Source organism: Jatropha curcas, chromosome 5 (genome assembly GCF_041381405.1).
Source record: "Jatropha curcas cultivar XTBG-Jc1 chromosome 5, XTBG_Jcur_1.0, whole genome shotgun sequence".
NCBI lineage: Eukaryota > Viridiplantae > Streptophyta > Magnoliopsida > Malpighiales > Euphorbiaceae > Jatropha > Jatropha curcas.
In genome coordinates, this window is record NC_143155.1 from 1,352,656 (window position 1) to 1,495,434 (window position 142,779).

Genomic DNA, 142,779 nt, shown 5'->3' on the forward strand with positions numbered 1-142,779 from the left:
TATTTATGTAAGCTCATATTAAATGTGGTGTATTGTTAATTGGGCCCAAACTATGGAATGTTGTAGCTAATAAATTGGGCCGAGATTTAATAAAATCTTGAGATTTATTTCCTACAAACATGGGCTGAATGTTTAATATTATATTGAGATAATAAATTTTTTGGTGTTTCAGGCTTACTACGGGCCTCGGGGGCCTTAAGCTTACCTGGGCCCTAGTGCCGGTCCGGCCCATGGAATTGGGTCGTGACAATTAGTAAAAAAAATATTCAACCACTTCAATTCTATAAAAAATAATGATAATTGATTAAATTATCCTGTAATTAATTCTTTATAACTAAAATAAAGAAAGTTTGGTGGAAATAAATTAATATTATGAAAATATTTAAAATAATTATTTTTAAAAAAATTATTTATACCTTTTTAATTATAATTAATGCTATAATTATATTTAATATTATATTATATTTTTTATTAAGTTAAAATAATAATTTATAATTTTTATTTACTATTTATTTTTGAAAAATAAAAAAAAAAATTTAATGCTAAACAGGTATTTAAACAAGCTTGGATATTTAAACTGTAATTGTAATTAAGTTCGGACGAGTTTAGGTAGTAAAAGTGAATTTCTAAGTTGATTCGTGTAACAGCCCAGCCCTTGTGTAATATTGTCCGCTTTGGGGCGTTACGTATCGCCGTCCCCCTCACGATTTTGTTTTCAGGCAGGCTTTGCAACCCACCCAAAAGGCCTTACACAAGTTCAAGACTGCCACCCTTTATGTACATTACTTCCACCTTGTGCTTAGCCGATGTGGGATTTGCCTAAGGTGTGACACACACCCCCCCTTGGGACTCAGCGTCCTCGCTGAGGTTTGCCCCACCACCGGCCAGAGGGACAAGGCTCGGCTCTGATACCAATTGTCATAGCCCTGACCTGGTTAGTATTGTCCGCTTTGGGGCGTTACGTATCGCCGTCCCCCTCACGGATTTGTCCCTCAGGCAGGCTTTGCAACCCACCCAAAAGCGCGCTAACCAAGTTAGAGACTACCCCTCTTATGTACAGGACCACCCCCTCGTACTTAACCGATGTGGGATTTGCCTAAGGTGTGCTGGCCTTGCCACATATTGAACTTGTGTAAGGCCTTTTGGGTGGGTTGCAAAGCCTGCCTGAAAACAAAACCGTGAGGGGGACGGCGATACGTAACGCCCCAAAGCGGACAATATTACACAAGGGCTGGGCTGTTACAAATTGGTATCAAAGCCGACCCTCGTTCCTCTGGCCGGTGGTGGGGCAAACCTCAGCGAGGACGCTGAGTCCCCAAGGGGGGTGTATGTGGCAAGGCCAGCACACCTTAGGCAAATCCCACATCGGTTAAGTACGAGGGGGTGTGTAACACCCCTTCCCGGTCCACCCGTTAACCCGAATGAACCGAGTCGAGATGCTACAAAACTGGTTGACTGTATGGTCTGACATGCTGAAAACATACTGTATATTGAATATAATAACATGCTGGTACTGTTTCCAAAAATAATGTAATTTATATTTACAAAACATGATACAAGTTTACAAAATGAAATGGGCCCAACTGTGTGCCCTGTACATGCCATAAAAAGAAAACAAAATGAGTTTCTACCCTGAAGACCGAGTCTTCTACAGATGAACTGCAGCAGTTGTACGCGGACTCTCTATGGACCAGTCTCAAAACCTGCGAGTTAGACAGGTAACTCGCTGAGCAAATAATGCTCAGTGGATATCTCAACAAATAAAGAAACAATTAAACACATACATATATAGAAAGAACCATGGAAACATATATGGCACATATAAGCTCACACGTTATGATACTTTCATGATATCTTGATTACCTTTTTGTACTGTTTATAATTCTGTATAATTCATGAAATGTTATGTCAAGATATCTGAATGGCTCCATAAGGTTATAGTGAAACCGAAGTGATAAGATAAACTGTATGAAACTGGGTGAAACTGTATGCTATAGGCCCCGAACCGGATTCGCCTATGCCAATATTGTCCGTTTTGGTGCCCCTAACCGGATTCGCACCGCACGGTTTAATCATATCCACTCAACGGCCTGTAGCCGGAGTTCCAAACTGTATGGGGAGCAGATCTGCTATTCTATGTCGCGACATAGCCTTATCTACATGGTTTCTACCTAACCTCAATGGAGCTTAAGATTAGCATGTCAACAATATAACACAATAGCACATAAATGGTTTCACAACGTCATCGTTCATCATATTGATTTGGTTTCACATCATATGAATGCTTGTATGTTGTTTTAATCCATGTTCTTATGTTGTATTTTTGTTGTAAAATGATTGGATGCATGCATGTTGAGCAAAGGAATGTGATTACATAGCAATTGAAAGGCAAAAGAGTGTCACAGCACAAGTCGCGACCGCGTATGTGAAAGTCGCGAGCGCGACTTGTGCATCCTGAGAGTCAGTGTGTTTCTGGCTGAAGTCGCGACCGCGCAGCACAAGTCGCGAGCGCGAGATGAAGTCGCGAGCGCGCTTGTGTGATTCGTGAGCGCGAGATGCGCACACTGAGAGTCAGAGAGCTTCTGGCCAAAGTCGCGACCGCGCATGTGATCCTCGCGAGCGCGAGTTGTGCCATTTGAGAGTCAGAGAGCTACCTGACTCAAGTCGCGAGCGCGCAATAGGAAATCGCGAGCGCGACTTGCTTTCCAGTATGCGCGAGCGCGCGACGTGATTCTGTGCAGTCTGTGTTCTTTTGGCCATAACTCTCAATAGCTAACTCCAAATTGAATGATTCAAAAGCCCATGTAAAGCTAACACAGAAAGGAACAAATAACTCTTCTATGACAATTCCTAATTCCATCATTGTATGGGTTCAAAATCAAGATGAAGTTGCTGGTAACATTTCCAGCAAACTCTGTTTCCGCTTCATATGTTCATCCCCTGTTTTCACATCATTTCCAGTACTTCCACCCAACAACAAGCAACATATCATCTCATTGGCAACACACCACACAATTTACATGCAAAGAAAATAGTAGACAACATGAGATATCAAACCTTGACGTCAAAAGGCTTGACCTCTGTTTCAGCTTCTCTTTTCTGCAACTTTGGAACTTTCTTCTCCTATACACAAGGATTCTCATAACTCATCTCCAATATAACTCAATTAAAGAGTGAATAACATATAGCTTCAAGGAATTCTACTTACTTGGAGTGGACTTAGTGCTTAACGTGCATGAAACTTGCAAGGAAACGGGAGGGAAAGTAAGAAGAGAATATGAAAATGGGAAAGTGAGCTGATAAGAACGGGTAGTCTCTAGAAGAAATGACTTGGCTGTGTAACATATCTACTTGGTACCTCAAGTGTACAAAGACACAACTAAATACCCACACTGTATGTTTGGCTGCAAACAAGGCCTAAACTTTTTCATGCAAATAAGTCCACTTATCATCTCATGCTACCCCAACCGGGTTTGGTTCAACCCAACTCACCCTTCCTCTATGAAATGACTCAACTCAACGCACTAGGATGTTACAATTCTCCCCTCCTAAATAAAAACTTCGTCCCGAAGTTTACCTGTTGTAAACAAATGCGGATATTGCTGTCGCATGGTTTCTTCTGATTCCCAAGTTGCTTCTTCTGTCTTATGATTCCTCCAAAGAACTTTCACCAATGCTATTTTCTTGTTCCGCAATTCTTTAGTTTCTCTGGCTAGGATCTGAACTGGTTCTTCTTCATAAGTGAGATCCGGCTGAATATCAATCTCTTTCGCTGATAATACATGTGAGGGATCTGATCTGTATCTCCTTAACATTGATACATGAAAGACATTATGAATTCGATCTAAGGTTGGAGGTAATGCTAGGCGATAGGCTAATGGTCCTACGCGTTCAACAATCTCGTATGGACCAATGAACCTAGGGCTAAGCTTACCCTTTTGTCCAAACCTTAAGATCTTTTTCCATGGTGAAACTTTCAGAAATACTTTATCCCCAACCGAATACTCAATATCCTTTCTCTTTAAATCAGTATAAGACTTCTGTCGATCACTTGCTTCTTTCAGCCGTTTTCTTATGATGTCCACTTTCTCTTCTGTGTCTCTAACCAAATCTGGACCCAAAATCTTCTTCTCACTAAGTTCTGTCCAACATACAGGTGTCCTGCATCTTCTACCATACAATGCTTCATATGGTGCCATCTTGATGCTCGATTGATAGCTGTTGTTATAGGCGAATTCCATGAGAGATACATATTTGTCCCAACTGCCTTCAAATTCAATAACACATGATCTCAACATGTCTTCCAGGATTTGAATTACTCTTTCTGACTGGCCATCTGTCTGCGGATGAAATGCAGTGCTGAAATGCAGTTTCGTTCCTAATGCTTCTTGAAGTTTACCCCAGAACTTCGATGTAAACCTTGGATCACGATCAGAGATAATGGATGATGGAACTCCATGTAGTCGAACTATCTCACTAACATAAATTTCTGCTAACTTGTCGAGAGAATAGTCCGTTTTGACTGGTAGAAAGTGAGCTGACTTGGTTAATCTGTCCACAATCACCCATACTGCATCATGCTTCCGCTGTGTCTGAGGTAAGCCAGTAACAAAATCCATCGTGATCTGATCCCATTTCCATGTTGGCACTATTATGGGATGAAGTAACCCGGATGGCAGTTGATGTTCTGCTTTTACTTGTTGACATGTTAAACATCTTGTTACAACATCTCCGATGTCTCTTTTCATGCCTGGCCACCAGTAGCCTTTCTTCAAATCTTGATACATCTTGGTGCTACCTGGATGCATTGTATATGGACTGTTATGAGCTTCATGCAGAATCTTTTGTCTGACCTCCCCTGTCTGTGGTACAACAATTCTATCTGCATAAAACAAAACTCCATTGTTATCCAATCTAAATTTCCCACCATGATCTGCCTGGACTTGTTTAACCCATAGGGCTATTTGTGCATCTTTCTTCTGTGCTTCTGCAACTTCCTGAAGCCAAGATGGTTGTACTTGCATCTGTGCGAGAATAGCTCCTTGCTGTTGTAACTCCATACGTATTCACATTAAGCTCAAAGCATACAAGGATTTCCGGCTAAGGGCATCAGCTACTACATTAGCTTTGCCCGGATGATAATTAATGACATAATCATAATTAGCCAGAATTTGCATCCACTTCCGTTGTCTTGAATTCAAGTCCTTCTGTGTTGGTAAGTACTTTAAACTCTGATGATCTGTGTAAATGTAACACTTTTCACCATACAGATAATGCCGCCATACTTTAAATGCTAGAACAATGGCTGCTAGTTCTAAATCATGGGTTGGATAATTCAATTCATGTGGCTTCAATTGTCTGGATACATAGGCCACCACTTTCCTATCTTGCATGAGCACACATCCTAACCCAGTATGAGAGGCATCACTGTAAATCTCAAAGTCTTTACCTGACACTGGCTGAGTTAACACTGGTGCTTCAGTCAACGTTCTCTTCAAAGTGTCAAAACTCTGCTGACATCTATTATCCCAATGGAATACAACCTCTTTCTTCAATAATCTTGTTAAAGGTGATGCAATGATGGAGAATCCCTTTACGAACCTTCTGTAATAACCGGCTAAACCCAGAAAACTTCAAACTTCTGTAACATTCCTGGGTGGTCTCCAATCAACAATAGCTTCAATCTTCTTAGGATCCACTCTGATACCCTCTGATGACACCACATGTCCTAAGAAAGAAACTTCTTCTAGCCAAAACTCACACTTACTGAGCTTAGCATACAGCTGTTTATCTCTCAAAGTCTGAAGTACAATCCGTAAATGTTTATCATGTTCTGCCCTGTCTCTGGAGTAGACCAAAATGTCATCTATAAACACCACCACAAACTGATCCAGGTATGAATGAAACACGCGGTTCATAAGATCCATGAAAACCGCTGGTGCATTTGTGAGACCGAATGGCATTACTAAAAATTCAAAGTGACCATATCGGGTCCTGAATGCAGTCTTGGAGATATCTTCTTCCTTTATCCGCAACTGGTGGTATCCTGATTTGAGGTCAATCTTAGAAAATATACCTGCACCTTTTAACTGATCAAACAAATCATCAATGCGAGGCAATGGATACTTATTTTTGATCGTCAGCTTATTCAGCTGTCTGTAATCAATGCACAATCTGAATGATCCATCTTTCTTCTTAACAAATAATACCGGTGCTCCCCAAGGTGATACACTGGGTCTGATAAAGCCTTTATCCAATAACTCCTGCAGCTGAATCTTTAACTCTTTTAACTCTGCTGGTGCCATTCTCTAAGGTGCAATAGATATTGGTGCTGCTCCAGGATAGACATCTATGGTAAACTCCACTTCCCTCCTTGGTGGTAACCCTGGTAACTCATTTGGAAATACATCTGAATAATCACATACTGTTGGTATATCTTCCACTTTCAACCTTTCTTTCTCTATTTGTAACGCACATACCAAGTATGCTTCACAACCCTTCTGAATTAATCTCTTTGCTGCCATGGCTGATATCACATTACTCAAAAACTCTCGCCACTTCCCGACTACTGTAATCTCTTCCCCTGCTGGTGTAGATAACGTCACCCTTTTCTTTGCACAATCAACTAAAGCATTATGTCGAGATAGCCAATCCATGCCCAGAATAACATCAAATTCTCTAAATGGCAACTCCATAAGATCTCCTGGAAATTCCTTTCCATGAATAACAATTGGACAGTTTTTGATCACTGTATGAGTTGTTACTACATCTCCTAATGGATTGGTAACCAACATACCCTGACCCACATGTGCAACCGCTAACCCTTTAACCCAAGGTTTAGGTACACTAATATATGAATGAGATGAGCCAGGATCAATTAAAGCATAAACTACATGCTCAAATAAAGAAAACTCACCAACTATAACATCTGGAGCTTCCTCATCTTCTCTGGCTCGCATGGCATAAACCCTGGCTGGACCCCTGGTCTCAGGCCTGTCCACAGTCTCTGACTGCTGTCTCTGCACTCCGGAAGCCTCACCTCTACCTCTACCTGCTATGAACTGGGTAGGAACTCTTGCCTTCTTCGGACAGTCTTTCTTCTGATGGTCTGATGCTCCGCATGTCCAACATTTACCGGTCACCAACCAACAATCTCCACCATGTCGTCTACCACAATGCTCACAAGGTGGATACGGATAACCGGCTGACTCTGCACCTCTACCGGTGCCTCTACCAGTTCCTCTGCTGAACCTCGAATACCACCGGCAGAACTAGCCACAACTGATGCTGCTGGTGCATGAACACCCCTAGCTATGCCTTGGCTAAAAGAAGGTCTAGAACCAGCTGAACTACTAGCACCTCTGAATCTCTTGCTTTCCGGCTGATAGGTACTCGGTGTACTCGGAGTCTGATCTCTTCTTTGCTGAGACCGCTGGCGTCTAGTACGCTGATTAGCCTGAATTCGCTCTATCTCCTGAGCTGCCTCTACCAAGGCTGAGAATTCTCTGAATCTGGAAGCTACCACTCCCATCTGAATCTCATCATTCAAGCCTTCTTGAAATTTCTTACACCTCTCGGCCTCTGTAGACACTATCTGCTTACCATACCTGCTAAGTCTAGTGAATTCTCTTTCATATTCGGCTACGGACATTCTGTTCTGTCGCAGGTATAAGAATTCCTTTCTTCTCGCATCTAGGTAAGCCTCTGTAATGAATTTCTTCTTGAATTCATCCAAGAAGAATTGCCAAGTACGCTGATCTGCTGTTACTCTCTGTTGCACAGTGGTCCACCATGTATATGCCTCCTCTATCAGCAATGAAGTGGCACAAACCAACTTGTCTTCTGCTGTACACTGCAATTGTTCTAGGACTCTTGATGTCCCATCTAACCAATACTCAGCAAGCTCTGGGCTATCATCTTTACTAGCTTTAAATTCCTTTGCACCGTATTTTCTAAGCTTCTCCAGTGGGGGCTTTCTCTCTCTTTCTACTATTACGGGTGCTTGAGGCATCACTCCTGCAATTTGTCTAAAAGTGTCTGCAAGTTGCTTTAACAGCACCTCTTGACCTGGTGCCACACCTTCCACTGGTCTAGCTTGACTTGGTACTACTGGAGCCTCACCCTCCACTGCTCTGGAGGCGTGTGACTCACTTTCTCCTTCTTGAGACATCCTCCTAAAATAATAACAACTGCTTAGTTCATCAGGGTAGTCATGGCATGTACATATACTGACTTATGCATTCAAGCCCGGGGAAATTAAACCTAGGGCTCTGATACCAAAATTTGTAACACCCCTTCCCGGTCCACCCGTTAACCCGAATGAACCGAGTCGAGATGCTACAAAACTGGTTGACTGTATGGTCTGACATGCTGAAAACATACTGTATATTGAATATAATAACATGCTGGTACTGTTTCCAAAAATAATGTAATTTATATTTACAAAACATGATACAAGTTTACAAAATGAAATGGGCCCAACTGTGTGCCCTGTACATGCCATAAAAAGAAAACAAAATGAGTTTCTACCCTGAAGACCGAGTCTTCTACAGATGAACTGCAGCAGTTGTACGCGGACTCTCTATGGACCAGTCTCAAAACCTGCGAGTTAGACAGGTAACTCGCTGAGCAAATAATGCTCAGTGGATATCTCAACAAATAAAGAAACAATTAAACACATACATATATAGAAAGAACCATGGAAACATATATGGCACATATAAGCTCACACGTTATGATACTTTCATGATATCTTGATTACCTTTTTGTACTGTTTATAATTCTGTATAATTCATGAAATGTTATGTCAAGATATCTGAATGGCTCCATAAGGTTATAGTGAAACCGAAGTGATAAGATAAACTGTATGAAACTGGGTGAAACTGTATGCTATAGGCCCCGAACCGGATTCGCCTATGCCAATATTGTCCGTTTTGGTGCCCCTAACCGGATTCGCACCGCACGGTTTAATCATATCCACTCAACGGCCTGTAGCCGGAGTTCCAAACTGTATGGGGAGCAGATCTGCTATTCTATGTCGCGACATAGCCTTATCTACATGGTTTCTACCTAACCTCAATGGAGCTTAAGATTAGCATGTCAACAATATAACACAATAGCACATAAATGGTTTCACAACGTCATCGTTCATCATATTGATTTGGTTTCACATCATATGAATGCTTGTATGTTGTTTTAATCCATGTTCTTATGTTGTATTTTTGTTGTAAAATGATTGGATGCATGCATGTTGAGCAAAGGAATGTGATTACATAGCAATTGAAAGGCAAAAGAGTGTCACAGCACAAGTCGCGACCGCGTATGTGAAAGTCGCGAGCGCGACTTGTGCATCCTGAGAGTCAGTGTGTTTCTGGCTGAAGTCGCGACCGCGCAGCACAAGTCGCGAGCGCGAGATGAAGTCGCGAGCGCGCTTGTGTGATTCGTGAGCGCGAGATGCGCACACTGAGAGTCAGAGAGCTTCTGGCCAAAGTCGCGACCGCGCATGTGATCCTCGCGAGCGCGAGTTGTGCCATTTGAGAGTCAGAGAGCTACCTGACTCAAGTCGCGAGCGCGCAATAGGAAATCGCGAGCGCGACTTGCTTTCCAGTATGCGCGAGCGCGCGACGTGATTCTGTGCAGTCTGTGTTCTTTTGGCCATAACTCTCAATAGCTAACTCCAAATTGAATGATTCAAAAGCCCATGTAAAGCTAACACAGAAAGGAACAAATAACTCTTCTATGACAATTCCTAATTCCATCATTGTATGGGTTCAAAATCAAGATGAAGTTGCTGGTAACATTTCCAGCAAACTCTGTTTCCGCTTCATATGTTCATCCCCTGTTTTCACATCATTTCCAGTACTTCCACCCAACAACAAGCAACATATCATCTCATTGGCAACACACCACACAATTTACATGCAAAGAAAATAGTAGACAACATGAGATATCAAACCTTGACGTCAAAAGGCTTGACCTCTGTTTCAGCTTCTCTTTTCTGCAACTTTGGAACTTTCTTCTCCTATACACAAGGATTCTCATAACTCATCTCCAATATAACTCAATTAAAGAGTGAATAACATATAGCTTCAAGGAATTCTACTTACTTGGAGTGGACTTAGTGCTTAACGTGCATGAAACTTGCAAGGAAACGGGAGGGAAAGTAAGAAGAGAATATGAAAATGGGAAAGTGAGCTGATAAGAACGGGTAGTCTCTAGAAGAAATGACTTGGCTGTGTAACATATCTACTTGGTACCTCAAGTGTACAAAGGCACAACTAAATACCCACACTGTATGTTTGGCTGCAAACAAGGCCTAAACTTTTTCATGCAAATAAGTCCACTTATCATCTCATGCTACCCCAACCGGGTTTGGTTCAACCCAACTCACCCTTCCTCTATGAAATGACTCAACTCAACGCACTAGGATGTTACAGGGTGGTCCTGTACATAAGAGGGGTAGTCTCTAACTTGGTTAGCGCGCTTTTGGGTGGGTTGCAAAGCCTGCCTGAGGGACAAATTCGTGAGGGGGACGGCGATACGTAACGCCCCAAAGCGGACAATACTAACCAGGTCAGGGCTATGACAATTCGAGTATGCAATTTATAATCGGATTCATGTACGAGTAGTGCATTTTTAGCAGGTATTCGACCTGTTACGATCCTCAGTAGTGGTGAAGTATTGGTGTACTGATTACATTATATATTTATAAACAAATATAAAAGTGGAATGATGATTACATTTATAAAGTTTTTTTAAGCACGTGACTAAACATAAGAAAAAAATATTAATTACATTCCATTACAATGCATTTTTCCGTTGCATTACATTTTTACCACAACTCCTTTTGTTTCCGTAAATAAACTTGTAGAAAAATATTTTTAATAATTTTTCATTATTTGGGGCGTTCAAAAAAATAAGTCAACGGAAAATATGCTCTTAATTATAGTGAGATTATGAATTTTAATATGTTAAATTGATATTTTTTACGTGGAAATTTTTGAGGTACTGAGAATAAAATTAAAATGAAACGTATTAATTAGAAATTTAGATTGGTATTAAATATTAAAAAAAAAATTCCGTTCATGGTTGGATATTCTGATGTCCTAGGCCCAGAGGAAATTTCAATGTATCTTTCGTTATTATGAATAAGAATTCCTTTTCATTTCTGTTCAATCTGTTTCAATAATTTTATTTCTGTTCAAACACATCAATGTTTTACCTCTTTCTCCTTAATATGTATATTGATCCGCAAAAGATCTAACGGCCGTTGATGAGAACTGAATTTATATCAGACAAGGAATAGGAAGCACCATCATTGGTAGACGCTACAAAAGAAATTGAATCTGTACATGCTATATAGCTACCTGAAACTAAACTGATATCAGGCAATGTAGCATTTCTATCCAAATACTGCAAAACTTGCCTCATTTTAGGCCTAGCTGCCGGGGAATGATGTGTACAAACCAAACCAAGTTTTAAAACCAACTCCATTTCTTCAACAACATAGTTACTTCCCAATCTTGGATCAACAGACTCGAGAATAACCTCTCTTTTCCAACAACTGAGTACCCAGTCGATCAAAACAACCTCGTTCTCTTGTCTTTCTTGCTCTACAGGTCTCCTTCCACAAGCTACTTCAAGCATAAAATTCCCAAATGCAAAAACATCACTACTAGTAGTAGGCTTGCCAGTTCTTATAAGCTCTGGGGCTAAATACCCTACCGTTCCTACTACACAAGTTGTTTGAGGATTTGATCCGTGATCATAAAACTTAGAAAGCCCAAAATCCCCTAATCTTCCATTAAGTTGAGAATCTAATAAAACATTACTTGCTTTAACATCTCTATGCAAAACAACTTGTTCCCATTCTTCGTGAAGGTATAGAAGAGCATATGCTACATCTTTTATGATTTGATATCGATGAATCCAATCAAGATTTTGTTTTCCATTGCTAAATAAGAACTTATCAAGACTTCCGTTAGGCATATAATCATAAACCAAAAAAAGCTCTCCTTTTCGCCGACAATAGCCTAAAAAGTCTAACCAAATTCCTATGCCTTAGCCTTCCTGTGCTTGCAATTTCAGCTACAAATTCCTTGACGCCTTGTTTAGAATCATGCGAAACTTTCTTGACTGCAACTTGTACATTATTTGAAGGTAATACTCCTTTATAAACCTTTCCAAAACCTCCACACCCGAGAAGATCTTTGTCATTAAAACCTTTAGTAGCTTTGTAAAGATCCTTATAGGAAATTCTTTGAGGACCATATTGTTGTTCCCAATCTTCGAGAACTTCTCCATATCTCTTCTTCCTCATTGCAAAGATAGTTGCTAATATACTTATGATAAACAAAACAGTTAGTGTCACTAATAGAAGTACAATTTTTAATTTTGATTTTCTTTCACGAGGAAGCTTGGGAAGCTTTGAAAGCTCTAGACTTGGCGCTTGCCCGCTATCGTTGAAGCTCCACCCAAGAATATAATGGTGACTTGCATAATTAGAACCAGTAGATGCAGAGAAACCAACATACATAGAATCCAAGAAAACTGAAGAAAGATCAATTCTTGTTGACAAAAGAGGCTTTTCTGGTTTCTTGATTGGTAATGGAGCTAGTGTTACATTAACTAGCTTCTCCATTTGATTATAGTCTATCCATACTTGAATTGGATCCCCACAGTTGAGTGCTAGGATGTTATTTTTGGCTTCATTTGGCAGCAAGTAGGAGGCAGCAGCTGATTCGATAGATGTCAAATTGTTAACATCAACTCCAACATGATTGTCATTGATATCTCCAAATTCCAGGTTCTTTACAGTATCTAATTCAATGGCAAGTAAATGATTGGATGGTAAGCCTATTGTAGAAGCGTTAAAAAGCCCAAGAAATTCAGTTGCTAGTGCTCCTTTGAATGGTGTAGATGGTGAGATAATAAAGGCAATGCCATGGCCGCCGCCACCTACTCCATTTAAAGGCTCAGGAACCATGGCAAACACAAAGTTGGTAGAAAAAGAGAAAGAATCTGAATTGTTATTGAATTGCAAAGGGAGATGAAAGAAAGAATGACCTATTTGTCGGCGTGAAGTGTTTGTTAGCTCTAGCAAACCATTAGGAAGGACTTTGGCGATACCATTGAGACTTAGATTGGCTTTGATAAAGCCATCATTGTAGATGAATTGTGTTATCCCTTCTGATAAGGCCGAGAATTTGGAGCAAACAAGAAAAGCTAGCAAAATGATAAGTAATTTAACCAATTTTGCCATTGAAGAAAGTAAAAGAAGGAATTATGTTGTTATCTAGCCTGTTTACTTACATCAGGATATCTTAAAGACCAAGAGACCCCAAGCCTCTTGTTCATTGTAAATTCAACGAACCAGCAGGCTACCCAGAAGTCAAGGTTAGAACAGTTTTAGCTAATTAGTTTTTTAAAACGCGTGCCTTGCATGACCCACCGTCCAATAAAAAGTTGTTTTATGATTGATTAATTTTTATAAGCATAATAATAAACCTCATAATTCTCTATATATGAAATAATAAAAATTAGATGCTCGAAGCCTTCAACACAATAGTTATACAGTCTTCATCCTTCCTTCACTGCACATCTATCAAATATTGGCATGTTACAGGTTAAATGCAATCTCCTTTTGTTTACCATCTATATTACACTGATTTCATTCTCTTTTTTTCTCATTTGTCAAAATGATAGAACAATCTTAAACCCGCAAAACTATCATCCATAGCATCAATCAAAATACTAAATTAGCTCAATGAATAGTGTCAAAATGACCGATGTTGTTTGGTGGGAATAGCCAATCCTCCCGCTACTTAGGTGCATTAGCTTTTTTACATAAATAGTATACCGTACAAAGTCTTAATCCCAACGTTCTCTTTATCAGAATCACATGATGAGTAATCATCATATACAATAACATACAAATACTCACTAAAAGCAAAATTCAAATCCCTTTCCCCAATTTAAAAAAAAAAAAAAAAAAGAAGAAAAAAACTGAAAAAAGACACTGAATAGAGAAAAAAGATTATTATAAAGAGATTATAAAAAACCAAAAAAAAAAATAAATAAATAAAAGGATAGGATAGGGTTGCTCATTTAAACATAACCTTTTAAATTCAAAATATATATTGTTTTGTTGTGGATAATTTGTAAACAAATTAAATCATAGTAAAATAAAATAAAATTTAAAAAAATCTAAATTTATAAAAAAAGATAAATAAGAATTTAAACGCAGAGAGAGAGCATCTTGTACTTATTTTTACTTCAACATTATATATCGTTAATTTATCACTAAATACCGAAAAGAAAATTTTATCGGTAAATGCTAATTTTCTTGTAGTGTTTAAAATTTTATGAAAAAAATTTATATAAAACAATAAATAGGTAATTGAGGAGTTATAATTATAATTTAAAATATTAAAATTGCATTAAAAATTGTAAATGGATTGTGATTTAGGGGACCATAACTTTAGTGTCCTTTTTGGTGATAAAATAATTTGCAAGAATAACATCAAAGCTGAATTTGTGAATAAATTAGGATAATTAACAAGTAGTTTTTTCTTAGGCTGCACAGAAAATACACGCGATAGACTATTGACTTGTGATACAAAGTGGCGTTATTAAATCCGGCTCAGATATTGACCTGGTTAAATAATTAAGTGAATGAGTAATTGGTTTAATCAATGAGTCAATAGTTCAATCGCTGGATCATAAAAATATTAATAATATATATTAATTAAATAATTATAAATTGAAAAATATTAAAAATCAGTGTAGGTCAATCGGGTTTCGCGGATTGGCTAATTCAACCATAGGTTAGCTGATTCATGGGTTCTTCGTATTGACCTGTGGAATTTAATAACTATGATACTATCTAGTTATTTATGGTGGACTTTAAATGTGGAGTTTTTGAAACAATCTTTATTCACATAAAGAAGATCAATATGTAGGTGGACATGAATTTTAGGGTGTTTGCTCTATTTCAATCCATTAATAAGAGTATGAAAGTTATAAATGAATTCAAAATAGATAAGAAAAGTCAAATTATTTCTCATATCTAATACGGATAATTAGAGTACAAGTATGTAAGTCTTTGGATATATGTTATCCATCACCCGCTATATTAAATAGATCTGGTCATAGTACTCATTATATATTACCCATCATTAATAAAATTTTAAATAATTTTGGATTTGAATAATTTAAAATTTATGAATATTATTTTAGCTGAATTTTGAAATGAGTATGTACAATAAAATTTTGAATGGACTCAAATACGAGTATTAAAATAGAAAATGAGTATGAATAACCTGATGTTGCATATTAGAACTCATTAAAGCCCGACTTGCATCATTATGCTCGATAAAAGGACACTTTCATCCTTAGTTGTACCTTTAAAAAAATGAAAAAAGAAAAAAGCATTAGCTTTTCCAAGCTAATTAGGATATACTCGGCAAAATTAATTTTTTTTGTAACTATTAGTTGTTTTAGTAGCATTTAACTATTAACTGTTAGCTTAACTATTTGAAGAGATTTTTATAAACTAAAAGCTAAATGTTACATAGGTTATATTTTGATTAAAAAATTATTTTAATATTTAAAAACTAATTTAAACGCTATATTACCGAACACTATGATAAATAGATATAATCTTAAAAGTTATATAAAAAGATATTGCCAAACCAGTTTAGTCTTAGCTTTTTTCCCACGCTACAAATACACACTCACGTGTAGACTCTTGACTTGTGATCAATGGCGATGGGAGGATACCCGGGTTGGCTAACAATTTTTTTTAAGATTTATACCTAGAAAATAGTGAAAATTTTTAATTTTACTCTTAAATTATATATTTTTTAATTTTATTTTATTGTTTTGCCCCTCACCGTTAACTCCTTCTCATGATTGTACGTCAATGAAAAGAACAAGAAAAAGCATTAGCTTCTTAAGCTAATGTGTCAACGTTTTCCACACGCTGCGCGGGAAATATACGCTCTTATAGACCATTGAGTTATGAAAACTGAGTACTGTATGTCTAGCTATTTACGGTGGACTTAACTGTGGAGTTTTTGAAATAAATTTCTTATCCTCGCTTTTAGATTAGAATAATATTTAAATAAAACCTTTGCAACAGTGATAATTTTAGATTTTAAATCACTTGATCTTATAAATAAAATTCGTATAGAAATGAAATTTATTTCTATTAATCCAACCATTTATTGTTAAATATGAAATATTTTAAAAATGAGAAATAACGAATTTGATGGTTTAAACCATTGATTGTTTTATTTATTATAATATACAAATTTAATAATAAAAAGTCTGAATTTTGATATTTTTTTAATTTTAGCAAATATTTTTAATTTTGTCCGTCAATAGATTCCACATCGAAAATTATGAAAAAATAAAAATGTGAATGATAAAAAGAAATTGTGTTTGGTAAAATGAAATATAAGTTCAATTTTTTATCCAAGTTTTGAATTAAACCAATGAATTTAAAATTTAAGAATTAATATTTAGTGAAAGTATATAATTTTACAATATAAAACATACATAAACACATTCATTTTAAGAATTAAAATTATTAAAATTTAATAACTTTTTTCCACTCTCTATACATAAAACACAACTCCCATTTTATCATCACCATTCACAAGCTATATATATATATATATATATATATATATATTGCGAGCTTTGTATGGAGACCAAATTGACAAATATAGTAAATTCAAGGTATCAATTTATAAAATTAAAAATATTCGCCAAAATTGAAAACAAACATTAAAGTTCTAAGTTTTTTTTATGATTCAACCTTTATTATATGATAATGTGGCTCTATATTGGAGACGTGTATGATCCACTAACTGTCACATTAGTGAGCTTCTAACAATTCCTCCATGCGGCCATAACTGTTAATTAAATATTCAGGATTACGATTAATAAAGTTTAAAAAAATTACTTAAATATTCTTTTTAATAAAGTCAAGTAAATTGCAGCTAACGAAATCCTTTTTCTCTCTCTCTCTCTCTCTCTCGGTGTGTAAGTTAAAGGTTCAAATCCCTGAATTTCCGTCTAATTGTTTCATGCGAATGTCATGCCTAATTACAAGAGATGGCTAACACGGTCAGGTCACTGAATTCTTCACCGAAAAAGGGCTGTTCAAAAAAATTTTTTTTTCCCTGATTCCAAGCAGTTTAGCCAAATGCATTACTGCTTCCGTTCCATAATACTTGTCACATTTGAGAAAATAGCTTGTTCCAAAATACTTGTTGTATTTGGTTTCAATGAGTAATAAATATTTTTTTTCCATATTTTTGTATATGATCAATAATTTTTATTTCAATTTGATGATTTTCTTAGAGAATTAGTATTAAATTAAGGGTAATATAGTGAATTTACTCAATAATTTATTGTAATTTAGACAAATTTAATAATTTTCTTAAGGAACGTGAAATTCCAAATGTGACAAATATTATGAAAAATAGATAATAATTGTGTTACACATTTTCAAAGTAATAAAGCTGCACAAACAGGTTATTGTGAGAGAAATGAGATTAAGCCTTTGCAATAAATGAATTTTATGAAATCTATTTATCCTTGATGAGTAATATATTATATACTGAGTAGACAACAGAAAAACATTTCCCTTTTCTTTCTTTTTTTTTTTTTTATTTTTATTTTTTAACTAAGAGGAATAACATTACACAGGACAAATCCTATGTTGTGTCAGACCAAGACAATTATTCAGGATAAGACGGGAATGGTACGAATACTGATGGAGGAAAAATTACCAAGAGACAAACTATAACCAATAGATAATCGGTAAACCGATATCTGGCATTGTAACATTTCCATCCAAATAATGCAAAACTTGCCTTATTGTAGGCCTTGCTGCTGGGGAATAATGTGTACAAACCAAACCGAGTTTTAGAACCATCTCCATTTCTTCAACCACATACTTACTTTCCAATCTTGGATCAACAGTCTCAAGAATAACCTCTCTTTTCCAACAATCCAGTACCCAGTCGGTCAAAAGTACCTCGTTGGCCGGTCTTTCTTGCTCGAGTGGCCTCCTTCCACAAGCTACTTCAAGCATAAAAATCCCAAATGCAAAAACATCACTGCCAGTAGTAGGCTTGCCAGTTCTTGCAAGTTCTGGTGCCAAATATCCAACAGTTCCAACTACACAAGTTGTTCGCGCATTTAATCCCTGATCACAAAACTTACAGTGTCCAAAATCCCCTAATCTTCCATTCAGATCAGAATCTAATAAAACATTGCTTGCTTTAACATCTCTGTGTAAAACTACTTGTTCCCATTCTTCATGAAGGTAAAGTAGGGCGGATGCTACATCTTTTATGATTTGAAATCGACGATTCCAATCAAGAGTTGGTTTTTCATCGCCAAATAAAAACTTGTCAAGACTACCATTAGGCATATAATCATAAACCAAGAAAAGTTCTCCTTTTCGCGGACAACAGCCTAAAAGTCTAACCAAGTTCCTATGCCTTAGCCTTCCTGTGCTTGCAATTTCAGCTACAAATTCCTTCATACCTTGTTTAGAATCATGCGAAACTTTCTTGACTGCAACTTGTACATTATTTGAAGGTAATACTCCTTTATAAACCTTTCCAAAACCTCCCCTTCCGAGAAGCTGTTTGTCTTTAAAACCTTTAGTAGCTTTATAAAGATCCTTATAGGAAATTCTTTGAGGACCATATTGTTGTTCCCAATCTTCAGGAATTTCTCCATATCTCTTCTTCCGCATTACAAATATAGTTGCTAATATAATTATGATAAACAACATAATTGGTGTCACTAATAGAAGCACAATTTTTAATTTTGATTTTCTTTCGTGAGGAAGCTTAGGAAGCTTTGAAAGATCAAGACTTTCCACTTGCCCACTATTGTTGAAGCTCCATCCAAGAATATAATGGTGACTTGCATAATTAGCACCAGTAGATGCAGAGAAACCAACATACATAGAATCCAGGAAAACTAGAGAAAGATCAATTCTTGTTGACAAAAGAGGCTTTTCTGGTTTCTTGATTGGTACTGGAGCTAGTGTTACATTCAGTAGCTTCTCCATTTGATCGTAGTCTATCCACACTTGTATTGGATCCCCACTTTTAAGTTCTAAGCTTTTGTTTTTCGCTTCATTTGGTGGGAAGTAGGATGCAGGTGCTGATTCATTAGATGTCAAATCGTTAACATCTACTCCAACATGATTGTCATTGATGTCTCCAAATTCAGGATTCTGCACAGTGTCTAATTCAACGGCAAGTAAATGGTTGGAATGCAAGCCTATTGTAGTAGAGTTTAAAAGTCCAAGACATTGACTTATTGCTCCTTTGAATTCTATAGACGGTGAGATAGTAAAGGCAATGCCATGGCCAGGCTCACCTGGAGGCAAAGACTCCGGAACCATGGCAAACACAAAGTGCATAGAAAATGAGAACGAAGGCTTGAAATTGTTATTGAATTGCAACGGGAATTGGAAGAAAGCATGACCTGTTTGCTGGTATGAGATGTTTGTTAGCTCTAACAAACCATTAGGAAGGACTTTTGCAATACCACTGAGACTTAGATTGGCTGTAGTGAAGCCATTATTGTAGATGAATTGTTTTGTCTGTTGAGCAAAGGCCAAGAATTCAGAGCAAACAAGAAAAGCTAGCAAAATAAAAAGTAACTGAACCAATTTTGCCATTGAAGAAAAGAGAAAGAAGAAGGAATGATGCATTTAATCATAAACGTATTATAATTCAAAGGTTAATGAATTAATGGTACCAACTGGTCATTATGACTCGAGTGTGGAGATACATGCAGATAAAAAAAAGGAAAAATTATTATTTAGTCCCTCAGGTTTTAAATAATTATCTAAGTAATCCCTGACGTTTAATATAATATATAACTAGTTCCCGATATTTTACTCCGTTTAATTAAAAGGTCACTCCGTCTAAAAATTTGGTGTTTTGCCATTAATTGAAAACTATATATATATATATATATATATATATATATATTGTGAGCCTTGTATGGAGACCAAAAAAGGTATCAATTGATAAAATTAAAAATATTGGCCAAAATTGAAAACAAACGTTAAAGTTCTAAGTCTTTTTATCATTAAACCTTTATTATATGATAATGTGGCTCTATGGTGGAGACGTGCATGATCCGCTAACTGTCACATTAGTGAGCTTCTAACAATTCCTCCATTAGGCTATAATTGTTAATTAAATATTCAGGATTACAATTAATAAAGTTGAAAAAATTACTTAAATATTGTTTTTAATAAAGTCAAGTCAACTGCAGCTAACTAAATCCTTTTTCTCTCTCTCTCTTCGTCTCTCTCTCTTGGTGTGTGAGTTAAAGGTTCAAATCCCTGAATTTCCGTCTAATTGTTTCATGCGAATGTCATGCCTAATTACTAGAGACGGCTAACACAGTCAGGTCACTGAATTATTCACCGAAAAAGGGCTGTTCAAAAAAATTTTTTTTTTTCTGATACCAAGCGTTTTAGCCAAATGCATTATTAACTCTGTTCCATAATACTTGTCATATTTGAGAAAATAACTTGGTCCAGAATACTTGTTGTATTAATGAGTAATAAATGTTTTTTTTCATATTTTTGACCAATAATTTTTATTTTAATTTGATGATTTTCTTGGAGAATGAGTATTAAATTAAGGATAATATAGTGAATTTACTCAATAATTTATTATAATTTAGATAAATTTAATAATTTTCTTAAGAAACGTAAAATTCTAAATGTGGCAAGTATTATGAAACATAGGTAATAACTGTATTACACATTTTCAAAGTAATAAAGCTGCACAAATAGGTTATTGTGACAGAAATGAGATTAAACCTTTACAATAAATGAATTTTATGAAATCTAATTATACTTGACGAGTAATATATTATATACTGAGTAGACAACAGAAAAACATTTCCCTTTTTTTTTCTTTTTTTTTTTTTTTTAACTAAGAGGAATAACATTACACAGGACAAATCCTACGTTGTGTCAGACCAAGACAATTTTTCAGGATAAGACGGGACAGGTTAATGAATTGATGGTACCAACTGGTCATTGTTACTTGTTGATGATGGTGGGGACAAGATGCTTTATTCAGCCAGTAATGTGAAAGTGGATGTTCTGTTCATTTGCATGAAGTTCCATGAGAGTTCTCTTAAATTCTTCTTTTCTTTTCAATATTATAAGTGACAAGCTGAAATGTAGTTATGCAAGTTAAATGAATCTTCTTTTTTATTATTATCTTCTTTAAAGATTCATTTAACTTACATAAAACATTTCAGCTTGTCACTTATAATATTGTTTACTATTCAAGATATTTGCGAAAGAAATGAAGAGATGTCAGTATCAAAATCAGCAAACTCCAAATTCTCAATTAAATTCTTGATCATTTCACTCATTTAACATATAAACAATATAAATCAATTGTCTAAACATATAAGGAATATAAAAATAAATAAAAATTATTGAAATATATATTATTCACGAGAAACTAAAAATATAACTAACAACCTAATACACTAACGGTAAAAGGCCAAATCATTAAAAATACTCCAAATATTAAAGGTAGTTTTAATTGTACCATAAATTCAATTTTCTCCTTCTACTACCCTCAACTTCAATTTTAGTTAGGACAGCACCTTAGTTTCAAATTGTACCCAATTTAATATGGGAAAAATAATTATTTCGTCCATGAGGTTTGCCATAATTATTTAAGTAGTCTCCGACATTTATACAAATATTTATAACATCCCTGGGTTTACTTCCATCTTATTAATTGGTCTTTCAGTAAAAAAAAAAAAAAAAACTTTTTCCGTTAATTTTGAAAGAAAAAGACAAAATTATCTTTTATAAGTTTTCATTATTTCGTCTCTGAGGTTTGCCATAATTATTTAAGTAGTCCCTGACATTTATATAAATATTTATAACATCTCTGAAGTTCACATCTGTAATATTATTTGATCCTTTCGTCCAAAAAACACACTTTTTACTGTTAATTTTTAATAGAATGACCAAACTACCCTAAATCTTCTAATTAACATATCCTCCATTTCAACTACCCTAAGTCCTCTAATTTTACCCAAAATTTAGAAATTTTAATCTAAATTTTGGGTAAATTTCTAAATTTCTAATCTACTTGTCTTTATATATATATATTTTTTTATTTAAATTAAGATTTATAGTCTTTGAATATGAACGAAAGAATTCTAAAAAAAAAAAAAATACTGATTTGGGAAAAAAAAAGGGGGTAAAGCAATTTTTAGTGAAGAAAAAGCAAAACACTGTTGAGGGGAAAAAAGTAATACAATTCTTAATTGGGGAAGAAAAATCATGTTATCGTTACGGAATGCATGGTAATAAAATATTTAATTTTGAGTCAATTAAATATGGCTTATTAGTCTTTCTACTTTAGAAAAGACGGCTAACATATATAGGTTCATTGTATGGTTCACAAAATAAAATACTCTTAAAATTTAAATTTTAGTTAGCACCATTTCCACTAAAATTGAGTTCAAAGTGGTTAATTATTCTTTTCTTTTTCCAAGCATTTTTTGCCAAATGTAAGAACAAGAAGAATTGATCGACAAATGGGAATTGATGATTTATATACAATCAGAAAACAGAAGTTGATTTCTTCAACAATACATGCATATTGATCATCTGAATTAACTTTCCACTATTAATAAAATAAAATTATCCATAAATTACATGGCAAATTTCTAGCTACATAAGTATATTTTCCCCTTTGCTTTCTTACTGCTCTGGCTGCTCATCACTATCAGTAGTCTCAATGAGGCCAAACATTCTGTTCAAACATGTAGGCAAAAAAGTTAACAGAACCCCATAAATAGTGGGAAAACAAAAATTTAAGAAATAATCTTCGAATATGTAAGTCAAAAACAATGCTTTTACCTCATTAATTACAAAATATTCAACAGCCACTGATGAGAACTGAATCTATATCAGACAAGGAATAGGAAGCACCATCATTTGTAGATGTTACGAAAGAAATTGAAGCTGTAGATGCTGTGTAGCTACGTGAAACTAAATCTATATCAGGAAATGTAGCATTTCCATCCAATTGCTGTAAAACTTGCCTCATTGTAGGTCTGGCTGCTGGTGAATAATGTGTACAAACCAAAGCAAGTTTTAGAACCATCTCCATTTCTTCAACCACATAGTTATTTTCCAATCTTGGATCAACAGTCTCAAGAATAACCTCTCTTTTCCAACTATCCAGTACCCAATCGATCAAAACTACCTCGTTGGCCGGTCTTTCTGGCTCTACTGGTCTCCTTCCACAAGCTACTTCAAGCATAAAAATCCCAAATGCATAAACATCACTACTAGTAGTAGGTTTGCCAGTTGTTGTGAGCTCTGGTGCTAAATATCCCACAGTTCCTACTAAACGAGTTGTTTGAGGATTTGATCCGTGATCGTAAAACTTAGTAAGTCCAAAATCCCCTAATCTTCCATTAAATTCAGAATCTAATAAAACATTACTTGCTTTAACATCTCTATGTAAAACTACTTGTTCCCATTCTTCATGGAGGTAAACAAGAGCAGATGCTACGCCTTTTATGATTCGATATCGATGAAGCCAATCAAGACTTGGTTTTTCATCGCTGAATAAGAACTTATCGAGACTCCCATTAGGCATATAATCATAAACCAATAAAAGCTCTTGTTTTCGCCGGCAATAGCCTAAAAGTCTAACCAAATTCCTATGCCTAAGCCTTCCTGTGCTAGCAATTTCAGCTACAAATTCTTTCATGCCTTGTTTAGAATCATGCGAAACTTTCTTGACTGCAACTTCTATATTATTTGTAGGTAATACTCCTTTATAAACCTTTCCAAAACCTCCACAGCCAAGAAGCTCCTTGTTTTTAAAACCTTTTGTAGCTCTATAGAGGTCCTTATAGGAAAATCTCTGGGGACCATATTGTTGTTCCCAATCTTCACGAATTTCACCATATCTCTTCTTCCTTATTATAAAGATAGTTGCTAACATAGCTACAATAAACAGCATAATTAGCGTCACCAACGGAACCACAATGCTTAATTTTAATTTACCCTTAGGAAGCTTAGGAAGCTTAGGAAGCTTTGAAAGATCAAGACTTTGTGCTTGCCCACTGTTGTTGAAGCTCCATCCAAGAATGTAATGGTGACTCGCAACAGAACCAGTAGATGCAGAGAAACCAACATACATAGAATCCAAGAAAACTGAAGAAAGATCGATTCTTGTAGACAAAAGAGGCTTTTCTGGTTTCTTGATTGGTGTTGGAGCAAGTGTTACATTCAGTAGCTTCTCCATTTGACCATATTCTATCCACACTTGAATTTGATCCCCACTTTTAAGTTTCAAGCTTTGGTTTTTTGCTTCATTTTGCGAAAAGTAGGAGGCAGGAGCTGATTCATTAGACTTTAGATCATTTAAATCTACTCCAACTTGATTTCCATCGATTTCTTGAAATTCAGCATTCCTTACAGTATCAAATTCCACGGCAAGTAAATGATTGGAAGGCAAGCCTATTGTAGTAGAGTTAAAAAGTCCAAGATATTGAGTTGCGGTTGCTCCTTTAAACACTACTGATGGTGAGATAGCGAAGGCAAAGCCATGGCCATCGTTATCATGCGACGCTGGTACTATAGCAAACACAAAAGTCGTAGAGAATGATAGAGATGAAGAAGAATTTTTAGACGCAGATTTGTTGAAATGAAATGGAAATGGAAAAAAAGCATGACCTATCTGTTGGTGGGAAGTGTTTGTTAGCTCTAACAGACCACTTGGATGGATTTTTGCTGCCCCATTTAGACTTAGATTTGCGTCTCTGAAGCCATTGTAGATGAAATGGGTTGCTTCTTGAGCTAAGGAAGAAGACTGTTCTGTGCATACAAAAAGAGCTAGCAAAATCTGAAGTGATTTAACCAATTTGGCCATTGAAGAAAAGAAAACGGAGAAGGAATGATGTTGCTACGTGCCTTAATTAATAACGGTCCATATAAATGGGAATGGCTATTGTTTGAACGAGTCAGTTAAAAGTGTAATAAACTATCAATATGACAAGATAAATAATTCTTTAGACAATTTTCTAAACAAGTCTAAGGTGATTAGTGAATGAATATAGAGGATGAATAGGCACATCTATCATTTCTGAAAACAATTTTAGAACAAATCCACTGAAACAAAAATCAATTATTTAGCTAGAAAGTGCAACTTGTTTTTAATAAAGAAAAAGTATTGAGTTGGAAAAAGCTCAAAGATGAGGTGCTCAAAGTTGGGGCTTGGTAAGTGGAAATGTGACAAAAAGATACTAATGAGAGAGATGGGTTGTGACACACTCTGCACCTTCACATAAAGGAGTCGAACCCTGAAACAAAATGGCCCGATATGGTGAACACTCAATAGTTGGGAGAGAGACAGAGATGAAGTAGAAATGTTGAGGATCTAATGGCTTGGATTTCAGAAACAGATGAGAGTGTGCAAAATGTGAATGCGTAGTCCAAAGAGCCGATGGGTGGATCATGAATGCTCATGTTTCTCTTTGGAAGGACAATGATTCAATTATTTGATGAATCTCCATAGATAATGTATATATCTTTGTATTTAGTGCTTTCTTTTTTCAAATCTTCCCCTTTTCCCCTTTCTATAACATGAGATACATATAAAACTCTAATATGAGGAGAGAATATTTGGTTAATTTTTTAAATATGAGTGATGTGAAAGCACTTATATTTAAATTCTTTCAACCAACAAAGCTTTTATCAATTTGATAAATTAAAGTAAAAGCACTTATGTGAAAGCACTGATACTGTCTCTACATATGATCCTGTCTCCAGAGATGATGTTGATCCAGTCGGAGATATACGTCTTTTTGATGCTCAGCCGATTGAGGATCAGTCACAGGATCTTTAGATCTTTGTATTAAGCTATAGTAAAACATAATATTTTGCTTTCATAAAACAAAACACAGTATTAAACATAATACTATTTTCATACATTTGAGACTTACATTTGTTTGTATTTAATGTTATGACTCATGTTTGTTTATGTTTAATATTATGTAAACATGAGCTTATTTACATACTTACTTGTCTACAATTTGAATGTATTTTTACAGGTAATTTGAAACAGGTTGTTTATTTGAAAAAACAAAAAAAAAAAAAAATTAAATTTCAGCAAATTTTACCTGACGGAAACATAATTTTGAAAATAATAATTAAATATTTTACAGATGATATACTGACCTTTATCAATCCAATTATCGACGAAATATCGACCTTTATCGACTTACCAACCATTTACCCAACAAAATATTAAAAGATTAACCACCAAATTACCGACACATTTTTTTTTTATAACAAATTTTTTACCAACAAGGTAATTGCTGACCATATATTTTTGTCGGCATTCCGTCAGTAATTTAAATTACCCATCAAATTATTCATTTTACCGATGGATAATAACCTAAATTTTTGTAGTGAATTTCTAATCTTATAAGTAAAATTCACTTGGAAATATAGTTCATTTTCGCTAATCTAATGGCATGTTGATAAGTTTTAATTAATCATTAGTTGTCTTTAAATAAAGTAACATTCAAATGTAGAAACTGCTCATTTGATATGAATCAGTTAACACAAGTAGTAAAGAAAAGAGGAAATTATATTTGTGGGATCTTTAATTTTTTTATTTTAATATTTCATGAAAAGAAATTGTAATTTAGTGTTTGAACTTATAATTTTTGTACAAATAAATACATTGAATCGGAATTTTTCATTGAAAAATCAAAATGAACATTTTACCTCGTTGTTTTACTTTATTTATTTCTTTAAATTTTTACTTTTCTTCTTATTAGAAAAGTAAAAATTAAACGGACTTTTCAAAAATTTTTTATTAGAAAAAAAGATATAAGACAATAAAAAGTTAAAAACATAGAAAAATAGAGAATAACTGAATAAATATTCATATTTGATATTATTTATTGCGAAAAAATAGTTAATTTTAATTTCTCTTTTAAAAAATCCGTTAAACTGTATTTAATTATAATTTTTTAATAGTTTAGATATTTAATTATAAATTTTTTCCGTTTAGATTCTAAAAAAAAAAAAAAAAAAAAAAATTAAAGGTTAATTAACCCTAAAGAAAATACTATTTGAATCAAATTGATGCAATGAAATGAAGACGTGCATTATTATAAATTAAAAAGAGTAATTTCCAAGATTTTATTTGTAGATTAAAAAGAGATGAACAAAATTTTAGTGGATTTTAAAGAAAATATTGCAAAAAGTACAAAATACTTCAATTTTGCAAGTGAACAGTTGTTAATTAAATTTGTTCATTTTTTCGAAAAAAAAAAAATGTTCATTAATCTTTTTTTTTTTTCCGGTTAGATCCGAAATTTGATAGCAAAAGGAAATTTCGCCCTCTGTTACTTTCTTCCGCCTAATTCGCCAAACTGGATGTTGTTTTGATTTGCATGAAGTTTTCTTTAGTTCTTCTGCATGATTAACATGTTAATTTATTCTTTTCAGCTTACACGTGTATCTACATGGTTTCCAAATTTACAGCCCGAAATGTTTTCCATATTTAATTAAACAATAAAAATGTTTGCTCATGCTGACCTTGAAACAACGATAAGTTTTGCTTGTTGAATTACTGCAATACCCCTTCTTGAATTTAGGTGAAAAATGGTGCACTATAAGAGAAAAAAATACAATGATTTTGTATTGATTAAAAATAGTAAACTTACAACCTTTGTTAATTAATGAAGTTACCTTAACACCAAACTACTTAACATTCTTATGTAAGAAATAAGTAAAAGATATATATACTGGCAATTATAATAATTTATAAATGTTTATTAATGAATAAAATATTATTGGCTAGTAATATAGTTTTATTCATAAGTAAAATTTTAATAAAATTACCGTATATTAAATTATAATACCTTAATAAATTGATTTTTTTTTTTTTAAGAAAACAGAAAACAGTTTATTTTCAAACCACTATTTATGGTTTCATAAATAAACTATTATAAAACCATAAATAAACTATTATTAATACAACAGAAAACACAATTCTGTAAACCACTATTTATAGTTTTATAAAATTTATTTTTTATTTTCAAAACAGTTTCTCAAAAGCAAAGGAAAAAAAAAACGTAAACAAGTTTAAACAAACAAGTTTTATTTATTTTTTAAAGAAAAAAACGAAAAACAAGAAATTTAATAGAAAACAAACAGCACCAAAATTTTTCAACAAAAAAAAAAAAAACCTGCTTAAACTGAGTTCACGGACCTGCTCATATACCAAACCAATGAAAATTACCTTTTTTTTTTTATTAAAAGGAAGGTACTTCTGATCATAAACTCGAAAAAATGATAATGTGAAAACAATATTTTAAAAAACTTTGTATTCATTGGTTTGATCCATGAATGGACCCATGAATTTAGTCTAGGCAAATTTAATCTCCTAAGAATAACAGACACAATTTGGTACTATTTTATTTTTTTTTCTCTCAGTGAATTATCAAAGATAATCTTGTTTGGACTAAAAAATTTTATTTACTTAGTTTAATATATGGATGGGCTTATACATCAGAAGCGTGTGAGTCATTCCTATGTATTCATTCTTTATTTTAACTAATAGGAAGAAGATTGTTATATAGTTGCTTGAAAGAGCACTATAGCTAGCAATTTTTTTTTTTTTTATCTTTATGGCCCGAGTGTGGAGATACATGCATATAAAGAAAACACCCTTCATTGTGATATATTTTACTATCTATTGTCAGAGAAAGTCACAATGCAAAGGCCGAAGAGTATAAAATCTCACGTCTCTAAATAAATTAATTAACGGCAGCCCAACTGGTCAAGATTTAGGGGCTAATAGATCAGGCACGCAAGTCTCCATTTCTTAATTATGATTATTATTATTATTATTGTAGCAAATAACTAATTGATTATAAACATCAGTAAAAACTCGTGTGAAGTGGGGTTTTCATGGTGATGTCACTCTTCTTTTATGATCATATAGAAGGCTGACCTAGGTCAGCTTTTGGCTTAAATTAATCTTTCAATGAGATTATTCAAAATTAAAATTGAAGACAAATACGAGACTAGCTTGTTTATGGAGAATTCTACGAACATTTTCATCATAAGACTCGTTAGAGGTTTACAAACCATTATGCAAATGATTATACTCTGACTATATACTGGAAAAAAAAAATGTAGGAAAAATTTTTAAAAAATTCATATTTTGGTAAGTTTAGTCCATATATAGGTGAAACCATAAATTTGGTTTGGACAACTATAATACATAAATACAAATTGAACTCAACATATGTGCTTAAATTATAGGAAAAATTATAACACGATCCTTGTGGTTTGTGAAATACAACTAATTCGTCTCTGTCTTTTTTAAAATATACTAATTTGTCCTTATATTTTGCTTACGTTCCATTATTAGGTCCTTCCATTCAACTTTTGCATTTTTTCCATTAAGTCAACAAAAAAAAAAAAAAAAACACAGATGTCGAAGGAAAGAAACTAAAATATTATACCAAAAAAAATTACAATGCAGTTACTATGGTTTGAGAAATACAACTAGTACATCCCTATGTTTTAAAAAATAAAAAGGATATTGTCATGTCATAAGGTACTTAACAGAAAATATGCAAAAATTGGACGGAAGAATCTTATAGTTTGACGAAAGTAAACTATAAGGAAATTTTAATATGTTTCCTAAAAGACAAAGACGAACTCGTTGTATTTCACAAATCACGTGAATTGTACTGTAATGTTTCCTAAATTATATTTACTTAATTAATAATTCCACAGGTTAAAAGTTCTTACACCAAACTAGTTCGAGGATAGCTGCATCCGGCCAACTATGTCAAAGTGAATGTTATTTCATTTGCATAAATTCCATAGGAGATCTCCTAGATTCTTCTAGATGTTAATAATATGTTCTTTTACTCAGGGACGAAGCTACAATGTAAATAGAAGGGGGACAAATTATATAACACCCAAGTGAAGGGGGCAAAATGGTTGGAGTACTTTGGAAAAGGTGAAAAAACTAGGGTTGAACTGTGAAAATGTAAACTTTTTTTTTTTTTTCTCCTAAGAGGATGGGGCAATTGACCCCCTCTTCCAATGAGTAGCTTCATCCCTGCTTCTACTTCTCTACTTCTTTTCCTTTAAATATCTCCATTCAAATCTCATAAGATTTATTTCATCTTATATTATCGAATCATAGCTTTTTCAGTTATAGTCCCATTCGTTTTCTCACTTATCTTAATTCAAATCTTATAAGATTCGTTCCATACCATCTCATTGAATCATAACTTCTTCTACTATAGTCTTATTCGTCTTCTCGTTTTCTTAAAAAAGTGATAAGTTAAAGGTATTATATTCGAGTTCTTTCGATTGTCAATTTAGCAAGCCAACAGGAATGTTGTTATTGACCCATTAAGGAATGTTGTTATTGACCCATTAAGCCTTCTTTTAAATTTAAAAAATTACAGCTTTTTTATTTGTGAAACAAAATCACTAAACTTTAGTTTGAGATTAGTAGAATCACTATTTTCCAAAATTGTGCCATAAGACATTAGATCAAAGTTCTTTTTTTTTTTTTTTTTTTTTGTTTTTAATTGTGGTCAATCAAATAACTGAAAATAAAAAATTCAATGAAATTCAATAAAATTGATGAAATTCATTTGTAATAAATGGAAGGTTAATAGCTACTCTACACTTTAACCTAATTACAAAAATTTAATTTTTTTTTTTCTAATTTTATAAACTAAACCTCGGTATTTTTGTTCTCCAAATTTTTTAAAATGTAATTACACCTTAGTTTGTAAATTACTCTATTACAAAAGATTAATATCTTATACTTTTTATTGATGATGGTAGAATGACTAAAATTATTACTTTTTAAAAAATATGAATTAATTTAAAGTTTTCATTAAGGAAAATTCAATATTTGCTTAGCGTAAAAAAAGGATTTAAAATTTTTTAATTAATCTAATATCTGATCATATTAGAACAACAACAATAATATTTATTTATAATATATTTATATGACTATTAATAATTAACTAAAATGGAATCTAAAGAAAAATTAATATTGGTTAATAATTTGTATACTGATTATTAGGCTTGATGATGAATAATTACTGAATAATCATATTATTACATTTTGAAGAGAATTGAAGTTGGACAATTTAGATGGAATATAATAATAGTAACACCCATAATTAACATCAGGACCTTTTTATTTTCAGCCTCAATTGTATTGGACCGACCTTCTAAAGTAAGGATTTGTATGAAATAAATATTCTCATGACTTTGACAATGATCCATCTCTTTGGTAAATTAAGGAGCCCTTTGTTATTTTTTTTTTTTTCCAGTTCTCTATCCACTCACTTGCTTTTAATAAAAAAAAATTTTTGAGACCTCAACTTTTATAATAATTCATTTATTATCATATATATATATGTTCATGTTAATTATTATTCACGTTTTTTTTTTTATGCTTCTAAGTGGATATATACTTTCGTATTTGACTTAAATAATGTTACCAATTCAGTCAAAACAAAAAATAATGTTACCAAAGTTCATTGTATCATCTGTTAATTATCTTAACACTCTTTACATTTTGCATTAATATATTTAATTTACAATCATGTTGATTCCATTGATTCATTGCATTGTGATTGCTTTATTACTTGGTCTTTGCATTATAATTATCAAATATACTAGGATAGACCTCCGTATTCAAAATTATATTATTTAATCTTTGCATTATAATTCTGTTAAATAATTGTGGAATATAAAAAACACCCTTAAAGTTAATTACTATATAAAAACTATATAGTGTAAAAGTTATGAAAATTGAGGTTCTTATCGGTGTATTTTACCAAACTATAAGGACTATATAGTAATTATTTTTAGAGGTACTTTTGATATTTCACCGTTACTTAACGAAAAAACGAATAGTTAGATCTTATAGTGTAACAAAATTATAATGCAAGGACTATAAAGTGTAACTTTGAAAGTCGAGAACTTTACTAGCATATTTAAGCAAAACCTAGGGATTATATAGTAATTACCCCATATTTTTTATTTGTCAGCTTAATCCTTGAACAAAACCATTCCAAACAATAATTACATTTCCAAATATAATTTTTCATTCTATAAATTCTCAGCAGAAGCTGTTAATCTTGTTCCTTGGAAACTTCCATTTCCAAATTATGAAAATGGGAGACTGAATATCATAATTGATTAATAGGTTGCATTTTTTTATCTTTGAAACTTTTGCATAATGCATATTTTCTTTCAAACCAAAAGCATATTATTAGAACAAGAATGTGACTAAACATGAATTATGACAAATGAAAAACAATCTTGGTAAACCGTTTATCATCAATACATATGAGTTTTTATTAGCCTTTGACTTCATCTTTCAGTTGGCTTGAAGTATTCTTCCATTGGACTCTTCCTCAACAACTGCAATTGCAACAAATTAAAGATTTAGTGTCATGAATTATAACTGTTAATTAATCAAAATCTCGGTACCTATTCGGCAAAATTAGTTATTTTGATAGCTATAGATTGATTTAGTAGCATGTTTTGTCCATTGAAATGCTAAAAAGTTATTTAAAAAGTTATTGCCGAACGCATACGTGGAGTTAGATACCTTCGTGAACATTAGTTGAGATGGGAATATGAGATGATGAGTTATGAGAAGAATGACAAGCTACAGGTTTAGAAGATTCATCACTCCTAAGCAAAGAAGTTACAGCCTCTTTCACCTTCACCACAACGCTAACATCATTAGGAGTTTTTCTTGGACTCATTACTTCAGATATAACTTGAGAAAGAGCTTTCTCATCCTCTCCAGGCTCCAACTTATTCATTAAATACTCTTTCACTGATACTCCTTTATCCCATATTTGCTCTCCATTGGTTCCAACTCCTGAAGGTACTGAGCCTGGTGCTTCTTTTTCCAATTCTGCTTGTTCTGATTCATGTGGTGTTAATGCTTTTGCTTTAGGGCTTGTTGGGTTCGATTCTGTTGGTGTTTCTTCTTTTGTTTCTTGTGTTGGAAGAGTGAGACTTTGAATCTTTGAAGCAAATGCATACGTAGCTTCAGTTACAGTTGCATATGCTGGTGCTAATTTTTCTGCTACTGTTTCCGAAATTGTTCTGGGTAATTGAAAAGAAAGAGACCTTCGATAAATGGGAAACTTCTGATTGGTAGGAGAACGGGAACGGGTTCGAAAAGAGTTATTAGCGTTTGCTGCTAACGAACGGTTTCGAATAGAGTCATTAGCGTTTACTGCTGCTATGTTAGACAAAATATGCTTCTCAGATATCACAGGAACTGCTCTTGGATGTTGTCTAGCTGTTTCTCTGTAGCCCTCAGGTGCCATCTCCGATTCATACACTGAAAATGAAATTACACCAGTCAGGAAATTAAAATCTGTTTAGTATAAGTGAAATCTATAATGTTTTATTAAAATTATTTAGAATTTCATTTTTTTTTTTTCTGTTTAGTTGGAGTTGGCTATACGATTTCTTTGTTTCCAATAATAGATGAACCATTCTGTTTTTTATAGATGAATTATGTAGTTTAAATTTCTTTACATGATATATAGTGGAAAAATTCAAATCTTAACAGTTTCCTCCCTTTTAAGGATTGCTGATGATATTTAAAAAAAAAAAAGGTAAATCTTGAATTAAATTTATGTTACTTGGGGCTCCAAGATATTCAGGATCTTCATCTTCCTCTTCATCCAAATCTTCCAAGCTAACACCCCATGAGGGTGTAGCATTACCATCCGCATTATGCTTCTTCTTGCTAAGAGTATTCCGCCATTTTCTTGCCTTTTCCCTCACTCTTGCAAGAACTGATTTTCTGTGGTGCGTATGATCATCCTCCATGTCATGTTCTTTAGAAAATGGTTGCAATGTGTGTGGTGTCCATCTTGAAGCTTCTCCAGCTGCAGGAGAAAAACCTCACAAGACCTTAGAACAATCTATATATATATATATATATATATCAACTTGGCAATTCAAGAATAAACATATATAACACTATAATGAAATTGATTTATCCATATGATTTATTTTCTAATCAATGCAACTTTTGGAAAGAAGAAGAATGAAACTCCAACCATGGAAATTGAAAGACAAAAAACAAAAATAATAACTTTCATTCGTATATATTCTCTAATTATTTGATAACCCGTATTGCAATAAAATGCGCGCAGTGACGGAGCGAGGATTAAAGATAATGGGTTTAGGAGGTGCTAAATTTAAGAGGAAAAAAAACACCATTCTAAAGGATAAAACTGAAAACTTTTAGAAAGTTAGAGGTGAAAATTTTGCTGAGAGGGGCAGGGAGCTACCCCTGGAGCCCCTCTGTCCGCCAATGATTGCGCATGTTTCTTTGTAACATTATAAAGAAATTCATCCAATCTAATAACCATTATATTCCTTTACAGTTTACCGAACATAATCTAATAATAATAAATGAATAGGTAGCAATATTCTTGATACCACGAACCTCGCACAAATTGTTCAACAGTAGTTGGGGAAGAAGGAGCTCTAGGATTTTCACCTCGGTGAATACCATCAAGTTGAGCCATTGTTTCAATTCTTGGTTCTTGTTTGTCAAAATATTTATGTATTTATTTCCTGTTGTCTCTCTTTCCTGCCTTTTATTACCACAAAGAGGGAAATTTAGGAGGAGGTTCCAGCAGAGACAGGAGAAAAGCAGCCAGAGCCACATGTTATTTTGGGTTCCATTTTTACAAATAGGAATAAATGCATGTGGTTTTTGTTTTTTTTTTATCACTTGCTACTCACCAAATGTTATAATAAACCTCCTTAAATAGCAAATTATTAGGCATTCATTGACTGTTTCCCTCTCATGCCTTGTGGCAGGAATTTCCCTTGTTCATAAAAAAATAAAGCAAAAATAAATAATCCAATCAAATTCCTTATTTATATTGTGAAATAATTTCCAATCTCTGAAAGTGGCATATGGATTCTTTTGAAGGATTTAGATGCTGAAGAGCATTGTTTGTTCTCTTCTTATCTATTTCTTATATATTCAGAAACCTGAAATGCTCACAACTTTATTATTTATTAGTGCTTTTCACATACAAATCGAATGTCTGATCTTACAGAAGTCATTTGTTGAACTCAAGCATTATTTTATAACACCATTTTTTTTTAATGCAAATCAATATAGCTGGTTCATGATCGGAACTTAAGTTCATTTTTCATTGCATATAGTTTAAAATATATCAAATTTGGTACACATTTCTACAAAATAAAGACCATCATTTTTATTTATATTTGATAACTCGGATTTTTTTTTTTTTTTTTTTTTTTTTGGGTAAATGAAAGGAGAATTGTGTTCCCATGGCAGAATTACAGAACATATAGGGTATCAAGCAGACAAACAAATATCTAATTAAATGGGAAAAAATCAATTAAGAATGGTAGAACACGTAATAATGAATTTAGTAAAAACTTTAAATTAAAAAAAAAAGAAAAAAAAGGAGAGAAAGAAAAAAGATGATTGAATTGAAAACAAACCTAAACCTGTAAACCCAGAAGGAAATGAATGAAATCTGAAATTGTTTTTTTTATCTACTTTAATATATTAGATAATGGCCAATAAGAACATTTAAAAAACTATAATTTGATTTCAAAATTCCTAATAAAGAGAATCTCCGATATTAACTTAGATTGTTCTTATTTAATTGCCACATCAGAAAAATGAAAAATTTTTTAAAATCTACTCTCAATATTAATGTTTGGTATGTCAAGTTAAGTTATCAAAAAAATAAATAGACATGTCTACCACACCCAAATTATAGATCCAAAAAAAAAAAAAAAAAAAGAAAGAAAGAGAATGCAAAAAGTTATGGAAGTAGTTCATTTGAGATAAATTTTTTAAAATTTAACTTTTATAAATAAATCTCCGATCATATCATCATACACACATTTTGTTTCATGTGATGAATCGACCACGATTCAAATTAGTATTGAAAATGGTCTAAAATCCGCAAAAATTAAAAGTTTCAACACATGGCAAGGGTTTCTAGTTTGTTCATAAAGCACCATATAGCGGCATTCATATATTGAAAGTTGGAACATTGTGTTTCTTCCATGGCTAATAATTTTCAACCATGAAATATATAAAAAAAACTAATTATCTATATATATTTATTTTAAAAATAAATTAAGAAAAGAAAGGAATTTAAAGTTTTTAAAGGTCTAATTATATATATATAATACTCAATAAAGAGAACGCCTTGAAATTTTTTCTTTATTTCTACATAATTAATCAAACATCTAGTTAACAAAATGTATAAAAAATTAAAAATAATCAATCTATAATTTACTATAATATTGTATGTGAAAGTAATTAAATATTACATCATCATTTAGGATAGTTATTTTATTTTGTTACATAACTTTTAAAAAATTAAAATAGAGTTTTTAGTTATATTTTAGCTAATCAATATTAAAAAATATTTAAAAATTTTTGAAAAATAAATTTATTCAGTAATTGATAAGATTTAAATTTAAATAGAAAACTAATAATTAAATTAGTTTTTTTTGGCATAATAATTTTTATTCTTTTTTTAAGCAATCAAAATAAGGGAGATTTAATATGATCACATGTAATTATATTCATTTCCATCATCTCAACCAAATTATAAGAAAATCAAAATAATAAAAAAAATTTAATAATAAAAAAAATACTCAAATCTTAGGGGCATATCATTGGACATCTCGCCAGTAAGCTATAGAATATCCAAACCTAAATCGAAGGTTGGGCCGTAAACCCCTCCTCTGGTCAACCAACCAAACCCACACCCTCTTCCCTTCTACTTATGCCTTCTCACTGCTAAAACCCCCATTTCTCTTCTTCTTATTCTCTCGCAATACAGCCATGTCCTCCTTCGCCGCACCCACCAATCTAATTGCCAATGCTCCACCCTCCTCCTCCTCCTTATCCTCCCGTCGTAAGTCACGTGCTGCGGCAGCCGCCCCTTCACGTGCTCCCTTCTTCAAATGCGATCTTTCCTCCTCACCTTCCTCACAGAACCCTAAAAGTCGCAATTCCGTGCAACAACAAAAAGTTTCCATCCTCAAATCTCTCTCTAAGCCTCTAGCTCTTGCCGCTGGTGCTTCTGCGGCCACTTTATTTCTCCGCCTCACTCCCATCCCATTCAACGACGGGCCTGGCGATTTCGGAGGTGGTAATGGCGGAGATTGGTTTGGAGGCGGCGGTGGGGATGGTTTTGGTGAGGGTGGAGGATTTTGGAAGAGACTGTTTTCTGCGGCGCCTGCAATTGCGGATGAGTCGCAGTCGCAAGAGTGGGATTCACATGGTTTACCGGCTAACATTGTAATTCAGCTGAATAAACTAAGTGCAATGAAGAAGTACAAAATTTCAGAAATCCTCTTCCTTGATCGGCGACGAGGGGCCATTGTAGGGACTGAGGATTCGTTCTTTGAGATGGTTTCTCTGCGGCCCGGTGGAATCTATACCAAAGGGCAGCTGCAGAAGGAACTTGAAACGCTAGCCACTTGTGGAATGTTCGAGAAAGTAGACATGGAAGGGAAAGCTAACCCAGATGGAACCATAGGCCTTACTATTTCATTCACTGAAAGCACCTGGCAATCAGCTGATAAGTTTAGGTGCATTAACGTAGGTTTAATGCCACAATCAAAACCCATTGAAATGGATCCAGATATGACTGATAAAGAGAAGATGGAGTATTATAGGAGTCAAGAGAAGGATTACAAGAGAAGAATAGAGAAGGCAAGGCCTTGTTTGTTGCCAATGGCTGTGCATAGAGAGGTACTTCAGATGTTGAGAGATCAGGGGAAGGTTAGTGCAAGGTTGTTGCAGAAGATTAGGGATAGAGTGCAGAAGTGGTATCACGATGAAGGATATGCGTGTGCTCAAGTCGTGAATTTTGGGAATTTGAATACTAGGGAAGTGGTTTGTGAGGTAGTGGAGGGGGATATTACCCAGATGGTTATTCAGTTCCAGGATAAGCTTGGCAATGTTGTTGAAGGGAACACACAGCTTCCTGTTGTCAAGAGAGAATTGCCCAAACAGGTGAATTCAAAATGGATTATTTTTTCTTTTGTTTGTTGTGATACCAGATTATTAGTAATTTGATAAGAGACAAATAAAAGCAGATTGATCAGATCAAATGGAGTCAGTTGCATGCACTTAAACAGCAGATTGATATACTAAACTTAGGATGCATATAAGAATAAATTGACCCGTAAAACCAACTATTTAATGTGCGATTGGCTAATAATGAGATTTTCATTTTCGTAATCATGGCATTTTACATAATTGTACTTTGATAGGGATTAATAGTTTACATTTGAGTATTTAGACTCAAACTCGAAGGAATGTTTTTTTTTTTTTTTTTTTTTAGGCTTGCTTTGGCGATTGAATGCTTACTAATTGTTCATTAGCACTTTCAGCTCCAAAATCTTTGTGGACTTATTCAGTGATTATATTTTAATTCTGGTGGCATACAGCTTCGACAAGGTCAAGTTTTTAACATTGAAGCTGGGAAACAAGCTCTTAGAAACATAAACTCACTGGCTTTGTTCTCAAATATTGAAGTTAACCCCAGGCCTGATGAGAAGAACGATGGAGGAATCATTGTTGAGATTAAGCTTAAAGAACTAGAGCCAAAATCAGCTGAAGTTAGTACTGAGTGGAGTATTGTTCCTGGACGAGGAGGACGTCCCACATTGGTATGTTACTTTTGTTTGGATGTGGATTTTGAATTCTTTGTTTTTTGTTTTTGTCAATCAATAGATGTTTATCGCTCCAGCATCACAGTGTTAATTGAATGGTTCTTTTTCAGGCTTCATTCCAGCCAGGAGGGACTGTTTCTTTTGAACATCGGAATATCAAGGGGCTTAATCGGTCTATTCTTGGTTCAATAACCACTAGCAATTTCTTCTTGCCTCAGGTAATTTTTCCAAAATTTATAATTCTGTTTCTACTAAATAATTCATGGGATTGATTCAATTATCCCTTCTCTAATATTTTATATCTGAAGATGTACATTGTTAATCTTTTCATCAGGACGATCTTGCTTTTAAGCTTGAATATGTTCATCCCTATTTGGATGGTGTATATAATCCACGCAACCGTACTCTTCGTGCAAGCTGCTTCAACAGCCGGAAACTAAGTCCAGTCTTCACTGGTGGGCCAGGAGTGGATGATGTCCCTCCCATATGGGTTGATCGAGCTGGCCTCAAGGCTAACATTACTGAGGTGATTGATAATGCCTATTCTATGTTTACCTTCTTGATTTTGAACCCTTTTTTAATTCTGTAAATTGTTTTCCTAATGCATGTTTGTTAATGTGTTAAACAGAATTTCACTCGTCAGAGTAAATTCACTTATGGGATTGTGATGGAAGAGATAACCACACGTGATGAAAGCACTAATATAGCTGCACATGGTCAAAGAATGTTGCCAAGCGGAGGAATTAGCTCGGATGGACCACCAACGACCCTTAGTGGCACTGGAATCGACCGAATGGCATTTCTACAAGCAAATATCACGCGTGATAACACCAAGTTTGTAAATGGAGCTGTAGTTGGTGAAAGGAATGTATTTCAGGTTAGCTCATGTTCTGATAATGATAGTATGGTCTTTTGGAACTTGTTTTTTTGGAATTCTTGTGATTGATAATAAAAAATATTCTGAGTTGTTGGCCACCACATATTGTTGTTTTAGAATAATAGATGCCCTCTCTATTTTTGTTTGTTGTCTTGCTCTTTCTTGGTCATCATAGTGAGACAAGGAAAGAAAACGGTTTTATTATGCTTATGCAAGGATGCATTTTCTGCCCTTTTAATTATTCTCTTTAGAAATTAATCTTTTATCACTGTGAAGTTTGAGGACCAGGATCCAAATGCCAGATTACCATGCTAGCATTAATTAAACAAATCTACAATTACAAGCATTGATGAAACTTTTGAGAGAGAATAGTGCATTTAAATATTAGTTGTTCCTGTGTGTGTTTTCTGAGCTTCTTGTACTACAGCGTCTTTTCATGTATTTCCTTGTCAAGTAGTGATGTCGGACAGACCAAAAAGATGAATGTTCACTTAGATCTCAGCTGCTTTCCCCAAGTTTAGTGGCTATTATGCGCTTTTGTAATAATTTGGTAACTGCAGATTTTGCACTGACAATGAGCAGTGTGTTTGCCTTCCATATAACATAGATTATCTCAATTGTCTTTCATGCTGTCATATCTAACATGTTTTATGTATGAATTGCAGGTGGACCAAGGCCTCGGAATTGGCAGCAAGTTTCCATTCTTTAATCGTCACCAACTAACTATCACACGGTTTATACAGTTGAAGCAAGTGGAGGAAGGTGCTGGTAGATCGCCACCACCTGTACTAGTCCTGCATGGCCATTATGGCGGTTGTGTTGGCGATCTTCCAAGCTATGATGCTTTTACCCTTGGGGGACCTTATTCTGTGAGGGGTTACAACATGGGTGAACTGGGAGCAGCTAGAAATATCCTTGAGGTAACTATTATTATTAGAAAAGTTAGCGTCTGGGACTGGGACAAAAGCTATTCTATGTCATAATTTTATTGCTATCTGTTGCAAAATCGGGGTTGGAGAGATTTGTACAAAGCAAATAAACAACTTGCTATTTGTAAATGGTAAATATGGTTGTCTTCATATACCAATATTGCAGAATTGAAGACAAAATGTTTGATTTGTTTTTTATATTTTGGCTGCAGCTCGGAGCTGAAATTCGGATACCTGTGAGAAATACACATGTGTATGCATTCGCAGAGCATGGAACTGATCTGGGAACTTCTAAGGATGTTAAGGGGAACCCAACAGAAGTATACAGAAGAATGGGTCATGGTTCATCATATGGTGCTGGGGTGAAGCTGGGTTTGGTTCGTGCTGAGTATGCTGTTGATCATAATACTGGCACTGGATCATTATTCTTCCGGTTTGGGGAGAGATATTGAATGGCAATTGATTACAGACTTTGGCCATTAGATTTTCTGGAAGAACTGCCAAGAGTTATGGATTAAGAGAATTTTTATGAGATCCTAGAACTAGATGCGTGTTTTATTTGCATAGGGCCTTTTCCAATTGTTCTTGGTTGGTATAGTTTTTGCTCTTGGCCCTATAAGAGCCCACAGAGATGGAGAGAAGATTGTAATGTCTTGATTTATTTCATGTACTTTCATGAGGCACTGTCTTTGGGTAAGCATAGCGGTTTATATTTGATTGTGCAAAACTGAGAATAAATTTTTTGATAGCTGTTTGATTTTCTCCTATTAAGGATGGAGCTTTCTTGTTTATTTCTAGGTCAAATCTCTGCTTTTGTAATTATATTTTATTTTGAAAATTTACACTTCACTCCCTGTTTTAGAAATTTGTTGGCAATAATATCTTATTTTTAAAATTAAAAAAGATGGTAATGCTTTATCCTTCGTATGAAAAGAAAAATTAATTTTCTTAATGTTGATTTCTCTCTCGATCTTCGCATTCCAATTGCCTCCACCATTACTACTATCATTTTTAATTGTTCTCTTTTTGTTCTTCCTCATCTTTATTGAAGAACTGCCTGTTAGTGTTTTATTCAATCTCCTCTCAATTCCCACGTCCATCATCAACCAATGTTTCAATTCGTTCATCTGTATTCTACTCTCTTCTCCTCTTCAGAACTTTAATATTTGATTTTTCTAGGTTATTTTCTTTTCACTTGTTAATTTCAATTTTCAACTAATGTACTTTTTTTTTTATAATTTAATTTAATATATTTACTCTCTCTTAAATGGGTATTCCTTTAATTTTTCATGGACAGTTTCAATTTGTTATCTTTTCATATTTGGATTAAGTGGAATAAAAGTATATGTTTTAATTTTTGAGGTCTAACATATATGAATATACTTTGAACTTTGCTGGTCTTTGCAATTTCACTTCATTTTCATCTTTCTACCAATTTCGACCAACCTTCAATTATAATTAAGGATGAATTGCAAATAAGAAAAGTATTTCCAACATTTTTAAATCATTGGCCTATCCAATTAATGATTAAATTTTAATTTTTAAAATAAATGTGTCAATTATTGAATTGTAATTAGCACGACATAAAAATTAATTTAATGAAATATAATTTTTTTAATTACGTAATTTGTTTTCTTATTATCTATATATATTATGAAACACCCTAATTATTGTAATTTTTGGATTCACAATATAGTCAAAATTATTATCCATTTAATAAAAAAATAAGTAAATAACTTCTTAATCATTTTATTTGCATGTCTTAAAGATCATATTTCCAAATCTTTAAATATGTCATCCATTTCATGTGAATATAATTTGATATTCAAATGGCATTAAAATTTTATTTTCATTATCAATTTTTTTTAAAGAATAATGGAAATAAAAAGAGATTAACTAAAGCTGAACTCAAACCCAGAAACCAGAGCTTTTTACATTGAAGAGAAAGCTCAAAGAGACTCAAGGATCTGAAACATCTGTAACTGATATATATATCACTACTTTGTTGAAAATAAAAAGATCTGCACATTACCAAATTCAGCACACAGAATTACTTACCTCCCTACTTAAGAGTCATCTTCAATATCTACAATTTGAGGACTTAAATGACCAAATTGTGTGAAGAAAGAAATAGCAGTTCTGCCAAAAATGATTCCTGCAATGAACATTTTTACAGCCCTCACCGAGCAGAGAGTGCCTGCTTCAATAAACTATTTCTGAAAATTTTGCAGTTACCTCCTATCAATTACTTCTAAACATGTTCTTGATGACGGCTGGTATGCTTGGCCTTGCTAGCTTCCAACATAATATCCATGTCAGGCTGCATTTCCTTACTACAATCCCAGTTCCTCTTTCAACTTAGCAAGAGTAGCTTCAATCTCATCAATGTTATCTTTAATGCTGCTTCCCTTGCCATTTTCATTTTGACCAACATCTCCTGCTCTCTTTGACCCAGAAGCAGAAAATGAACTCTCTTTTTGAGGTCCATTATCATTTGCTTCCAATTCTGTATCAGTTATGTTAAGCTCCTTCTCTAGAAATTCTACAAATTCTTCTCCAATTTCCTGTAAATAGTGAAAAATATAGCAGATGAGGCTGCTCTCATTGACAATCCCTTCTATTTACACAAACGTTTAGTGACAAATCAATGTGGCTCTGCATATTAGAACTGAAAAACACACCACTGACTTACCGCTAGTTCCTCCCACAGGCTCTTCGGTTTCCCTTGTGATGAAGCACTGGCTTCCCAATTCTGAAATTCTTCCTGGAGATCTCTAAAGAAGTCCCCTGTAACACCAATATCAAACTGAATAACTATAAACTCTAAAGAACTAGGATATAGTAGTAATGTAAATGGGAAAGAAAAGATGATCAGCAATGTCTTGAAAATAGGAAAAGAATGATAATTGTCCTATCTCACAGACAGCACAAACTACCGATTGTTATCTGAACATCCCTCAAAAAATCACCTGCAGCATAAAGCAGTGAAGCATAAGATCAAATGAACCTAACTCCTAATAAACTCTTTAAAAAAGAAAAAAGACAACAAAATACTTTCAGAAACCCATTTCCTTGGCAATTTGGAGGATTTTCCATGGATGTAGAAAAAGATACTTTGCCTAACCAGCGTGTCAGATATTTGAGGACATGCCATGTAGGCTCCTCATATTTAAAGCATTTTTCTGCTACATATCATACATATGTAACAGCAAAGTAATGGGTTTGTGCTCCAATATAAAATTTAGCAACAGTGCAACCATATGCAAATGACAAAAAAAGGAAGTTGGAACTTTAATTAAATGATTACATTTCAGGAACTCCTTTCGGTCCAAGTTGGATAGCATACATTTCCTGAGCAAATTTTTTCATCAATATTTTCTTTCGTATGGTTAGGGATCAAGCTGGACCTCATCCCCGGATATACTTTAACAGAGACCCACTAAGTTGCCTGTTGTGCCGGCATTACCCTACACCGACAAGTTGGTATTGCAAGGCAACTTATGATGCACTAAAAGGGTGAACTTCATAGAAGCCAAAATCAATGCAGGAAAATAGGAAGTAGAAAAGAGCAATGGACAACGTAAGCAAAAAAGTACTTAAATAAACAAAAATTAGTTTGGTAGGTTTATTAGTTTTACCAAATCCATAGAACTCTTCTTCATTTTGGGTACTGCTTTGACTTCTTTCAGAGCCAGAGTATGAATAACCAGATGATTTTCCAGCATCATACTTTCTTCGAGATTCAGAGTTCAGCAGTGTATTGTATGCATGCTTAATCCTCATAAACTTCTCCTGAGCATTTGCCTGTCCACCCAAAATTTTTGAGAGGGAGAGGGAGAGAGAGAGACCCAATAATAAAGCACTATATATTAGAAATTGTTTGCAATTTTAGTAAGCGGCTTAGTAACTACAATGGTTACTCATCTCTATCTCTTGAGAGTGATGAGTCATCTCTAAAGGTAGTACAACAAATGCCGTCCAAATTGTCACATGCATTTCAGATTTCCAATTAAAAGGCAAAAGATTTTGTATGCATGTGTTTGTGCGAATGCAAAGCATAGTCATGGTTTTGAAATTTTCTTTAGGATGAAAAAAGTGCTATTGTGGGATCGATTTCCTTCTAAATTAATTTATTCAGAAACCAGGAATAGCATCCTAATCAGGCATTTGCACTAAATGCTCAATGAACAACTAGATTTATCACCATAACAAAATAACCTTTTAACAAGTTCCTCATTTCTTTCAAAAGAATGCAACTCAAATAAAGAAGAATATATGGCATAAATCAGATCCAATACTATCAATATAACCAAGTCAGAATAAACTAGACAAAATCATAAAACTAAGGAAACTACACATACCCAATCAAATTCTACAAAAACTGGAGCTTTGCACCAGCAATTTTACTAAAATAAACTTCAAAATAAATTCCACATAAATTGGAGCTTAGGGACTAAAGTACCTCCTTATTAACATCTGGGTGATACTTCAAAGCAAGTTTCCTATAAGCCCTTTTGATTTCATCAGGAGTTGCAGAAGGAGACACACCTAAAACTTCATAAGGAGATTCTCTGCGACTTGCTTTCGTAAGGGTGAGACCGTGTCTCCTCCTATTCTTGAAATTCTTGAAAATTGGAGTAAATTGTTGAGGAGCAAAGAAAAGATGGTTAAAATCACCTCCATAGCTATATCTGCAACTGGGTATCGATGGGTCTACTTGGTTTTGTGAAAAAAGAAGAGATCTTGAAGAAAGATGAGGCAGACACAGAGGGGAAATCAATCTATACATGTTCTTTGAATAACAACCATGTATTGTATATGGGTTCCTCGTCAAATTTGGAAATTCTTGCTAAGACATGTCGTTTTAGATTAATTTCGCTTTTCTTTTTTCGTTCGATAAAGTTTAGAATAATGGTTGATTTTTGAACATCGCTATTCAGGTTTTACCAAAACGATTACAAATTTAAAAATTAATGGACAATTGTCCCAAACGGTAAAAATTTAAAAATTGAGGCTGAGACTTGAAAATTATAAGATTCTCATTACCACTAATTTACCTTGGGTTATTTTAGAAGACTTCTGTACATGAGTTGTTCCATTTTATATATCAAAGCAATCAAAAAAAATATTTTTTTTAAAAAAATAATATTGTTATTTTAATTTTTTAGTAAATACTATTTATAATAGGTTTTGTATATAAGTAGCATATATTATATGTAGATAAGTCTTTCCGATGTTGTTAAATTAATTTATTAAAACTTTATTCTGAATGTAATTTGCGCATATATAACATTAGAGAAATGTTAACTTAAGTCACTCTGAATTATTATTGCTATTATTATATGTTAAAAGAAATAAATGAGAGTAAATTTAGAAAGTTAATGAATTTTACTTATTCTTTTTTATTTTAGATCAATTTTATTCTCTTATGTTGTTTAATTAATTTGTTGTAACTTTATTCCAAATGTAATTTTTGCACATATAGCATTTGAGAAATGTTAGTTTAATTCACTCTTTATTAATAATTTATTCATTAAAAGAGATAAATTAAAAGAGAAAAAAGTGATTTTGATTAAACTATAATTATGAGAGAATGAATATGTATGATTAGGGTTCCAAAATCATTGATTTGAATTTTAAAATCAACTATTTAATTTTAAAGAAGAGTAAAAAGTTAAAATCGAACCACTTGTAAATGATTTGAAAGATAATTTTAAAAATCACTGAGTTTAGTTCGATTACAAAGTACACAATTTAGATAAGCACATTGATTTTAAAATTATCAAGAGTTTCTCCCTTCTCCAACTCCTTTCCAATTGTTTATTTTCTTCAAAAAGTCAAGGAAAAGTTTTCTTAAATTCCTTCTCAAAGTGCATTATATTAAGGGCAATAAAATTATTTCCTTTCTTTTAGGGTGTCAACTGACTGATTTTTTCATGCCATTTTTTTATTGACGGTCAACTTATACAGCTGTAACCATAAAGATAATTAGTATATAATTCTTATAGTTTGATAAATTACATTAGTAAAAATCTCAATTTTTATAATTTTACACTATTTAGTCTTTATGCAGTAATTATTCTTAAGGTTGTTTTTTATATTTCACAACCATTTTACGGAAAAGCTAACCATTGGACCTTATAGTATGATGAAAATGATTATACAAAGACTAAATAGTGTAATTTTGAAAATTGAAATGCTTATTAGCGTACTTAACAAAAATTTAGGGACTAAATAAAAATTTTCTTTTTCAAAAAAAGAAAAAAAAGGCAGTAGAGATGATAGAGGATTTTTTTTTTTTTATTTCATTTTCAACTTATATTTCAAATGACAGTCGAAAAATGTTTTGAGGGTATATTTAGACACCTGAAGCTGAAATGTGTCTTCTGTCTTTCACCCATGCACATACTAATCAGGGCACCAACGTTTTATAAACTTCACTTTAAAATCCCAATTATACACAATTGCTTTCGGTCATGCTCAGATTTATATTCTGAGCTCATTCAAATTTACACTCGTGAACAAGCATTACAGCAAGGGAAAATCTTACATGCTCACTTGATTACATCCGGACTAGCTCATTCGACTCATTTTGCCTCGAAGCTTATCTCTTTATACGCTGAAACTAAACAGTTATATTATGCTCGTAAACTGTTCGACGATATTCCCAAACCAAACATCCACTGTTGGGTCGTGCTTGTTGGGGCCTACTCTCGACGTGGGTATTATCAAGAAGCTTTAGATGCCTTCTTTGAAATGCAAAATGAAGGATTAAAACCTGACAAATTTGTTATTCCAAGTGTGCTCAAAGCTTGTGGTCATCTGTTCGATTTACAAAATGGGAAGACTTTACATAGCGTGATTTTGAGATATTTATTTGATTCTGATGTTTTTGTAATCACTGCTTTAATTGATATGTACTGTAGATGTAGACAAGTTGGAAAAGCGCGGAGAGTTTTTGATGGAATGGAAGAGAAAGATTTGGTGGCATTAAATGCTATGGTTTTAGGATATGCTCAAAATGGATTGGCAAAGGAAGGATTTAATTTAGTTGAGAAAATGAAAATTTTTGACATTAGGCCTAATATAGTTACTTGGAATACTTTAATTTCAGGGTTTGCACAGGCAGGAGAAGAAGAAATGGTTTCAAAGGTATTTGAACTGATGCTCATTAACGGTGTGGAGCCTGATGTATTTTCTTGGACTTCAATTATTTCAGGGTTGGTGAAGAATTTTAAGAATGAGGCTGCTTTTGATACATTTAAAAAAATGTCGGACAGTGGGTTTTATCCAAGTTATGCTACAATTAGCAGTATTTTACCTGCTTGTGCAAGTATGGGTAATGTGAGGCTTGGAAGGGAATTACATGGTTATGCGGTGGTGATTGGAGTTGAAAATGATATTTATGTTAGCAGCGCGCTTGTCGACATGTATGCAAAATGTGGCTTTATATCTGAAGGAAGGACTTTGTTTTATAAAATGCCTGTAAAGAACACAGCTACTTGGAATTCGATGATATTTGGGTATGCAAATCATGGGTACTGCAGTGAAGCCATTGATCTTTTTAATCAGATGGAAGGAAAGAAGTTAGATTACTTGAGTTTTGTGGCTGTGTTAACTGCTTGTAGCCATGGCGGCATGGTTGAACTTGGGAAAAGTTTGTTTCTTTTGATGCAAGAGAAGTACAAAATTGTTCCAAGATTGGAGCATTATGCATGTATGGTTGATCTTCTTGGTAGAGCTGGAAAACTATCCGAGGCATATGATACAATTAAGACAATGCCTATTGAGCCTGATTTATTCGTTTGGGGGGCGTTATTAGGGGCATGTAGGCATCATGGGGATATAGAACTTGCTGAGATTGCAGCTAAGCATTTGGCTGAGCTTGAACCTGATAATGCTGGAAATGATATGCTTCTGTCAAATCTGTATGCTGATGCTGGCAGTTGGGAAAATGTTGCGAGGTTTAAGAAGATGATGAAGAGAAAAAAGTTAAGAAAATTTTCTGGGTGCAGTTGGATAGACTCCTGATTAAATGTAAATCTGAAAAAGGTTTTTTTTCCCTAATTCTTGTTGGGTGCCTGTAGCAATCATTCATTTCCATTCGCATTCCAATTTCAAGGTGAGCTATACGAAGCCCCGAAAGGGTAAACCATTTAGCAGGATCTGACGGGAGAGTGAAGAATGTGAAGAAAAGTGAAAGTGTAAATTTCAAGTCTGAAAGGTTCAGATTTCTGGTAGCAAAGATATCAAATTACAAGCCAATAGCATTTTGTAGCTTGTTAGAACAATCTATGAAATCTCTGTAAACATTGGATGATTGGAGCTGCCTTTTCTTTTTGTCTTTTTTTTTTTTTTTTTTTTTTTTTTTTTAAATTAATTGTTCCATCTTATCTGGTTTCCTTTAAAACCAAGATTACTGCAAATAGTATAAGGGAGATCCTGGTTTGGAGAACCTGCATTTATATGGATCAGCTGTTCTGGCAACATACTTGAACCCCATTTTCACTTTAAACCTACTGTTATGGCTAAAATGGGAGAAACAATCTAAACTATTTAATCAGTGAAAATCAGTAAGACATTCGTAAAGGGATCCAAAATAGGGCATTTATTCCATGGGAAGGGATCTATGCACAGCTTTTGCTTGTTTCATCAAATAATTGGGCCAACAAAATGAATTATACATATATAGATAGTCAACCCGTTTGTACTTTGTGGAAAGCAAATAATTGGTTAAAACGACAACCCTACAGAAAAAAAAATGATTTAATATCTATTTTGGATTTGAACTTTACTTCATATGTCTGTTCTGTAGCTTTTGAAGGAACCTGTGGACAAGGAAGAGTACAACTCTTGTACTGATTCCAAGCTCCTGTTTCTTTTTTCTTTTTGATAATGGGGGAATAAAATACTGAAAATAAGTAGGTATTCATAAAAAAGATAGATGGACAAAATTTAAGGACTACTAACAGATAAAAAAAAAAACATTTGGTCCTACGTCATTCAAAGCACTTTAATAAGCATAAAGTGCTTCAAGCTTTATCCATAGCTAAAGTTTCTTTAATTCATACAGACACAATTTCTTATTCTTCTGCAGATCTATTGCCAGATTCCCACCATCATAACAACAGAACCATTTAGCACAAGGGCTTTTGGTTGGTGGTCGTAAAATTTCAACCTACAAATTCTGCTCCTGACCCACTCACCTTTTTATCATCTAAAACAGCACAACTTTCTTAGTTTGATTTCCCAGTTTAGACTAGTACTAGGAAAAAGGTTAGTCTAACCCCAAAAAAAAAAAAAAAAAAAAGAAGCAACATGGCTCAAGTGTTGCAGTTGGTGAACCAAATTGAATTTCAAGTAACTTTCTTCAAAATATAACAGTAAAATCTTTTGAAAGTATAAAATTTTAAAATGCATAACTGAATGAGAAGGCTTTGGCTTGAACAGAAGTTTGAAACTAAGTTTCAGTTTCAAGACAACTCCCAAAAGAACACACAGACAATGACAGTCAGTAGACAATATTGTAGGTCATAGCTGAATTTTGCTTAATGTTCCTTTTATTCACTTTTTCTCTATTGCCAAAAAAAGAAAACATTTATCAATTAAAGAACAGGTTAAGAATGTATGCTGACTTGTCATCATCCGGAGTAACCATAACTGATGTGCCCTGATCCTTTGGCTGTCCTTTAATAACTCTAGCAGGGTATATACTGAGAGAAGGATTTCACGATTGTTGCAGAACCCCCATCACATCTGAATTCTTCGTACACTTCCTCCTCAAAACCCTCTCATGTTTGTGAAATGCGCTAATTTTCAGCCATTCCTTATGAGTTAATTTGAATAACAAGGTTTAATCAATCTTCAGAATCTACAGAAAACAGATAACATAAATCGTAATTCTTGAACAGCCATTTAATTGGAATTCACAAATAAAAGCAGACAAGAAGCAACAAACATTTGAAACCTTAAAACCTGTGAGAGGGCCCTGTTGGAAAACAGGTAAACTTCAAGCCTCTCATTTGATATCACTACAATCAAGGGCTGGACTATTCGTTTCTACAAGAAACAAATTCTCAATGGAAAATGATGCAAGAAATTCTCTACAACTTAAAAACTCTACCCGTAATTAAATCAATTTGATTCTGAATATAAGCCACCAAAATAGAAATACCATTCATAATGAAATCAAAGAAAATTTCTGAACCAAAAAAGTATTATAGAATGCATGTGCACTGCTCGCATACATCATTTGAAATGAAATGAAAATAAACTTGTCAACATGAGGTACTCTACATATAAACAAGCACAAAACAATCCACTGTTCAAGACGACAGTGAAACATACTTCTGAACCAAAAACTGAATAGTGACGCATGCAGTGACATGCATGCTCAAATTACTCATGGACCTACTTCAGTACGAGGGTTGAAAAGAACATGCATCTGTATGATTTCATCTAGTTAACGTTTCTTCTTTATCAATTGGAGCACTTTCACTATTGGAAATGTTCAATACTAGGAAGGTAACCACTACATATACAAAAAATGGAGTCCAGAACCTAATAATTTAATCTCATCAGGTTAAAAGCAGTATCACCATGAATATGACTATTGCTACTCCTCTTGCTTTCCAGTTATGACAAGTGACATCATTGCCAATAATGAAATATAGGCATTAAGTTGTATAGTTTTGTCAGCTATAAGAAGAGAGCTGCAGGTTCATTATGACTATGTAGCACACGACTCTCTAATTTATTGGGGTGGGATCTTCGTTTCTACAGACTCCTAGCTGTACAGTTTGGCCTACATCCTTGGAGGGTCATCCTCACATACGAAGTTTACTGGAAGACTTTATTTTAAGTCCTATAGATTTGATTCTGAAAGCATAAAAAAATGCATGTATTCCTTCCCATTTCGTTTTCTCATTTTGCACTTTGTAACAACATAAACCAAACAGGGGAAGAATGCATAACAAATAGGTTGATAGATTCTAATAAACAAAATTTACCTTTTGAACATCGTGGCCTAACATAGAATACTTACTCCTAAAATTGAAAGAATAAAGGTGTCTGTTAGGGGGAAAAAGAGCAGAAAATCTTATCCACCAATAACTTTTAAGACACTTATCTTCTATCCACATATAGATTGTCCCACAAACATCAGTTCCCTGTTCCCACATCATTACTACTTACAAGATTGAGAAATTACTAAACTGATCTGCGGCATCTCATCTCATCTCATGAATTCTGAAAAAAATTCAGTGTGAAAACAATAGCAAATTTATAAATACGAATCTTTAAAATGGCCGCTACATCCATGTATACCTGAGGAAATATCTTAACAAGTGTAAAGCACCTGATCTCTGGTAAAGACTCATTTCTGGAGGAAGCATCATTTCTATAAGTGACTTTTGCAATCAAAACAAAATTAGACTTCTCTAACGAGTTCCCCTTTTTCCTTTTCTTTTTAAATTTTAATTCATGGAATAATTCACCATCAAACAGAAAGCACTAGCGATCAGCAACTTATCTATACATAATAAGCAATCCAATGGAAGAAACTCACCTCTTTCTCTCTGTCCCTAGAGCGTGTCAAAAAGAACTCTTTATGTTATCACATATTATCATTAGGAGGAACAACACGGTGAGGATGATGAGAGTGAGACATAACTGAGCCATAATTATTCCCACTCCAATCTCTCTGCTGTAACATATTATATGGAAGATTACCATCAAACCCATGCTGATGGTGATGATTGAGTTGCTGATGGTGATGATGATTATTATTGCCCATTTGCATTCCCATATGTCCATAAACCGGCATTGGCATCATAGGTCCTGCCGCAGGATGATACGGGACAGGAATAGGCATTCCCAAGTGGCCTTTCCCAGGTGCAGCTCCACTTCCTACACCATTACTTCCGCCACCGACACTGCCACCGCCACTTTCATGCAAACTCTGCGGCACAGGCGTGGAAGCAAATAACTGATCAGAAGACGAGGGTCCCTCATTTGACAATCCCTGCATCCTCTTCAAATAAAGACGGTACTTCTGCAGATGACTCGCGACATTCTCGCGGGTCAAACCTTCTACGTTCATCAACTGCATGATAGTCTTAGGTACAGCGTTTTTTATCCCGAGATAAGCCACCACATCCACGAATCTTTTATGCAGCTGCGGAGTCCAAACAAGACGAGGTCGTTTCAGCGTCCTCGCCGACGGATCATCACCGGAATTCTCTGTTTTCAGAGCCGAATCTGCCTCTTCCGAATCAAGTCTCCTCAACTTCCTCGACTCGGACCCCGTACCATCCGGATCCGTATTGTTCTCCTCCGCCTCCGCCTCCATCGATTCACGTGCTCGGTCTTCATTATAGGACTTAAAGTTATTCGAGGACAGCGCGTTAAACTGTCCACCTCCGGCGCCGGCGGCGGCACCGCCACGGATACTCGAGAGAGTATTTTGCGAAGCTCTATTGACGTCAAGAATCGTTTTATTAGGTTCCAGCGAGATACTGAAAGCTGAAGCGAGCTCTGGCGGAATCAACGGTTGACATAAAGGAGTGAGGTCATCGGCAGTAGGTAAACCAATCTCCCACTCTGCAATTCTATCTTCGTCTACGTTGGTATTGTCGCCGTTGGCTTCATATTCACTCATCTTCACCTCCTCTCCCATAATTTTTACACTCTGTAAAGTCTCCAAAATTTGATTAATTCAGATTAGATTGGATCAGAGTCGGAGACAAATGCGGAGATATTTTCTGGGGTCTGTTTGCAGGAAAAGAAAGGAAAGGAAAGGAAAATAGTATTTCTTTTGTTTTTTTTTTTTTTTTTACGCTTTTAGCAAGGGATATCAGAGAAAAAGTGCAATATCTGATTCCAGATCGATCTCCTTCTAGTGCCAACGTGGACGACTTAGCCAGATATTTTTGATCCTCAAAATATCTATCCTTATAACATCAACATTTCACGCTCCACTATAGATTTACATTTATACTCGCGCTATTCAGTTGACAAATGTCCATTTTTCCTCTTTTCGTCCAATTACGATTTGCCATTTAAGCAAGTCGGTGAAGTGTGTGATTAGTTGGTCGCTGCCAATTAGGCGAAGTGGTGCACTTTTTGAGGATATTTTAGTAACTTAGCGAGTTGCTTTTGTTGGATTGACGGATTTGCCCTTGGAGTTTTAGGTTTTAGTGATTTTTAAACCAATGAGAAAGGACAGAAGAGTATTGGTGGACAGCTGGAGTGGAGAATAAAAAACGTGGACAATCAGAGACGGCACAGCATCATACGCCATGGTCTTTATTAATCTTTAATCTAAAAAACACCAAGTTGCCATTTAATAATACTACGTGATTTTAGGTGCGGCCATAACATAATTGAGGTCCAATAGAAAAATTCAACGGATTTAATTTGTTTGGTTCAATCATTGGGCTTAGTTTTTATTACGTGAAGAGTGACATTAAAATATAATAAAATATTATAAGATATTGTGTAAAAGCTGCTTATATTGTCTAATTTAATATTATTATACTTTTATATAAATAATATAAAAAGAGTATTTATGTCATCCTATTTATGCATAATATTAAATTAAATAAAATAATAAAATAATTACATATTTACTTTGCATACTCTATTGAAGAAATATTATGCATAACAATTGTTAATTATAATAATACATTTTTGCTTTGAACGTTTAAAATTAATTTATAAATATTTATGCAAATTATTATATAATCAAAATGGCTGCTTATGTAATCTTATCAATATTTCATGTTTAGTTTAATATTTCATGTTTACATTGATTTTATTCAATTTGAACTGAACCGAATAAATGGCTGCTTATGTAATCTTATCATTATTATAATGTAAATTCTATATAAATTTGATTATGTTTCTGACGACAGACCGTTTAAGGATAAAAATATTGAGTATTTCGGTCTCCAAGCTGAATGCAATCAATCCTGGATTTTTGAAACCATATATAGAATCTCCTCCTGAAGCAAAACTTGATCAAGATCTGTTTTTAGTTTAATTTCTAGTTTAGACAGAAATGGAGAAAGACGTCTTTCCAAGTAAGCTTGAATACCGGTAAATCGGCCAGCAAAATATTTTTCCGACGAAATGCATTACCGAAAACTTGAGAATTTCAAACTTTTCAATTTGACCCGAAAAGGTTCATAGTATGGGAGAGAGGATCAGCATGCTTCCACTCATAATTAACATAATCGAATTGAGATGCTCCAAAATGACAGGGGCAAATGGGTTGATGATGCTACCATTTTACGTGATATGATTGTATCTTTCTTCTCTCATCTTTATAAATAATAAGTACCCTTCGACTCCTATTTTTCTTATTCAAGGTTGATATCCTGCTAACTCAGTAGGAGACTTTAACAGTTTTTTGCTTCTAGTTTCTAACATAATCGAATTGAAAGCCGCAAGGCTCGACAGTTTTCACGCAGGTTTCTTTCAACGGTTTTGGCTTCTAGTTAGAGAGTAAAGCATGTGCCAATATTTTTCAAAAGCTAGTAATTAGGCAGCAAAAAGAAAATTTGAACAATACTTATCAATTAGCTTGAATGAGGCCAAATTTTTTTACATATTTTTGGTTCAAATATTTCTTTTACATTGATAATTATATGATAATTATATGATGGTGGTGATGGTGATCGAGTGATGTTGAGATGGTGGTGGTGGAGTGATAACGGTGGAGGTGACAATAAATAATAGAGTTTGAGATGATTTTGATTAGAATTCAATTTTGAGAGATTGTACTGACACGACAATTAGATAGATTTTGGATCGAATGACTAGTACATTATTTTAAGCAATGGTAAATAAAATTGTAATACTCATTACATTACCGAGGAAGAAAAACAATTCATCCAAACATAGCAATCAATTGTATAATTTAATTTCAATTTCGTTATATAATTGATTACATTGAACCAAACATAGCCTTATTTCTTATTTTTCAAAGGATTTACGTCTTTCATTAATTGAATATTTGTTTGATGTAGAATCTCTTCAGCAAAATTAGTTATTTTGGTAGTTGTTAATTGTTTTAGTAGCATTTAACTGTTGGCTGTTTAAAATAACTTTTTATAAACCGCTAATTTAACCTTTAAAAATTAATTCAAATATTATATTACTAAACATTATAAAAATAAATATTTAATATTAAACTACTTAAAAAGCTTTTATCAAATACCGCTGCAGTGGTAATAGTTCTGGTCGCTGGCTGTGGCTTGGCACTTCCTTAACAGTTGAATAAAAGGCAACTGACTTGGCTTCATTCACGCACCACCATAAATGTAGGAAAATTTAAAATTATTTTAATTTATTTTTTTTTTGAAAATAGAATTTTAATTAAATATTAAAGGACAAACTACAAAGTGGACATGGATGGGCTGATTAAAATTCTAATAGAATTATAATTAAATTAATTTTCTTTTTTGAAAATATATTTTATGTCTTACCATAGGGGCACGTAAGGAATCAAATTTTGATTAAATATATACATTGTATTTTAAAATGGATTTGAAATTTTGATTAAATATTTATATGTTTATTTAGCGTAAGTTAAGTATGAGGAAATTTAAGATGTTTTACTTTACAATTATTTTTTTAGTAATAGAATTTTGATGAAAACAAGTAACAATATCTCCAATCAAAAATACAAAAAAGATATAATAGTGTAATAGAGGTAAAATGTGGAGTCAAAACTATGTATTTCTATAATACAAGGGCAATATTATATATTATGAAAAAATAGAGGGATAGAATTGTAATTTTTTTATATTTAATACTCCCTTCATCCTAGGGGTGTCAAAATTGGTCATGACACAAGAATACAATTGGCCTAACTCGTGAAATAAATGTGTTATGATTAAAGTTAAACGAGTTCGTGTTTATAAATGAGTCACTCATTTATGACATGAATATAAATGTGTCGTGTCATGGGTTGACATGCAAGTTAGACGAGTGATTAATTTATTTAAGAGTAAAGAGGTAATTATAGTGTCACATATAAATACTCCGACTAAAACTTACTTAAATTTTATTGTTGTATTACTTTTTTTATTTTAGTTGTGAATCTTCAAGAATTTATGCATTTTATGTATAAAAATTTATATTTAAATATGATTTGAGTTAAATATGTTAAGATTGAAAAATATTATAAGCAAGTTAAGTGGATCGTGTACAGGTCAACGCGACTCATTTAACATGCTTATCATATTAAGCGGGTTACACGGATTGTATATAGGTTAAAACGACTTATTTAACCTATTTATGATAGTAGGCGGGTTACACGTGTTGTGTTCGTGTCACCTGTCTAATTTTCATATCTTATTCGTGTCGATAAATTTGACACAATTATTAAATGAGTCGTGTTCATATTGACCATAATCATGTCACGTGTTGGGTGAAACCGTGCCGAACCCGACACACCAATTCATTTTGACACCCTTGCTCCGTCCTAAAAAAAAAAGTCTCACTTTCCATAACGACTGTCTTAAAATAATAGTCTCATTTCTATTTTTGGAAATAGGCTTTTTGTTTTTCCTATAATACCCTTATAATATAATTTATATCAATAATCAATATACATAGAATTAATAAATATTTAGTTATATATATATATATATATATATATATATATATATATATATATATATATATATATATATAATTGAAACATGTACCAAGATATTAAAGCCCTGTTCGGCGGTAGCGTTCGAAGTAATGTTTAATGTTTAATATGGTTGAACTTACACCATTTTAATTAATTATAACGTTCGATAATACAATATCTACTCTATCGTTTCGAGTTTAAGGCAGTGTTTTATGAAACATTATCTTCATTAATGTTTAGCATTTTATAATTTCTTCATGACATCTATACTCATCACTTGTCTTTACTTTATCCTCGTTTTCATACTCTTTTTTTTTGTCATTTTATATTAAACAGCTAATCAAACAGTTATTTGTATTGAATACTTTTAATCTAAACTGCTATATAATCGCTAGCCATTAACAGCTAATATTTAACAGCTAACTACTATTAAAACAGCTAACAACTGCTAGAACAGCTAAGTTTACCAAACAGACCTAAGTTTTTATTGAAATACTCTACAAACACTCCAAAATTAAATAAAAAATTATTAATAAAGGGTATATATGGAAAAAGAATGATAAAATATTATGGTTAAACTAATTTAACTACCAATTCTTAATTTGTATGAAAAAGAAGTGGGACTATTTTTTTTTTTTTTTTTTATGACGGAGAGAGTACTTATGCTATAGAGATTTTCGCACTTACTTGTTGATATGATCATTCCACATTAATTTTAAATTTGATAAAGTGACTATCATACCCTTATAATTTAGTATCTTTATAATGCACATTTGTTTAGTTGTTCATAACAGCCTATAGCTGATGAGTGGTGGCCGATAACGACTAGCAAATGAATCTTGATATTAAATTTTTTTTTTAAAAAAAAACCATGAATAGTATAAGTAGTTTTATATTTTATGATAGTGTATTTAAGGAAAAATTTTTTCTATCTTGATGAGTTATATAAATAAATGACTTATTTTAATTTTTTATATAATTTTTCATAGAAATTTATTATTTTTAAAATTATAACAAAATGAAAAAAATATGAATTTGAAAAAAAAATAATTATTTTAATAAGTATTTTTATAACATTAATAAAATTTAAATATAATATAAATATAAATCATGCAATCAATTGATATGAAAATTTTCAAAATGTAATTAACAGAATGAGCGGCTGATTGAACTTGTATCAGTTATTACCTATTAAATAAAATCCTTATCATATATTTATAATCTAGTTAATTGTTGGATATCAATCAATTACGAGGTCTGCGAATCAACTGAATTAAGTACTCTCTTAATAACCGGTCAGATTTTCACTTTTGGTTCCTTCATTGATTATTAAAATATTTTATCATTAATAATTAATTTGTAAGATAAAGATTAGTCAATATCAATTTAAGTAGTAATAAAAATATTTTTATTGAATCCTCAAGAAAGTCTGACAGAAAAACTGAAGTGAGCAATCTATTGGATATAATTTTTTTAATTTTATCTTGAGCAATTATATTTACTTCTCTGTATTCTATTTGTTTGGCTATGAAATTGGTAAGATATACTATCTTTATGAAAGCAATTTTAAAAATAAAATTTCAAAAGATTTTATATCCAAGGTGTAATGATATAATAGGCACTGTAAATAAAAAATTACTGTGGAGTGCAATATGAGGAGAGGAAGTGTCAAAATCCCTACCCTAATGCTTTCTATAGTTTATATATTGTAAATAAATTTGTTGCCTTACCCACTTTCCTAGGAGTTGCAGTCTCACACTTTACCAGAAAATATATAAATTAACAAAATAAAAAATATATATGTCTCTGTTTGTGTCATTGTCATGCAAATGTAAGCTAATTGTTCCTTTTAAGAAATAGATGTGGTGATGCACTGTTCAAATCCACAACTTTTCTTCTCTTTTTAGTTTTGTGGAACACCCAATAAATATTTTTCAGTTTTCACTAAATCTAAAAAGAAAACATTTAATAAGACAATCAAACTTACCTCATAATAAATTTTTAAATTCATTTTCTCCATATTAGATTTTTAATTCAAAATTACCTCATTTTCTTTATACTAAGTGAATATCTTTTTAGTATTGAATTAATTCTCGTTCGAAATGTAAAATATAAAGATTTACCTTTTATAAAAATAAAAAAAGTTTACCGCCTCAATCAATATAATTCAGAAAATTAAATAAATATAAAAGAGATGTAACATCAATCAAATGATTAGAATTACTTATTGTAATAAACATCAAGTGCATTAAAAAGATTTTATACACAATTGCTAATTATCTTCAACTCTATATACCGAGTTGCACACGTGTTTTTATACTCGGAATAAAAATTGTATTAGCTAAAAAGTCTTCCAGTGATAGCAACTCTAAATTTCTGAAAAATAATAGTATATGATAACTCTTATTGAATATTTTGAATAAATACCCAATAAAAATATACTCATAAAAACTAAAGCTTTAGAGCTACATAGCACCTTACTTGGTAAACTCTGTAGCTCTTCTATTTTAATGGTTCAAATTCAAAGCAAAACTCAAGATTCCTATAGAAAGCCCAAGAGCCCAATTTTTCATCACCCACTTGAATTACATTAATTGGGTTTTGTTATCCAAAAAGCTCACTTCCTCTCCCATTCTTCATTCTCCTCATCATCAAAATGTTGGATCTTCCTCACTAACTGCTACTGCCTGTGGAACTCAAGATTCAAGAAAAAAAAAAAAAGCAAAAAGTAGCAGATGATCAATGGCCATGATATGTCTATCTTTACCCCCACTTTTTCCTATCACTAAACCCAAACCTTCTCAATCCTGTCTTCTAACCCATAACTTATCTCTACCTTTCATTTCCTTATCTCCTCCTCTTAGACCAAAAACAACAATCCATTTTCATAAAATTCACCAAAGAAAAAAAACCCTAATTTGGAGAATCTATGCTGCTCCTGAAGAGGCCTTGCCTTTAGACACAGCCCCAGTAGAAAGCAACCAGCAGATAGTGTACACTGGTGATGATGGATCTAGCAACATCATATCGATTCTTCTCTTCATTGCCTTCATAATTTTATCAATTCTCACTGTTGGGGTAAATTCTAAACTTCATCTGTAATTCTTTGTTATTTCCAAGATTAATAGGATAAAGTTGAAATCTTTGGAGCTGTTTTTGTAAATTGAGGATTTGGGTTTGCAGGTAATATATTTAGGGGTGACTGATTTTTTGGAGAAGAGGGAAAAAGAGAAGCTTGAGAAAGAAGAGGAAGCCAAGAAGAAGAAAGATGGGAAGAAGAGAAAGGTAAGAGCAAGAACAGGGCCAAGAGGATTTGGTCAGAAAATTAACGAGGATGATGATTTAATTGATTAGCATTTGCTATAAGTACCAATAGTTGTTTAATTTTGCCTGTTCATATGAAATGAAATCTTTTTATGATTCTCTTTATTTTATTTTATTTATGAAAAAGAAAAAAAAATTATAAAAAGATAATTTGGAAATTTTAGTTTTAACGTTAGTATGAATTTTATATTACAATAATTTTTTTGCTTGATTGGACTTGCAATAGAAAACATAAATATTATTTTAATTTATATTTTAATATCACTTGTTACTTAGAGTTTATGTAATGGAGTTACGAAAATAGTATCATATAAGAATAAATTCTTTTTAGAATTTATAAATATGGAACACAGTTACATATATGTATAATATTATTAATTATTAACAAATAAAATAATAATTCAATGTAATATCTTAAAATTCTAATACCTTTCAAAAAAAAAAATATTATTAATTATTGACAAATAAGAATAATAATTAAAAATAAAGTAAAATAAATTGAAATCTTCAATGTGTTTGAAATAATTATTATACAAGAATTTATTTTAATTTAATAAATATTTTTATTTACATAGCAAATTAAAATATAAATTTATTCAAAAAAATTAATATATTTACCTTAAATATATATCTGATAAGTGATAATTTATGAAAATATTTATACTTTAATGATTATTTTTACATTGTACATTTCAACAGCACCCTTTAACTATTAGCATTAACTGCTATCTACACGCGACGCCACAATGTATTAATGTTGTTTTAAATTTAGCATTTCTCAATTGTTTTGCTATTCCATAATGTATTAACGTGGTTTCAAATTTAGGACTTTTCAATTATTTTTTATAATCTTAATAACCGTTATATTTATAAAGTTAATATATATAAACACGAATAAGCTAGTCATTATCATTATATTATTATTATATATATAAAGGAGAATCATGACTGTTCTTATGTGTGCTTATATGGCATCTCCACACCTAAGAGAAAGAGTTCATAAAATTTGAGTATTTGATTTTTAATTGGCTAAAAAAAATTTTTGACTCTTAAAATTAAATTTTATGAGTTGTAAATTAGAAAATATAATTCCCCTATTTAAGATTGTCTTTATTATCTTCAACATAATATAATTATTGTTGCCTAATTATTATTCTTCTCACCTTAAATTTGTAAAATTACTTAAATATTTTATATTTTTAATGGAATTAATTAATGATGATTTATGATAATGTTTTTTCAATTTTTACTTTTTTAAAACTTATTTAATTAAATCGATATCGATTTGTGCATCAACGGGGAAAAATTGTGTATTGTATTTCTGATTTATAACAGACAAATATAAATAGATTATTTTAATATTAAGTTGTTATATAATAATATTGCAGTTGAAAAAAGTTATTAGTTATATAGAGTATAGTATAATGCATTTGAAAAGTTAAAGAACAATTAATTAAAAAACAATTGAGTGGTTGTTTTATTTTTATTTTTGTTGTGATTAATGAATAAAACAAAACAAAACCAAGCGACACAGTCATACTATCATCCGCGACACACTACGACTATAAATTCCAGCTGGCATTTCCAAAACCCAGGTCGATTCCAGACTACCACTTGGCGGGCGCACACTAACAAATTCAACTCTATAATCACTATCTTATGCCTATCATATCAGCGCATTTTAACACTCATCATCATCTATCATTCGGGTGAAAATAAAATGAACCGATATATTGTTTCACATGCAAATGTACGAGTGCGGAAATTAAGGAAGCGAAGATTAACCGGGAAATGCGGTTTAGAAATCGGCGATTTTTCTGTGTGCCCGAGATTTCGCAGAGGCGCGTTTGTCAGCGATTTCTCGCAAATTCCTCAGGCTTTGTCTCGCAAGAACATCACCTCTCCGGAGTTCGCTAAATCCGCTAACGTCAGTAACTGAATCTAAAAAAATCAACCAAAAATAAATTATCCAAAAGATTCAAATGGTATTTTTTTTTTTTTTTTGGTTTAATTTAAAGAAATTCAAACTGCATTATACCAATATGCTTCAAAGATTGCTTGAATCCATTAAACTGAGACAAATCTGCAAATAAAGTACAAAACAAACAGTAAGATCGAGCTAAGATATCGAAAAGATTGAATCGCTACCTTTGATTTCGAATTTTACCTGATTGAGAGGGACTGTGAGAGACGAGGTAAAGGACGAGAAAGCAGAGGAAAGTGAGAATTGGTATAAAGTGAACGAGTTTCTCAGGTTTTGAAGGCGACGACGAAGGTGAAGAAGACGACATTGAGAATCGGCGAGGTTTTGTAGCTTTGCGGTGTCCGCCGTCGTCGTCATAGGCAGGGAGGGAAAGAGTATCCGACATTAGAGTATCTTCTTTAGGAGCTCCTCCATGGCTGTTAAGCTTCGAGACCGGTGAGCCTAGAGATTGCCTCTGCATTGAAGAAAAAAAAGGAGAGAAGAGGAGTAGTTTAATGGAGTGAGGTTTAGCTGTTGCATTTTTAACAAGACAGTGGTTTTATATTCTGTTGTAGCTGCGCTACTGGGTGAGGGTAAATTAGTATTTTTGACTCACCATAATAACGTATCTATCTTACTGTTTAAAATATATTAAAAGATTCTTTAATTTTTATTTTATTATCAATTAGTTAATTATTTAAGTATCTATTTTATTACAATTAAATGAAACTCTTACCCTAACTTTTGCAGTTAATTTCACTCATCTCTCATAAAAACAAAAATTCTATAAAAAAAAAATTCTAATCATAACATATCCTTTTAGCATTTAACTTTTTATAAAACGCGAGTTAACTTTTATGAGATACTGCTGTGTTACTAAATACTATAAAAAATAACATTCAGCATTTTAATAAGTCAAAAAGCTATTGTCGGCATTAATTTTTATTTGAATAAAAAAAAGAAAATAAACTTTTTTTTTTCATAATTGTTTATCACTTTATATTTGGATACAAAGAAGGAAAGAAAATAAATTATATTCTCTTTTAAAAATATATATATTTTTTCTTTATTTGAAAAAAGAATGATGTTGCAGCTAAGCCAAATAAATTTATTATTCCCATTTGAAAACAAACATTAGAAATAATATAAAAATAAAAAATAAAACTTTATTAGAATTTAATGTCATCAAGTAGTTGACACAAAACAGATTGTCAATGCAAACATTAACTAACCCATTAAACTGCCTTTCACCGGCCCTTTAAGTTGCCTTTACATCATTGGCCGAACGTGTGTCAGCAAACCACTCTCAGTAGCCATTTTCGTCCTTCAAATTGAACCACCTCTTCAGTTATCGTTAAATGCGAAGCTCAGAGCCACATTTGCAATCCAAATTTACCTAAATGGAAAATCGAAGCGATAGAAGAAAATTTATAATTGATATTCAAGTTTTATGTGGAAAGAAGAGAAAAGAAAATATTAAAAGAAAAAATAATGAAATCTATTTTATATGAAACGGTACAACCTTTTCTATTCATTTATCCTTTTTTTTTTTTTTCTTTTTTCAATTTGGAGAGATTTTATTTTATGGACTCGAGAAAAAAACAATGCATAGTTTCCTTCTTTAGATATTTCAATCACTCTTTCCAAATAAGGGAAAATCATTTCCAAACAAAAGAAGAGGAATTACTTCCAATGAATGACTGAAATGAAAGCATTGATCAACACATCTAGCAAGTTTAACCAATTACCACTTTTAACCTGTAATTTGGTAATTTTGCTATTCCCTCCGTACTAGTACATCTTTTTTTTTTAATTTGTCCTGAAACATAATCCACTTTCCTTTTTGACATTATAGTTAATCCTTAAATTGTCTATTATATCCTTATTAAATTTTATCTTACTTTCAATAACCCTCCTCTATTCTTACTTATTATTTCAATATAATAATTGCTCATATATTAATTAAGATGAACATAATAGAAAAATTATATGAATAAAATTATTCTTTAGCTATAATAATTATTTTTTTCTTAATCTGTGTGAAAATAGAAAGTGGACTATCATTTTGAGACGGATAGATATTTTTTTAAAACCTTCCATTATTATAAGTACTTACCAAAACTATTTGGCCTTCTTTCGTTCTGGTTGCATAGTCCCTAAGACTAATCATCATTTGACATTCACATTCAATCCATAAATTCACATAATTGAATTATTAAATCAAAGGCTAGGCCCATTTACAACTATCAAGCCAACATTATCATAAATAATAAGGAAATAAAGCTCAATTATACAAATTATCCAGAAATGAGCTTTTGAATGTATTAATGAACCCTATGGATACAAATAGATCTTATAGACTATTATACGAATTTGACATGAAATTACAATATCTACACTTAATGTTTGGTTGTGTCAAAACTACTATGTTAGACAAGGCAAGGTGTTATTGCAATTCAATACAAGAAAAATCAACTGGATATGCTTCATGAGTACTTAACAATTCTATGATGCATTTCAGTCTAAATAGTTCATTTTATCCTTTTGTCACCCAAATAAAAGAAATGCAAGAAACTATCATCTTAACAAAAAAAAAAAAAAAAGGAATTCATTGAAGAACAAAAAGTACAGGTAATAAGAGTTAAACTCACATGACTTAGATATACCAGGGCAGCGATTATATTACCACTATATATTCGGTATATATGCATCCTAATGTGTAACCACCCACCCGAGTATATCTACCAACCCAAAATATGATCTGATAGTTCATGATCATGATAGTATTTTGCACATTAGTTGTTCATCCATTACAATATAAACCTCAACAATCTCAAATAAATAATCGGACAAATTAAGAAATATTACACTATATATTACTTGTTTTAATCTCCATGTTACCAAATGATATCTGATATAAAAATTAAATTATAAGGCAGTAATTCCAACACTAGTTGGATTTATAAGAAATGGTAAAGCATGAGACTTACACTGAAAGATGGTAGCAATACCATGTCGAAGCTTGCTTATCTTGGAAAAACTTTTAGGTGATGCGAATTAGCAGTACAACCATGATGAAAATCATTAGAAAAATCGGAAGCCAAGTGGAACATGTGGTTTTGGAACTTTTGGAGTATATCTCTAAGGCTTGTACATTGCCACAACCAACGCCTGCCAAGCTATGCTCAACAGCCTTCTCTGTAAAATCAAGTATCTGTGCGCAAACAAACATTTAGGCTTTGAGACCAAAAACAAAAACTTGCATATATGACTTCTTAGCTTCACCTTACAAATTTGTTTTCTACAGACACTGGCTTCCTAAGGTATACAGGAAGGGCATCAACTTTACAAATAGTCGGAGTGCCTCTACATTGTTGACCCAGATATAAATAATTATACATGTAATTCAAGATTTATTCTTCATAAATAAACAGAAATATGAATTTTTACATAGATAAGTGGTAATTTAGAATTTCATTCTGCATATACTCATTAACTATAAAAAAGTAGGGGGAAAGTTGTGTGCATTAACCCTCCCCAAAGCCCACGCACGCAAGATGCTTCATGCGCTGGGTCGCCATTTATATACTCATTAACTAGAGGTTTTAGTTGCTACCATTCTACTAGCATCACTAACAAGGAAAATTGAAAAATAAAAGCAAACTTGAGAGCTCAAGGCAAATTTAAAGGAGTTGTTTCCCATGTCAAGGAGAAAAAATATTGAAGATGAAATTTGCTTCTCCATTCCCTTAATTCATTAGTGGCCAGTCCCATCTCCAATCAATGGTAGGAAAAAAGGTTTTTGGTACTTAAAGAAAGCCTGCCCTCTTATGGCTTTTACAATTTTATAGACCTACATATGTTAATTTTTTAAGGGGTCCATTCAAGTCAATTAAACCGGTTAGCAGTTTACCATTTACTGAATGAATCCAGAGATGGTTCAGCAAGCATGCAAAACTGCTTCAATTTCACTCCATGGGAGTGGGTTTCTCTTATTGCTCTTCAATTTCACCGGTCAAGATGAATTTCATATTCTAGCATCTTTCACTGCTTAAAAGTTTTGTATTTTGTCTAAATACAAGGAGACTTCAACAAAACTTCAATTTCCAGCTATTTAATTGAAAAATAAATAAATAAATTGCTGCCACAGATCTCTCTCTGATTGCCATTCAACCTCTCCTTTACAAATCTGAGCAATTTTAAGATAGAATTCACACACCTCACGTCAATCAAATAATGACAAAAGGAATATGATACGTCTTCACCTATCCTTCTAGTTTCTAAATCATTACCATATTAAAGACAATCATTAGCTAAACTTGTACAGAAGGAATAATGGACTACCAGATTATATCATGCTGCCTCCTCAAGAACATGCAAGACTCACCCACCAAAGCTATAATTGCACATTCTCTTCAGAAGTAATATATATGGTACCAAAGATCATTACCTTTTCAGTATTTTGCAGGGGCTGGCTCATCAAGAGGCTACTCTCTTTGAGTTGTTGTGCCAAACCAACCATTTCATCAGTCAAGTCTTCTTGAAGCTTTCAGCAACGAGATACATAAGTCTAATCAGAACTCAATGATCTTTGTTTACAGTTTTAATACTATGAGCAACACTCAAGAGGAAGCACTAAGAAACTTTGATAAGTTGAAGCATGCTTATTTATCTAAATCTTAGTACAATAAACTCGCATTTGCAATGGACCTTTCATTTTCACCTTATACCTGGAACTAGGGAATTGAAGTAGGGGAGGAGAGAAAAATAATAAATGTTAAAGATCAATTTGGTGTTTGTCTTGCCCTCCTCTCCAATCCCATTTCCCCTGTTTGCTCAAATACTTGTTCTCTTCCAATCTCTCTTTCTCTCTCTCTCTCTCTCTCTGAACAATACCAGGCTGATGCCGCACTAGGCACCATGTGACACCGAAGTTATTGTACTTTCTTATGGTGTACACATTATGCCATTAAAATGGCAAAATAGCATCACAAATAATCACCAAATGGACAGATGTTAGCTCCTGTCCTCAAAAGGACCACCCTGGTGTATAATCTGTGCATCTTTAGCAAATGATGATTGTAAGTGCTCATGTGGACCTCCATCAGGGCCAATAAAACTTGAATAGAATTAAATACGACATAATATTTACTATTATCACATTATAATTGGTTGTACCCCAATCAAACAGTATAAAAATACATGTGCTTTTCAATGCGTTGTTTTGCTGCAGCATCCTGTTTGACAGTTGCTGATGTATCAACCTGAGTAACTCCATGAGCTCTATCATCAAGATTTGGGGCTGCCCTGTTCAAAGAACAAGACAATTCAAAATGAAACAAATATAGAAAAGAGAGGAGGGGGTGAAAAAAAAAAGGAAAAAATGAGCACCAAATTGGAGACTGCATAAATTATAAAATCCTAACAACTACAGATTCATTACACAAATCTTCTTCTCAAGCCAGGGGAAGAAGGGAACCAAGTTTCTCCATCTGATTTTGGATTTTCACTCATTGAACTCTCAGCAAAAGGCTCTTCAGATACCTGAATATGATGCTGAGAAATAGCCACATAAAAAATGGTTAGCTGTTACAACATCAACTACTACCAACACCAACAATTTAATAAGATGAACAAATTGCACAACACCGACAATTTAATAAGATGAACAAATTGCGGCAACATCATAAATTTCACACATGGATAGATGTCACAAATAACATATGTTGAACTTCTAGATCCTAACCATTACATTTAGTCATTGTAACCAAAGGGGGGAACAATTGGAAGAAGGATAACATGTAACAAAAGCAATTAAACCAAATAAATGTGTAGCAAACTTGGAGCCAACATGTTCACCAGATAGAGATCAAAATAGGGAAGAAAAAACAGAAAAAAAAATGAAATAAGTTGTGGATAGTATTATCAAATCCTATGCACAATCTCATAAAAAAAAGGGTGAAAATCAGTCAAGACTGCTCCATGTTTTCTTCAGTACACAAACATAACCCCATACATTCAGTCTGCTTACATCACAATATTTGAAGCTCAACTACATTCCAAAATGGTATTCACGATTTTCCAGTTCCTTGAGGAAAGAGAAGTTGAAGTGAAGAAAACTTACTGTATAAAGACTTTTGTTAAAATATCAGCTGGTGCAACTAATTTTAGAACTGTTGCTAAATTTCACAATCACATTAATAATTTAACACTATCCAATGCATTTAATTTCTAGCTCATACAACGCACCAATGGAGCAGCTAATTTGGAAGCAATGGCTTCAACCTTCTCTGAATAATCATTCACCTTAGCCTTTGAAACTCTGTTGAAATGTATTCAAAAAAGAAGTTAAAGTAGCACTCTATTAAATCCTAGGGATTGTTGCATAAATACAACTTCAGCCACGTTTGATTTATTGGATGGTTAACAGCTACAAAATAGAAAAAGCAACTCAAATGCAAAGGAAACAGAAATCTGGCTTACGATTGGGGAAAGTTAGATGTATTATTAGCAGGTCAATTTTCCTTGAAAAGGATATTTACAAAAAGCTTCAACATCAGTTGTCCTTGAAAATACGATTTGAAAAAGGTTTCTTCAAGTTCATATACAATTCAGAACGGAGATGATATAAAGAAAGCACACATACCTAGGTAGGCCATCTAGGGTTCTCTCTTCAGCCAGTTGTTCCAATTGTTCTCTTAAAGTAGCAACATACTACAAAGTTCCAATATTTTAAGTTAATCATTGTTAATGGAAAAAAAAAAATAGTTTACTAACACTGCTAATGCCATCACAGAGATCAGACCAATACATAACAAAACCATAAACAACATATAATACAGCCATCATAAATTTAAAAAATATAAAAGCATTATGAAAAGGATAATTTTAGTTCCAAATGCAATCTACGAACATACTTGTATAAAGTTTTGCTTGATTTGGTTGCCAAGATGCGGCCGCAAGCAACCTCCTGAAGTTTATTTCTATTTTACTGATCCCCATTACAAGATCCTGTGGCAATGATGAGATACATAAATAAATAAACAGAATTATATCTTAACATGACAAATTCAAATGCCAAGCTAATATTTCCAACACAGATGAGGTTAGTATCATAAGTTCATAACAAAAGCTCTGAAATTACATGAACTATGGAAAGTAGAAAATTACTTGAAGTAAGGCGATTTTGTTCTGTTTCATTATAAGTACAAAATTCTTGTGTATAATTAGGATTTAGGATGACAATCGACAATAACCAAATAAGCAAAAGCACAAATGGAAATCAATTAAAGAGACATAAAAAAGAAACCGAAAGAGATAACTGATAAAAAAAATTATAAGTCTCTCACTAGCCATTCATCACCATATTCACCACATTAACAACTGAGAGAAAGGAACTGAGAGCTAAACTAGAAATACTTGATTTAGCTTCTCATATATCCTCAGTAGCCAAAAAAATTTATTGACAGAGAAACTTACATTTGATTAAGTATTGATATTTCGCGGGAGAAGTAGGCATCGTCTGAGACTGGCGCAGTTGGAGGCAGTTGCCGGAGTGACGATAACGAGAAATCGCACCGCGGCGAAGAAGGAAAAATGAAGGATATTTTGGTTTTAGCTAGGGGCAGTTTTGTCTAAGCACAAAATTAAGCTTGGGAGTACTTTTATTTTGGGCTTAAGGCCCGTTTGGTATATCATGTGCGCATGTCCGCTGTTTGTTGAGAGAGGCTGGTCACCACTAACTAATGAATATCGATATTAGTAAATTTTAGCTCCGTTGCTATTAAAACATAGAATGACCTTTTAAAGAATTATATTAGAGAATTATATAATAAGTCTCTCATAAGATTTAATAATATTTAAAAGTGAAAATATTATTTAAAATGTGAAAAATAAAACAGAAAGAAATTATGAAAAATTGTTATTATTATTCTTAAAGAATATTTGTTATTAAAAATTGGATGTCGTTTATCACACACACTTAAAAATGTTAATGGCAGCAAGCAGTTCCAATTTCGTTTTCCATTCCCATTTTTTAAAAAAAAAAAAAATCCCATACATTTTCCACTGTTTATTTTAATAATCAGCATCTTCGTTCTTAACCGTAAATATGAGACACATATATTCAAAAAATGGTACAGTTTTCGCAATAGATTCTGTAACCCCAAATTTATGATAATCAGCTTCCAGTCATCTTGTTTTCCAGGGTCAGGTGTCCTCTACCAAATTGTATGGCCTGAAAACATGCTTGAGAGACTTCAAACATCATTAATTGTCAATTGGAGACCAAGGAATTTAGTTTCTTTTCATATAATTTGGCTCGCCGAAGAGCTTCCAAAGCCTCACCTTGCTTCCCTGAACGTTTCAAATTTACTGCCTTTACCTTCTCTGCCTTGATCTGCTCTTCTAACTGAATCTTCTCCTGGCTAACTTTTTCACCCCTTGGAGGATTAAGTTTGACAGGTCCTAGTTTTTCTGGGCTAACAGCTTCACCCTTGGGAGGATTAAATTTGACAGGTGCTGGTTTTTCTGGACTAACATCTTCAATACCGATTGCTCGCAGAGCAGATAGAAGTTGAGGATCGAGAAGATCTTCAACCAATCCATCATCTGCTGATTCTGCCATATTGACATTGTACTTGCTTGAATCTTGAGAAGTTGCCTCCTCCAACTGTGCTTCAAGAGCCTTGGCCAATTCAAATTCAGCTTCTGCTTCTTCTGTCCGGCCTTCTCTTCTCAGTTTCAGTGCTTGCCGTTTGTGACTAAGTGACTGCTGTTGTAACTTGAAACGATCACGTCCAGACAATGGTTTTGGAGCCGAACTGGATGCACTCGGCTCTTTTTCTTGAACAGAAGAGGCACTAGACACAGATGTTGAATCCTGTGTATCAGTTTCAGCATCAGAAATATCTGCCTCCAAACTCTTCTCTAGAAGCTTTGCCTGACGAAGTTCTTCTCGAGCCTCCAACAATTTTCCTTCTCTCTTTAAAGCAACCGCCTTCCTCTTGCGAGCCAAAACTTCTTGCTTAAGGGGACTTTTGCTAATTTGAGAAGCCAATCTCTGACTAGAATTTGTTTCATGAGTAAGAGGCTTTTCAGCCGTAACAGTTACTTCACTACTGAGATTTTTAGGGGAACCTGTCAAGGACGCTACATGAACCTGGTGCTCAGCCTGGCAAGAAACATCAGAACCAGAACTGACTCTATCTTTTTTGCTTTTGAGATTTTCTTCAGAACTGGTCAAGGAATCAATTTGAACATGGGCATCTGGCTTTTCAGCTGATATTTGAGAACCTCTCCAGGCATCACCTGTCATCAGGTCCATTACATTTCCAGATTGATGAGATTGCACAATAGAACCAAAGCCTTGGTCCCTTCCTGCATTGCTAAGAAATCCCAGGTGATCTCGTTGGATCTCCCCTTCAGTACTTGATGTTGCAACTGAAACCATTAAAGATGGATCAATGGAATGACCAGAACTAACAGAAACATTTTTAGACTGCTTCCCTGGTGCATTTACTGGTTCATCTTCTTCATTCTTCCACCCTAAATTCTTTAGCATAGAAAGCAATGAGGGATCATACATATCTTTTTTTGTAACATCATCTGCATCTCCTTCCTCGACCACACTTATAAGAGGAGGCCTAATTATATTATCACTGGGCCTGTTTGATTCAACATGAATTTCTTTCTTGGGTGCTTCCATCTCCTCCATTTCCGTTTCCAATGCTTTTGCTGATCTAAGCACTTCCTCTGCCTCGTCTGTCTTCCCTTCACGTCTCAAAGTAAGGGCCTTTCTTTTCAGGCCTAAGAGTTCTCTCTGTATCTCACCTTTACTTCTTTTAGGTCTCCTTGATGATAGATTGGACGAGGCCTGAGTAACTGAGGGCTCATTATCATTTTCCTTAGAAGGTTTCAATAATGAGCTCGCTAAATCATTAGCTTCATCTTTCCAACCCAAGTTCTTTAGAAGAGAGAGGTATGTTGGATCATGCATATCTAGATCCGTTACATCCTCTTCCTCTTCTCCAGCTGGCTTATTTCCCTGGATATCAGGATATTCAAATGTCAAATCTGGCTCCTTACCACCAACATTCACCTGTGTAGACTTAGCCTTTGACGAATTGTCCATCTCTTCAAGTTGTTGTTCAAGAACTTTACCTTTCTTCAATTCTTCGTCTGCTTCATCCAATCTTCCTTCTCTTCTCAAAGCAAGAGCTTTCTTTTTCAAAGCCAGAAGTTCCTTCTGAATCATCAATCTACTCTTTGGTGCAACTTTAGAGTCCACATTTTTATTTGCATTTACTATTTGAGAAGTCAAACTTTTCTGAATAGTTGTGGTATTGTGTGTGATTAAATCATCTGCTTCACCCTCCATACTTTCCAGGTCCTTTTCAAGTAACTTTGACTTCTTTAGCAGTGCCATTGCCTCTGCAATATTACCTGCCCGTTTTTGGTTAAGTGCCTCTTTTTTCAATAAACGAATTTCACTCAATAGTCCTTCCTTGCCAATGGGGACAGAATGGACTGCATTATTTTGCTGAATGTCAGAGTCCTCAGTCCAACCTAGTGATTTTAATGTAGCTGCTATTTCTGGGTCCACCAGATCATCATCTGTCACTTCCAAGTTATCACCAGGATCATCAGCTGTGCCCATAAGGTGATCAAAATCAAAGTCATGTTCCTGATCATACCCAACTAACAACTCTTCTTGTTTATCATTGCCCATACTACGGATTAGTACAGATATCTCATCATCAGAATCTTCAGCTGCACCCAAGAGTTCCTGTTCTTCAAGCTGCTTTTCTATGACTTTAGCTTTCTTTAATTCTTCCTTAGCTTCTGCAAGCTTTCCTTCACGCTTCAAAGCAAGAGCTTTTCTTTTATGTGCAACAACCTGGGACTTGAGTGTGCCACCAGTCCCAGCATCTTTATCAGTCCTTTGAGAGATGTCTCCCAGAAGAGAAGACAACTCACCCTCCAAACTCATATTTACTGTTTTTTTATCTTCATGAGGATCTGCATCAGTCCAGCCTAATTCTCTTAGTTCTGCAGTAAGGTCATCCTTCTCTTTATATGCTTGTCTATTTTTTGTTCCACATTCTTTCAGACCATCTTTATTCTGGGCTTCAGCCATGTTAACAGATTGCAAAACCTTCCTACGGTTTTTTCTTATAGACAGCTCCAAAGCATCAGCCTGCCTCTCCAGCTCTTTTCCTCTCTTGAACGCTTTTAGAGCTTCCTCAGACTTCCCCTCTCCTTTTAGAATTTTGTACCTCTTTTTTTCATCTAAAGCTTGCTGACGTAATTCTTCAGGACTGGTTGATCCCATCTCATTCAGTACATGATTAGGCACATTGACAGAATGACTTCTATTCATTTCTCCTCCACCACTCAGAGCAGAATCCTCTTGAGGAGTTGAGCATGAAGCACTGCTACTTGCCCTTCGCAAAACCAAGTCAGCATTAGATTGTTGTGCTGAAGAAGACTCCTTCCCATCATTACCTATTATCTGGTTCAAAATTTCATCCTCAGACTTTGTCATCAATTTTGAACTTCCTGCACAAAAGAACTAGCAACATTTAGACAACCATTTTGTACAACAGTGCACATGAATTGCCAATACATGCATTAAAGCATGGACATTTGAATTTTTTCAAATGTAAAAATTCATGCCAAAACACAATATTACCGAGCATTCTCATATTATGTACACATATTATCATATTCAATAAATTCATGGGCTGCAGAAACATTCTTCCAAGCCAAAATTAAATAGCAGAAATGAAAAGGAAGGAAGCAACAGACTGAAGCAGGCCAATGTCAAGCCAAACGTTTTAATAAGCAAAAATCTTATTCTTAGGCATAACAAACTTAACCAACAACAAGAAAACATGTACCTCTCCCAGTTCTGTTCCTATGGCCATACCGCATCTCAAACCGTGCAGCCTCTTCTAGCTTTTTACAAGGTTCACAAATACGCACAGGTGAATCACCTTGACCACGTAAAACCATTCGTTGCTGAGTGCAACTGTTGCAAAACAAACCCCCACATCTTCGACAATGATGCTGAAAATCCAATCACAAGATAGATATCAATCACTTTAAAATGCTAGACAGTATAAAATCCTGTATATATCAAGTTAAATACCATTAAAAAAAAAATCCTATAACAGAGCTTGAAAATGCACAATACAAAGAAAACAAAAAATTCAATGCAAATATCTCCACTGCTATATAACTACTAACTGGTGTCTCCATTTTTCCTCTCTCCATTAACAATTAATCATTAAAAACAATGAAAAGAAAATTATTAAATTGCATATGTTACTGAAAATATTGACTAAAATAAGCACCATCCAATAGTCACTGAATAAATCAGATTCTTTAAGATTTCTTAATTAAAAATTATCGAATTTATTTACATTAAGCAACTCTAATAATCAGTCAAAAGCCAAAATCAAAAACATAAATGGGTCAAAATCATGATCAAGAAGATGAAAATGAGATTCATTATTGACTAGAGAAAGAGAAAAAAGGTAAAACCTTGCGATTGATGAAGGTGAACTGAGAAGAACAGCCTTGACAGTGTGAGGCATCAACCACCCAATTACTCCCTCGCAGAGATGGCTTTGCTGGCAATCCAATTTTCTCCAACATCTTCTCTACAACTAAAATTCAAAATCAATCGAACCACCAACAGATCGAAAAGTTCTAGCTCCACAACCTCGGTTAAGAGAATTAATATTAGGGGTGAGCATTCAGTCGGTTCAGTTAATTTTTTTATCTAACTTTCCAACTGAACTGAATAAACCGAATTATCCTACAATTGGACAAAACAAACAAAATTAAGGGGATAAACAAACCAAATTAACAGATTTTAAATCAAAAGGATCGAACAGAACTCAAATGAGGAGAAAAATGAAATAACCTAATTTGCACGGGCTCGCACAACACAGATCAATACAGGATTTCAAACAATTAAAAACTCAATACAGATTTAACTCAAACTCAAACTCAATACAGCTCAATGCAGATTTTCAAACAATTAGCAATTAAACACGTCAAAACACACATTTAGCAAGAGCTCACATTTTCACATAAAACACAATTTAACAGTCCTCATCTAACAACAGCTCAATTAGACACAAGCAATTAAACATGTCACAACAAACATGAAGGAGGCACTTGAGAGGTTGAAGAAGCCATCAATCCTGGCATTTAATTTCTGCAAAGGTTGAAGGAGCCAGCAAAATAAAATTGCTCTGACCCTCTTCCTCCACAAAAACAAATAGTATTGGAGACATCAGAACTAAGAAGAACAAACTCAGAAACTGCTTAAGTTCATTGCATACGGTGTTCTCCCTTAGAAAATATAATCAATTTGAAAATCCTAAAGAAGCTAATCATATGAATGAGATCATTGAATTTCAAACAAAAGACAAGTACTTAAAAAGCAATACATTCAATGAAATGGCCACCCTAGTAAACCAATCAACTCAAATCATACACTGGTGATTGATTAATCATGAAATTTCTCATAATTTAATAAAAACAGCCCTTGGATCACAAATTACTGTGTTAAAGGACCACGCTGAAAGCCATAAGGACAAACTAGAAACTAAAACTGCAAATATCACCAGATCTTTAAGGATATGCCAAACTATAAACCACATTAAGTTAAAATACCTTAAAATAAATATCAGCCATTCATTACAAGAGATTAGAGAATTTTCTAAAAAAAGAGAGATAGAGATCAAGCAGGAAAGATCTAAAAACCTTTTAGGGGTAATAAAAAAAATTTTTCACAAGTTATCACAATTTTAGAGTTATATAATATTATTTTTCCCATTCAATAAATAAATAAATATCACATGTTTTTTAAATTAAATTAGAATAAACAAAAATCCATATTACAATCCAACATATATACAAGATATCAACTTGATATACAAACACACAATCATTTAGAAAACATTATTAATCATAACTATTGCTTTTCATGCATGACACGGGCACGCGCACACACATACAGTACTAATTAATATATGGTGTCTTTTGAACTTGTAATATAGAAAGTGAAAAATAAAGAACCTCCAATTAACTGGTTATGTGTGTTCCCCATCCTATTTCTACTAGCTAGCCACATTTTAAAGATCCAGCAGTAGCTAACACAAATGTCAGTACCAATTATGAGAAGTGGATTGAAGGCAAAATAATGAAGTTGAATAAATAAGCAGAACATAGAAATTACATAAACAACAATTATATAAGCTTTCGAAAGGTAATTCCAAGGATGAAATTATATGATACCATATGAAGCATTTCAATTTTTTGTCCTTGTTTTTCAATAGCCTATCATTCAATTTAAAAGGTAGTCCCTTCCAGCAAAATGCATATATACATAGTTTAAATGCAAACTGGAGGTTATATATAAGCTCAAAGAACAAAAACTAGGAAATTATATCTAATGATTTTCTCAAGCACTGAAAAAAATCAAATTGAAGTCAACGGACCCAAAAATTGTAAGGATTCCAAAGATTATACTGCATCAGACCCATTTAATTTTTTTTCAAAGATTGGAACGAATAAATTGAATCGAGGGAACAACACCTAAAAACAGAGTAACCAGTTTCTACAGCTCTGCAATTGGCTAGAAAAAAAACAAAAAACATATATAAATTACCTCTTTGTGCGACGCGCCAACGATAACAACAATTGTAATCAGTGAACAATGGGTGAAAGAGTGATGGACTGGAGGTGGTGGTGAAACCTGGAGGCTTGGACTGGAGCGAAGAGCGGGTTGGGATTCTCAATCGGGTGACAGCAATGAGAAGAATTGAGAAGGTAGAATAGAAACGGAGGGGATTTTGATAATTTGGTCCGACTAAACCGAACAGATCATTTTCATTTGGGGAAAAGTAATTACCTAAATTATATCGGAATTAATATATACATCCTGTCTTTGAGATCTCTTTTTTTTTTTTTTTTTCCGTCTCAATTCCAGGTCTTTTCTCCCAAAAAAAAAAAAAAAAAAAAAAAGCTGTTTTTCCATCTAAATATTAGAGAAAAATATAAAAGGTATCAAAATTAACATGCCCTGTTATTTCCGAAAAGTAACTTAACATATTTTTTTAAAAATATTTTTCAAAATAACTAATTGTCCATTATTTAGTTGCAATATTAAAAATTAATCAAAAATATTAAAATTTTTAACTAATAAGATTATAAAAATATTAATAATAATTAAAGTTTTGTATTTTAAAAATTTTATTAAAAAAGATAAATTATGAATGTCATGGGTGACTGTGGTGACGACTGATGATAATTGGTGATTAATGATTAATGATAATCGGTTGTAATGGCTATTGATGATTAATAAATTAAAAAATATGCATTTGTAATATTATAATAATTTTGTCGAAGTCCAAAAAATATTTTCCTCTCTTGAAAATGAAAAAGTCGTTATATTTAAAAATAACTTAATTTTCATTTGATCAGTAAAATATTTTCCGTTGACTTATTTTTTTAACACCCTAAATAATAGAAAAATATTTTTTTACAAATTATTTTACGAAAACAGATGGAGAGTGTGTTTAGATATTAATTAGGAAGGAAAGAAAATACCGAAGGAGAATAAAAGGAGAAATAAAAAAAAATATCTCTTAATGTTGGATATTTGAGATGAAAATAACGAGAAAAATGATTTTACGAATAGTAAAATTATGAATTTAACTTTTAACTTTTTTTATAAGGAGTGTATACTAAATAGAGGTAAAATTATAATTTTTAATTATTTTTCTTCAATTTTCCTCTTAAATTGAAGAGAAAATGACATATGGGTCTCATAATTTATTTTCTCTCTATCTTTTTTCTTCCTCCCACATTTTTTCATTCCCAAACAAGTGAAAAGGAAGAAAATTGGTATCATTTTCTTCTCAATTTTCCCTCCTTCCATATTTTTCACCAATTCAAATATAATGTAAACTTCAATTACTAAAGAAAAATTAGGGACATGATAGTGATTTTTATGAAAGTAATGGAATTTTAAGTGTTAATCTTGATATAATTTAACTTAAGGAGCCATTCATATATATATATATATATATATTTTGTGGCAATTGAAAAAAAAAAAAACACAAAACTTACTTTACTTTCATCAACTCCTTAGTCCTTCCTTTCATTTTTTTTTTTTTTAATAAAGGTCTATTTCATCCTTGACTTATTTAGGAAGATAAAAAGATCGGAGTAGACTTTTTGAGCCAATTTAACATTTAAATTTATATAAAATGATTGAAAAGATTCGATTTTACTCTTTAGGCTAATTTAATCCTTGAATTTATTTTGAATTTTATAAATTAATAACTGATTTAATTTAATATGATTGACTTTTTATCTCTCTTTGTCTTACACTAAGAATACTCATATCAAACTTTTTCAACACTTATGAATATAAATTTAAAATTTATAAAAACATCTTATTTTTTGTAATATAATATATTTTAATTTTAATTTATTCAACATGAAAAATCTATAGATTTTATAAGCAATAACCCAGTAATATAGATTAACTTTAAAATGCTTAAATTAATATATATTTATAAACTCAAAACTATCGATCAAGGTAAAGAGAAATATAATATACTTCATATATCATTTTTCTATATTTTATAATTAATTAATTTTTGAATAAATTAGTCAGCTCGATTCCAACTACAGTTTAATAAATGTCTATATAATGAGTTTCACATTCTAAGTAGAATGAAGAATTAGAGGTTAAATTGACTCAAAATGTCAAATATGATTTTTTTTAATCATTTTAAATAAATTTATGGGTTAAATTGACATAAAAAATAAAATTAGTTCTTTTTAATCATTTTATAAAAATTTAAGAGCTAAATCAGCCCAAAAAATCAAATCTGATCTTTTTTTTTATGCCGTTAAACAAGTTCAGGACTATACTTGCCTTTATTCCCTTTGTTTTTGTCAAATACTTTGTGAAAAAACGAAAATATCATCGCTAAGCCTTGTAAAAGTACGAAAATGTCATCCCTAAGCCTTATAAAAAGACGAAAATGTCCTCTTCTCTTTTTCTTTGCCTCTTTGCTAACTCTCCCTTTCTCTCTTTCTCTCTCTTCAATAGCTAACTATGACAGTAACCTTGTAACTTTTTCATCACATGATCGTTTCATCACAATCAAACTCAAAGGAGCGGCCATTCTTTGCTACATGAATCAGAAGCTTACCTCCATGAATAGAACCTTCAGTGATGTTTGATCTCATCATACTCTTAGAAGCAGAATTGACCAACACAGAGTTAAGCCAGTGAATATTTACAAGATAAATTGAAGCTTAAATTCCAAAACAGTCCAATCAAATCCAAAGATATAGTTAAAACAAACTTAATTAAGAATGTGTTCGGCAATAATTTTTTAAATAATTTTTATTTTTTATAATGTTTAGTAATATAATATTTAAACTACCTTTCAGAGAGATTTAACACATAATGTTTAGCTTTTATATTCAACAATAAAATACCTTTACCGATTTTTAATTTCATTTATTGGAATACCACGGGGCATAATACATGGATTGATATTTTTATTTCAAACAAATTAATCAAATTAAAAAGGACATTCTATCTTTCACGCACATTTTATTTCTTCCATGTTGGACTTTCTCTCTCATTCTTTTCTTTCCCTATCTTCTTCCTAGACGTTTGATTCAGACGATTGATGGAGCTTCATGATTGTAGTCACCAACTATAATAGAGGCAGTAAAGATTTGAATCAGTTAACTACTATTAAAATTTTACCAAACAACCAAAATTTCTATTTTGAAGTTTTACGACTACATACGCAAACTTATTTAAAATGGATTTTCTCTAAAGTTATCTGAGGTATTAACCCAGTCGGAAATTAGCCGGTGTAGTGGTTAGAAGACTCGAATTGCCTAACTCATCCTTCAACTCAGTATCTGGTTACTTTGATATGGCTAATTAAGGTTAATTTCAAATTGTAATGTAAAATACATATGTCTTTTTTCATGCAATGGATATTATTGCATTTAAGTAATTGGGATTACAATATGAATCTTCATTATATTACAATGTAAAAAAAAAAAAAAAAATCACCTAAATGCTTCATTATGTTTCGATCTTCATTTTATTAAATGCTTCAAGTTGTAAAATTTAATTGATTAAACACTTACTAAATAGTTAGAAAATATGAAAAATTATTGTTTTTAAAATTGTACTAATAAAATATCAGATTATTATTTTACATTTAAAAACAAAAAATGCTAAAATCTATCGTTACTGGTGTGAAAAGGTACGTCGTGTTATTAAATTTTAAAACTTTATAGAATATAATATATCCCTTGCAAAGTTTGAGATCTCATGAGAAATAAATTTATGTATATAGCGAAATTTTTTTATTCATCATTTAATATAAATGCAATTTTACACTTCTTCACAAAGAAAGAAAGAAAGTATTACATTCATGCATCTAAATTTTTAATTTTCTTAGAAAGATAACAGTCAATATATCAAGTAAACACCAAAATCTTATATTTTCAAGTTACTTTACATTTAATTACAATAATCAAAGGCGTTCTTGAGTGTAACCTTTGACTTTAAGAAAAATTGATTTTTCAAAAAAAAGAAAAATTGACATAAAAAAAAGAAAAATTGCCATTTAATTACTAGGAAAATGTTCATGAGGAGGAAAGAGAAACTTCTCATAAAGGATAAATATTTCCATTAAGTCTAAATAGAAAATAAGATAAATTTTAACATCACATTGCATAAGAAATACTCAACCTTGGATTGGAGTAATGGGTTTACTTTATTTTTGTGTTCGGTAATAGCTTTTTAAATAGTTTATAGTATTTTGACTAGTCAAAATGCCAACTGCTACTTTTTTTAGTATTCGATAACATAATATTTGAATTAGTTTTTAGACATTAAAGTAATATTTTGTAAAATATTAACTCATGTAATGTTTTATTTTTGTGTTCGGTAATAGCTTTTTAAATAGTTTATAGTATTTTGACTAGTCAAAATGCCAACTGCTACTTTTTTTAGTATTCGATAACATAATATTTGAATTAGTTTTTAGACATTAAAGTAATATTTTGTAAAATATTAACTCATGTAATGTTTAACTTTTAGCCTTTTATGAAAAGCTATTAAAACAACTAATAACTAAACGCTACTAAAACAGATAACAGCTACCAAAACAGCTAATTTTATCGAACTTATCCTAAAATTTTAAAGTTCATCTTTTTAAAATCTATTTCCTTTTAACTTAGATTCCATTCTTCTAAGTCCTACTATTCATCAACATTAAAATGGACGCATCAAATGCAAAAAGAGATAAAAAAAAAATTTATTCTTTATTGATTGTATAGATTTAATTGAAATAAAAATATAAATTCTTTTATGTGGTGGCAAATTTAGAAATTTTTCAAGGTCAACATTCAAAGATGAAGGTCCTATTTAGAATTTTGTAATTCTACCTATATTTGGAAGAATTATATATATATTTTTTTGGTTCATTAGAAAGTCAAATAGTCAAATGGGCTATGAATTATAGAATAGGATATTCATTTTTTTAAGGGAAATAATATAATAATAATAATAATGATAATGATAATAATAATAATAATAATAATAATAATAATAATAATAATAATAATAATAATAATAATAATAATAATAATAATAATAATATGAGACTTCATTAGTCCATTCATTCTAGCCAAATAGAAAAAACAACTTTAGCAATGGAATGAGCAGACTAGTCTACTAACTTATAGATAAAATTTATAATTAAATAGTAAAAATATCCTTCGAAAGGGATTTACAATTGAAGCATACAAAGGAAAACAAAATTTTTGTGTCTTGAGTAAAAATTTGAGATTTGGAACAAATAATAACAAAAGATGTTCAAAATTATTTATCAAATATTTTCTTTTCAAACTTCCATAGATTTTTAAATTCTCATTTGATCATTTAGATCGATGGAATATAAAATTTATAGATCTTATGAGTTTGTCGGTAAAAAAAATTAAGTGGCTCAAACTCCATTATTAACAAAAATGACAAAAATAAGATATCTCACTTCCATAGATTTCTCGCTCTTTTAAAATGGTAGAACTAACGTGATGATGAAATTTGAATAAATAGCAATTTAAAATGATTAGGGATTTGAATTTAAGTATATAAAAATTACACATAATCCCAAATTCCAAACCTTTGATTATTTTTTTTTTAACAATTTCTCCTATTCTTTTTCTTCTCATATTCCTTTCTTGCAATAATGGTGTCTCATTATGATTTTGACACTTAGAAGAAGTGGAAAGATTTACCAAAGACAGAAAGAGACACAAAAAGGAGATCTCTAATACTAATAATTAAGAATATAATGTAAGGATTAGAAAATAATAATTACTTATAAGGGGAAATATAGGCACAAAATTAAGAAAAAGACAGTAATAAGTGGGCATAAAATTTTTCTCTTTTGATCTGTCACCGAAAATCATAGGGAAGGAATAATTCTTTTTAGCATCTGGAGCCAAAAGATGCTCTTCTCTTGTGTCTTTCTATCTCCCTTTTCAGCCTTTTATTTTTTATTTTGTAATGTGCCCACCACACCACCAACTATAAATAAATAGCTAGAACAAAAGTTTTTATCAACAATAATTTTTTAAAACATATATATTAATAAAAATTTTGTTTTCTTACATGTTTATTTAGAAAATATTTACTTGTCCATTAAATTTTATTTATTGCTTTGTATTTTTGTATATATTTAAAATTATAATAATTATGATATGCTAAAATATGAAATTTGTTATTATCATCAAACAATGTTGTTTAATTACTCTGAACCTTATGTATTATTGCAAATTTATCAACCCTTTGAAAGAAGTTGTTTTGCCCCAAATTTCATTAGTTTATTACAATTTTACTTTTATTTAAGATTGACAAAAGAATAATATTTTAGCCTTCATTAGAATAAAATTTTAATATAATGTCGGATGGTGGCGAAGGATTTTCATAGGATAAATTGAAAAATCAGGAGAAAAGTGACTTGTATGCAGTTTGAAGAATAAAAGATATGATGAGAGATAAAAGAAGAGAAGCGAGAGAAATTTAAAAATACATATAAAATAAAATTTATTATTTTAATAAATAATAAAATGTTTATTATCAATTTTTCATTACAACTAAATTATTAAATTTGGTAAAATATATAATATTTAAAATGTTGAGGTAAAGTTGCAATAATATGGAATGGTTGGGATAATTTATTTATTTTTTTTTTTGAAAATGGGATAATTTATTTAATTAACAAAAACAAAAGTAAATAAGTTTTTAACTTGTAGCATGCATAATTTTTCAAAATAATTTTGTCTAACACAAAATGGTAGTAACAATTAACTTTAACTAATGTCTTAATGGGCATTTAATTCATCTTTATCTCATCACTTTATTTCTAGTTATTTAAAAATAATAAATAATTATGAAAAACTATAAAATTTAATTAATATTTTTATATTAATTCTTTTTATCTATTAAAAAATTTTAATTGCTTACAAATATAAGTCATTTTGAAAAATATTAAAAAATAGTTAGTGAACTTTTTTTTTAATTTTAGCTATATATATATTATTAAACAACGTGAGATAAAATATAATTTATTAAATTAATAATTTTTTTATAATTAAAAAATTAATTATTTTCTTAATCATTGTTAAGTTCTGGGTGTCAGGGTATTAATTAATATAAATGTCCTAAGTTTATCCTAAACACAGGATGATTGACAATTCTCTCAACACCCATTTTCTGAGAGCTTAACAGAGCCGGTGAAACACAACCTTATTTACAGAAGAGTGCAATTGGACTCATTCTGTCCATCGTGTAATGCAGCCAGCGAGTCGACGTTACATTGCTTTTTGTACTGTCCCTTTCCTGTGGAGTGTTGGTTTTTGCTCAATGGTATTACATGCGCCATTTTGATACTGTTACGGACTGATATTAGTTCTTTGCGGTTAATTGTGAGAAACAGATATGGGGTGTGTATTTTAGCTTGCTATAGGCCATATGGTATCAAAAGGAATAAGATTGTATTGGAGTCACGGTTCCTTATTCCACAGGACTGCGTGTTATGTGGATAGCAGGTGGTTCACGACTGGTCTGTGGCTCAAGCTTCGAAAGCGCCACGGTTTAACCTTTTTCCATTGCAGTGGCGACCTCCTCCTCATGGTGTTTTGAAATGCAATGTTGACGGTGCATTTCCAGCAGCATGAGGTAGATCGAGAGTGGCTTGGATTTTACGTGATTCTCTTGGTCATCATACTCAGAGGGGGAGATTATCGGTGGTGCATGGTATTTTTAATTCTTTGATAGCCAAGGCAATAGGTATAACCGTATAAAGGAAGCTCTGACTTGGATGAAGTTGAAATTAGTAGCATGTACGGCGGTGGTAGACACTGACTCTATGCAGGTGATCCAGGCTTTGAAGAGTGCTAAGAAGGATAACTCTTACTCTGGAACTGTTATTTCACATCGTAAAACTCTAGCTAAAGGGTTTACATCTATTTCTTTTAGTTGCATTAAAAGGTCGACCAATGAGTGTGCTCATATACTTCCTCGAGCTTATGTTTTTGAGTCTGGCTTCTTTTGAGTGGGATGTGACTCCACCAAATCTCATTTTGGATGTATTAGATCTTGATTCTCTTAATATATAAGCAATTTGAATTAAAAAAGAAAAACTAAAATAAAAATGTCTTTAATATTATCACAAATATTGAAACATTTCAATTTTTTAATAATTAATGAAATTAAAAATATTATTTTTAAAGTAATAATAATTTTAAAATTATTTATTTTCTCAATGCTTTTCAATTTTTTTATTTATTAGTACGCTCAATACAAAATAACACGATTATGGGCTACACAATCAAATGTATTCCTTCCTAGACTCATTATAATAGTAAAATTCTCATGATGCAGAGAACTCGAATTCAAGATCTCTCACTATTTATACTATTAAAAAAAAAAAAAAGCTAACTATAATGCTCCACAAATTTTAAGTTTTAAAATTTTTAGTATTTTATCTTGATGTATTATTAAGTTATTTACTTTGTACCATCACATAAATTATGAAATTTTAACCGCATTAGAATTCAATTAGTACATGCAAATGAGATTTTGAAATGATTAATAAAAGAAATAATAACTTTACAGACTGTTAGTTGAATTTCTAAAATTAATAATAAAATTATACACTTTATGAAATGCGCTGCCAGCACATCAATGACCAGTATAAATACAGTAAAAATGCAAATAAGTCACCATTTAATAGGAAAATTTGGGAATCAATATCTAATGTCTGACAAAGATAATGAATAATTGATTATCTTATGAAAATATTATTTTATTTTCCTCTGCGAATCAATCAATGTTTTCCTATTAACTATTTATAAATACAAAATAATTTCTTTTCTTCTTGCCATCAAACTCCATTACACAATCTAAATTAAAGATGACTCAGATTGTGTATTTTTGAACATTTAATATTTTTGTGGTTATGAAGACAAAATTGATGACTTTATGGCTTAGTTATGATTTACCAAAATTGATGGGAATTGGATTTAATATATATATATATATATATATATATATTATAATTAAGACAAATTAATTTTATTATATATAATTAAGACAAATTTCAAATTAATTATTTCCTCGATCCATAGTTCCTTACCCATAGTCACAAAGTAGTGGGACCCACTTTTTACAAACAGACAAGACAAGCACAATAACAACCCGCCCTCTTTATTTTAGTAGCCTCGTTTTGAGAATCTTCCTACGAGTTGCTCTTGCCACCATTGTCCATCGGCGATTTACTTCTTTAAAACTTTCAAACTCGCCGATTTTTTACATCTCCTTCGGTCAACTTTTCCCTGCTACGCTCCTCTCCCTACGCGCCTCTTTGGCCTTTTCTTTTAAGACATCCTTGTCATTGTCATTATTTTCCATGTCCATTTAAGGTGTGAAACGACAGCGGAACGCGTGATTTCACGCGTCAGTTGAACTCTTTCTTGCCTTTTTCACACCGCCTTGAACGCCAGCCTTTAAGAATCATTTTCTCTTGTTATTTTCTCACTTGGAGACTTTTTCTTCTCTCTTACTTCTTCTCCATCTCTCTGGTTATCAGATCTGAAGCTTCTCTCCGTCATGTCTACAACGACGTCGTATTGGTGTTACAGATGCACACGCTTTGTCACCGTTTTGGTCTCTGAAGAGACTAACGACGTTACCTGTCCTCACTGCGACGGTGGATTTATCGAAGAGATCGGAACCAATACACAATCGGAAAATCCTCAACGACGATCTATGTACATGTTATCGGAAAACAACGGTAGAAATCGTCAGGACTCCGATCGGATTCCGACCTTGAGATTCCGTCGAAACCGCCGCAACGCCGGAGATCGTTCTCCGTTTAATCCAGTTATTGTTCTCCGTGGAACCGCTCCCGAGGAAAACGAAGAAGGAAGCAGCTACGAGTTTTACTACGATGATGGTACCGGGTCGGGCCTAAGGCCCGTTCCGGCTAGCATGTCTGAGTTCTTGATGGGATCCGGATTTGACCGGTTACTGGAGCAGTTGGCACAGATTGAAGTGAATGGTTTTGGGCGGGTAGGAAATCCGCCGGCGTCGAAAGCGGTGGTGGAGTCGATGCCGACGGTCGAAATAACAGAAACTCATATAATAGCGGAGTCTTACTGCGCTGTGTGTAAGGAAGCGTTCGAGTTGGGCGATGAAGCGCGTGAGATGCCATGTAAACATATCTACCATACAGATTGTATTCTTCCTTGGCTTGCAATGAGAAATTCGTGTCCTGTTTGCCGCCACGAGTTACCGGCGGATCAACAAGAAACCGAGAATTCGGAAGAATCTGAAGAGATTGTGGGTTTAACTATATGGAGGCTACCAGGCGGTGGATTTGCAGTAGGGAGATTTAATGGAGGAAGAAGAGGAGGAGCAGGGGGGGAAAGAGAGTTTCCTGGTGTTTTTACAGAAATGGATGGTGGGTTTAGTGGAAGCGGTGGCACTCCCAGACGGGTTTCATGGGTGAGTAGAACAAGTAGACGGCGGGAGAGCGGTGGCGGTGGCGTTAGAAGGGTATTTCGTGGGTTGGTTTCGTTTTTGAGGAGGATTAGGTCCAATTCTTCTTCTTCTACTAGTTCTACTTCAAATTTGCATAATGATAATGAATCCGGTTCAATCAGTAGAAGTTCAAGCCATTCAAGTTCTGGGTTTGGTAGATATGTAAGCAGAAGAAGGAGAGGATTGGATTTGGAAGTTGAAAATGGGACTGATAGGTGGTGATTGTACTGAAAAGGTTGGTTTTTTTTTTCTTTATTTTTTTTTAAATTCTAAATGATGTATATAGAATTAAATTAAACAGGTAAAATTTTGAATTGAATTTTAATCCTTGTCTCGTTCTTTTCCCTAATGGAGGCTTGCCAACAAGAATCTTTGTAATATTTATCAAATGGGGCACACAAAAAGAAAACATTGCTTGCCTCCTCTTATGGCAAAATTTTGTTGGATGGGAAAAGATTAGGAGAATGTTCAAATGAAGAAGAAAAGAAAAAGAATATCTGTAAGCTTAATTATTTTTCTTTTTTTGAAATTCATTCTATGAGAATTGTTGGTTTCTTTGATAAAAAGTTACATGCTTTCATTTTAATTGAAAGATTCAGAAATATCAACATTCAGCTTGTTGTTTTTCATTTTCACTAAATGTGAAATTAAAGTTCATATGGTGATCTGCTAGTTTAATGCTGATGATGATGAGATGTCTGATCTATTTTTGTTGAGAAAATGATTTGCTCCTGGAATTGTGGCCATTTTTAGCTCAAAAAGCACCAGGCCACTAATTTTATCATGTGCCTAGTTTTAAGAGCTCCTTTTACTTTTCTTTTTCCCCTTTTCTCATTATAGTTGGTGAACATAGCGTTGCTTTGGAGCTCAGCAGTGAAAACCCATCAACCAAAACCATGTAGCTGTTTTTGCATAACAGTAAAATCAGCTGGACAAATAATCTTGTTGCTGAATTATTACTAGTAGTTCTAACCCTAATTGATGCTTATAATATCCAAATCTCTCTCTCTCTGTCTCTCTCTCTCTGTGTATATATATATATATATATATATATATATATATATATATATAAATTTTAATAATCATAAAGCTAAATTAAGATGTGGAGGTAGGGATTGCTGGGATTGCAGGCCAACCCAGTCCTTCCATGAGTGGAAATGGCTCATAGTTTCATATTCTTTGACTTTTCCATTCAAAGCCAGCTAATGTGGGGTTTGATTTTTCAACTCATTTCTAGTTGTGAGATTGATATACATTAGCAATAGATAAATTATTAATATTATCATTAGTGGATCCAAGTTGGATTTGAGAACATGCCTAAATCCGGTCTATAGTCCATGGGTATAGACCATGGATGGACTCACAAGTCCTTGTTCGGAACAGTTTTCATAATGTTTATAGGTTTAACATAATAACATTTAAAGGTTGAAAGGATTTTTTATAACATTATAAAGTTTGGCTTTTAATTAATATTTTCTTTTTTTATAATCATACTCATTTTTTTCTCCAAATTCAGATAATTAAATAATTAATATTATTTTTTTATCATTTTAAATTAAACAGCTAATTTATTGAATATTTCTAATTTAAATGCTATATAAACATCTACTAGCTACCAGTTACTTCCTACTAAAATAACTAGCATTTACCGGCTAATATCGCTAAACAAACCTAAATGAGTGTAAATAATTCAATTTCTTGGGCAGGAAATAGTTGGAATACTCCTTTAAGGGAAAGGGAAATAATAGAGTTTGATGTTCAAGTATATATACAGGCAAAATCCACATTAGGCCGACCGTCATATGAATGTTCACGTCTCCTGTCATTTTTACCACTTCTGCAATTTCTTCTGCCTGTGAAAATCTTTTCTCATATTTCAAAACTACCCATTTGGCAATTACCAAACGTTTCAGTAAAGCAGAGCTGTCTGTTAGGACAGCTGCCAAATAAACCTGTCCAGCCTACCAGAAAGATCACTTCTCCTTCCTTCATAACTTAATAATAACCAATAAAAAGTTAGATGCCCTTCTACTTGTACATGCATCATTTTGGCCACATTTGACTGTGCACACAGCCTATTGGACAGGCCAGGACCTAAATGACTGAAATCCCAGATTGAGAACAAAGAAACTCGACCCTACCTCTTTCAGCCAAGCCTGGACTGATCATTGGGGCTTAAATTTATATTCAAATATTATTTAATTATAAAAGCATTGCTTACCTATATAATGATCCCAACCTTTACCTAGGCATGGCCGGTTCAGTGAACCGCCGGTTCGAGATGTTTAAAATTTTGAACCGGAACCGACCCTTGAACCTCCGGTTCCGGTTCCGGCACGGTTCAGCACGGTTTCGGCAAACCGACGGTTCAAATTACGGTTCCGATTCGGTTCCGACATTACGCAAATTTTTAAAAAAATAATAAAATTTTTGATTCCGAATTCATGAATAAATAATAATTTTAAAATGTTTAAATTTTATTAACTAAATGAATTATTATAAATTTTAAAAGAAAAACATCTATTAACTAACTTAGAACTATTATTACATTAAATTTTCAAAATTTGCTAATTTACTAATATAAAAAACTATAAATGGAATATAAAATTAATGGAATGAGTTGGAAATTATTATTTTCAAATACTAAGAAAATTATTTAAAAAATCAAATGAAGTAAATTTATGAATGGAAAAATTTGAGATTAGAGAAAGAATTTGGAATTGGATGTAAGAAAATAAAAAATAAATAATAGATAATTCCAACATTAAGGAAAATAAAGCAATAGAAAAAATAATGAAGTATGGAAATTTGAGAGAATTTTGATTGAGAATAAGAGAAGAGTTAAGATATAATTGATTGTGAAATAAAAAAATTATCAACTCATCATATTTATACATGTGTCTCATTTATTAGTTTTCCAAATTGTCTCTTATATAATTTAGTAAATGACAGTAAATAAATAAATAAATAATTAAAATGAATAAAATTTATTTACCAAAAAATAAATAAAAAACACCTATCATATCAAAAACTATCCGTTACACTCTTTTTTTGTACACTTGAAAGTATTTTTTTTTATATAAATCAACTATTCATGTACCATTTTTTATATAAATTAAGTCAAAAAATGTGTATTTTTTTCACAATTTTTTATAACTCATATACCATTTGAAACGACCCGAAAATTTAATTTCGTAGAATTTTCATTTAAAAACCAAAATTTTTATTTCAACCAATGAGATTATACCAGTAGTATTTTATTATTGCTAAACTGGACCCGTAAACCAATTCGATTTTTCGAAAACCAAGCGAAAAAAACTCAAAAACCAAGCAAATTGAGCCAAATCATTAAATTAGACCAAACCGGTTCGAATCGAACCGGAATGGTCTAGAAGCCAAGATTTTTCTTTCTTTTCTTTTTCTTTCCTTTTTCTTTTTTTTCTTTTTTTTTTTTCTTTTCTCTTCTTCTTCCTTGCGCCAGCGCCATCACGCGACCTCGCTGCCTCTCCTCTCTCGTTTTTCCGACCACCAGAACCAGCGCCTCCTCGCCGTCGACTCCTCGCCGCAGCAGCCCGCCTTCCTCCCCTTCTCTTCGTTTCTGTTTCTAGTGAGCGCAAGAGTCACAGCGAAGCTGGAACCTCAACGCGATCGAGACAGTCGCGTCTCCGTCGTTCCCTCCGAGCAGCTCCGGCGATGATCTCCGACGAGGTAAGTTGATTGTCCTCCCATTTCACTCCTTTAGAAATCATTTCGTATAGATTAGGCGATTTAACGCAGGTATTGATCAAAATGGGACTTAGGGATTTAAGAAATAAAAATTGGGATTTTGTTAGATATTGACATAAATTGTGGTAGTTGGCTATGGAACTGAGTTCTATATGAAATTTGCTGCGTCTTGGCGTAAGAATTGCAAGATTTAGGAACCAAGGTACCTCCGGCCACCGTAGACGGCGGCGACAGCGGTGGATTCGGTGACCGGAATTCCTCATAGACAGTATATTCCAATTTTTACATAGAATCTAGTTTTGCAATTAGTTTGCACTTTGATAAGGTATAGTGTTCGAATCATTAGACGACAGAAATCGAAAATTAGGCTTCTAAGCCGTAAATATCACAGAAAGTTAAATTAAGGAGGGGTTGGTAGAAATGCAGTAGCTAAGTTATTGGGTATTCTAATCACATGAATAAATTAGTTGTTAGCTTATTTTGTTAGCATGACTTGAGATTAAATCGAAGTTATAGTTTTATAATAAGAAAACTTTTAGTGTTATTGATTTCATATACAGATTATGATATAAGGATAAATAGACACGTGTTTACAATTAGTAACGGGTAAAAATATTTAGTTTTCTACGCCAAGACGAAGTTGAATTCATAAAACATGAATTAAAGTATGCTTAGGAAACCAAGATATGAGTTTACTTAGCACATACTTGTAGGTTGGACTCAAATTCATCGTAAGGATATAATAACCAGCAGGGTTGTTAGACACGTAAATTTGTAAGTTATACTTGGCTTATTAAAGGAAATCTAGGATTTAGTGTTGTATATAATTGGTTATAGGTCATGAAATATAAAATAGGTGCAGTCAAACAAACCATTTATTTGATTGTGATTAAATTTGAAAGGTGAAAATCAATGATGGGTATGTATATAAATGAGACTTATTGATTCAATTTAAGAAATTATTTTGTTTTTACTTATTAAGTAATTCATAGTAGATTATGGATTCAAGATATTGATTTTATAATTACTGTATAACGAAGAATGGTGGGTTGATAATGATAGGAGGATGGGGATTTTATTTAAAGTTCTTTGCCTGGTGGATGGGCTGCCGATTGTTTTACGGTAATTTAAACTAGATGTTGAGTATGATTAAGGAGAGATGCTGTCGGGTGTTCGGCGGAATATTTAAAGGCTAATAGGCCAAGTGTACTATTAGAAATCATTAGATGACTAATAGAGTTATAATAGGATACGGGTTACTATTGATTAAATTTATGGGTGCAAATAAGTGTAATACAAAAATTTAGTAAATGCTAATAATTATACTAAGATAAGATGAATAATTATTCTACTAATAAATCAAATAGATTATAAGTTAGAATTCAAACATTGATTGAGAAATCTTAAACACATAACTTCAACTGGGAAAATACGACAATTGCATTTAAGATAGTATACCATTTGTTTGAACTATAGGATAGTTTATAAGCTGGTCTTTAAAAGATTTCAATATTATTTCAGCAAGTAGCATTGTAAGTAGAGCATAAAATTGTAATATCTGTAATTGTGTTCTTATATGTATATAGATATATAAAAGATTTTATTTATTTGTCAATTAGCTAAAGAAGCTGATTATATTTATGTGAAGCAATGAATGTTCAGTAATATTATTGGAACACGTTTGAAGGTTATTATAAGTTGTGAATTAATAATTGAATGTTGACATTATTATTTGGAGGGAGGAAGGGAAATTTAACTGTTTGATCGCCCGACGGATGGGCTGTGTGCATTGAATGATTAATATATATAATTTTGTGATATTTTAGCAGGTAAATAGTCCAATTTTTAGGGGAGGTGCTGCCGAAATTTCGATAGAACTTAGACTAGTTTTAGTTAACAATATAAAGTAATAAGTTTATTTAGAATAATTCTATAACTTAATACATAGTAAATAAAGTATTCTAATTATTTTACTATCATCATTATTTACTTAATTATTCAATTACTTCTTTATTTTCATTGTTATTGTTTATTATCATCATTATTATTATTTATTTATTTATTTGCATTTGAGTATGAATGTCTAATTGTGCATTGCATTCCGATGTTCAACTTTGCAATATTTCTGCAATTATTTGCAATGCTTGATTAGTTGTGATGTGACAATGCCTTGCTTTGTTTGTGTGGAATTGGGATGAAGTGGGTCACCATGGGTTTGTGAGGACGGTCGATAAAGCATGGATCCTAATTGTGATGAATTATGAAATTGGACCGTCGGCCGGGAAATTGGGAGATCGGCGCCCCCGTGTGCACCTACCGTACCGTTATCGTAAACCACAGGTTGGTCTCTTTATTGGGCGCACCTGATAATCTAGATTTGATCGCAGCCCGCAGGGTGGCCTCCTGTTGTGTGCGCCTGATGATCTAGATTTGATGGAGACGACCGGGTTACCTCCTGTTGGTATGGAAAAGAAAAGAGAGAATGGAAAAATAATGAGAGGGCTGGTCAAGTGAGGATTAGACCGGTCGGCCAGTATGGGGGATCGGCTCCCTGGTGCACACGTTGTGAGAGGATGAGCCATGTGGGAGGACGGCTCATCGGGGGTTTCGGTGACTCCACTGACTAATTTCCACGTGATGTGATTATATGAAGATGTTAATAATTGTGAGTGCTGGTGATATGCCATTTGTGTGACTGGCTGTGTGAGCATATACCTAGTCGGATGACTAGGTTGATATATTTATACAATTGTGTGAATGCGTGTGTTGTGCAATCATTATTATTCATTAATAAACTCACATCTCCTTAGTTTAAATCTTTCAGGAAGTAGCATTTCTAAATCCCAGCTATAACTCTGCTCTTCACCGTTAAAAAGAAATTCGCTAATTTTCGTATTGATCAATTAAATAGATAAATGTCCGAAGACTTATATGTATACATCCGTCAGTAAACTCCGCAGTTATAGAACTTGTATACTTTTAAGTTGTGTATTATTCTAGATGGAATAATTCTGTGAGCCTGTATTATAACTATAGTGTATTGTAAGCAGGGAAATTTGTAAATGTTTAAAATTATATTGAGATAGCAAATTTGTAGTGTTTCAGGCTTACTACGGGCCTCGGGGGCCTTAAGCTTACCTGGGCCCTAGTGCCGGTCCGGCCCATGGAAATGGGTCGTGACACCATTTTACTTCTCTTCACCATAAATCAAATCAACTACAATCAAATCAATTGATATAAATTTTTTTATAAAAATTTTAAGCTACAATTTTTTGTGTATCCGGTTCGAACCGGACCAGAACCGCCGATTCCCGGCCGGTTCCGGTTCATATTTTAACATCCACATAAACCTTAACCGGCCCTTGAACCGCCGGTTCCGGTTCAAAATTATGAACAGCCGGTTTCGGTCCGATTTCAATTCGTCTACAGTACGATTTGGTTCCGGTTCGAACCGAACCGGTGGCCATGCCTACCTTTACCCACTTTTGAGGCCAGCTTCCATTGAGTTGAAGATAAGTACATGAAAAAAAGGGTTGTTTAATTTGAGAGCCACTATTCATTTATACGGTTGATCTTATTTTAGTTCAATTTTACAAGTTCGAAATTCAAGTAGAAGAAATCACAAGTTATACGGAAAGATACGTATCGACCCTCAGACCTTTTGATCTCAGCGCCTCCACCTTAACTGTTAGAGTGAGGCTTCATTGGTTTCCGAGAGATGAAGAGCAATAAGGAGTCGACTGTCCATAGCAGCAAACAAATAAAAATTAACTGTAAAAATGGTGGCGTAAAATATTTTTGAAATACCAATAAAGTGTTGGTTAACCTTTGCGTGTGAAACAGGAACTAGAGCTAATCAGCAAGTTAAACTACTCCTGCTGTAAATTAGTTATAAGCAACGTCAAGTATAAAGATCATTATGCATACAATGTCATAGATGGTGTTACATAACTAGCATGTTATTTATTTTTTTTTTTTTTAAATTTTATTCAGATGCTTTATTTGTTTATTACATTTAAAACAAACTATTATACAAAAATATACTACCAAATACAATCAATTAAAAAAATATATACCAGAATTTTTCATATTTTTCATCGACCTACCATCTAACAAAACACATTCCCATATTCACATCAACAAAACACATTCCCATATTTACATCAAGCTTGAACCTAAATCGCAACTAGCAGGGGAAGAAAAAAGAATACTGTGAGTCCTGGATTTCAAGAACTAGCTCTCAATTTCAGTAAAAATGTATTTGAAGAGTCTATATTTTGCTAATAATAATGCGAAAAAAAGATTAGAACAGCAAATCCCAACTTAAGAAATTCGTGTTTTTACATACTGATTTAAACATCTCTGGCCAAACCAGAAAGATCAAGGCCGCTAGAGTCATGCTCCCTTTGTTTGGAAGAGGATTCTCTTCGAGTATAATCTTCAATAGGAATCCCCTGCCTCATAGATGGTGAGGACGATGGATTCTCCTTGTAAAAATCCCCAAAAGTATCCGAGAATATACTCCTCATCTGATTAGCTGCTTCAAAGAAACGGTTGATTTCACCATGGAAATGACGTTCAAGACCTTCAATATCACTTCGAAGCCCTGGGAATCCAAATGGAGAGTCATCCAATTTGCCCACTGTGGAAGAGCCTTTAACCACCAGGTCTGTAACATCATCTTCAGTGTACTCCTTGTTTGATTTCAGCACTTCAACTGGCCTAATTGAAGCAAATGATAAACAATGACAAAATGAATACATAGAAGTAAAATACGCTTCAACTATAATCAAAGTAAATCAATTAAATATTGAATTATTAAATCTTTCAACTTCATTATAGAAGCTGCAATTACCTTCGGATCCATTTGGATACAAAAGCATTTGAAACAAATGGGTATTTCAATTTGACACTGTGTTGAATACTTATGAATTTTCACCTAAAACACAAGTCGAAAGCAAAACTCAACTGTCCCAATATGCCCTTAGAAAATTCCAACCAAACTTACTTTAACCACTCATTTCAAGCTTTTAGCATCCTCCAAAATATTCCCTACAGCAAGAATTAACTCAATTCAACAAAGCAAAGCCCTAATCATTAGAAGCCTAATGTCACATGTCTATCATAAGGATTAGTTCCATACCAAAAAATCACTTCTAACAAAATGCTACACATACTTTCACACAAATGCATCTTGAATTAACCACCCCCCCCCCCCCCCCCCCCCCTTCCCATCTTGTCTTATCACTTGCAGCAATACCTTTTCTTTCATAGGGAAAAACATCCAGAACCCAAAGCCTTTTAACACATAAATATCAAAAGATGAAACCTTAGATGAATGGTGAACCCAAATAAAGCGGTTCACATTACACCTAACTAGAGATAAGATAATTGGTTTGACCTCATAGGCAACCAGAAGTTCAACATCTACCCTAAATTCAATGGAGATATGAAAGCTATTAAAAATTTAAAACCCAGGAACATGGGGCAAAGAATGATGCACTAAACATTTGAAAAAAAAAAAAAAAAAACACTAATTTCATTTCTTGGAAATCCTGATCCTCTTTTTTCAAATTATAATTAATTACCTAATTAGCTGCTCAATAATTAAAATCGCATACTTAATTAAGGAATAAAAACCTAGAAGAGAATTAGATGCTCAATTGAAGCGAAAATTGGAAAAGGAGAATGGAGAGAAACTGAGATAGAGCGAACTTACTCTCCAAGGCATTCTCGAAGAATCTCTTCAGTTTTCTCGCACTTTCTAACGAATTTTCCAGGCTCCACCTCCTCCGTCTTGCACTGCGATTTCACCACCTTTCTGGTGGAGCATACCTTATCAGAAGCCGACGAAGAAGAATCATGGCGAGACGGCGAATTGAGCTCATCTGGCTCGGAGTCTCTCCAAACCCACCCCATTTTCCTTCTACTCTGCTTCTGGCGAAATCCAGAATCTATAAATAAATAGTCTATTTTTCTTGATTGAGCGCTACGTTTGCTTTGCGCTGTGACTTATATACACTACAGGCGGACACCGGAGTCGCACGGCGGGCTCGTGTGCCCCAAAAAAATTAAACGACAAGCAAAAGCTGTCGTCTCGGGAGCTTTTAGAATACCACGAGAGAAATAAGCGGTGTTTGGAAGTATAGAATGTGAAGCCCATGAAATGTAAAATTTATGGATACATGAAAATTCATAAAATTCTCAAATTTTATTATTTGCTTGAAAAATAAAATAAATGGATTTCTTTTTTATTTTGAAATAAAATTAAATAATTTAAAGCCTATCATTAATATAAAATAATGGAAACTGAATCGTGCTTCTGATTTAGGACTTCTCTATAAAATATTAGTAGTTTCATGATTGAATTTACCAATTTCATAGATTTGTGACATCTTTTTTTCAACCAATCAAAGGCATCCGGTAAATTTTACCATGCAACATTTAAATTCAATCACTCATATCCTATTACTCTAAATGGCTTCTAAAAAAATTTTATACGTACATAATTTTTTTTATTAATAATATACTTTAAACCATTTAACTTTATTTTGAAAAATATTAATAATTAATAATATAATTTAAACCTAAACCTCCCATTGATATTGATGTTAAAAAAATTGTTAATGAAAAGATAAACTTATTAATAATAGTCTTGAAACCGCACGATGAGCGTGTTGTATAATTTTCTATTTTTTAATTAAATTAAATTAAATTAAATTAAATTTTCAAGAAAATTATTTTAATTTATATTTGTGTTGCTTTAATTTAAACAATTTACTTATGTATTTTTTATTAGATGATTCAAGGTAAAATTATAGATTCTTTTTTAAATTTTCAAATATTGAACTGAAATACTAATTAGCACAGTTAAATTATTGTAAGCAAATTGTTGTTATTCAATTGATATATTTAGTTAATTATTTTTTTTTCTTTGAAATTCTCATTTATTCAAATTAAATGAAGTATAAGAATATTTAATTTTAATGAAATAAATTTTAGTGAATTGAAATTAATATTTTAATTTCATTTGTTAATCTAATTATATTATTTAATTAATTTTTATTAACTATGACTCTATTATAAATCCATTAGTTTTTTTTATAGAATAAAATTATTTAATAAAAAACTTTATATTTATTATATATTAATTATAATGAAATCTCACTAGTTTAATTGTAACTTCATTATTTAATAAAGAACATTTAATTTTTATTTAAATATAAAAGATATTAATTATAATGAAAAAATAAAATGCCATGTCATCACTTTCATATTCTAACATGTCGCCACATAAATATTTTGGCCTTAAAAATTATACATTTACTAATCGTCCACCTGTACGTTGCATGGATAATAATATAAAATTTCATTGAAATTAATAAATATTTCGTTATTAATCCCTTATAATAAAATTATGCTACTAAAATCAAATAATTTAATAGTTAAAACTATAAAAATCTTAAATTTGAAATTTAAGTATGAACAAAATTTTTTTACTTTGGATCAATATAATATAAAATTTTTTTACTTTGGATCAGTATAATATTATTGAGTTTAACGAAATTAAAGGATTTACTAAGATTTTCATAGATTCCACTGGAAGTCTACATAGAGTTTTATGGAATTGGTAAGACTTTTTTTATGATTTTGATGGAATCGCAATGATTTTTATATATCCAATCAAAATTAATTTCAGGACCTAATTAAACAAATTAAAAGGTTTTAGAGTCAAATGAAAAATTGAAAAATAATGAGAGACTAAAGAGTAAAATGCATAATCTTCTCCAAAATCATTATTTTCTTCGTTAAAAACTTATCACCACCGACAGTGAAAGGCCTACAATGGCCAGCGTCGTCGGCGTCCATCTCACTCCCTTTAACCGCTATATTAAATGGGTTCGGTAGTGGGTACCCTATCCATTATTAGTAAAAAATGTATTTTAAATAAGTTTGAAATTTGGATAGTTAAAGATACCCTACTTGTCTAAGAGCTACTTTCAACGGGTTTTTGGACGAATACAGATAGTAAATATTTAAACGAGTTTAAATATGAATACTTAAATATGTATTTAAGCGAGTTTAGAATTGGTACAGATTCTAAAATTTTAAATGGATACCTATATAGGTGGTTTCAAATTCATAGGTAACTACTCCCTTTTTGTTCTATTAAGGGGTGTATTGGATTAAGAGTCCATTAGAGTTTAAAAGATTTTTGAAATCTTTGGGTTGAATGATGGATTTGTGAATGATTCTTTTATTCATACATAACATTCTAAATTCCAACGAAATCAATAATTTTATAGAATCCTTCCACGTCAGTAATTTTTTGAATACTATCCAATTTTTATCCACTTTTTGTCACGACCGTTTCTATGGGCCGGATTAGCATTAGGGTCCAGGTAAACTTAAGGCCCGAGGCCCATAATAAGCCTAAACTACAAATCTTAACTATATCAATGTCTGTTTCAAGCATCCAGCCCATATTGTCATGCATTATAAATCTCACTATTCTATAATTCTTTGGCCTAAATTTAACACCTTAAACAATTTATAGCTCGGGCCCAAAACTAAAACAATATACACTTAATATGGAATAACATATTCAAACATTTTCATAAATGATTAATTGAACATCCTCGTAAGTTTATTGATTTTATTCCTACAACTGCGGAGCTCAATATTAAACAGAACATTTAGATTTTGTCAACTCACAATTACACTAAATATTGGAATTAAATATTTTCTTTTCTAACTTTGCGGTGAAGGAGACAAAGCTTTAACTGGGGTTTAGAAAAATCTACTTCCTGAAAAGTTAAACAAGACATGTGAGTTTATTAATAAATAATAATTATTGCACAACACATGCAATTCACGCGGATGTGTAAATATATCAATCTAGTCATCCAACTAGATAAATGATCATGCAAGCGGTCACGCACGTGGCACAACAACAGCAGTCACAAATATTAATATCTTCACATAATCACATCACGTGAAAATTGATATGTGGCGTCACCGAAATCCCCGATGAGCCATCCTCCCACATGACTCATCCTCTCGTAACGTGTGCACTAGGGAGCCGATCCCCCATATATGGTCGATTGGTTTAATCCTCACTTCACCAGCCCTCTCATTGTTTTTCCATTCTCTTTTTTCTTTTCTATACCAACATTAGGCCACTCTGTGGTTTTTCATATCATCCATATCATATTATCAAGTGCACACGGAAGCGCCGATCTCCCCATACCTGGCCGACGGTCAAATTCCATATTTTCATCATTTCCAAGACCGTCCTTACAAACTCACAGTGACCCACTTCATCTCAACTCCACACAAACAATGCATAACATTATCACAACCCAATTAATCAAGCACCGCAATTAAATGCAAGCATAACAAACAATTAAATATCATGATGCAATTGCATTCATATTCAATTTCAATTAAATAAAGGACCACTAATTAACAACATATTTTAATAATTGATCCTTGGAAAATAAACAAATAAATAATATATATAATAATAATAAAATAATTAAAGAACTTTATTTATTATATATCAAGTTAAAGAATTAATCTAATTAAACCTATTAACTTAATTATTAATTATGACTAGTTTAGATTCTATCGAAATTTCGGTAGAACCTTCCCTAAAATTTGACTAAACCACAATTCTCAAAGCTCATTCATCGGGCAATCAATCAGACTAAATTCCCATTCGTCATAACTATATTCATCAATCATATCCCATCCGTGTGACATCCTACCGAGTTGAGTCTTTGCATGGAGTCGAGTCTTGCATTGAGTTGAGTCGAGTTGAACCAAACCTGGTTGGGGTAGAAAGAGATTAGAAGTGGACTTATTTGCATATAAAGGTTAGGACTTGTTTGCATTAAAATATACAGCTTGTGTATTAAGTTGTAGCCTTTGTACACTTGAGGTACCAATTGGGGAGTTTACACAGCCAAGTTATTTCATCTAGAGACTACCCGTTCTTATCAACTCACTTTCCCATTTTCCCGTTTCTCCTTCTCTTCTTACTTGTCCCGCCCATTTTCTTTCAATTGTCAACATAGTTAAGCATTAAGTCAACTTCAAGTAAGTAGAATTACTTGCAGCTTTATGTTATTCAGTCTCTACTTGAGTTATATTGTAGATAAGTTGTAAGAATTTTGATGTGTATAGGAGAAGGGAGTTCGAAGAGTGTAGAGAAGAGAAGCTAGAACAGAGCTCACGCGTTTTTGGAGTAAAGGTTTGATATCTCTTGATTTTTATCATCTTCTTTGCATGAGAATTTGTGAAGTGTGTTGCTATTGAGACAATATATTGTTTCATGTTGGAGAATGGTAGTGGTGAGAAAACAGGGGAGGTATTGAGTTTATGTTGAAAACAGGGGAGGATTTCATCTTGATTTTGACCCCATTTAATGAGGGAATTAGGAAGTGTCATAGAAGAGTTATTTGTTCCTCTATGTGTTATCTTTGCATGGGTTTTTGAATCACCCAAATTGGATTTGTATATTGAGAGATATGACCAAAAGAGCGCAGACTGCGCAGGCTGGAAACGCGTCGCGACCTGGCACTGCGTAGGCTGGAAGCACGTCGCGCGCTCGCGACTTTGCACTACGCGCGCGCGACTTCCACTTCAAACTCACTGACTCTCATTTTGCTCTTCTCGCGCTCGCGACCTTGCAAGACGCGATCGCGAAGTTGGCCCTTGGCCTGGAAGCGCTCGCGACTTGCACTGCGCGCTCGCGTAGTTGGCATGAAAACTCTCTGACTCTCAATTGGCATATTACGCGATCGCGACTCTCAAGTGCGCGCTCGCGTAGTTGGCATGAAAACTCACTGTCTCTCATTTGGCACACTACGCGCTCGCGACTTTCAAGTACGCGATCGCGACTTGTGCCTGATAACACACTGTCTCTTATTTTCTGCATCTCGCGCTCGCGACTTCCACAGGCGCGCTCGCGACTTGGTTTTTCCTGCATTTTTGGACTTTCTTTTTCTATGTAATTGGTTCTTTGCTCAACTTGTATGCATCCAATCATTTCAAAACAAAAATACAACATTAGAACATGTATCAAAACAACATCCAAGCATGCAAATGATGTGAAATCACATGAACATTATAATTTATGAAGTGATGAACTATTACTATGATGTTGTGTTATACATTTGACATACCAACATTATGCTCCATTGAGGTTAGGTAGAAACCATGTCGATAAGGCCATGTCGCGACATAGGATAGCAGATCTGCGCCTCATACAGTTTGTTACTCCGGCTACAGGCCGTTGAGTGGATATGATTATATGGGCCATAGCAGCCAAGTATACAGTATTCATCCAGTTTATACAGTTTTTCTTATCACCTCGGTTTCGCTATAACCTTATGGAGCCATACAGATATCTGGATATAATATTGCATATATCATACAGATAAATGAAAGATATCATGATATGTGTGCTTATATGTGCCTTGTGTGCCTACATAATTCCTTATATACAAGTATGTGCTTTATTGTTTCTTTCCTTGTTGAGATATCCACTGAGCTTTATTTGCTCAGCGAGTTACCTGTTTAACTCGCAGGTTTTGAGATTGGTCCGTAGAGGGTCCGTTTACAACTGCTGCCGTTCATCTATAGAAGACTCGGTCTTCAGGGTAGAAACTCATTTTGTTATTCTTTTTATGGCATGTACAGGGCACACAGTTGGGCCCAATCCATTTTGTAACTAGTATCATGTCTTGTAAATATTCAGTACATTATTACTATAAGCAATCTCAGCATGATATTAGATTCATTATACATTATGATTTCAGCATGTCAGTTCATTCAGTCAACCAGGTTGTAGCGTCTCGGCTCGGTTTATTCGGGTTTACGGGTGGACCGAGAAGGGGTGTTACAAATTTTGGTATCAGAGCCCTAGGTTCAGTTTCCCTGGGCTTGCATTCATAAGTCAGTATAGTGTACATGCCATGACTACCCTGATGAACTAAGCAGTTGTTGTTCTTTTAGGAGGATGTCACAAGAGGGTGAGAGTGAGTCACACGCCTCCAGAGCAGTGGAGGGTGAGGCTCCAGCAGCACCAGGTCAAGAGGCATTATTAAAGCAACTTGTAGATACTTTCAGACAGATTGCAGGAGTGATACCTCAAGCACCAGTCATAATAGAAAGAGACAGAAAGCCCCCACTGGAGAAGCTTAGAAAATATGGTGCAAAGGAATTCAAAGCGAGCAAAGATGATAGTCCCGAAGTAGCTGAGTACTGGCTAGATGGGACATCGAGAGTTCTAGAACAATTGCAGTGTACAGTAGAAGACAAGTTGGTTTGTGCCACTTCATTGCTGATAGAAGAGGCATATACATGGTGGACCACTGTGCAACAGAGAGTAACAGCAGATCAGCGGACTTGGCAATTCTTCTTGGATGAATTCAAGAAGAAGTTCATCACCGAGGCTTACCTAGATGCGAGAAGGAAGGAGTTCTTATACCTGCGACAGAATAGAATGTCTGTAACTGAATATGAAAGAGAATTCACTAGACTAAGCAGGTATGGTAAACAGATAGTGGCTACAGAAGCCGAAAGGTGTAAAAAGTTCCAAGAAGGTCTAAATGATGAGATTCAGATGGGAGTGGTAGCTTCCAGATTCAGAGAATTCTCAGCCTTGGTAGAGGCAGCTCAAGAGATAGAGTGAATTCAGGCTAATCAGCGTACTAGACGCCAGCGGTCTCAGCAAAGAAGAGATCAGACTCCGAGTGCACCGAGTACACATCAGCCAGAGAGTAAGAGATTCAGAGGTGCTAGTAGTTCAGCTGGTTCTAGACCTTCCTTTAGCCAAGGCGCAGCTAGGGGTGCTAACATGCCAGCGGTATCAGTTGTGGCTAGTTCCGCCGGTGGTAGTAGAGGTTCAGGCAAAGGAACTGGTAGAGGCACCAGTAGAGGTGCAGAGACGGCCGGTTATCTTTTTCCACCTTGTGAGCATTGTGGCAGACGGCATGGTGGAGATTGTTGGTTGGTGACTGGTAAATGTTGGCTATGCGGAGCATCAGACCATCAGAAGAAAGACTGTCCTAAGAGGGCAAGAGTTCCTACACAGTTCATAGCAGGCAGAGGTAGAGGTGAGAGCTCCGGAGGGCAGAGACAACAATCAGAGACTGTGGATAGACCCGATACTAGAGGTCCAGCCAGGGTTTATGCTATGCGAACCAGAGAAGAGGAGGAAGCTCCAGATGTAATAGTTGGTGAGTTTTCTCTAGGTGGTCATACAGTTTATGCTTTAATTGATCCTGGATCATCACATTCATACATTAGTGTACCTAAACCTTGGGTTAAAGGGTTAGAAGTTGCATATGTGAGTCAGGGTATGGTAGTTACTAATCCACTAGGTGATGTAGTAAAAACCCATACAGTGATCGAAGGATGCCCAATTGTTATACATGGAAAAGAGTTTCCAGGAGATCTTATGGAGTTGCCATTTAGAGAATTTGATGTTATTCTGGGTATGGATTGGCTAGCCAGACATCAGGTTATAGTTGATTGTGCAAAGAAAAGGGTGACATTATATACTACAGCAGGGGAAGAGATAATAGTAGTCGGGAAGCGGCGAGATTTTCTGGGTAATGTGATATCAGCCATGACAGCAAAGAGATTAATTCAGAAGGGTTGTAAAGCATACTTGGTATGTGCATTACACGCAGAGCAAGAACAGTCAAAAGTGCAAGATATACCAACAGTGTGTGATTATCCAGATGTATTTCCAGAACAGTTACCAGGGTTACCACCAAGGAGGGAAGTGGAGTTTACTATAGATGTCTATCCTGGAGCAGCACCAGTATCAATTGCCCTTACAGAATGGCACCAGCAGAGCTAAAAGAGTTAAAGATTCAGCTGCAGGAGTTATTAGACAAAGGCTTTATCAGACCCAGTGTATCACCTTGGGGAGCACCGGTATTATTTGTAAAGAAGAAAGATGGATCATTTAGATTGTGCATTGACTACAGACAACTGAACAAACTGACAATCAAGAATAAGTATCCATTGCCTCGCATTGATGATTTGTTTGATCAATTAAAGGGTGCAGGTATGTTTTCTAAAATCGACCTCAGGTCGGGATACCATCAGGTGCGGATAAAGGAAGAAGATATCGCTAAGACTGCATTCAGGACCCGATATGGTCACTATGAATTTTTAGTCATGCCATTCGGGCTCACAAATGCACCAGCGGTTTTCATGGACCTCATGAACCGCGTGTTTCATTCATATTTAGATCAGTTTGTGGTGGTGTTCATAGATGACATTTTGGTCTACTCCAGAGACAGGGTTGAACATGATAAACATTTGCGGATCGTACTTCAGACATTGAGGGATAAACAGCTGTATGCCAAGCTCAGTAAGTGTGAGTTTTGGCTGGAAGAAGTTTCTTTCTTAGGACATGTGGTATCATCGGAGGGTATCAGAGTGGATCCTAAGAAGATTGAAGCTATTGTTAATTGGAGACCACCCAGAAATGTTACAGAAGTTCGCAGTTTTCTGGGTTTAGCCGGTTATTACAGAAGGTTCGTAAAGGGATTCTCTATCATTTCATCACCTTTAACAAGATTATTGAAGAAAGCAGTTGTATTTCAATGGGATGATAGATGTCAGCAGAGTTTTGACACTTTGAAGAAAAAGTTGACTGAAGCACCAGTGTTGACCCAGCCAGTGTCAGGTAAAGACTTTGAGATTTACAGTGATGCTTCTCATATTGGGTTAGGATGTGTACTTATGCAAGACAGGAAGGTGGTAGCTTATGTCTCCAGACAGTTAAAGCCACATGAATTGAATTATCCAACCCATGATTTAGAACTGGCAGCTATTGTTCTAGCATTCAAAGTATGGCGGCATTATCTGTATGGTGAAAAGTGTCACATTTACACGGATCATCAAAGTTTAAAGTATTTACCAACACAGAAAGATTTGAATTCAAGACAACGGAAGTGGATGCAGATTCTGGCTAATTATGATTATGTCATTAATTACCATCTGGGCAAAGCTAATGTGGTAGCTGATGCCCTTAGCCGGAAATCATTGTTTGCTTTGAAAGCAATGAGAATTCGCATGGAGTTGCAACATCAGGGAGTGATTCTAGCACAGATGCAAATACAGCCATCTTGGGTTCCGGAAGTTGCAGAAGCACAGAAGAAAGATGCACAAACAGCACTATGGGTGAAACAAGTACAGGAAGATCATGGTGGGAAATTCAGAGTGGATAACAGTGGAGTCTTATTCTATGAAGACAGAGTTGTTGTACCGCAGACAGGAGAGCTTAGACAAAGGATTCTGCATGAAGCTCATAACAGTCCATATACAATGCATCCCGGTAGTACCAAGATGTATCAAGATTTGAAGAAAGGCTATTGGTGGCCGGGCATGAAGAACGATATTGTACATGTTGTAACAAGATGTTTAACATGTCAACAAGTAAAAGCAGAACATCAACTGCCATCTGGGTTACTTCATCCAATAACAGTGCCAACATGGAAGTGGGATCAGATCACGATGGATTTTGTTACTGGATTACCTCAGACGCAGCGGAAGCATGATGCAGTATGGGTGATTGTGGACAGATTAACTAAATCTGCACACTTTTTACCAGTTAGGATGGACTATTCTCTAGCCAAGTTAGCCGAAATTTATGTTAGAGAAATAGTTCGACTACATGGAGTTCCATCATCCATTATATCTGATCGTGATCCAAGGTTTACATCGAAGTTTTGGGGTAAACTGCAGGAAGCATTAGGAACGAAATTGCATTTTAGCACTGCATTTCATCCTCAAACAGATGGCCAATCAGAGAGAGTCATTCAGATCCTGGAAGACATGATGAGAGCATGTGTCATAGAATTTGAAGGCAGTTAGGACAGATATGTACCTCTCATGGAATTTGCCTACAACAACAGCTACCAATCGAGCATTAAAATGGCACCATATGAAGCATTGTATGGTAGACAATGCAGGACACCTGTGTGTTGGACAGAACTTAGTGAGAAGAAGATTTTGGGTCCAGATTTGGTTAGAGAAACTGAAGAGAAAGTGGAGATTATCAGAAAACGGCTGAAAGAAGCAAGTGATCGACAGAAGTCTTATGCTGATTTAAAGAGAAGGGATATTGAGTATTCGGTCGGTGATAAAGTATTTCTGAAAGTTTCACCATGGAAGAAGATCCTAAGGTTTGGACAAAAGGGTAAGCTTAGCCCTAGGTTCATTGGTCCATACGAGATTGTTGAACGTGTCGGACCATTGGCCTATCGCCTAGCATTACCTTCAACCTTAGATCGGATTCATAATGTCTTTCACGTATCAATGTTAAGGAGATACAGATCAGACCCATCACATGTGTTATCAGCAGAAGAGATTGACATTCAGCCGGATCTCACTTATGAAGAAGAACCAGTTCAGATCCTAGCAAGAGAAATGAAAGAACTGCGGAACAAGAAAATAGCATTGGTAAAAGTTCTTTGGAGGAATCATAAGACAGAAGAAGCAACTTGAGAATCTGAAGAAACCATGCGACAACAGTATCCGCAGTTGTTCACAACAGGTAAACTTCGAGACGAAGTTTTTATTTAGGAGGGGAGAATTGTGACATCCTACCGAGTTGAGTCTTTGCATGGAGTCGAGTCTTGCATTGAGTTGAGTCGAGTTGAACCAAACCTGGTTGGGGTAGAAAGAGATTAGAAGTGGACTTATTTGCATATAAAGGTTAGGACTTGTTTGCATTAAAATATACAGCTTGTGTATTAAGTTGTAGCCTTTGTACACTTGAGGTACCAATTGGGGAGTTTACACAGCCAAGTCATTTCATCTAGAGACTACCCGTTCTTATCAACTCACTTTCCCATTTTCCCGTTTCTCCTTCTCTTCTTACTTGTCCCGCCCATTTTCTTTCAATTGTCAACATAGTTAAGCATTAAGTCAACTTCAAGTAAGTAGAATTACTTGCAGCTTTATGTTATTCAGTCTCTACTTGAGTTATATTGTAGATAAGTTGTAAGAATTTTGATGTGTATAGGAGAAGGGAGTTCGAAGAGTGTAGAGAAGAGAAGCTAGAACAGAGCTCACGCATTTTTGGAGTAAAGGTTTGATATCTCTTGATTTTTATCATCTTCTTTGCATGAGAATTTGTGAAGTGTGTTGCTATTGAGACAATATATTGTTTCATGTTGGAGAATGGTAGTGGTGAGAAAACAGGGGAGGTATTGAGTTTATGTTGAAAACAGGGGAGGACTTCATCTTGATTTTGACCCCATTTAATGAGGGAATTAGGAAGTGTCATAGAAGAGTTATTTGTTCCTCTATGTGTTAGCTTTGTATGGGTTTTTGAATCACCCAAATTGGATTTGTATATTGAGAGATATGACCAAAAGAGCGCAGACTGCGCAGGCTGGAAACGCGTCGCGACTTGGCACTGCGTAGGCTGGAAGCACGTCGCGCGCTCGCGACTTTGCACTGCGCGCGCGCGACTTCCACTTCAAACTCACTGACTCTCATTTTGCTCTTCTCGCGCTCGCGACCTTGCAAGACGCGATCGCGAAGTTGGCCCTTGGCCTGGAAGCGCTCGCGACTTGCACTGCGCGCTCGCGTAGTTGGCATGAAAACTCTCTGACTCTCAATTGGCATATTACGCGATCGCGACTCTCAAGTGCGCGCTCGCGTAGTTGGCATGAAAACTCACTGTCTCTCATTTGGCACACTACGCGCTCGCGACTTTCAAGTACGCGATCGCGACTTGTGCCTGATAACACACTGTCTCTTATTTTCTGCATCTCGCGCTCGCGACTTCCACAGGCGCGCTCGCGACTTGGTTTTTCCTGCATTTTTGGACTTTCTTTTTCTATGTAATTGGGTTCTTTGCTCAACTTGTATGCATCCAATCATTTCAAAACAAAAATACAACATTAGAACATGTATCAAAACAACATCCAAGCATGCAAATGATGTGAAATCACATGAACATTATAATTTATGAAGTGATGAACTATTACTATGATGTTGTGTTATACATTTGACATACCAACATTATGCTCCATTGAGGTTAGGTAGAAACCATGTCGATAAGGCCATGTCGCGACATAGGATAGCAGATCTGCGCCTCATACAGTTTGTTACTCCGGCTACAGGCCGTTGAGTGGATATGATTATATGGGCCATAGCAGCCAAGTATACAGTATTCATCCAGTTTATACAGTTTTTCTTATCACCTCGGTTTCGCTATAACCTTATGGAGCCATACAGATATCTGGATATAATATTGCATATATCATACAGATAAATGAAAGATATCATGATATGTGTGCTTATATGTGCCTTGTGTGCCTACATAATTCCTTATATACAAGTATGTGCTTTATTGTTTCTTTCCTTGTTGAGATATCCACTGAGCTTTATTTGCTCAGCGAGTTACCTGTTTAACTCGCAGGTTTTGAGATTGGTCCGTAGAGGGTCCGTTTACAACTGCTGCCGTTCATCTATAGAAGACTCGGTCTTCAGGGTAGAAACTCATTTTGTTATTCTTTTTATGGCATGTACAGGGCACACAGTTGGGCCCAATCCATTTTGTAACTAGTATCATGTCTTGTAAATATTCAGTACATTATTACTATAAGCAATCTCAGCATGATATTAGATTCATTATACATTATGATTTCAGCATGTCAGTTCATTCAGTCAACCAGGTTGTAGCGTCTCGGCTCGGTTTATTCGGGTTTACGGGTGGACCGAGAAGGGGTGTTACAATCCGCCATTCTTCGTAACTCAACATCCACTATTTACATTTTGTCATTTGCTAAAATTTCACTCCAATACAAATTTCATTAGTGATGTTGCAAACAATATAATTATCTATCTTTAATTTCGTTAGCTTCTTAGAACCATTAAATAATATAAATATTTATTTATTAAATCCACATCATAACCGTATATACTCCGCATGCCAAATAATTTACATTCCTTTATCAATCATTAAGTTTTTATTGTTTTTTTTAATACCTAATAACTTGCCTTATTAATTACTAACTATTTAATCCTTGACTCCTATTCGAAGGATAAATATTTAGGACACACATATATGCACTTAATAATCCTAATATCAATTTATATTAACCTACAAGCATATTTCAATGATATTATTAATTGTTCTATAACTAATTACTTGTCTAAACCTTAAATTATAACTCCTCCTAAAAATATTTATTAAAATTCCTAAATTAACTTATATAATTTTTAGAATTCTTATTTCAATATCAAACCTTCTAGTTATAACTAATGTTCATGAAATATATTTAACAATATTCAATTTAATTTAATCAACTAAAAATTTTTGATTTAGAATTTATAACAAAAATGGGAAACTGGTCTTAGAACGTACCAATTAAGAATTGGGCACGATTCTACGGTGAGGATTCTGCCTCTTGGGCCTCGCCGGAGTCTCGCCAGCTGGTCGCCCAGCAGCAGCCGCCGCCAGTGGCTAGAAAATCTACTATGGCCGGAATTAAGCAACATTTATACCAAATTGCTCGAAATCTCGTGGGGACTTCAAATCTATGATCAACTTGGACTGGGTGAGCCTTATTTAGCTGGAATGGCCTCGACAGTGGCTTCGCCACTGCCGTCCATGGCGTCTCCGTCAGGCGAGCTCTGTCGCCCGGACTGATGGGAGAAAGAGACTCGCTGGGAAGAGAGGAGTCGATCGAAGCATGTCCCTCGGCCTCAAGCTGCCGGAAACGGCGTGGATCGCTGGAAAAAGAAATCAGTGGGTTGCGACATCTTCAAGCGCGATTTTCTCTTGCTTCCGACGCCTATTGCATGAACGGAGACCATAGATGAGTTCCTCTCATCGAGCACTTGAAGTTTGGGTCTTGGTTGCCGGAATCCATGGCCGGTGGCCGAAAACAGAGGGGAAATAGGGCTGTTGTGCCCCGGGGGGGGGGGGGAGAGGAGGGAAAGAAAGAGGACCCCTAAATAATTTTGCAACATTCTAGGGACTTCTAGAGCTCTCTGGGCCGATTTTGGTTCGATTCGTATTGATTTGGCTCGATTCAATGATTTGACTCGATTTTTAGAGATTTTAACTTGTTTACGGGTCCGGTTTGATTATTTTAATGATTTTAGTTAGGTTCTAGAACATTTCCTCAATTTACTCAATAATAATAATAATCATGCTATTTGATTTTAAGATAATTAATTTATATAGTAGTCACACACACACACACATATATATAGCTCCATATTTATTCTTAAAAATTTTCTAAAGATTCCCAACTCGGTAATTTCGATAATATGTTTTGGCCTTGAGCCCAACTCTGTAAATTTGGGCTCGAATCAAAATTATACGGTATTCACAGTCCATACAATCGAAAGTCCAAATTTTGATTTAACAAAAATTCAAAAATTTTGAAAATAGAATTACGAGATGTTTCACTTTTAAAAGTCATAATTGAATACTATTAAATTTTTATGGATTTTATAAAAGTCTGAATTGAATACCACAAAATTTTAATCAACTCTAAAAGAATTTAGATTGAATACCATTGAAATTTTAAAATCTAACAGACTTTTAATCCAATACACCCTCCTGAAGACTCCTACCAGGAAGCAGGATTCATTTGATAAATCTAATGAAAAAATGAAATAGCTAGAAGATGATGAGAGATTTGACAACTAGTTACTATTTGCCTTCTTTTATGGTTAGATTCTAGTGAGATGAATGATTATTAGGTTCTTGGATGTTTTATTTTTATGTCCATGTCTCAATGAAATTGCTTAAACTTGCAAAATGATGCCGTCACAATTTTTTTACAAAACCATGAGCTTTTGTATGAATTAATTTCTGTTCCAACTATATGGACCTGCACACATGATATACCTATGTAAGCAACGGAAAACACATAGATGTCAGAAAATTAATTAATAATTGAAGTATTGGCTAATTTTATTTAATTTAATTTCTTATATGTTCTTTTTAACAATTAAGATAAAAAATTAAATCTATCTAATATGAGTTTAATACATATTTACATGAAAAAATTTATTTCGTATGGTTGAAATTAAATACCTAATTATTTAAAATTTTAATTTATTATCTAAATATAGAAATCAACCACAAGCCATCAATAATTTTATTTTAAAAATTAATATTTATCTTAAAATAATTAAAGTAATTTAAAAATATTAATATCTAAATTTTGAAGATGCTACATAGAATATAAAATAATATATGCTAAAAATTTAAAATATTAATATATAATAAAAAACTACGCAATGTGCAGCCTTTATCCAATTGAATCTCTAAAATTGAATTTTAAAAATTGAATTTTATATTTTTATTAAATATAAAAATTTAAATTTACATATAAATTTTATAAAATTTTTTTGTGGAAGTCAATTGGGATGGAAGGTTAGCGAGGTGGATTGTTGAGTCGTGGCAATGGTTGCATTGGAGTCAAGTTGACGTGTCAACCTCTAGAGTACTCTTGAACACTAGACTTTAGCCACTATGAATACTGAAAAAATCAATTCGATTTCAGGCACTGTAAGTTATTATTATAAATACAAAGGCAGAGACTCCATTAACAACACCAGCACTAAACGCCAACCACATCACATACCTACCCTCTCTCTCTTTCCCTAGCATTTCTTCGGTTTCGCTTCTTCACTTCCCTTCGTTCTCTCTGTTGATTTGGCTTTCGATTTCACTGTAACTCCATTTCTCGATCTGCATTTCGGTGAGTTCCGTTCTGATCCATTTCTTGCTTTAATATTTTGATCGATTTGAAAATTTTCTCTCAATTTTGCTTTTTCATCTGATCTGTTCTCTCGTATATTTTCAGATTTGTTATTTTTTAAATATTTATTATGTTATTCTAATTTTAATTAATTATAGATACAAATATGGTGTATTGTTATTATTTTTTTAATTGGCTCTGCCTCTGGCTTTGTTGAGTTGAGTTGGTTCAAGAAGATGATATGCAGGCGACTCCACTGTTCAACGCAGTGCTTATCGCAAACGAATAGTCGTTTTCTTCAAAATGCAGTTCTGTTTGGATGAAATTGCGTGTGTTTTGAAGAAGTTATCTGACAGTAGAATCGTCATTCTGGACGATTTGAAAAATGGACTTGTCGTTAAACGGCTTCCCATTCAGCAAACGAATGACCGTCGTTCATTAAAACTTTAAAAAAGGCTGGTCGTTCAGAGCATAAACACGATAATTACGGCTGAATTTAGGTGGTCATTCAATTCCACCTAAAAAAGGTTCTTAGTGAACCGCCTGGTCGTTTAGTTGTTAGCTCGCACGAAACTGCCAAAGCTGCCCAAGGATCAGAATGCCATAGTTCCTAAACCTAAGCTTTTTTGTGCAAATTAAACGGAATTTTCTTATAGAGGCGCAGTTTCTGTTTTATATTGCATTTGCATCTTTGATTTCGGCTCAAAACGAGAGTGATGCACTACTTTTGATATTCCTTTCGAATTCTACGGATTTTGCAGATCTAAAGGAACATTTCGAAAATTTTGGGTTCTTGAAAGCTCTATGCGACAATGAGTTTCGTTTTTCGAGGTTCAAGAGGAGATATAGAAAGCGGATTTACAAGCTTTATACCCGAACGCCCTACTGTGGTAATCCATAATCATCTGCCTTTTTGTAGTTTTGCATAATATCAGTGTTATGCCTTAACTTTAATTGCATACCGACTCTTTTTTCTTCTTATCAGCGCATTCATGGAGGCCGGCCTGTTAATTCTAATTCGCTGGCTTTTCTTGTTACAGGTAGTTTTCTTTTGCTCCCTCTTTTTTTATTGTTTCGAATTTCATATTTTTTCATGTTTCCTGCTAGTTTGTTGCAATTTTTAACCCAAAACTCCATGCATTTTAGCAGTTCTTTTACTGTTCATGATTTTGAACTCTCATCAAATATCACCGAACTTCCTGGTATGTACTACATATTGTGTATCTAAAATTGAATTTACTTGGTGTTTCTGATGAAATGTGGGAGTAAGAGTAGTTTTTATGCTTTTGTAGCTTTGGCTTGTAGTGGGTGTGTTCTTGATGGCTACAAGCTTGCGAATGTATGCGACTTGTCAACAACTTCAAGCTCAGGCACGGGCTCATGCAGCTGCTGCCAGTGGCTTGTTGGGACATACTGAATTGCGTTTACATGTGCCACCATCTATAGCTTTTGCAACAAGAGGTCGATTACAAGGACTTAGGCTTCAGCTTGCTCTTCTTGACCGTGAATTTGATGACCTAGGTATGGTGCTAACTTTTCATGTGGAACATAAAATGTAGTTTTCTTGGATTTTGAACGTGCATATGCTACAATTATTGTTACTTTTTGCTGGGGGCAGATTATGAAACTCTGAGAGCTTTGGATTCTGATAATGCTTCTACAACTCCTTCTATGAGTGAGGAAGAGATAAATGCCTTACCTGTTCACAAGTATAAGGTCCCTGCCCCAGAGAAGTAAGTTGGAATGATCTCTTTACTGGTTTTAGTTTCTAGTTACGCAATAAGTTGACTAATTTCTTTCTTTCTTTTCCCCTTTTGATGCTAGTGCTAACACGTCACAGCAGCAGGCATCGTCTTCTTCAGCTCCAACAGAGGTATGTATTCTTTTTTTCCTTTTTTTTTTTTTTCATATCATAAATTTGATTATATCATCAATGAGAAAATTGTGTTGTGCTTCTGCTCCTATTTTCAACTTCTTTTTATGATGGTTGATCATTGGTGTTTTACTTGTGTGGTAATTATTTAGTTGTGATTCCCTATCTATTATCATTATGTCAATTTGGACATGCTGGACAGAATTTGGTTTGGATATGGTGATGGTGATGAAACATCTAACATACGCTGCTCTTGGCTCTTAAACACACTTCATTGACCTGCCCATTCAATTAACATTGTCAGTTTATCATTGTGGTTATGGTGATATCTATCAGAGATGATGTAAAACAGGTTGTCTCAATCTATGGCTACCTCTCGAGGGCATTTATAATTATTTATATTACCAAAGAATCCCTCTCTAGTAGGTCATGTGGTGTTGCTTTCAGCTTTCACCACTTGACTTTGTGAAATGTCTGAATTAAGACTATTTATTTTATATGATATGTTCTTTTGGGGTTCATCATTTATGCAAAAGCATATGATGCCATGGTTTCTGGAAAATTGACTTCTTTGGTGTAAAATTGTTAGTTACAGGAAGAACAAAATGACAAGAACATACAAACTGTATTCAACCAAAATTATGGCTAGAAATCCTGGTTTTTGGATTCAAAATCATGAAAGTTGAACGACCATGGTAAAATCACATGAGATCTAAAACGATAGTTGATCCTGAAATGATATGGTCCTTTGCCATGAATAACTCCAGCATTTACAAGCGATTAAACAAATTGATCTATCTTTCTCACTGTTTTCAAGGGAGTTATGTATCATCTGATAAGAAAAACCACCTGTATACTTGTACATACCTAAGATGACTTTGGCTATAGAGATTTAGTACAGGCATGACATCTGATTCTATTGGGTGGGATGAAATTTTTTGAACTTTTCTGCCTTTACTTCTCTTTTTTTGTGCATAAACATTGATGATTTATTCTCGATTTTTCCAGCAGATGAAGCAAGACTCTAATAAGGCAGATGGGAATGTGAAGGCTTCAGAAGATGAATTAACATGCTCTATTTGCTTGGAACAAGTTAACAGGGGGGAACTTGTTCGTAGTTTGCCATGTTTGCATCAGGTGGATCCCCTGCTTCCTCATCTTTTTAACCATAACATATTTGTTATCTAACAATCTATGTGATTTCTTCAAAGTTCCTGTGCATGCATTTTTGAACTTGATTTTGAAATTTTTAGGAATTACTCATTTTTATATTATTATTGCAAATGTTAGTTTCTCTGCAACCATAACTTATGGGCCAATGGTCTGGTTTGTGGTTGCACCACACATTGTAACTGTCAGATGACTGTGATATCTACTTTTTATCCTAAAAGAACAGCTGTATCTTCTGGTACCCAAAATGAACACGTTTTCAATTATTTTGGCTTTTCAAGCTTTTCATTAAAATAGTGGTACTGACAGCCTAATAATTGATATTGTTTTGATTTCTTCCTATGCTGCCGTACATACGCCTTTTGATGCATATGGATCTCTTGTTTATTACTTGCTTGTAATGGGAATCTGTGAATATGTAAGTTCTTATTTTCATAAGTTTACATGATAAAAGATTATATCTATAGTGTTTAGTTAGCTAATCTGAATTTAGCCTTTTAATATTTTTGCAATAACTTTTCGGTGGTAAATGGTGGTATTTTGATGTGTATGGCTTTAAGGTATATGCAGCTTTGATAACTAGAATGACTTTAACGCTTGCAGTTTCATACTAATTGCATCGATCCATGGTTGCGTCAACAAGGCACATGTCCAGTATGTAAATTTCGGATGGGTACAGGATGGCAGGAAAGCAGAGAGAGTGAATCAGACGGTTCAGACATGGTTTAATGACTACTCCCAAGTAATGTATTATGTATAGATCATTATATTAAGTACATCTACCATTTTGTCATTTTTGACACAAACAAATTCTGGTCACATATGTAAATGATCTACCCGTTGTTTAATAATAGAGAATGAAGCTTGCTTTTCCCTACCTACTTCACATTGCCTACTATGAAATTCACAACTCTTGATGTCACATAATTAAATTAGTGTGAATATATATCCACATGTATGTGCGTAGTTGATGAAGTCACTGCATATCCATTCTTTATTTGTTATTAACTTGCCAAATTCCTTTTCGTGGTGGTCAAGGTTTGAAATCAGGACCAGCCCGAACCAGGTGGTAAGTGGAACCGCCAGCTTAGGATTAAACCTTTGTTTGGACCGAAGAATTAAATCTTTATATTAGTCTCCTCCTGGTACCGAATACTATTCTAATGATGTATATATGTATTTAGCAAATAAGCTTTCATTATAGAACTGGCGCCTAGCGGGGCTCTGCATGAGCTGTACAGAGTTGCAATATACTGTTTCTATTGTTGATAAGTTCCTAGATGGCACAACCAAATAGCAGTTATATATATATATATGTACACACTCTGAAATTCTTAGTTTTGTTGATAATGAAATGTTTATATATAATACTATCCTTGTCCATTTAAAAAAAAAAAAAAAAATTATCTTCGCATCAAAAGAGAGGGAGAAACAGGTTTGTGTACCAAAAATTGCCCCTGTTAGAGAAGTTGACTTTTTTTTTTTTTAATATTTATTTTAAATTTTATTCATAAATGCCTCTTTCTCTATTATGAAGTACAAACTCTTATATTAGTTAAATCTAGACTTTGGCTTTGGGTGATATTTGGGTTTTTGCTGGCCTTTTGTCTCTATATTCTTTTATTTATGGTATATTTATTTATTTATATGTTAAACGAGGTTAATATGAGATTCCCCTCCCTATTCTTCAATTTCACTGTATTATACGAAACTTAAGGCTACTCATTATTCATGAATTTTAAACTTCATGTGAGAGGACTTATTTGTTTTAAAATCCCTTTCCCTTTTTTTTTTTTTTTTTGATAAAAAGTATTTCAAATTTATTTTCGCGACTTATATTCTGATTTGCATGGAATGGATATTAACCTGATCTGAGCGGATATTGAAGTAAATGATTTGTATAGTCTGGATTGTTGTTGTATCATGTATGTAAAAACTTCATAAGCTTAAATCTAATTACTTTATACTTAATTAATTTCTTAAACGCTAAATACTATATATATTATCAAACTTAGGTTTCACTTGTTCTTATAAAGGTTTTTTATTAATTAAAACTCTTAATGTTTTTTTTTTCCCTGAAGGGTATATTTTAATCTCATCCTACTTACATCCAATGTATGGATCTATTTTTACACAAAACTAATTACAAATTACTACACCCCATGTATATATTTATCTTTACACCGAATTAATTATAAATAGTGTTACTATTCTAATTTACTCCACCGAACTAATTTTAAATAGTGTTACTATTTTAATTCAAACAAGAGAATATCTTTACTTAAAAAAAATAAAAAAACTAATAACATTTTTTTTAAAAAAACTCTTTTTTATATTGGCGTCGTGTACGAGAAAATCACATATGCTGGGTATTGGTAAGAATTTTCCAATAAAATAATGCTAGTTAAGGATTTTATTACATCTGGCTTCTGACCGTCTAAACCCTAGGCATTTTGATGCCTTCATGGGATTGTATCTTGTGTAGTACAACATTACCACAATCTTGGAAAGTCAACACTGTACTACAAAGAAGCAAATTATTGGATATATATGTGACAGTTTGTATGCTTTTTATATCCCTCTTAGCATAACTAATGCAAACCCTTCCAAGCCAAGAAAGGAAACTCCATGGCTCGTTCCCAGAAAACTCCCAAGTCAACCATATTCATTATTTCTCTTATATTTCTTCAATTCTCCTTGATCAACGGCCATGGAGGTGATGATCATGAAGATGGTAGTGACAATGGGGAAACAGATTTGCATGACAAAGGGTTAATCTTGGTGAAAATTTGGTGCTTAATAATTCTCTTTGTAAGCACTTTTGTTGGTGGTGTCTCCCCATATTTTTATAGATGGAATGAGAATTTCCTTCTTTTGGGTACTCAATTTGCAGGTGGGGTTTTTCTTGGAACTTCACTTATGCATTTCTTGAGTGATTCTAATGAGACTTTTGGAAGTCTTACGACCAAAGAATACCCTTTTGCTTTCATGTTAGCCTCTTCTGGGTATCTCTTGACTATGTTGGGTGATTGTATAGTGATCTTGGTTACAAAGCGTAGTGATAGCCATAGAGAATCTAGAGTAGTTCAAGTTGAAGAAGGAATAGCAAGTGATAATAAAGAAGCAACTGAAGTTCATGAGCTTAACCCAGTTTTCTTGAAGACCACTTCTATTGGTGACACAATATTACTAATTCTTGCTTTGTGTTTTCATTCAGTTTTTGAAGGTATTGCCGTTGGAGTTGCAGGTAAGTTAAATTAATCCTTGATTAATTGTTGATAATTTCTAGTAAATAATGTCTCTTTTTCACTGTTTGTGTTAACATAGGTTTATTATATTTTAATTAGCTTTCATAGATCCGATTAGGTTTAGGTAATACTAATTAACGATCAATTAATGTATTATTGGTTTAATCACTATCCATTTTCTTTATGTTCAGAAAAAAAGGTGCTATTTCCATATAGTTGATCATCTATCTACATAGAATAATAGAATCTTCCTATATCAAGAGGCCTTATATATAAATTTGCCCCTCAAGTTTACCTCTCAAGTTTATGCAATTTGTCTCGTGGTATTCTCAAGTTTGCCGAGACCTATTTTAACTCTACACTTTCACACTTCAGTAATAACTATGTTACTCTTATAAAGTTATTTCATTTTGTCGAGAGGCATAGTTATTATTGAAATATGAAATTATAGGATCATGATAGGTATCCCGCAAAGTTGAGGGTATTACAAAACAAATCACATAAATTTTTGGGGCAAATCTATACATTTCGCCTATATTAAAATAAAAAGAACATTATTTTCATGAACTATTGACAAATGACCTAATTATCTCCTTTATTTGAGTTACTTCCATGTTTAGAATAACTTAATTTCACATTTAGTTTCTTCTTTTGGTTTATACTTTATATATATATAGCAAAATTACCCAAGCTTGAGTTGCTAGTCTCTTATATGTATGTGTATGACAAATGACCTAATTTTCTCTTTATAGATACTAAGACAGATGCATGGAGAAATCTTTGGACAATATCATTGCACAAAATTTTTGCTGCCATAGGAATGGGAATTGCACTTCTTAGGATGCTTCCTAAGCGACCATTAACATTAACAATGGCATACTCTTTTGCCTTTGCTATTTCAAGTCCCATTGGAGTAGGGATAGGTATTGCTATTGATGCTACAACTCAAGGCCCAGTTGCTGATTGGATTTATGCTATTTCTATGGGACTTGCTTGTGGGATTTTTATTTATGTTGCTATCAACCATCTTATAGCTAAAGGTTTCAAACCACAAGCTAATTTGTTCTTTGACACTCCATTCTTCAAGTTTCTTGCTGTTCTTCTTGGTGTGGGAGTTATTGCTGTTGTTATGATTTGGGATTAACTATTTCTTAAGTTGTCTTGTGTTTATTATATGTTACATAGATTGTATGGCAAGAGGGGGATTATTTTTAATGAAAGCATCTCTAATGCTAATATGGATTGTAGCTTATGTATTATATAAAATAGAAGATGTGAAGGTGGAGTCGCTGCATGTGTACTTATAGACGTTAAATTTTAAAAATCTCTCTCCAATGCATTACTTTCAGATCCTTTTGCATCCTTTTTCTTCTTTTCTTTTATGGTTCCATAATTTAATATGCTGCTAGCCACTATAGAGTAATAAATACCCATATTATCTAAGAGACTCTAGAGATAAAAGGTATTGTAGACAACGTCTATTTATTTTTTTTGACACCTCAATTTGATCTATCAAATAGACATAGCATTAGAGAGCATTTTTTAAAAAAAAAAACTTTCCATTTTACTAATGTGGTAAAGTTCGCTTGGAGATGTAGTATACTTCTACTGTTCCACAAATCTGATCGCTTATTCTTGTATAATTGGTGCTGTAAAAAATGATTTGTTGTTATAATAAGCTGAATTACATCAAATTAATCAATATCCATTGTAGCTTTGATCAATATATATTTTATCCAATAACGAATGGAGCACCAAATTAACCTTAAATAACAGCCTGGTAACTATAGACTTATGAGTGTCTCTATATCCTCTAAGTACATTATAAAACCAGCCCTTAATGTCATGTATAAATCAATATGTAAAAATGGGTACATCTAATATTTTTATTTTGTTTGAGAAATGTAAAGGATATATTTAGGAGTACCCTACAAGGAGTGTGGTTGGTCCACCCATAAATTCAAACACACCTAGCATTTGGCTAGTGTACTCCTTTAATTAACTCTCTTGGCTATGGTGACTTCATGACTAAGCTTGAGTGGTTAATTGTTTATTTGCAGAAAAATAACTTACTAATCAACCTAATCATTAATGTCATGATCCCCTTTCTTGCTTGGAAGAAAGTTGATCTAGTGTCTTTGTCTATTTTCTTGGCTTTAGTAACATCTTAAGACTCTGTTTGGTTGTTAACAAATTTACAAGTCCACTTAGCCATTGATCCATGAAAGTGATTAGAATATATATTGGCTTAAAATGAAAACTTTTCATTGACAAGAATTAAATTTTGGGCCATTAAAAATTCCTATTATGGTGCAATTTTCAATATGTTCTTTGCTACATAATTCATTTCCAATATTTTTGATTTCATTTATAAATTTAAATATGTATTTGGAATAAAAAAAGTGAGAATTTAAATCTTACTAATTTGATTCTATAGATTTGAATGTATCTAAATCAAATTCTATCAAAATAGGCTGAATTTTCCAAATGAACCATTTAAAATTAATAACAAAATTATCCATTTTCTTAGACAATTATAAATGATGGTATTTTAGAAAATAAAGGTAAATAATTTTTAATTTTTAAATTTATTTCAATTATACCAAAAAGAATATTTGATGATTGGTTCTCATCCATAAGATCTATGAATGTAATAGGAGAATCCGTCGATAAAAGGATTACCTTAAAATGATCATCTCATTCCTATTGAGAACGAATTAATCAGATGGTTCTATTTTTCGATCTTTTTGCATTGCTCCTAGAGAACTAAGAGGTCAAAAAGATTGCGGGACATAACTATTAATAATTAATGTAATTCAAATAATTTTTATCTGATTACAAGAAATTAGCCGCAGATTAGTGATTTGCCAAGCTTTTTGAAATGGCAATCAGGGAGTGCAGTGGGTTGCATGTCTTTTCGTGGAGCCATTCGTACAGGCAAAGTATTTAGGAATTTGCTTAGTTTGGCATAGTGAAATTTCTCCATGCGTGCAACCAACTTTGTCTTTTACAGTAAATTTTCATGAGAAGGATTTCCATGAAAAGGGTTTCTTTAGTGAAGTAAAGAAAGCAAATTGCTAAAACCTTTCGATCAAGTCTCACAGTAGGAGAAATTTAATATCTGAGGATAAAGAAGGGTCCACCATTACAAGGACAGACAAATCAAATAATTAACTTTGATTACACTCTAAATTTTATCTTATTGCCTAATTAAACCCTAATAAACCAAACACACCCTTTATATTAACCCATATAAAACACCCTCTTCACTGATCTTACTGATATCGTATTATTAGAAAACCAAGAGAATTGAATTAGCTGATAACAAGTTCTTGTTCCATTAACTAATCAGATATGGGCGCTTCAGTTCCTTTACTGGCACCTTTTCTTGCAGCACTTCTATGGACTCTTCCTCCTGTTGCCATTGCAGGGATTACTAGGCACTACAAGTTTAATGTATGTAATGTACTAATTAATTGAGCTTTCTTTAATTAGAATTTGTCGGATTGAATTGAATTTTTAGGTCGGAGAAGTATAGGATATTATGCATTTGTTTGTGTTTTTAATTGTGTTGTTCTTGATATGTCATTTTCTTGCAGATAGTATCGACCAATGTCACAAGATTGTGTACTACAAAAAGCATGGTGACGGTGAATGGCCAGTTCCCTGGGCCTAGGATTGTTGCAAGAGAAGGTGATCAACTTCTGGTGAAGGTGGTCAATCATGTTTCTAGCAATGTCACTATCCATTGGTATGAAAAACCATTATTGTAAATCTTCTAATATGTCTAGATTAATGAATGATCGACTAATTACTAACTGAATGATTAGAGTTTAATTGATCTAGTAATAATTATGATTAATGGCTGATCAGTTTAGGTATAAAATGATTTTTGAACACTGGTTTCAATTTTGAAAACTATTGGTTTTGGTTCTAAAAAAAAAAAAAAATGAAATTGAAACCAAAACCGTTCTTAAGTGGTTCTAAAATTTTAAACTAATGAATTAAGATTTGAAATGTACATGTTAAACATTTGCTTATTATAATTAATTTTGTGATTAAAACAGGCATGGCATTCGACAACTTCAGACAGGATGGGCAGATGGACCATCATATGTCACACAATGCCCTATTCAAACAAACAATACTTATGTGTACAATTTCACAATTAGAGGACAAAGAGGAACTCTTTTATGGCATGCTCATTTCTCATGGCTTAGAGCTACTGTCTATGGACCCATTATCATCCTCCCTCCAAGAAATTCTTCCTACCCATTTCCCAAACCCTACAAGGAATTCACAATCTTGCTTGGTAATTCTAACTAATTTATGAATCCTCTTTTTTAATTGGGTAAAATATAATTAAATCCCTAAATAACATTCAAATTAACATTTAAGTTTTCTATATTTGAAAAAAACTATGACGTCTCTAATTTATGCTTCCATTTCACTATTAAGTCTTTCCATTCAAAAAGTGAGCTCTTTACCATTAATTAGATACATTTTTTGGACAAAATATGCTCTTTTTTAAAAAAAAAAAAATCTTTTTTTGGACGAAAGGATCAAATAATAAGATAGATGATAAGTTAGGGATGTTATAGTTAGTTTTCAAATGTAGAAGCACTTAAATGTTACTTTGAATATAATTTAGAGATTTAATTATATTTTACCCTTTTTAATTTCTTGCATTATCTTTACATTCCTATAGCTTCTCTAACCCTAATTAATTCACTAATCAACTTTATATCTTTCAATTAATTACAGGAGAGTGGTATAATACTGATCCTGAGGCAATCATTAATCAAGCTTTACAAACAGGAGGTGCACCTAATGTCTCTGATGCCTACACAATCAATGGGCTTCCAGGCCCATTATATAATTGTTCTGCAAATGGTAATTTGCATTATTATATTTTTTTCTTTTATTCGTTGAAATGTTTAATACGCCGAAATAACATTGCGCTTAACTCACTAAATTATGGTAAAAATTTTTATGATCGAGAGGACTCGAACTCGAAACTATGTCAAAAGATCAAATAGACCTCATCTTGTTAGCACTTTATATAATTACCTTACGTTTTACCTAGTAAGCTGTAATAAATATAATGTAATGTAATTAAATACATTTTTTTATTAGAAATGTATTTGATTAGTTACATAATATTCAAGGACGGAGATAAGAGGATTAGGAGTTCTGACTCCTCTAGCTCCAAATTTTTGTCATTGGTCGATGAAATTTTTTGTCTGACTCTAATTTATTCATTACGGCTTATTAAATGAACCCTAAATTCATTAAGTAAAGTCATTCCTGTTCTTTTTGTAATTTTTATTGAAGGAAAGGCCTAAAACATTAACAATTTGTTGCAGATACATACAAATTAACAGTGAAACAAGGGAAAACATATCTTCTAAGAGTGATTAATGGAGCAGTTGATTCAGATCTCTTTTTCACTGTAGCAAATCACAATTTAACTGTGGTTGAAGCTGATGCAAGGTATGTTCAACCTTTTGAAACAGACATTTTGCTAATTTCAGCAGGACAAACCACAAATGTTCTTCTTAAGACCAAACCCATTTACCCAAATGCCACATTTTTTATATTAGCAAGACCATATTCAACTTCTCAAGGTCCAATTGATAATTCAACTGTAGCTGCAATTCTTGAATACGAAATCCCTTCAAATTTCTCAAAAGCCAGTTCAAAACCCCCAATTATTACTCCTTCTTTGCCTCAAATCAATGACACAAACACTGCTATGAGCTTTGCAACCAAATTTCATAGACTGGTTAATTCTCAGTTTCCTGCTAATGTGCCTCAAAAAGTTGACCAACAATTTTTCTTCACAGTAGGTTTAGGAACAAGCCCTTGCCCCCAAAATCAAACATGTCAAGGGCCTAATGGAACAAAATTTGCAGCTTCTGTTAATAACATTTCCTTTGTTCAACCTGGAAGAGCAATTCTTGAATCCTATTATTTTAACCAATCAAATTATGGGGTTTACACTACTGGGTTTCCAAGATTTCCCCTAACTCCTTTTAATTATACTGGAACCCCTCCAAATAATACTTTTGTTACAAATGGGACCAGAGTTGTGGTTCTTCCATTTAATGCTAGTGTGGAAGTAGTGCTTCAAGATACAAGTATTTTTGGTACAGAGAGTCACCCTCTTCATCTTCATGGTTATGATTTTTATGTAGTTGGTCAAGGATTTGGAAATTTTGATCCTTATAATGATCCTAAAAATTTTAATCTTGTTGATCCTGTTGAACTCAACACTGTTGGTGTGCCCGCTGGTGGATGGGTGGCAATTCGTTTTTTTGCTGATAATCCTGGTCAGTATTCCTCTAATTAATATATAGTTTCTTTCAATCGAAATATCTAATTGTCATATATGTAGTTATGATTATACTTGCTCGTACATTCAAACACTAACATTAGGGATAGAATGATATAATTTTTTTTATCGGATAAATAAATTTATTATATTATTATAAATACGAGAAAAACTTAATAATACTGAAGGACGAAAACCGAGCTAATAGACCTCCCGCGTACACCCAAAATCTAACTTGGCACCCAAAACCTTTTATAATTTTTTGATCAAGTTTTTTCACCCAAAAGGAAATAATAATAAATATAAAAACAACTTATTATTTAGATATATGCTAAATAAAAATGAGGTATGTTTTATTTATTGTATAATAAAATGGGTGGTAATTATGTGTATCACACAGGAGCATGGTTTATGCACTGCCATTTTGATGTGCATTTGAGTTGGGGCTTGAGTATGGTATGGATAGTCCTTGATGGAGAACTTCCAAATCAGAAGCTGCTTCCTCCACCGTCTGATCTTCCAAAGTGTTAGATCAATAATTTTTTAGATTTTTGCTTTTGGGTCTGTCTGTCTGTAGCTTTACCCAACGTTTTGTGTTGGATTCCAAATCGTTTCTTATTTTGTTTTGTCGTTTGGCTTTTATTTGTCAATAATTTTGCAATTTTAGAGAACTCTATTACTAGAGGTACAATTTTACTCGTGGAGAGAAGGTTTTCTCCAGGGATAAAGATTAGGTGTTGATGTGCTTATTTTTATGTCAATCATCAGCCGTTGAACCAAAATCTTTCATCTGATTCAATTGTTGATGATTCAGTTCATGCTTATTAAGTCATTGTTAATATAATTAATATTATCAACATATTCAATTTCTAATTTATGCTATATTTTTCTTGAAAAGTATTTTCCAAATGATTTATTTTCCGTTGTTTGGTTGTAATATTATAAATTAATTAAAAATATTAAAGTTTTTATCTCATAAGACCATAAAAAATATTAATAATAATAGCAATTTTATAATTTAAAGTTTTTATTATTAAATATGAGAAGAATGCAAAAAAAAATATATATATATAAATTATGAAAAAGCCGTTGGTGGTGGTAGCCGACGGTGGTAATCGGTGATAAATGGTGACTGATGGTAGTACTACGATATTTAATAAATTAAAATATATATATTTATAAGGTTTGTCAATGTCCGAAAAATATTTTACTCTCTTGAAAATGAAAAATTATTTTCCTTAAAAATGTCTTAATTTCCCTTTAACCAGAAAAATATTTTTCGTTAACTTATTTTTCTAAGCGCCCCAAACAACGAAAAATTATAAAAAATATTTTTCTGCAAGTTATTTTATGGAAACGCGGGTTCAGCCAAGGGCAAAAAGGTTTCAATGCTGAAAAGTCGAGGGTACAAAAGGGAGCCTAAATTTCACTAAGAAATACCCTAAAAATATTAAAAATGAGAATAAGAGTTTTTTATATCAAATCTCCAAATCAGATTCTAAAATTCAAACTATTGCTAAAATCATAAATAAATAAATATTTTTTTCATCTTTTTTTTTCTTTTTCCAAAATATTATGACAGTAATAAACTTTTTGGCAGCTTCTTGTATTATTTCCAGGAATTATACAGTCTGAGATACCCCACGAAGGGCAAATTGATTCCCATACATAGTTCCCACTTACAGAAATCACATGGCTCCTCTGACAAAATTTTGAAATAAAAATCAAAATAAAAGAATGCATGCAGAATTTACTGTTCACATAATGATCTGGTAATGTATTTCAATATCTATATATATATGCATATGATTTTGAACATACATAAGTGTGGATTTTACACTTAAAAAATGATAAATCAACCAACAATTTACGAAAACAGACCAGAAATTAATCAAAACCCTAATTTTCTTTTTTCTTTAAAATTTTGATTTCTTGTTCTTGTTCTTCTTCTTCTTCTTGTTCTGATGGGAAGTTTCTTTATCAGCTTGGTTCAGCATCCTCTACGTGTGTAGATTGTCAGTTATTCACTTTTATTACAGTCTATTTAACTTGTTGCCAACCACTTTGATTCTTTGTGGAAGCTTTGAGAATGCAGCCACAAAGATTCAGGTGCTGTTTTATAACACTTTAGTAGAAATAATATTGCTAATGGTCCCTCCCTTTTTTCAAAAGGATCAACGATCCATCAGATTATATATGTACAATTTAATTCAATTTTTCTTCTTTTACAAATTAATTAATGTAGCTTAATTACGGTTCCAGGTTTTTTCTTGATTCGATTATTATCTTTTGGATATGTGGAATACTTCAAGGGAACATTTGGTTGTCGAAATCTCTTTAGAAGATTAAAATTTTAATATTTGATTGGTATAAGAAACTCTTACTTATAATTCTTGAATATATGAAATTTTTTCGATACATTTCCTAATTTCCTACAAAATATAATTGATATATCTATTTTATTATTAGTTATATCAATAATGTATGTGATTTATGGTAAATAATTAAGTTTCACATAATTTTACTTTGATGCTTACTAATTACTGATTAAAAATTGATACTTATAATAGTGGGACTGCCACTATTGCTAGTGATAAATTAATATTCAAGAATTACTTTCTATAGAAAAATGCAATAAATAATTAAATTTTTTATTACTTCTGCTCGCCTTTGAGGCAAAGGGATTGGCTTGGGAGGAGTTTGTGTTGCGGAGGATTAAACCCATGATGTAAGTCATAGTGATCAACTCCGCAAGTTCTATTTGCTACTGAGGTACCCGTATTCGCATTATTAAATTTTTTATTTATCCTTGGGTTACTCATGTTAATTGAAATTCAATCTAGTGTGTGTTTTTTTTTTTTTTTTTTTTTTTTTTTTTTTTTTTTAATGTTTAAAAGGTAGAAAACTGAGTCACGTTCCCAATGCAGATCCAATTGCTAATAATCTCTACTACTGCCATACCACATTCTGGCAGTACCAACAGGTGAAAGGAATCTCTCTCTTATCAAGTCAAAACAAACAAGAAAACAGAAAATTAATCAAAAGAAAAAAAAAAAGAAAAATAGTATAAATTAGAAAAAAAAAAATCTTTCTAACTACTGAACTTGATCAAGATCTCAGTAATTACTTAATTATGATCAAGAGTTTGATAATTATGGCAAGCAAATAAAAAAAATAAAGAAAGAACAAAAAAAAAATGTAGCTAGCTAGTTTAATTAGGACTTCATATTGGATTAATGTATTTAATGATATATCAATTTAATGTTTAAAACTTATAGCTTTCTTCAAATATCTTAATTACAGATTACAGCTGCTAATTAAAAGTTGAAGGAAAACAAAAAAAGTCTCTATATAACCAATCTCTCTTCTTGATTGGATGGTGGCAAGAAAATTTATGAGTTCCAAATCAAACCCAACACCCATCTCTCAAAAAAGAAAAATAAAAAAAAAAGAAAGTGAAGATACATATATCTAATAAATTTCCAATTCTCTCCCTATATTTTTCAAGAATCTCCATGCTTATGCCAACAAACAAGCATTGCAACACATCTCCTCATGATATAGAATCTTGCTTTCTGTTCTTTGGCTAAGCTACTACACTTTCTTGAAATGGAAGAGTTCTTTTGAGAATAACTTCTTGGAAGAGGACATTTGTTATTACTTGGAGATGAGCTTTTTAGTGAAGAGCTTCTTTTAAGTGAAGAACTACTCAATAGAGGTGATTTTGAAGATGATGAACTCTTTGTTGAGAAACTCCTGACAAAAGAAGAAGAAGAAGATGATGAACCTTCTTTCTTTGATGGCTTCCACTTCTCATCCATGTAAATATAACCCACAAATTATGTTATATGATACTTCTTAATTTGTGCCTATGTGGTGTTTTTATGTATCAAAGAAAAAGAGAGAGAGAGAGAGAGAGAGAGAGAGAGAGAGAGAGAGAAAGAGAGAGAGAGGGAAAGATGAAGCAAAGCTTATAGTAAGAGAATTGTGATTGTGGGCTATAATGGGGCTTTGTTATTATATATAGGGAGTGTCTATTATCACACTATAAATCTCTTGCTTGTACACCTTCAAAAATTATAATTTGGGAAATTGAGACACAAATTATATATATCTCACTTGATAATAAAACTTAAGATATTTCAATTTTTAATATTCCAATAATAATAGTACACCATAAAAAAAAAAGCTTAGGTTTTAAAATAAGCAACGTATTCATTATTCGCGAATTTCTTAATATTATTTGTTTATAATATACTTTTCATGTCGTGATTCAATAATTTATTTTTGATGGGATTTGATTCGAATGTTAAATGATGGTGTGGATGGTTGTTAATGAAGCATTAAAGTCATGGGTCAAATGTTATTGTCCTAACTACATGATGCGCTTGATTCTTGAACACTACTCTTCTTCTCTTATCTTCATCTTCTTCTTCTGTTGAAGAACCATCCATTAGGGTCACTTTTTTAAGGTCATCTCATAGTCATAGAAAGAGAGGGAGAGAGAGAGAAAAAGAGTAGGATTAGTGACCTATAGACAGTTGTTATCTTGTTTTGTAGGGGAGGGTTTGTACCCATTGTTCCACTAAGGACAGGATTGTTTAATAATTGAAAGGTTTACTATATTTGTTGAAACCAGGAGCATGCTCTTTCTACAGTTCTAAATTCTAAATGGCTCCCTTTTTTTTCCTACCTTAGAATCTTTTTTATTTCATACAATTTTACATGCCCTCTTCATATTCTTAATTACTGTTTTCTGTTTAAAAATATATTATTCTGACTTTTATTTTGCACTAGTCTTTGATTGCAACTTCAAAATATGATTAGTATATAGAGAGTTTGAATGAATATCATGTTAATTTTCTAAATATAATTTTTTTTAATTCATTGAAGGCTGAATGGGTCGCTACAATAACTCTTCTTCTAGCTTACTAATTTCGTAAAAACAATTATGGTCCAGAGCATTTGAATTTGAGACTTTCCACTCATTACGTGAGTTAGAAGACCAATCAGACTTTATTGACTTTTATAAAATCTAATTACATATAATCTATTGCATAAAATTGACGTCATAAAAATACGTACATGATACAAATAAGTTCTTCATTTATTTATTTAAATAAATGCATGACTTTAGCTATTTAAAAATTAAAGCTTGAAATTGTACCCATAAAAATAAAGTTTAAATTATAGCTCATCTTCTTTTTTCATTTGTGTAAAGTTATATGGTCCTCTTCTTTTTTCTTTTTTTTTTTTTTGAAAAAATAATATTTGCACTTTTCTATTATATATTTAATTAATATAGATCTTTATCAATAATATATTGTCAGTTCTATTTTCTTTTTCAAAAAGAAAATAATGTTTGCAGTTTTTATTTTATTTTATATCTAATTAATATACATCTTTAACTATTAATCAACTCTGAAAATAAACAATTAACCATATTTTCAAATTAGGAAAAACTACAAAGGTATATTAGGAAAGATAAAATAAAACTTATGATGTAACCATATTAACTGTATTTTTTTAAAAATGTACGAGTTGACATTTGAACTTTATAAATGTTCAATTTATAAAATTGATCCTTTTAAACATTTTAACTTATGAAATTAAACCCATTAAACATAAATTTATACATTTTAAAATTTTAAAATTTTTAGATATGCATCCAATATAGGTGCAATCCTTATGTATCTTTAAACACAAATTAATAAAGACGGTTCATATATTTATTAACTATTATATGAGTGTTAAATAAAAATAAAATTTTAATTTGAAGTATTCAATATAATAATATATGCAATTTTATATGCTAAAATATTTAATATATATTTTTATAAATATTTTTAGATATACTCGAACCCAGGCGATATTTAAATTTCGAATCCTTAATTTTATAAGTATATTTTTCGTCAAAAAATATGGTTCATGTTGGCTGATCCAAGCATATATTGGTTATTAATAATATTGCTATGCTTCTTCTTTATTCTTCTTTTTCTCTTGGAATTCTTTTTCTTGATTTTCACTATAATGTTATGAATGATTCTACATTAAGATTGATGAAATGTTGTTCTCTTCTATGATTACCTTAATTTGCCTTTCGCCATAAATTCTGCTACATAATAATTAACCATCACTGATTTAATTTAATTTACCCACATGAGATTGTACTATTTTCACTATCTTTTATATGTGTAAACGTTGGAATTTTAGATTCACATGCACATGCAACCATATGAATGATCAGAACTAATTAAGAAACCTTAATTATTATTATTTATTTACTAATAATTATTAAAATTTAAAATTAAATAGACTCAAAAATTAAAATAATTCATCATATAGTGTTGTTCTGCAACTCACCATGTGATGAAAATATTGATATGTGCTCTGCTTCTTCTGGCGGAGGACAAACTTCAAGATTGTTCTTCTTTAATACATATTTTAAGATTGCTAATTAATGATTATTATTTCATGGTAGACCGACCATGATCAAATGTTTTAGTTATTAATTATCAAAATATCCTATTTCTTTTTCCTTTCTCAATTTCTTTATTTTCCATTATGTTTAAAATTTTTATTCTGAAATTATAGGAAAAATATATTTCTAAATATATTTCTTAAAAAAAGTGAAGGTATAATACGTATAAATGTATTTTTGTTCTAAATGGTTCCTATGTTATATATACACAAATTTTATAAATTTTCTTTAATTACATACGTAGCAATTGAAAAATACTTAATCCTACATATTTATAAATTTTTATTGAAATTAATTATATATGCGAAACCACATGCAAAAGGTTGGAGGAAAAAGGTTTTAAAAAATAAAAGAAAAAAGTTATGAGATAATTGACTGGTCAAAATATGCTTAAATATAAGTAAAGGTACTTGTGAACATAAGAATTATGTAAATTGTTTAATTATAAAATGTGTTTTGCATATTAATTAGATGATTTTATTTCTACAATTACCCATCTCCATGTGAGCTTAACACACAGGATTTCAATCATAGTTAGGAGAATATTTGACCCAGCAGAATTTTTGAATCAAATCAGAATTAAAATAAATATTTTTCTCATTCAAACTGACTATATTTAGTGCATGTGATTGTGACATAAGATCATATGACTGAGGCCATGCCTCGAGAATGATATGACAAAAATCATAAAATCCCATACATATGGATAAACACGGTTCGATTTTAAAACGGAATCGAATTGAAATCAAACCGTTTAAATAATGATCAATGTTTTTCAGTTTCAAACTGTAATTAAAACTGTACACTTAAGGTTCAGTTTCAGTTCTTTATTTTTTAAGACCTGAACTGACAATTTTGGTTTAAAACTAGCGGTTCTAGTCTACAATAGTGAAAACATATTTTTGAAAAAACTCTCAATTTTTTTATTATAATTTTTTAAAATAAATTTTAAGAATTTCTATTAAATTTATTTAGTGTTTTTCAATAATAATATTTATTAGCATTATTTATTCAAGCTATAAATCAAAAAAAAAATTTAAAACTCAAAATAAATTATCTAAGCCGAAATAAAACTGGAACAAGTAGTTCCAAAATTATCTTAGCCTCCGTTTATTTCCGTAAAAATAACTTGCTGAAAAATATTTTCATGGAAAATATTTTCCAAATGACTTATTTTCCATTGTTGGGTTGTAATATTAAAAATTATTTAAAAATATTAAAGTTTTTATCTCATAAGACCATAAAAAATATTAATAATAATAGAAATTTTATTGTTAAATATGAAAAGAATGCAAAAAAATATAAATTATGAAAGTTGCCGGTGGCCGGTAGCAAATGGTGACTGGTGGTAGTGACTATGATGATTAAAATTAAAAAGTATGGATTTATAAGGTTTGTCAATGTCTGAAAAATGTTTTGTTCTTTCAAGAATGAGAAGTTTTTTCCTTAAAAAATAACTTAATTTTCCTTTGACCAAGAAAATATTTTCTGTTGACTTATTTTTCTGAAGATCGTAAACAAAAGAAAATTCTGAAGCCTACAAGTTATTTTACAGAAACAAATAAAACCTTAAAAACAGTTCGATTTCGGTTCTATCTTTCTTATAATTGGAACAACGAATTTTGAAATCATAACCTGCGGTTTCGGAGCCCTGGTCATGGCTACCTATACATCAAAATACACGCAAATTTTTGTACAATGAAAAAAATTAAAGCCTCAAAAAGAAAAAAAGAAGACTCATATTATCATTGTATAATCATATCAAATTTTATGCAGATAGAAAGGCAAAGCAATGGGCATAACTAACTAGCGACGTAAACATGGCAAATATGAAAGAAATTTAATATCCATATTGAAATATGTTTAAATCTTTATTTAAATATTAATACTCGAGTCCAACTCATTTATTTCTTAAACGAACATAATATCTGTAATTTTTAAATTACTCGAAATCAAACCTATTTAAAATATCTCATTTATTAGTAATGGGTAGGGTATTGCAGTTTGATTGCAAATACCGAAAAATTTAAAATATATGTTCGATCTAAACCCATCACAAATAGTAATTTTAGTATCTGTATCTACATCAAATTCATTTATAACTATTCGAACACCCAATAAATAGATCGGAGCCAATTTGATACTAAAAAATATAGCCTTTCTTTTCATGTCATAACTCTAGATTTTACACTCAAATTTTATTACTATTTTTTAAACATGATCTCTCAAAATTTTGATGGAAGAGATGGTCTCAATTATTGAAATAACTGTAAAAATGTTGAGTTAAATCTTAAATAGCATAAATAGCATAACCTTGAAGTGTTTGTCAAATAATATTTAAATCATTTTCTAATCAATTAGGCCTATAAATAAAATTAGCAATTTTGCAATTTTAAAAGTAGTTTAATATATAATTGGCTCAAAACTTTTTGGTATCTTTTCAAGTCTTTAAAATTGCACCATATAGACTTTTTGGAGCCATACTTAAAATACACACAAAATTTTTGACTTGTGCTATAAAGCATGTAATGTAATGGGAAGCATTGTTATGGGTATTTCTTGAAGAACATAACTAAATTATCTCATCTCAAGAAACAATATTTTGATTGGTCAAAAGAATTGAATAGATGAGTCAAAATCTAGTCACATGGCATGTTCTGTTTGGTGTACAGTGTACCTCTTATTTTTAACTTTATTTTTAAAACTCTTTGGGCATAGCAAAGTTTTTGCATAATCATGTGGGATGGAGAGGTGAGAATATCACCACTTGGAAGACTCACATGGAGACATGTGACCTACACAAGGGATAGTCAGGCCAAGTGAGGAAATAGCCTAAAAAATAAAAATATAAAAAAGGGAAACTACTTTATAATAAATTCTTAAATTGCGTTCCGCATCAGCTTTTTAAATAATTTTTAGCATTTTGATCAGTCAAACACTAAATGATATTTTTTATAATATTCGATAATATAGCGTTTGAACTAATTTTTAGAGGTTAAAATAGCGTTTTATAAAAAGTTAACTCATGTAACCTTTAGTTGTTATCTGTTTGCTTTTAGCGTTTTACAAAAAGCTAATTAAACAGCTAACAGCTAACTTTATTAAAACAGTTAACAACTACTAAAATAATTAATTTTACGGAATAAATCCTAATAAAAATTTATAGGTCAAACTTTTAATAATTTGTGTATAAGCAAAGTTTATTAGTTTGTAACTAACAATTAGTTGAGTCTTGACAGTTCACATTGTTGTTTGAGTGTTGTTCTTGTTGACTATAGTTTAGGGACACAAGTCACAGTTGGCTTGTAAAATACGGGACTTTTTTAAGGGTAGGGCTCCCCAAATTTGCTGAGTTAGGTAGTAGTGGGTGGGTGTGCACAAGTACTTGGTACTAACTGGGCTCCACTTGTTTTTTTGTCTTGGAATTTAAGCCCACAGTTTTGAAATACAATTGGGCCTAGAGGTAATTTCAATTTTCAACTTTCAAACAATGAAAAGAATCCGATCAATTTTGTGTGGATTCATTTTTTGGAAAAATAATAAATTGGTCTATAAATTATAGTTAAATTGATATATGACAATCTCTATTTTTAAAAGCTAACTATGTCATCTCTAAATTATTTTTTATTAATATTTTGGTCCTTCCATCCCAAATAGAAAAATCAAAATGTTAATGGAAATTATAAGTTAAGCACTTAATAGTTAATTCGATTTTAATTTGGCCAAATGCATAAATCCTCTGGATTTTCTCATTTTAACATTTGTCAACTTCAACTTTGCAGAGAACCTAATGTGCCCCTGAACTTGATTTTTTTATATCTTTTACACTCATATTTAGTCACAGAATTGAGCATGAAATACAATCGCTCTTACGTGACATTTTTTTTTAAATACATCAGCATACTTTATTCCACGTGGCATTTCTATGTGCTAAACCAATTTGAACCCATTAGAAATCTCCAAACCAATTAAAAACCAAGTAAAAATCCATGATTTGGACTAAACTGGACTTTAATTAACCCAAACCAGCCCCAACCTAAATCTATCTTCTCCCTTCTTTCCGATTGTTCACAGCCCTCTCCCTCTATTTTTATTTATTTTTTTCCAATCATCTGCTTGTGTACGGGCAACACTCAGCCTCCTCTCTCCACTTTCGACTCCTCCCTCTTCACTTTTCGATTGACCCAAACCAGATGTTGTCACCTTTCCGCCATTCTCTTCCTCTCTAGTTTCGACCACTTTCGACTCCTCCCTCTTCACTTTTCGATTGACCCAAACTAGACGTTGTCACCTTTCCGCCATTCTCTTCCTCTCTAGTTTCGACCTGTGTAGCGCAACAATGGTGGAGGTGCTGAGCTGCAAAAAATTGGTTTTAGGGATTTGATGTCATGGCTCCGCCCTGGTTAGTATTTTCCGCTTTGGGCCCTTCCGTACGAGGTCACCCTCACGGCTTTGTCCCTTGAGCCATGGAGACAGATCCATGCACCCAAAAGTGCGCTAACCAATTTAGAGACCACCCCTCTTATGTACTGAATAGATTCCTCGTGCATAACCGATGTGGGATTAAAGAGATATCTATTGAAAGATTGAAAAGAGATCATTTTCACCCTCTTTTCCTTTCTTTTTCATTTTTTCCACTCATCAATTCTTGTCGTTTCATCGTCTTCTCTTTCCTTCTTCATATATCTAGTTCTTCTTTCTTCTACATGCTGTGATTTATAAATTATATAGGATTTTTGCATTTGGAGGAGGAAATGGAGTTTAAAATTAAAAGAAAATGAAATTGAGAAAGAGAGAGATAGAAATTAGATTGAAAGCTAAAAAATTTTTTTAAAAAAATCTAAAAAATGAAAAGAAAATTGGAGTTTGGGCCTCTTAAACTTGTCCCAAATAGCATTTATGCAACCCAAATATGTTAATTAATGGATGGTAAGACCTTAACATCTTATTATTTAAAATATGTTTGATTCATTGTTATGGTTAGTTGTGTTGGTTAAAAATTAATGATTAGCATATGCAGGGACAAGTTAAGGATAACTATATAGTTTATATATATATATATATATATATATATATGTATATATATAATTTTGGTCCCCTAAAATTTCATTTTTTTATATATTAAAAGTGAGAAAAGGATAAAAAATAAATATGAAGAAAAAATATTAAATTAATGCTCCAGGTTTATCAAATTAAGTATTAAATAATATTAGAAAATTCTTAGGAAATCTTATAATTATATTACATATCGTTATTATTAGTAGTATTATTATTATTATAAGAATTCTTGTGAAATTTTCTTTAACCATTTGTTTGTGAGGTGATTTTTTTTTTTTTTTTTGGAGAAAAAAAAAATATACGAGGAAAATATCCAAGGAAAGAATTTTCTCTTATTTGAAAAGAGTAAGAAAAACATTAAAAGAAGGAAAATATGCATCATTTTCTCCAGAGCTCAAAACATTATATTCTCTCGGAGAGAAAAGTAGGGTGAATAAATTAAGAAATTTACGTTCTTTAATGTAAAATATATTTCATTATTTTTTTCTTTCAATATATTTTTTTTTTTTGATAAAAATTTGCCAACAGCGACTCTATGAGACCACCTACACACATAGCAATTCAAACGAAACGACAGCTACCAAATCAAACAATAGGATAAGTGTAACCCATGCTATCACGCAACGCAAGCATGTATAGCTCAAAAACGGCTTTTAATATTAACATCTCTAAGTGTACCGCTTGGCAAATTTAATGTTAAAAATAAATTTTCAAAAATATTTTCAAAAATTAAAATATATGAAAATGGAAGAGCAGCGTAATTTACTTCGAATAAAACTCATTTCCTCTTGTCGTTTTAGTGTCTTTATCTGTTCATCTCTTACCCTCTTATAGTTCTAACTCTTTCATTTTTTCTAATTTCAAACTATATTATATATAGTTGGGGCAATTTGAAGTTTGCATATTTTAATTCTATAATTTATATTTATTATTAAAGCTAAGAAATTTCATAAGAGTTGCTTGTTTCTTTTCCAAACCTCACTTGGATATTTTGTCAAAAATATTAAGAACACAGAAAAAATTTAGATAAATTATTTATTTTAATATTTTATATTGACCACAAAAGAATTTTTTTTTCTAGATCTACCACTACCTCCTCTGGTTCTACCCAAAGAAAAAAAATTACTGAGTCACATAAATACAAATAAGATACAGTGTATTATGCATAATTATTAAATCCGGACCAAATAGGTGGGTGGACTTGAAAAATCAATGAATCAAATATTATGCCATGCTGATTTTACTTTTGAACCAGTTAGGGAAGCGAACTGAAATGAACCTGCTGAATAATGGTCGAACCAATCTATTCAGACCACTAAACAATTCGGTTTAATGATAATTATAATTATTTAATTAATATATATTATTAATATTTTTATGACATCCTTATTCAACCATTAATATTTGTAAAGTTTATAAATTTCAAGTTTTTTTAAATTGTAAATTTCATTTGGTAAATAGATGTCATCCCGTCATGAATTTGTGTAAATTTGTCTTGTTCTTAAATTTTTTGAATTTGTGTGAATTTGTTAGCTCAAGTGACGAATTATTATGTTGGATTCGAGTGAGTGGCTGATAAATTTAATCTAAGTATTTCATTTTATGTGATATTAAGTATATTTTATAATATATTTAATTTTTAAATAATAATTCATTATTAATTAATTCAAACTTGAACTCGAGTTATGCAAGCTTTTTTCAGTATTGATAAATAAATATTTATTTTTTACTAATAATTAATCAAGTCGAGTGAGCTTGAGCTCCATAGTGTATTGACTTACCTTTGACTTAAGTTGTATCCTTATGCTTATGTGCAAATTTACACATTAAATAGAGATTATTAAATCAATCTAGTCTTATAGATATTCACTCGACCCAAATCCGGGTTAACTAAAATTTTAGGATTTTAATTGAGTTTAGATAAAAGAGTTTTATCTCGGACGTTAGTGGAGAGTACGAATATAACAATTCTAAACCCAATCCTAAAATCAACATCAACTTTTAGAGATGGATTATATTTGAATCTGAAATCTAAAACCGGAGAGATTTATAAAAATTATGGGTTTTTTTTTTTGAAATTATAACATGTAATTTATAATAAAATGTAATACAATTTTTAAATGATATTAGACTAATTTTAGAACTTGAAATGGTAATTCCATTTGAATATTCAAAAGCTACAATTTGTAGCTTTGTAGATGGTTATGTTTCTATGTAAAGATTTAAAGGCTGGAGGTTGATGGACTCAATTGTGAAACATACATGACAGTTTTTTATGAACACATATAGCCTTAGTAAGAGGATATATATATATAAACTATATAAATATTGTTTTATTATTTGTTTTAGTATTATTGGAATAATATAATTCACTATTCGAATCGTATGATTTAAACAGATTTTTGTAACCAATGATACAAATATTGTGGGTGAATTAGAATAAAGTATGAATGCGTTTGATTATTTTTAATTGATTTTGAAAAGTTATTCTTTCAAATTTCAATTCAACAATTATTTGTTGCTTTGTTTCTTTTATTTCTTGTACTACTATGGTTGTGTTCGACAACATCTTTTTAAGTAGCTTTTACCATTTTGACATTATAATTTATAGTATTTGGTAATATAGCATTTGAAATAGTTTTTAAGGTTAATGTGACTTTTTATATAAAAAGTCATTTGGCAATACTAGCTATTTTAGTAGCTGTTAGTAGGCATGGCCACCGATTCGATTCTAACTGGAATCGAACCATACTGTAGACGAATTGGAACTGGCGGTTCATAATTTTGAACCGGAACCGGCGGTTCAAGGGCCGGTTAAGGTTCATGTGAATATTAAAATATGAACCAAAATCGGCCCGGAACCAATGGTTAACCGACGATTCCGGTCCGGTTCAAACAGGATGCACAAAAAAATTGTAGCTTAAAATTTTTATAAAAAAATTTATATCACTTGATTTTATTGTAGTTAATTTGATTTATATTGAAGAGAAGTATAATGGTACATAAGTTATAAAAAGTGGTGAAAAAAAATGCACATTTTTTTACTTAATTTATACAAAAAATGGTACATGAATAATTGATTTTTAAAAAAAAAATACTTTCAAGTGTACAAAAAAATGAGTGTAACGGATAGGTTTTTATATGATAGGTGTTTTTTATTTATTTTTTGGTAAATAAATTTTATTCATTTTTTAATCATTTATTTATTTATTTACTGTAATTTACTAAATTATCCAAATATATAGCTGTTATTTTCTGTTATAAGGGACAATTTGGAAAACTAATAAATGAGAAACAGGTATAAATATGATGAGTTGATGATTTTTTATTTCACAACTAATTATATCCTAACTTTTCTCTTATTCTCAATCAAAATTCTCTCAAATTTCCATAGTTCATTATTTTTTCTATTGCTTTATTTTCCTTAATATTTGAATTATCTATTGTTTATTTTTTATTTCTTACATCCAATTCCAAATTCTTTCTCTAATTTCAATTTTTTCCATTCATAAATTTACTTCATTTGATTTTTTTAATAATTTTCTTAGTATTTGAAAATAATAATTTCCAAATCATTTCATTAATTTTATATTCCATTTATAGTCTTTTATAATAGTGAGTTAGCAAAATTTGTAAATTTAATGTAATAATAGTTCTAAGTTAGTTAATAGAAGTTTTTCTTTTAAAATTTTATAATAATTTATTTAGTTAATAAAATTTAAACATTTTAAAATTATTATTTATTTATGAATTCGGAATCAAAATTTTATTATTTTTTTAAAAATTTACGTAATGCCGAAATCGAATCGGAACCGTAATTCGAACCGTCGGTTTATCGGAACCGTGCCGAACCGTGTCGGAACCGGAGGTTCAAGGGTCGATTTCGATTCAAAATTTTAAACATCTCGAATCGGCGGTTCACTGAATCGACCATGCCCTAGCTGTTAGTGGTTTTACGAGCTATTAGCTGTTTTAATTTTAACAGCTATTAACTATTAGATATTAGCTTCCAGTACCTTAGCAACCATTGGAAAGAAAGACTTAATTTAAACTATTGTTAATATAAGTTAATTAAGAATAATATAAGTTAATTAAGGATATAATTATCAAAACATTTTTAATCAAAAAATGGAAATGATAAATATTAGATGGATTAATGCTTTAATAAACGTTATTTTATCTACTGACAGCTATTTTATATACTACCTTATTGAACGACATAATTTATAAAAATAATGTTTTGACGTAATCAAAACTCTAAATGCTCTCTCAAATTTTAACAGAGTTAAAGTTAATTCATATAACATTTAACTTTTAAATTTTATAAAAAGTTACTAAAACAGCTAATAGCTACCAAAACGCTAATTTTACCGAAGAAATCCTATATATGGAAAGTTCCAATACTTATACAAATATAATGGTATAATGGATGCCTGCTAACAAGTGATAATGAAGTTTGAGATGATTCTATAAAATTTGGTTGGAGGTGGAGTTTCTGTAGAAAGTAACAAATGCAATGTATATTAAGACAACACAAAGTTTATGGTAAGTAGTTGTAAATTTTTGGACATTCTTTTGTGAATTTTATTTTTACTGGTTTTGTTATATTAATTATCGTTGAACAATTAAGTTTATAACTTGTGTTAAAGAAAAATTTTAAGTTCAATTGGATTTAGAGCTAATAAGTTTTTACCACATCTTCCGCTAAAATTCCTAATGTTAATAAATTCAACACTTCATCTTTTCAACTAAATTATTTTCTTAATTCTGCACTATTGAAATAATGAAATAGATCAGTACATACTTCTAGCACGGGATGTGATACTTACTATCTAGTTCTACAGGACCGAATAGTGGGTGTTACGGTTGTAATTAAAGGTGAAGCTAAAATTAATTAAGTTTTTAATTAATATGAAGTATTTTTAAGCAAAAAAAACTAAATTTCAATAATGGTAATTGAAGTTGAAATTGATGAATTGAAGAGTTTGATAATGATTGAAGACATGCAAGAATTAATTAAAGATAACATAATTGAGCATAATACTTATTATATATGCATGAATAATTATTTCAGTAAGATTAAAAAATTTTTGTAACCATTTTCCTTATATGTGATGAATGAATTTGTTTTTAGAAGTTCCAACAAGTTTGTGCCAAGAGAGGTAATAGCTATAGCTACTTTTACCATTGTTATAATAATGGAGCTATTTCATTGCTCATGAAACTGAAATTTAAATCAACTATTAAAAATTGAACTTTGAATTCAAAACTTGAAAAAAATTAACAAAATCAAATTAATATATGAAAACTAAACTGACTGCATTATATCGCAATAAAATTCAAA

General features: G+C 32.6%; 16 protein-coding genes, 1 long non-coding RNA gene, 1 other non-coding gene and 1 pseudogene across 26 annotated transcripts; 8 read left to right on the plus strand and 11 right to left on the minus strand.

Annotated features, from left to right (window-relative positions):
* Window positions 1–11,259: 11,259 nt before the first annotated feature.
* LOC105644021 (L-type lectin-domain containing receptor kinase IV.2) lies at window positions 11,260–13,261 on the minus strand. Its single transcript, XM_089722139.1, is given in 3 exon segments — window positions 11,260–12,036; window positions 12,038–12,329; window positions 12,393–13,261. Coding segments are annotated over 3 exon segments (1,938 nt in total).
* Window positions 13,262–17,588: 4,327 nt separating this feature from the next.
* On the minus strand, window positions 17,589–19,790 carry LOC149495996 (L-type lectin-domain containing receptor kinase SIT2 pseudogene; annotated as a pseudogene).
* A 2,831-nt stretch (window positions 19,791–22,621) lies between these two features.
* Window positions 22,622–25,421, minus strand: LOC105629977 (L-type lectin-domain containing receptor kinase IV.2). Its single transcript, XR_016320765.1, has 2 exons — window positions 22,958–25,421; window positions 22,622–22,850 (listed from the first exon to the last, which is right to left on the minus strand). It is a non-coding gene; the product is annotated as an L-type lectin-domain containing receptor kinase IV.2 (transcript).
* A 6,901-nt stretch (window positions 25,422–32,322) lies between these two features.
* Window positions 32,323–34,836, minus strand: LOC105629979 (low-temperature-induced protein). Its single transcript, XM_012211645.4, has 4 exons — window positions 34,614–34,836; window positions 33,799–34,047; window positions 32,742–33,491; window positions 32,323–32,551 (listed from the first exon to the last, which is right to left on the minus strand). Exons 1-4 carry the CDS (start codon window positions 34,693–34,695, stop codon window positions 32,508–32,510), a joined length of 1,125 nt encoding a protein of 374 aa, XP_012067035.1. The 5' UTR covers window positions 34,696–34,836; the 3' UTR covers window positions 32,323–32,507.
* Window positions 34,837–36,903: 2,067 nt separating this feature from the next.
* TOC75-III (translocon at the outer envelope membrane of chloroplasts 75-III) lies at window positions 36,904–41,457 on the plus strand. The gene is made up of 7 exons (XM_012211579.4): window positions 36,904–38,198; window positions 38,636–38,857; window positions 38,971–39,078; window positions 39,195–39,386; window positions 39,489–39,737; window positions 40,403–40,657; window positions 40,879–41,457. Exons 1-7 carry the CDS (start codon window positions 37,020–37,022, stop codon window positions 41,116–41,118), a joined length of 2,445 nt encoding a protein of 814 aa, XP_012066969.1. The 5' UTR covers window positions 36,904–37,019; the 3' UTR covers window positions 41,119–41,457.
* A 1,112-nt stretch (window positions 41,458–42,569) lies between these two features.
* Window positions 42,570–45,585, minus strand: LOC105629928 (Chaperone DnaJ-domain superfamily protein). Of its 3 annotated transcripts, none has more exons than XM_012211580.4 (5): window positions 45,129–45,585; window positions 44,305–44,470; window positions 43,603–43,635; window positions 43,359–43,453; window positions 42,570–43,230 (listed from the first exon to the last, which is right to left on the minus strand). In XM_012211580.4, the coding sequence occupies exons 1-5, from the start codon at window positions 45,453–45,455 to the stop codon at window positions 43,000–43,002; spliced, it is 852 nt and encodes a 283-aa protein (XP_012066970.1). In that variant the 5' UTR covers window positions 45,456–45,585; the 3' UTR covers window positions 42,570–42,999. The 3 variants fall into 3 exon arrangements, with proteins under 3 accessions (XP_012066970.1, XP_037492701.1, XP_012066971.1); XM_037636773.2 differs by having other exon boundaries at window positions 43,591–43,635; XM_012211581.4 differs by lacking the exon at window positions 43,603–43,635 and having other exon boundaries at window positions 45,129–45,584.
* Window positions 45,586–46,925: 1,340 nt separating this feature from the next.
* Window positions 46,926–49,131, plus strand: LOC105629929 (Tetratricopeptide repeat (TPR)-like superfamily protein). The gene has a single exon (XM_012211582.4). The coding sequence runs from the start codon at window positions 46,994–46,996 to the stop codon at window positions 48,695–48,697; it is 1,704 nt and encodes a 567-aa protein (XP_012066972.2). The 5' UTR covers window positions 46,926–46,993; the 3' UTR covers window positions 48,698–49,131.
* A 935-nt stretch (window positions 49,132–50,066) lies between these two features.
* On the minus strand, window positions 50,067–53,549 carry LOC105629930 (transcription factor BOA). Of its 3 annotated transcripts, none has more exons than XR_002283916.3 (3): window positions 52,233–53,549; window positions 50,642–50,725; window positions 50,067–50,537 (listed from the first exon to the last, which is right to left on the minus strand). XR_002283916.3 is itself a non-coding variant. In XM_012211583.4 (2 exons), the coding sequence occupies exon 1, from the start codon at window positions 53,340–53,342 to the stop codon at window positions 52,281–52,283; it is 1,062 nt and encodes a 353-aa protein (XP_012066973.1). In that variant the 5' UTR covers window positions 53,343–53,547; the 3' UTR covers window positions 50,067–50,537; window positions 52,233–52,280. The 3 variants fall into 3 exon arrangements, 1 of the variants encoding a protein (XP_012066973.1); XR_002283915.3 differs by having other exon boundaries at window positions 50,634–50,725; XM_012211583.4 differs by lacking the exon at window positions 50,642–50,725 and having other exon boundaries at window positions 52,233–53,547.
* A 5,959-nt stretch (window positions 53,550–59,508) lies between these two features.
* On the minus strand, window positions 59,509–63,146 carry LOC105629932 (uncharacterized). 2 transcript variants are annotated; one of them, XM_012211586.4, is made up of 4 exons: window positions 62,803–63,146; window positions 62,674–62,718; window positions 62,421–62,576; window positions 59,509–59,998 (listed from the first exon to the last, which is right to left on the minus strand). In XM_012211586.4, the coding sequence occupies exons 1-3, from the start codon at window positions 63,077–63,079 to the stop codon at window positions 62,434–62,436; spliced, it is 465 nt and encodes a 154-aa protein (XP_012066976.1). In that variant the 5' UTR covers window positions 63,080–63,146; the 3' UTR covers window positions 59,509–59,998; window positions 62,421–62,433. The 2 variants fall into 2 exon arrangements, with proteins under 2 accessions (XP_012066976.1, XP_020533367.1); XM_020677708.3 differs by lacking the exon at window positions 59,509–59,998 and having other exon boundaries at window positions 62,089–62,576; window positions 62,803–63,145.
* LOC105629931 (uncharacterized) lies at window positions 59,998–60,740 on the plus strand. Its single transcript, XM_012211585.4, has 2 exons — window positions 59,998–60,389; window positions 60,495–60,740. The coding sequence occupies exons 1-2, from the start codon at window positions 60,054–60,056 to the stop codon at window positions 60,663–60,665; spliced, it is 507 nt and encodes a 168-aa protein (XP_012066975.1). The 5' UTR covers window positions 59,998–60,053; the 3' UTR covers window positions 60,666–60,740.
* Window positions 63,147–64,783: 1,637 nt separating the features above from the next.
* On the minus strand, window positions 64,784–69,444 carry LOC105629933 (uncharacterized). The gene is made up of 6 exons (XM_089722141.1): window positions 69,376–69,444; window positions 69,245–69,312; window positions 68,848–68,920; window positions 68,042–68,154; window positions 67,049–67,905; window positions 64,784–65,812 (listed from the first exon to the last, which is right to left on the minus strand). The coding sequence occupies exons 1-5, from the start codon at window positions 69,442–69,444 to the stop codon at window positions 67,782–67,784; spliced, it is 447 nt and encodes a 148-aa protein (XP_089578267.1). The 3' UTR covers window positions 64,784–65,812; window positions 67,049–67,781.
* A 1,148-nt stretch (window positions 69,445–70,592) lies between these two features.
* On the minus strand, window positions 70,593–77,587 carry LOC105629935 (phosphoinositide binding protein). The gene is made up of 4 exons (XM_012211589.4): window positions 77,285–77,587; window positions 75,145–75,421; window positions 74,499–74,667; window positions 70,593–74,157 (listed from the first exon to the last, which is right to left on the minus strand). Exons 2-4 carry the CDS (start codon window positions 75,256–75,258, stop codon window positions 70,874–70,876), a joined length of 3,567 nt encoding a protein of 1,188 aa, XP_012066979.1. The 5' UTR covers window positions 75,259–75,421; window positions 77,285–77,587; the 3' UTR covers window positions 70,593–70,873.
* A 9,169-nt stretch (window positions 77,588–86,756) lies between these two features.
* RDUF2 (zinc finger (C3HC4-type RING finger) family protein) lies at window positions 86,757–88,344 on the plus strand. The gene has a single exon (XM_012211592.4). It carries the CDS (start codon window positions 86,846–86,848, stop codon window positions 87,998–88,000), a length of 1,155 nt encoding a protein of 384 aa, XP_012066982.2. The 5' UTR covers window positions 86,757–86,845; the 3' UTR covers window positions 88,001–88,344.
* Window positions 88,345–91,226: 2,882 nt separating this feature from the next.
* Window positions 91,227–94,606, plus strand: LOC149495997 (uncharacterized). The gene is made up of 2 exons (XR_016320996.1): window positions 91,227–91,486; window positions 94,329–94,606. It is a non-coding gene; the product is annotated as an uncharacterized LOC149495997 (long non-coding RNA).
* Window positions 94,607–95,728: 1,122 nt separating this feature from the next.
* LOC105629937 (Mal d 1-associated protein) lies at window positions 95,729–97,541 on the minus strand. The gene is made up of 2 exons (XM_012211594.4): window positions 97,224–97,541; window positions 95,729–96,226 (listed from the first exon to the last, which is right to left on the minus strand). The coding sequence occupies exons 1-2, from the start codon at window positions 97,421–97,423 to the stop codon at window positions 95,857–95,859; spliced, it is 570 nt and encodes a 189-aa protein (XP_012066984.1). The 5' UTR covers window positions 97,424–97,541; the 3' UTR covers window positions 95,729–95,856.
* A 15,525-nt stretch (window positions 97,542–113,066) lies between these two features.
* On the plus strand, window positions 113,067–117,195 carry LOC105629938 (E3 ubiquitin-protein ligase SDIR1). Of its 4 annotated transcripts, none has more exons than XM_012211595.4 (9): window positions 113,067–113,271; window positions 114,033–114,161; window positions 114,257–114,311; window positions 114,418–114,473; window positions 114,564–114,792; window positions 114,890–115,004; window positions 115,096–115,144; window positions 116,153–116,281; window positions 116,918–117,195. In XM_012211595.4, exons 2-9 carry the CDS (start codon window positions 114,084–114,086, stop codon window positions 117,041–117,043), a joined length of 837 nt encoding a protein of 278 aa, XP_012066985.1. In that variant the 5' UTR covers window positions 113,067–113,271; window positions 114,033–114,083; the 3' UTR covers window positions 117,044–117,195. The 4 variants fall into 4 exon arrangements, with proteins under 4 accessions (XP_012066985.1, XP_012066987.1, XP_012066986.1 ...); XM_012211597.4 differs by having other exon boundaries at window positions 113,068–113,271; window positions 116,156–116,281; XM_012211596.4 differs by having other exon boundaries at window positions 113,068–113,271; window positions 114,421–114,473.
* Window positions 117,196–117,331: 136 nt separating this feature from the next.
* Window positions 117,332–120,910, plus strand: ZIP2 (ZRT/IRT-like protein 2). The gene is made up of 2 exons (XM_012211598.4): window positions 117,332–119,561; window positions 120,315–120,910. The coding sequence occupies exons 1-2, from the start codon at window positions 118,943–118,945 to the stop codon at window positions 120,704–120,706; spliced, it is 1,011 nt and encodes a 336-aa protein (XP_012066988.1). The 5' UTR covers window positions 117,332–118,942; the 3' UTR covers window positions 120,707–120,910.
* Window positions 120,911–122,861: 1,951 nt separating this feature from the next.
* Window positions 122,862–126,755, plus strand: LOC105629980 (laccase-2). The gene is made up of 6 exons (XM_012211646.4): window positions 122,862–123,018; window positions 123,162–123,313; window positions 123,630–123,874; window positions 124,327–124,455; window positions 124,929–125,894; window positions 126,297–126,755. Exons 1-6 carry the CDS (start codon window positions 122,917–122,919, stop codon window positions 126,425–126,427), a joined length of 1,725 nt encoding a protein of 574 aa, XP_012067036.1. The 5' UTR covers window positions 122,862–122,916; the 3' UTR covers window positions 126,428–126,755.
* A 2,398-nt stretch (window positions 126,756–129,153) lies between these two features.
* On the minus strand, window positions 129,154–129,952 carry RTFL2 (ROTUNDIFOLIA like 2). Its single transcript, XM_012211599.4, has one exon. It carries the CDS (start codon window positions 129,715–129,717, stop codon window positions 129,400–129,402), a length of 318 nt encoding a protein of 105 aa, XP_012066989.1. The 5' UTR covers window positions 129,718–129,952; the 3' UTR covers window positions 129,154–129,399.
* Window positions 129,953–142,779: the final 12,827 nt, after the last annotated feature.

Excerpts from the sequence above, each read along its gene's own strand:
- LOC105629979 (XM_012211645.4), bottom strand. The coding sequence starts at position 34,695 with ATGGCTCAACTTGATGGTATTCACCGAGGTGAAAATCCTAGAGCTCCT. Across the intron at positions 34,048-34,613 it reads TGTTGAACAATTTGTGCGAG|CTGGAGAAGCTTCAAGATGG; the intron begins GTTCGTGGTATC and ends TTTCTCCTGCAG. Across the intron at positions 33,492-33,798 it reads TGAATATCTTGGAGCCCCAA|TGTATGAATCGGAGATGGCA; the intron begins GTAACATAAATT and ends TTTCATTTTCAG.
- TOC75-III (XM_012211579.4), top strand. The coding sequence starts at position 37,020 with ATGTCCTCCTTCGCCGCACCCACCAATCTAATTGCCAATGCTCCACCC. Across the intron at positions 38,858-38,970 it reads GAGGAGGACGTCCCACATTG|GCTTCATTCCAGCCAGGAGG; the intron begins GTATGTTACTTT and ends GTTCTTTTTCAG. Across the intron at positions 39,738-40,402 it reads GTGAAAGGAATGTATTTCAG|GTGGACCAAGGCCTCGGAAT; the intron begins GTTAGCTCATGT and ends TATGAATTGCAG.
- LOC105629928 (XM_037636773.2), bottom strand. The coding sequence starts at position 45,455 with ATGTATAGATTGATTTCCCCTCTGTGTCTGCCTCATCTTTCTTCAAGA. Across the intron at positions 44,471-45,128 it reads ACCCAGATGTTAATAAGGAG|GCAAATGCTCAGGAGAAGTT; the intron begins GTACTTTAGTCC and ends TTGGGTGGACAG. Across the intron at positions 43,636-44,304 it reads AGAAGAGTTCTATGGATTTG|GTGATTTTTTGAGGGATGTT; the intron begins GTAAAACTAATA and ends TTTATGCTGCAG.
- LOC105629929 (XM_012211582.4), top strand. The coding sequence starts at position 46,994 with ATGACAGTCGAAAAATGTTTTGAGGGTATATTTAGACACCTGAAGCTG.
- LOC105629930 (XM_012211583.4), bottom strand. The coding sequence starts at position 53,342 with ATGGGAGAGGAGGTGAAGATGAGTGAATATGAAGCCAACGGCGACAAT.
- LOC105629931 (XM_012211585.4), top strand. The coding sequence starts at position 60,054 with ATGGCCATGATATGTCTATCTTTACCCCCACTTTTTCCTATCACTAAA. Across the intron at positions 60,390-60,494 it reads TATCAATTCTCACTGTTGGG|GTAATATATTTAGGGGTGAC; the intron begins GTAAATTCTAAA and ends TTGGGTTTGCAG.
- LOC105629932 (XM_012211586.4), bottom strand. The coding sequence starts at position 63,079 with ATGCAGAGGCAATCTCTAGGCTCACCGGTCTCGAAGCTTAACAGCCAT. Across the intron at positions 62,719-62,802 it reads TCACAGTCCCTCTCAATCAG|ATTTGTCTCAGTTTAATGGA; the intron begins GTAAAATTCGAA and ends CTTTATTTGCAG. Across the intron at positions 62,577-62,673 it reads GCAATCTTTGAAGCATATTG|ATTCAGTTACTGACGTTAGC; the intron begins GTATAATGCAGT and ends TGATTTTTTTAG.
- LOC105629933 (XM_089722141.1), bottom strand. The coding sequence starts at position 69,444 with ATGGCTGTATTATATGTTGTTTATGGTTTTGTTATGTATTGGTCTGAT. Across the intron at positions 69,313-69,375 it reads TCTGTGATGGCATTAGCAGT|TATGTTGCTACTTTAAGAGA; the intron begins GTTAGTAAACTA and ends GGAACTTTGTAG. Across the intron at positions 68,921-69,244 it reads ACCCTAGATGGCCTACCTAG|AGTTTCAAAGGCTAAGGTGA; the intron begins GTATGTGTGCTT and ends ACATTTCAACAG.
- LOC105629935 (XM_012211589.4), bottom strand. The coding sequence starts at position 75,258 with ATGTTGGAGAAAATTGGATTGCCAGCAAAGCCATCTCTGCGAGGGAGT. Across the intron at positions 74,668-75,144 it reads TCACCTTCATCAATCGCAAG|CATCATTGTCGAAGATGTGG; the intron begins GTTTTACCTTTT and ends TTGGATTTTCAG. Across the intron at positions 74,158-74,498 it reads TAGGAACAGAACTGGGAGAG|GAAGTTCAAAATTGATGACA; the intron begins GTACATGTTTTC and ends TCTTTTGTGCAG.
- RDUF2 (XM_012211592.4), top strand. The coding sequence starts at position 86,846 with ATGTCTACAACGACGTCGTATTGGTGTTACAGATGCACACGCTTTGTC.
- LOC105629937 (XM_012211594.4), bottom strand. The coding sequence starts at position 97,423 with ATGGGGTGGGTTTGGAGAGACTCCGAGCCAGATGAGCTCAATTCGCCG. Across the intron at positions 96,227-97,223 it reads CTTCGAGAATGCCTTGGAGA|GCCAGTTGAAGTGCTGAAAT; the intron begins GTAAGTTCGCTC and ends TGCTTCAATTAG.
- LOC105629938 (XM_012211595.4), top strand. The coding sequence starts at position 114,084 with ATGAGTTTCGTTTTTCGAGGTTCAAGAGGAGATATAGAAAGCGGATTT. Across the intron at positions 114,162-114,256 it reads TACCCGAACGCCCTACTGTG|CGCATTCATGGAGGCCGGCC; the intron begins GTAATCCATAAT and ends TCTTCTTATCAG. Across the intron at positions 114,793-114,889 it reads CCGTGAATTTGATGACCTAG|ATTATGAAACTCTGAGAGCT; the intron begins GTATGGTGCTAA and ends TGCTGGGGGCAG.
- ZIP2 (XM_012211598.4), top strand. The coding sequence starts at position 118,943 with ATGGCTCGTTCCCAGAAAACTCCCAAGTCAACCATATTCATTATTTCT. Across the intron at positions 119,562-120,314 it reads TATTGCCGTTGGAGTTGCAG|ATACTAAGACAGATGCATGG; the intron begins GTAAGTTAAATT and ends TTCTCTTTATAG.
- LOC105629980 (XM_012211646.4), top strand. The coding sequence starts at position 122,917 with ATGGGCGCTTCAGTTCCTTTACTGGCACCTTTTCTTGCAGCACTTCTA. Across the intron at positions 123,314-123,629 it reads AGCAATGTCACTATCCATTG|GCATGGCATTCGACAACTTC; the intron begins GTATGAAAAACC and ends TGATTAAAACAG. Across the intron at positions 125,895-126,296 it reads TTTTTTTGCTGATAATCCTG|GAGCATGGTTTATGCACTGC; the intron begins GTCAGTATTCCT and ends TGTATCACACAG.
- RTFL2 (XM_012211599.4), bottom strand. The coding sequence starts at position 129,717 with ATGGATGAGAAGTGGAAGCCATCAAAGAAAGAAGGTTCATCATCTTCT.